This window comes from Apis laboriosa, unplaced genomic scaffold (assembly GCF_014066325.1).
Source record: "Apis laboriosa isolate Shangri-la unplaced genomic scaffold, ASM1406632v1 scaffold11_cov152, whole genome shotgun sequence".
Taxonomy (NCBI): domain Eukaryota; kingdom Metazoa; phylum Arthropoda; class Insecta; order Hymenoptera; family Apidae; genus Apis; species Apis laboriosa.
The window spans coordinates 2700508-2841831 of NW_025221020.1; the positions used below are offsets into that span (position 1 = coordinate 2700508).

Genomic DNA, 141324 nt, shown 5'->3' on the forward strand with positions numbered 1-141324 from the left:
TCACCTCGTCTCGAGACATATTCGGCGGATTGATCTAATTAGACAATCCTCTCCAGTCGGTGAGAAGGGTGGAGGAAATTGATTGAATCACCCTAACCCATCGAGAATCGACGATGCCGCACAATATTCGATCGAGACGGGATCACGTTCTCGAGAACCGAGACGTGTTCTAATCAACCAAAGCGGTTTACGTCGATCGGTTTTCATAGGTCGGTTTCTTCGGCGTGTTCGGCGCGAGAATTGATTGGAACACGTGTATTCCATGGATCATCGGTTGATACAACGCATCCTCTATACGGGTTCTTCTATAGCGTCGACGTGTCTGCCTCGTTATTTTCCCGTTCGCGTTCCTTCCGTCAAGCCAAGGACGGAACAGTTATAAAACGCTTTGCTCGTTGATAAGATATAGAATATATCACTCGCGAAATAATCCGATCGTGTCGTTTAAATATTCTGAAAATATTTTCCCCGCGTCGAAAGGCCATCCGTTTCCATCGAAAGATCTCGGATTCCTCAAGGATCCAGTATTCGAGGAATACGTTCGAACGGTTCACAGCTCCCCTCCTTCCCCTCGTATAGGTATATATTCGCAGTCTGGTTCGACGAATTTCGCTCAAACTCTCCCTCCCCAAATTTTCCGTACGATGAAGCTCTCGAATCCACGTGGATAATATTTTCGTTGCAGCAAGGCGACGATCGAGAAGTTAAACGAGAATCTACGAGAGAGGAAAGGCGCGGGGGTGGCCGAATAAATTCGACCCGTTTCAATTTCCGATAGCAATGGCGGCGTCGTTCCTCACCTTTCCTCCACCCTCCTATACCTTTCGCCTATACCTTTCCCATACCCCATACCCCATAACGCGTCAGAGGCCACGTTTACTCTCGTTTCGCCCTCTATGAATTATTCGTACGGAACAACGGTTTTGCCGTCATAATTTTCCTTCCAACGTTGCAGCTTGATCGTTAACTCTTCCCGTCCCGTATCTGAAAAACGATTTTCGAGACTGAATTCGAAATAAAGTTACCGTTAATTTGCGATAATTAGCTCCTTAGTTTGACGATTCGATTAAAAACTGCTTTCAAAAATTATCGATCTGTAACGCACGTATAATAGTTCGATATAATAATTTAATAGAGACAAAAGAAAATTATAGAGCGTAACAAATAATAATGTAACGAGATGGAGCGATGGAAATAAATTACGTAGTTTCTATCTCGGCAAAAATCGATGTTGATTTTATCAAAACTGTCCGTACATTTTTTTTCAACCCGATATTTTTAATGCTAATCAAAGAAGAGGAAAGGAAAGGAAAAAAAAAAAAAATAATAATAATAATATTCGAGTCGAGAAAGGAACGTAACTTGGCATAATTGAACGGGAAAACATGTTGATTTAATCAGAGTAAATAAAAAACTTGTGGCCACGCCGAAGCAATTTATAATCGATGCGTCAGAGAAGCACCGCACGTTGGAAGTGTCGCGCGAGATAAATCAGTCCCCAGCTCCATCGAGTCTGCCGAATTATCTGATAACAATGAGTAACAGGGATGCGCGAGAGCGTGTCTTTTAAATTCTCTTCTACCCGATAACACGCGCGCGTCACGCCAATTGATCGCGATCGCGATATTTTCGCCTGATAACGGAATTTCGATCTTGTGCCGCGAAAGAGAGAGAGAGAGAGAAAGAGAGAGAGGAAAAGGATGGCAGGCTCGTAACTAAGTCGCAACGAAGGTAAATAACATGGGAAATTAAATCGTTTTCGACTGATTTTCGAGGTGTTAAACGGCGGTTAACCGTTCGAGCGCGTGTTACAGAAAGATCGATAAACCAGACTCGATCCTTGGACCGAGCAATTTTTCCACGAAAATTATTCGAATCGATTTCCTCGCGTGGACAAATGGCTGGTTTTTGCATGGATTACGACCGTGTTTCGCGCGGTTTCCATTTAAAAGCTATTACACAGCGCCAGGCCAGGTTTATACACGGTCGACGACATCTGTCTCTTTTGAGAAAACACAGTTTTCAGCCATCTGGATTTCGGATTTCGGTTAATTTCACAGTAGCCGACCCTCCGTCCGCTCAGGTTTAAGGTTACAAATCATTTTCGAAAGGCGAAGATCACGTAAATCTTGAGTTTGACGAAACCTTTTTGTCGATAATTCATTCGGGCTCGCTTCATAGAAATGTCACAAAAGTATACCAAGTATACCTGTGTCCTCCTCCTTCCTTGGATCCTTACACGGATGCAAGGATAATGCGGACAAAAGGTATTGAAGATGTTAAGATTTTCTTTTTCCAGGAATTTTTTTTCGATGACGATTGCAAACAAGTTAGCATAACCTGTCAAATGAATTTTTTTAAGATAATGAAATAAATAATCACCAAAAAAACATAAATTTTATATCACACAACGATTATAACGATTCGAAAAACGAGATCATTATTCTGCTTTATCCATGATAAATAAAAAAAAAAAAAAAAAAAAAAAGAAAAGAACAACGCTTCGAACGTTTCACGACACTGGAAACGAGATCCACGATATCCCACGATGTGGCAAAGTTGGAGAGTCGAGACGACCCCTTTCGAGATTAACCCTCTCTCGACTTAAATCTTGTAACTTATCGTCACCGGATGAAGATGCTCGAAGAACGTTGATAACGGAATGGTCTCTCGTGTCACCAAGTCTCCCCTGTAATCCCTCTCTATAAATGCATCCGATGCATTGTGTGTGCACTGCTTGCTGGATACCTGGAACACCAAGATATTTCCTGCAGGCATTCGCATTCTGTCACGTTTTGCTATTTCTCGATTGTTCAAAAATTTGAACAGAATATTATTATCCGCGCTATTTTCAAGCATTCAAGAATCACATAGTATATATAATTTACATATCGAGTAGAAAAAGCTTTAATTAGCTTTAATTTGCCATTGACTTGTACACATTGCGCGGGATATTTTTCTTAATGTTTACAAAGTGAATGCATTCATTCCACGCATACTTCGCGCATAATTCGTCTAACATAAATACGTCTATTCCTCACCGATAAATGATTTAACCAAATCGAATCCAATATATAAGAGATTCCTCGAGAAAAAGATACGAAACGCATAACGGAAATAAATGGGGAAGAGACGCGTAAAAGAGACGAACGAGTCATTTGTTACACGTACGATGCAAAGAAAAAAAGAAACGATCGAATTTTCGACTCATCTTCGCTTCGAAAAACTTCTCCGCGATTTCTTTGAACCACCCTGTATAGCGTTGATCGTTCAATTGGACCAAGTATGTCGTAACCGACGACGTTTATTCACGTATCGAATAACGTTAATACCGTGAAAGATTTTTATTGATCGATCGAGCGCGTCAAACGGTCGAGCCAAGCTCGAGGAAGGAATGAATTCTTCCTCAAGGTAGGTTGGTGGAAGAAAACGGCGGATTTAATTGTTTGGAATCGGGTCGAAAACGTCCCCTCCGAGAAATTTGAGCGGGGGCCCGGTTTGCACTCGGTGCACGCACGCCCACGTTTTCTTGCGTCGTTGCGAGGTAAGGACGGCGCGGTATATTCCGCGAACGTAGCCCGAGCGCATCTGCGAATGACAGCACTTGTTTCCAAGTTTAACCGAAACGCTGTTGTACGTAGCCGGTTTTCCGATTCGCTCGCTCGCGTGTATATTCGCGCCAATTTCCCACGGTAAAACGGTCGGAATAATTTCGCGCCCATTACTTCTGCCAGTCTCCGGGAGGATTCCCAAATCCGGCACCAATTTCGGCCGAGACCGATCGAGAAATTCCACTTCTTTCTCTCCCTCTTAGAGAAGAAAATTTCCATTCCATCTCGAGAGAGAGAGAGAGAGAGAGAGAAACGGAATATCGTTACTTTTAAATAGCATAAATAGGAAGTGGAAATTGCGATAAAGAATAATCGTGGCCTCGAGTTTTCCAGCATCGTTCTTCCAACCAGAGAATCCAAAGAGTCTCGAAATCGATGCGTTTAAACGGCATCCTTTCGCATCGATTACACGCAAATTGATGGCAAATTGACATCGTTACGATACGGGGAGTTCAAACAACATCGATCATCGATCCATCATTCTGTCGGCCGTTGTTAAGAACGCGGATAATTTGTCTATTTCGCGGATCAGTTTCTAGAAACTAAAGACCCATTACGGGGCTCGACGAGGTTGAGAGATTAAGGGATCCAATTTAATCGAGTCGATCGTTTCCTTTATTAGCGAGGATTATGTAGGAAGTTGATGCGGTCGCAAAATATCGCGATATAGGTGATTCCTTCTCCCTCTTATATTCTTGCGTACGAGAGATCGTACGAAACGTAACGTAAATGGGATTATTCCTGGAAATTTAATGACGCATAGAACGATAATTGCAACGATCGATTAACGAACGAAAGTAACTCGCGTCCGTAAAAGCAATTCGATTAGAGAGCAGTCTTTCGCTGCTGGAACAATTAAATAATCCAATAATTTCACCAGCGATCAATTTATGAAATTATTAATAAGCCCTCGTATTGCGTGATTAATTTCCCTTCTTCCAACGTTTAATCATTATTCCGGTATTTATACCACTCGATTATCGCTCGTTCCGAACCAATTGTTTAAAACAATTACTTCATCCTCGCTCGTTTCGTTCAATCACCACCGTACGGATACGGAGGAGGATTAAAGATTCGAGAGGATTTGAGATTTGAGACGCGAACGGAACGAAAAATTGGACGAGAGACGCGAGCGGAGAGCGCAAACCGGTTTCGTACCGAGGACGAAAATTTCTGGCGCGCATGCTCGATCGAGAACTATATAAATCGTTCGACGCGCGCCATCTCCGATTATTCGATTATTCGATCGTGTACGCTCTTTCGATCCCAATTTCTCCCGTTATAAAGCACAACCTTATGGCCTCGTCCCCGGCTCTGGAGATGAAAACTCGTTGCCGTGCAAATGGAATCGATAAATCGTCTCGTTCGTATTTAAATCCCGGCCGCGCCATTCGTGAAATTCCTCTCGTTCCTTCCTCCCGAAAGATTAATTCAAGATCAACTGCCTCTAATTCCCCATTCTTCTTGCAAAGTAGAGAATCAGGCCGAGCTAATAACGTGTCCTCCTGTATCGAGCGAAATCGATGAGACTTAATCCCTGTCCTCGCTTCTTTTTTTTCCCTTCCCCCCTCCTCTCTTCTTCAAACTCCCTTCGCCCGGTATGCCGAGTCCCGTCACGTAACCAATTCGATCCGAGTGCCCCTTAATATTCGCGTTAATTCGAGCCGGATCCTCGATCAATCCTGTCGATAACGTCGATACGAATTTAACGTTTGCTTGAATCGTGCGTATATCTTCCCCTTGGTTCGTAATCAGAGGACGACGAAAATAGAAGAAGAAGCAAGCGAGGGAGCAAGTTTCGAGAAAAGAATCGATTTTAAGAACGAGCGGAATATTGTTGTCGCGCAATTACGTGGAGAGTATGTATTGGAATTAGTGAGAATGGAGGATAAGATTCTTCGTGAATAAATAAATAAATATAGGATATTTTTTTAACCTTTTTTTTTACCTTTTGATCGACTTTTTCTCGATCAGATAGACGGTTATTATTATATGCAGAATAGGAAAAATGTACATATCGTAGAGAAAAAGTAATTTTCAAATTCGATTTTCTCGAAAACTAATTTTCAAGTGAAAAAAAATTATTCTATTATACGTTAGATTGCTGCCATTACTTTTTCTCATCATTTCGATCAGAGAGAAGGTTATTCTTATATGTGGAACGCACACGATAAGCAAAAATATACATATCGTGGAGAAAAAGCGTAATTGGCGAATTTTCAAATTCAATTTTCTCGAAAACTAATTTTCAAGTGAAAAAAGATCACTCTGTACATTATTATACATTTGTTATTGTCATTTACTTACCGATAATTCATTCGTATTTAATCTGAAAATAGAACAATTTCAGTTGCACTTAAAATTCGGGAACGAAGTAAAACGAAAAAATTTTATTCAAATTCTTATTTTATTTTTTTTTTNTTTTTTTTTTTACACGAAATTTCCCGACGATGAACTTGGCTCTATTACAGGATATCCTGTAATACACAATCTCTCGCGAAAAATTGGCTCTAGTTTTATCAATCGCGATACGCGCGTATAACATCAACGTGTAATAACATCACGTGCTCGTACGTGTGACAAATGCCCGGATACCGGTATCATTACGAATAAATAAAAGATTATATACTTTCCATACGAGCGTATGGGAAGAGTAACGAGAGCAAACGAGAGAACGTGGAAACTCGTTCGATAAAATTATTGTTCCCTGCACTTACTCGGGAACGAAGGAACGATACTATTCCCTGCTAACAGATGCTTCCTTCTGCGATACAGACATAATTTCCGTTCTCGTTTCTCTGTCTGAGCGTGACAACTCTGTCTCGTCCCTCTTTAAAAAGAGTTAACTACGTTTACACCACTATCGCGGGACGTTTATTTAATCGAGGAAATTGCACGAGGAGAGTTTTAATTCGGGGAGGGGACACTTAAGCTAGGTAAGAAAAAGATATTTTTTGAGGTTAAGATTAAAATTATTCTAAAAAAAGAAAAAAAAAGAAGAAAAATTAAAGAAAAAAAGAAATGAACGAAACAAAAAGCTGATCGCCATCGTTCGTATTAAGTTTCGTTCACGATTGTCCAGGTGAAACGAGACCTCGAGTTGAAACAACGTTCTAAAAACAAAGGCACGGTCGACGAAATGGAACAATTTAACGATTGTTCCCTCGCCTATGTTCGAGAAACAATTTCTGATCGAATTATTATTATTATCATCATCATCATCATCATCATCATCATCATCATCATCATCATCATCGTCATCATCATCAATAAACATTCCACCCGATACGATATACAAAGAGGAAAATCAAAGCAAAATCTGGAACAATTAACTCCTCCTCGATTATTAATTAGTCGGAGATATCTCTCGCGTAACGATTCGAATGCGAATGAGCAAGAGCGAGCATCTCTCCTCTATTTCCAAGCGGTGAAAAAAAGATGAGAAGTCGGAAACACGGAGAATCGAAACAGACGCTCCCGCGTGGTTGGATCCACGGCCGGATACAGCCAAATATTTCCTCCATTGCCCGGGGATCATTTCCACGGTTTCGCTGACGCCGGGGAAAATTTGGTCGACGCGAGGGGAACGTTGGAGCGCGAATCGAATCGTCGAGGACACGCGGGTCGGGAAGAAAATTCTGGTGACGGGCGATGTGTTTCGTGCGTTTCGCATCGCGCGCTCCATCTCTCGACAACGTCAACGTTTCATCCAGAGAGATGTATGGACGGACAGCGTTGTCCATCAACGAGCGTGTAATTCGAAAGGGATGAAAGGGATTTAGGATTTCTCGTCAATGAAACGCGTCGTTTGCGATTGTCAAAGATTCTTTCTTTTTTTTTTATATATATATGTATATATATACATATATATATATATATATATGTACAAAGCTTCTCTCTCTCTCTCGCTCGCTCGTTCGTTCTCGCTCTCGCTCGCTCGCTCTCGTTACGTTGCACGCGTTTCGACGATTTGACATGCTCGAATTTCACGGCGATTCTACGGTTACGAGCCCGCGATAAAAGGATATCTGCGGCTCGATCAATTACGGGGCAGATATGACCGCGATAAGGATGCGTAATCGCCGCGTATCTCGAACGGAGAATTTTGTTTCGCGCGATATAAAACGCGAATCATACCTGCGCGTACCAGTTTTCACCGGCGTAATCGATAATGGAGCTAACGTAATCGTTACGACATTGTTTCGTTTCTAGAGTTATCGATTTTTACTTTTTTTTTCTTTTCCTTTTTTTATTTATTTTTTTTTCTTTTTTCTTTTTATTTTTTATTATGTTATATTCCCAGCCGCGTTTATTGAGAGCGACTGTACGTACACTTGTTTTTACTCGAGAGTAAAACGCGTATCAATTACACTCGACGCGATATCGTTTTGTTATTTAATGTTTTAATCTCTTTTTTTCTTTCTTTCTTTCTTTCTAGATTAGATATCGAGAAGATTTTTATAAAGATTTGAATAATGAAAAAGTTTGTTTCGAAATTCGTTTAATAAGGAACTCTATACTCGTACATGTTGAATGACGTGTAAAATGGTAAAATCTTATAATATAAACATTGTGTGTGCGTGCGTGCGTGCGCGTGTGCGTGTAATATTTATCTATATTTATAATTAATCGACGCATTCACGTGTCACGAGAAATCGAATATTCTCTCTACTTATCATCCGGTGGTTATTGTGGAAAATTTTAGGTATAGTTGACCTAATTTCTCCACTTTATGCAACACGATCCAACATTATCTGGATGGAATAAGCAGTTATCTATGTCGCATGCCCGTTGTTTTCGATCAAAAAGACAATGTACACAATTACGTACGTAAAATTAACGCCAACTATTATCGCGCACGCGGCGATCAATTAACGCGGCCTGCAAAATAATATTATTACGCGTGCAATATCGATTGATCGTAACACGTAACACGGGAGTAATAAAATTTCACGCGTCAAACGAATATCGAGGGAAATATCATTGTAAAAATCGTTCAAAATTACATCATATGCGGTATAAAAATTCGGATTTATCGATCGCCATTTATACATAGATCAATAACTAAATTATAATCGTGAGCACTCCTGTCGTTGACGCGACACCTTGTGTTGAAAGCTCTTATCGCGCGTACAACAACGAAAAATTAAAGCTATCACAGAAATCTCTATGATCCGTGCGTCGATAAGAGCGATCCGTGGTATTAAATAAATGTAAAGATTTAAAATCGTGTGTAAACAGGTGTTATAAACATCGAATCAATAAAATCGAAGATCAGAACGTCTCCATATGTATGGTGTCCATGCTCGAATAAACGTTCGAGACGTTGTTGCTACTACCGCTTTGCGCGCACATCTGTCCATCGGTTTCGTTTTCCGTCTCCTCTGAAAAATTCACTAGTACCTGTAAAATTAGAAAAAAAAAAAAAAAAAGAAAATTAAATTAATTTGATCGCGTAAAATTCCTCGAGAAAAAATCAAAATCGACGAATCGACGAAATACTAGGTAAAATATCACGAGGTATAGAGGTATAGAGGGAGCGCAATTCGTGGCGTTCATTTTTGAGAGAGCCGATTCCAAAGGCCGAGACAAACGGAAAAGTTTATGGATATACGAAAATATCGATCGAGGCTTATTCATCAAGTTTCATAAGCAATTTAAATTCGCTATATACGAAGCGATTATTTCATGGCCCCGTTTAATTTCAACCAATCGTCAATATTAATTTTTCCGTTCGTTCCAGAGAGAAAAGAAAATTAATAAAATCGATACCACGCCGCAAAAGTTATTCCACGAATACGGTACGCAACAATTCTATTTTTCCACCTCGTTGTCATCGCGGCCGCGCACGATATTTATCGGAATAGAATTTTTACCGAAAATTGGATCCATCCGTCGACGCAAATACGAATCCGCGCATCCATCCAATGCTCTCAAACTTTCGTCGCATCGACGATCTTCGATCCAATGCGCGGAAAACGAGCGAGGGGGGATAAAAGCGAGGAGGAGGAGGAAGAAGGACGGCTCGCTTTTCCCTTCGTGACGTGGAACCATCGTAAAAATCATCGAAACTCTCACGGAACGAGGCGAGTTTCGCGGTTTGCATACAAGCTCACCCTGGACGAGCAAAAAACCACGTCTCGAGTTCAACTCGTTTGCGGCCGGGTTATATCGCGTTACAGGTTGCGCTTGGCCGGAAAAATTCCATCGGAGGGGGAGACACCCGACACCATCGATTCCTCGTTTCTCGCACCATCTTTATCGCGCCAATCGCAACCCGTCCTCCGCCCTCCCGCGTTCATTAAAAATTAATTGTGCCAATTAATTATCCCATAGCAGCAAATTGTTTCCAACGATCGAAGCTGTTCGCCGTTATGCGCATATGGAATGCATAATACTTAATTAACGCACGAATTCGAAATCGGTTAACGAGCTTAATTTAACTCTCGAAGACGATGCGTTAAAGGGCGCACGCGAAAATCTCGCATACGCAACTTCGACAAGGTACAATTTCGAATAAAATTATGCTGGATGCTGTTTCCCCTTTTTACGCTCATTTTCCGCGTCATCGACGATTTTAAATTGCCGATCGTTCGATCACGATACCTACGAGTACGCGATTCTTCCTCGCCAGGCTACACCGGAATGAATGAATTTACCTTACCTCCGCTCCATTCCAAGGAAAAGGGATTCCCGCGAAAGAGATTCCTTTTCAATTTCGTCCCTCCCTTCAACAGGGAGAGAAATTCGTTCGGAATCTCTCTCGAGGAACGAACGTCACCCCCCCCGAACGTTGAAAAATGGGTGAAAGAGGAAGCCCGGGTGCACTTTTAGGGAGCATAAAAATCTACGTATCTATCTCGACCGTCATGGAAATCGGCCTCCGTGATTCAGGAGATCCCGTTGCTCTCCCGCTGTTACAAAGCGTCGCGTTGCAATTATTTCACGCGACAAAGAAAAAAAAAAAGAAGAAGAAGAGGAGGAGAAGATGGAGGAGAGAACGAAGTGGATTCTCTCGAAATTTTGCACCCTTCCAATCGCATCGATCGGATTTCGTTTTTTCGTTTCAACCTTTGTCTCCCTCAATTTTGCGGGAGACAAAGAGAGGGGGGCGCGGGTAATAACCGGTGGGTAAACGGTTGATCCGAGCGAGATCAGAGACGAACCAATAACAAGCAAGAATAAATAACGAAGCAGCCGGGCGCAACGGTATAGGAATAATACACGATCCCACCCCGATTATTCACCTATTTTCATAATTTCTCAACTGTCCGCTATCGTTGCAAGCTTAATTAATATTCCCGCGTTATCATAGGATAAATCGTATTTAGCTTTTATCCGCACTCTTTGATCGCGAAATCACGCTTTATTTTAATCACGCCCCTCCTCACCTCGCCTCTACTCGAAACTACTCTGTCAAAGTAAATGTTTAATTCGATTCGAGATACGAGAATTTCACTCGCGTTTCCTCTCTTCTTCTTTCTTTCTTTCTTTTTCCCATGAAACGCGATGATTAATCGAAAAAAAAAAATACCGGTTCGAGCGATTAATCGAGGATTAATCCAAAGGACAAAAGAAAGAAGAGAATCCCCTAAAATTAAACGAAACACGTAAAAATATGCAATGCAACACGAATTTCATAAATTTCATAATTTCTTAAAAAAGAAACAATTATTCTTCAGATAATATATAAATTCGTTCATAAATCCATATATACATTTTTCTCACGCATCACGCGTGCATGATTGCGATATTAACAAAGACCGAGGGTGCTCGAAATTAAAGTTATCAAGGGGAAGCGCGTCTTAGAGCTCCGGCTCCGGAGTTAATCTCCAGGGACGAGCTTTGTGTACGGGTAAACGTAACCGGATCAACAAATCCTGTCACAGCCCAGACGATCCCCGGAATCTTATCTCCGTTAAGAGAGACGGGACGCGGACAAACGATGCGAACGTGATTCCATTGAACGGTTTCTCGGCAATCTCGCGCTTGTTCCATCACCAGCCTCGCGATCGCTATGAATTATTTAGGCGTCGCCATTCTCTCACGAAAAATAACTCTCTCTCTCTTTCTCTTTCTCTCTTTCGCTTCGCGGTGAAATTAAAAAACTAGAAATCAAGACGAGCACGCGGCTAGTTGCGACCTCGAGGCGATCGAAAATTTCAGAGAGAATATATGCGACGAAACGGATCTAACGGAGTTCGATGGAACTCGAGGTGAGTGAAACAAAGAACTCGGTGTTCCTCCGACGGGGAAGGACATAAATTTGTAAACGTGTTTAATCACGGTCAAACTTTCCCCGTGTAACTTTTTTAATTAGCGTTCAAATTGCGCGCCTCCTTTATTAACGAGCTCGCGCAAATTCGCGCCGCCTTGCACGAATCCGCGAAAATTCCGCTCTTCCCCTCTTCTTCTATGCCTGAATCCTCTTCCCATCGTTCCCTTCCAATTTCTAATTGCGTTTCACACGGTACACTAACCGCGGTGTTTTTAGGTTAATCTCTCGGAAAATGAAGGAGGGAGTCGAAGGTGAGAAGCGAGGATTATTTAATCCGCGTCGAAGGACGAAACGCGCTGATTCGTTCGAGCGCGAAAGGAGGATCGATCGATTATATCGATCGAGAGGATTATCGATTATATTGCGCTTAAATGAAAAATTCCTGCGTGGTCGTAGGAGGAAAAAGGAAAAGAAAAAGAAAAAAGAAACGACAAAGGAGAAGGACGATAGATAGAATAGACTAGGTGAAATAGAAAGGCATATTCGCGCCATTAAAATTCTTGGGGGGGGGGGGGTCACGATATTTAAACTGGGTCGAAAGTTATCTTGGATGGAATCGAATCGATCCGTTCCATCCTCGGACGTAATTAATTACGAAGAGTTTTGAAACGCGCAGCGTGCGATGTTCGATAGGGCGAATCGGAAAGCATTTAGTCGAGCTTACGTAAGGACTGAGGCTGAGACGGTGGAAGATTGGAAACCACGGAGGTAGAGAGATTGTACGCAAATGCGAGCGTAAGGCAAATCCATTAATATTCCTCGAGGTAGGTGAGACGTAAACGAGGATCGTCCTTGATCGAACGGCCTGGCAGCAACGTGCATCGACTGTGCATCATCCGCTCGGGACAAGACTGTTGTACATCGAGAGACAGTCACCCGGAACTTTATCGATTCGCGTTCGATTCGATACAAATGTGTTCGTAAACCTCGATAATTCTATTCCATCGTACGGGATAATAAACGTTCAGAGAAGTCACTTGCTCGTTTAAATTTAAAGTTCGAAATTTGGTCTTCGTCTAACTCGAATTTAAATCTATGGATATTTGTTAAAATTTTTACGAACGAAATTTTTCTACGATCGAAGAAACGGAGGTTAAATCGGAGATATGTTTTCCTTAATGTTGGATAACTTTTGTCTCCTCGAGAATCAATCCTCCCAAGGATACCGAAGGATATTGATAACATATTGAAAATCCTGTACGAATCGAGCTACATTTCGACATCTACGTATCCCCTTTCATACTTGATTTCAAGTTTAAGGAAGGAGCGAAGCGTAATTTCTCGAAGAGTAAAACTATGTTCCCCGATAGAGATGCGGTTGCAACTTTTACGATACGTGCCTGATCCAGTGAACTTTGAGTGAGCGTGTAGTCCGTGGCTTTCAGCTCCTCGGCCAACAGCTTCAGCTTATTAAAGCTGGCGCTCACAGGCATGTCCTGGCTTCGCGGTATGAGGAGACGAGCAGCGCTGCCCTGCCTCGAGGAGACCACAGCCTGTGGCAAGTAGTTTCGTACGGCTTTCCTCAGATCCGTGGCAGGGATTGGCTGGCCGAATCGTAGGAACGCCACGTAACCTTCGCCGAATCTATCAACAAAATTGCATAATAAAATCAGCCAACAAGATCGTCGTAAAAGTGTCCTTCGACTAAAATAGAATTCCGCAGAAACGGAAGCCGATGGAGGCGATGGTTGATCGCGCGCGAATAAAACGAAAATAAACCCGGAAACGAAAGCAACGAACGTTTATTCCGTCTCGAAACTCGGAAAAACCGTTCCGTTTATTCACTTTCCCGTCCATTTATTACGCGTCGAATCGATGAATTATACCGTGGGAAACGGCGGATTAATTATTATTCCGCGGCAAGTGGCCCCTATTTCTCCGTAAATTTACACACGACCGTATCACGGAGAAAGAGAGAATCGATCAAAGGATTTGACGAAAATGACAAACCGATCCGATATTATGCTTCGTATGATACGCTCTCTCTCTCTCTCTCTCTCTCTCTCTCGACGTTCGTAATCGCGTTAATTAAACGTACGCGTTGAATTTTCCCCGGAGATGAGGGCGAGGGTGGAAAAATATTCGCGAAACGAAACGTCGTAAAAAACTGCGAAACGAACGAGTAACGATTGATAAATCTGAATGAGATTTCATACAATGGGAAACGTCTCGTTGTTTATTTGGCGAAAAAAAGAAAAAAGAAAAAATTGAAACGAGAGGTTCGATCGTTCTTCTTGGAAACGTCGCAGAAACGTTCGATCGAGATGGTTTTAGCATCCGCTAGGGAATAGGTTGTGCGTAGAATCGTGATGCGCGCGATGGTAAATTCCATAGTTCGATGCTGCGAACGAGTTGGAGACTTGGCAACTTGACCGAGTCCAAATAGTTGCGGCGATTTAAGTTACATTTCCCGAAAAGGAGGTTATGGGAAGGAAGGGAAGGGAGAGGCGCCTCGATCGCGCAAGTTTGGCAATATGGCGGAATATCTCCTCCCTCTCGTTCGAATTGGAGATGAAATTTAATGAAATTCCCCGCGATGGGAATTGGATCGTTTCGCGGAAAACGATGAAATTAAAAATCAATCGACACGAAGGGGACGGCAAATAAATTGTCGAATTTTGTCGGGAAGCTGTTCGCGGGGGATGAAATCAACACGAACGATCCATTAGTTGAAACAACATCGTTAAAATGCGCTGTTCGAAATTAATCCTGTATAAAGGAGGGAGGCCCGCATATTCGCCCGGAATAATCGAACGTTTCGTTCGACGTTTTGTTAATAGGGTGTTAAATATCGCGTCGAATTTTTAAATCCGACTCGTTCGTTCGTTCGTTCGTTCGTTCGTAGACGAGACAGCTCGTACGTGAAAAACGATTGGATGGAAGGACACTCACTTGTGCTTCAAGTGTTGGGGCGTACCGATGCATCGGAGGCCAGCCTTGGCAAGAATACCGACTCTGTTGCACACGTTCTCGCAATCCGCCACGCTGTGCGACGTTAGAATCACGCAACTCTGACTCCTCGTCAGATGCTTGATCGTTTTGGTGACGAGATCTTTCGTGGCGGGATCCATACCGCTATTCGTATACGAACAAGTATAAGAGGAAAATGGTATTTCTTGTTTATTTAAAAAAAAAAAAAAAAAAAAAAGAAAGAAAGAAAGAAAGAAAGAAAGGTTGTTCCTTAATAGACCGTTTTACGAAATACCTCGTTGGCTCGTCCATAAGAACCACGGGTACCGGCGCCATTACGCTCAAGGCGGTACATAGCTTCCTTTTATTACCTCCGCTGAGACTGCTCACTCTCTTGTGCGCGTATTTCAGAAGATCGAGTCTCTTCAGCGCCGACTCGACCGCCTGAAACAAACAATTTTTCACCGGGTAATATTAAATTCTTGTAAAAGGGTACGCGTGACGAAGGAACGAGAAGCCGTTGGAACAGGAAGTTGCTCGTCTCGTGCAAAATATTTGCGTATACAAAAAATAAGAAGAGAAAATAATAAATAAGCAAAGAGGGGAAAAAAGAAAGAACGGGATAAATTTGCCTCCGCTTTCGAAAGAAAAGTTGGCACGAGAAATAATTAAAAAGACAATCCGCACGGGAGCGAAGAAGCGCGTGGGATAGAGAGGCAGTAGCGTTTCTGTAAAGGTCTCCGTGAGAGGGAGCGGGAGCGAAAGTTGGAACGTAAATCAAGTGTCACCTTGGGGACGTTGCTCAACCCGCAAACTTCTCCGTGAATCGTTAGACACTGATGCGGACTGAGGAAAGCGTCGATGCCGTCGCTCTGAGGGCAATAACCGATCTCGCCGTTGCACAGAGGTCCAGAGCCGACCTCGTTGCCCCTAACAATTATTCTGCCCGCCGTAGGTATGATCTCGGTGGTCAACATCCGGAACGTGGTGCTCTTCCCGGCACCGTTCGTTCCCAACAGGCCGAAGCATTTGCCCGCCTCCACACCTATGCTCAAATTTTGAACAGCCACGTTCGTCCCGTAAACGCTCCTGTACTCCTTGCGCAGTTTCACCGTCTGCAACGCGTCGTCCGACATCCCGCCCTCCACCCTCATCCTCTCCTTGGACACGTCGTCGTCCTCCTCGTACGCTTCGTACGGGCACCTCTGCCTCCTCGAGCTCGGAACGAGACGGCACTCGATCGTCAGGTTGAGGGCGAATAGGACGGCCCCGATTATCGCGAGGAAGACGTAGTGGAGGCCCAACAGTTGCCAGCCGAGGGGCGATTGGTAAGTGTCCATGTGAAATTTCTCCAGCAGTTGGGCCGTGATGTCGTTGCGAGATATTTGGACCAGGGCGTCGCCCAACGCGTATTGGGGGAACACGAGTAGCAGGTAGTGCAATATTTGTCGCGCGTCCTCCGCTGTTTTCGTTCTCCCTAGAATATCGAGCACCAGGATAGTGGCGAGGGATGCCACGCCTATGAACGTATTAACGCAGAACAGGACCATGTTCGACATGCTCGAGTCGTCGAACATCTTCTCGGCTAAATGCGAGAACGGTATCGCCGCCCACCTTTAAAATTTTGTTTAATCGATCAAAATGAAAGGAAGGGAAACAAAATTTCGTTTCGTCGATCGTGAGAAACTTACGCGAACAGGAGCAGCAATAAACAAATGCCCGGCAAATTGTCCCTGGCGACGTAAGCGGACAGGCCAAAGATCTCGAAGACGAACGCGGCCAAACCGATGGAGCATCCGAACACCTGGAAGAACGGCGGAAAGAAGAAACTTTCCAACTCGATTCTCTTCTCGTTCTGTCTCGTGGTAGTAGTTGTTTCGCTTACGAGAAAGTCCCAAATTAAGGCGGTGATCCAATAGGTGACGGGATGAACGCCGGCCAGGAAAAGAATTCTCTTCTCCTCGGACAATCTTTCTCTCACCAATTCTTTCGAGCCTTGGGCGGCCACCAGGTTGAAAGCGATCAAAAGTACGAGGGCCACTCCGACGTCGGCCACGTGCTGCAATCTGAATCGGAATGGAAATATCGTTAACATCGAATTCGTGACGCGTCGAGATCGTTAAAGAGGATTAACGGAGAGAGAGAGAGAGGCGAGAAATGGGGTCGAAATAATGAACGGTGAAACCTGGTTGAAAACGTTGGAGAGATATGGCCGTGTATAGGCGTCGAGAGCGTTAATTAAAAGTAAACGGAACACGCGCCGTTTTATTATTCGCGTTTTCCGCTTCATTTTGTCGACACGGTAAGATCAACCTTGTATGCTAATCCTTGACCTTAATTGAATTCGGTTAATCAAAATATAACGGTAGGCGTTTTTGAATATTCATGCGTTATTTTTTTCTCTCTCTCTCTCTCTCTTTCTTTAATGTAACGAATTAATGGAAATCGCAGCTTACAGAGTCGTTCGATTTAGTTGATCGCTGGAGAGCTTCAAGGGGTGATTCAAGGTCGTTAGATGACCGTGGACACCTGACGCCCTTAAGATTGCCTCGTTCAACGCGCTTAAGTAAGATGGAAGCGCGTGATGACCTTTGTTATTGTACCAGACCACGAAAAGTGGCTCGTCGTTGGCGTGAAACAGAGACCATCCCCCGTATCTGTCGATCGGTATCACGATTTAATAAATTTGAAATTCAAATAAAGTAAATTCTAATTTTTCTTTTTCTTTGCCACCTTTTCTCTATGTATTCTTGGTGAGTCGATACTATCCAATCCAGGGTAGGCCTGCCAGGTAATACTTGGAGAAGACCTTCAACGGCTTTGGACAAACCGTGGCAAACCTGTTGGCCGTCCTCGCATTCGCAGATACCCGTGTCCTGAACGAAACATTCGAGATATATTCGATTTACTTCTACGCGTTTTCTTCGCCGAATTTTTTAATAAAAAAAATCATACATTGGGCAATGTTTGCCACGCGCCGGCATAATCGTCCCCGAATCGATTGTGCAGTTGAAGCGACACGCGTTGCAAAAACGAGTCGGCGCCATCATCGATGCTATAAAATATAAATCGATTTACGATATTAACATTACGAATTAATTGTATCGATCGATCGTTCAACAACTTGGTTTATTTTACCTATAGAAATATGTGGAATGAGTGTCGTATAACTTTGGAGTGAGAACCAGTGGTGGTTCATCCTCGGAGGGAGGCCTGATCAAAGAGAATCCCATAGCAACCGCAACGAACATGGTCGGCAAGAGAAGACCGGCCAAGAATGTCAACCAATCCTTTTTGAAGTGCCATATTCGTTTCTTCAACAAAGCTTTCATCTGCCTAATTGGGGTGGGGTTCGTGGTGGATTCGTTATGAATTAAATCAACGTCGTCCTTCGCCACCGTTGAACCTATCGAATATTAAACCCCACCCATAATAATTAAATTAACCCAACATTAAAACGTACCATACCATACATATTTATGTTTCCTACACACCGCTATTATTATCTATACTGATAACGCTATCCTGGCTAGCTCTTACGATAGACGAGCCGCTCTCCGCTCTGGAGCAAAGATCGAGAAACACCCTTTCCAACGTGTCGCATTCCAACGAGAAGTGAGAATATCCCAAGATCTTTCGACTATCCTCCAACACCTTGGCGGCTTGCGCGATACTGAAACGCATAAATATAACACAATTGGCGCGAAAGACGGGAAAATAAACGATTTCACGAAGGACGACCCACTTGTTATTTACACCGTTCTTCCCTTGGAAGGGGAGAGTGACCACCATCTCCGTAGCTGAGACCTCGTTGGTGACCGCGTTGGGCACCACCTCCTCGACCACGCTTCTCAGCGTCTCGGCTTTCTTCCTCCCGACCGAATCCGCGTTCTCGTCACGGTCGGGGGGGAACGAGACGAGGAGTCTGTATCCACGGCCGTGCATCATCTTCAAAGACAAGGGCGATCCCGTGCAGAGTATCTTTCCTTTGTGCATCACTACCACGGTGTCGCTGAGTATGTCGGCCTCGTCGAGGTGATGGGTAGACAGGATGACGGTCCTCCCTATCCTGTGTTGATCGATTAGGCGCCAAATTCTACGCCTCGCGGCTGGATCCACTCCGGCGCCCGGCTCGTCCAAGATCACCAGCTTTGGCGAGCCTAGGAACGCCAAAGCCACGCAAAGCCGTCTCTTTGTGCCGCCAGAGAGTCTATAAACCGGCTCGTGTTCCTGGCTGCCAAGCTCCAGAGACGTCAACATCCTGCGGAACGGAGGAAAGCGCGTCCTGTCTAATTATCGATCGATCGAGATCGAAATTCGCCATTCGAAGATGATTTATTCGTTCATTCATTTATTTAGTCTACTCACTCGTCCACGTTTCGTTGCATGTTCGCGTATTCTTCCTTGGACCGTTTCAGCTTCGCGTAGAAGATGAGATGTTCCCTGGGTGTCAGGGTACCTATCAGCACGTTGTCCTGAGGGCACACCCCTATGTCGGGTTTGCAACCCTCCTCGCCGTTCAAACATATCTCGCCGGTGGTCGGAGCCAGCATCCCCGTCAGCATCTTGCTGAAACGAGAGCTCGAAACAGTGGATCTCAATCGTTTACGAATCGAATCTAAAGAATCGATCAAAGTTGGAGGGAGAAAAATTTGTTAAATAGTAATCGAGTAGCCTCGAAAATCTCTCTTGTAACGATTTAAATAGTTCGAGCTCGAAACAGTGGATCCCAATCGTTTACTAATCTAAAGAATCTATCGAAATTAGAGGGAGAAAAATTTATCAAATATTAATCGAGTAGCTTCGAAAATTTCTCTACTTTTGTCGTAATAATTTAAATAATTCGAAACAGTGGATCTGAATCGTTTACGAATCGAAAGAATCGATCGAAATTAGAGAAAGAAAACTTGTCAAATAATAATCGAGTAGCCTCGAAAATCTCTCTATTCTTGTAACGATTTAAATAGTTTAAACTCGAAACAGTGGATCCCAATCGTTTACTAATCTAAAGAATCGATCGAAATTAGAGGGAGAAAAATTTATCAAATATTAATGGAGTAGCTTCGAAAATTTCTCTTGTCGTAATAATTTAAATAGTTCGAGCTCGAAACAGTGGATCCCAATCGTTTACTAATCTAAAGAATCGATCGAAGTTAGAGGGAGAAAAATTTATCAAATATTAATGGAGTAGCTTCGAAAATTTCTCTACTCTTGTCGTAACGATTTAAATAATTCATATTTATATATATATATATATTCGAACAAACGTACATGATGGTAGTTTTCCCAGCACCGTTTCTCCCAAGGAGGCTGGTTACTTCCCCCTCGCTGAGTTTCAGAGTAAAGTCATCCACCGCCACGACCTCGCCCTGATCGGTGTTGTATACCTTTCTCACGCCGTCGAATCTCACTCCCGTCTGTTTCTCGTTTACCGTCAAACTGGTGGCGTTGCTCTCCTCGTCTGTATTCCATTAAAACCGTGCAAAAAGTCCACGTGTTTTTAATAGGTAATCGGATAGTTTCGTCAAGCAAGCTCTTACCATTTTTACAGCTTTTTTTTCTAATTCTCGAGAAAGCGGGATTGAGATATTGATATTGAAAAATAAGCAGGTGTACTTGGACGATAATTTTTCCTTTTTTCTTTCTTTCTTTTTTTTTTTTTTTTTTACATTCTTTCTCTCGAGAGAACAAGATCAATCAGAAGAGAAAAAAGCAAATTTCATATAATTCACATGCATCACATGCAGCATAGGTAGTGCAGTGTAACCATCTGTCTGGAGATATATATAAAGGAGGGAGATATCGTGCGCAAAACGTAAAAATGTTCGATATCTGGTGCATCCGATCTGACGTCGGCTCGCGTCGTGAAACTGAAGCAAAACACGTGCACGGGCAAACTATCGAGAAGAATCACAGCCGTGCCCATGGATCCGTCCACGACTGCAACATCGAATAAATTAAGCATTCGCAAATTTCCATTCTCGTGGAAGTAGCAACAACCAACCATTTGCATATTTGCCGCAATCCAAATATTCGGATATTCTCTTTCCCCCCTCCCCGTCCCCAAAAATGCAAATTTTACGAAACAGAATTCTCTCGACACTTGGTGCGGAGTATTGTATTACGTCTTTGCAGTTTCGAGCGATTTTGAACGGAAGAGAGCTAGCTAGATTGAAATATTCACAATTGTATCCGAACATTTGGGGGGCGCATTTGTGGAAAAGCGGAGATAAAAAAAGAGGAGAAGAGAGAGAAAGAGAGAGAGAGCGCGCGCGCGCGTTAGAAATGGCGGAAGCTAGAGAAGGGAGAGAAGAAGCGGAAATATCGTGCAAAGAGCGGAAGAGCGAGCTAGTGCGATACCTTGGTAAGTGGCTGAAGGGTGGAGAACGTCGTTAGTGAAATAGAGGTTGTTGACGAAGGCGAGGTAGCCAGGCCTGCCATAGAGAGAACGTGTGTTGGCCCACCATAAGCTACGGGACCTCAAATCGTGAAGTCCCCTGCCTGGAAAATTTTTTTTCCGCCAATGCTCGTCCGTTCTTTTTTTTCCAGAAAACACATCGACTTTTGGGTCACGTCGACTTGTTTCATTCACACGCGGGGGGACAATCTTCCTCTCTCTCTCTTTCATCCCAGTTTTCTTTTCATCATCGCCCTATTGGCGTTTCTTTTTCATCATCGATCGTGGTGATTAAAGAGGAAAGAGAAAGATTTTTCCGTGACAGTGAGAAGACGTGTGCGCGAAAATTTGCGAGAAGATGCGAACGAGAGGTGTGTGTGTGTTTGTGTGTGTGTGTTTGTACTTATATGTTTATACATGTGCGCGGGTGAACGAACGCGTATTCTTTCCTTCGTCTCGTGTTTGAACGCAGATGCATGATGCCAAGATGATTCGAATTTTTACCGTATCTTTTTTTCCTTTGACATCATCCATGCGTTCCTCTTTCAGTTATTGACAACAAAGTGACGATAAAAAGTGTGACACAAATAGCATAAAGGAGACACTCGAGATAAATCCGTGACATCACCTGCACCACAGATCCCCAGTATTCCGTTGAGATCTTCGTTGAAATAAAACAGTTGAATAAAATTAATGACAATCATCGCACGAAGCGGATCGAGCGAATTTTTTGAATGCGACAAGAAGAAGAGAAAAAAAAAGACAAAAAAAAAAAATAGAAAAAATAAAACATCAGAGAACAGAGTAAAAAAAATCGTAAAAGATTCTTTAAGCTCTCGATACCTCCACCAAACGGAATCGAAAAATCAATTCTACAGAGAGTTCGTTTTTAAAAAGTTGACGACGCCTCGTGACGAGAGGGTAAGCGAGGGTTCGAGTTTTTTTCAAGTTTTTCTACCTGAATTCGTGTATCTTGCGATGAGATAACCGACAACGGCGTAAAGGAAACCGTCGAAGGCTATCGTCAACAGGATCAAACCCAAAGACATGGAATCGCCCGGGCTGGATTCCTCCCACATCGCGGACCAAGTTAGCCCGACGCCTTGAACCTCCTTCCTGGCCGCGTACAAGCAACCGTAACAAAAGCTGGTCGACATGCTGAGACACTGAGAAGGGGAGAAAAGAGAGTTTGATAAATCGTTCGGTTTGCTTGTGTAGGGGGAGGGGAGGAGCGTGGAAGGCATTAACATAACATTATAGAAAATGGCGGTTTTATGGGGGGGGGAGAGGGGAGGGGGGAAGCGCGCCTAACGCGGTGGTGGCGCATACCGCGCGAACCGTGTTATTTGTCACGAAAATGCTGTTGCAACGCTAGGTGATGATAACTTACGATGAGAAGCTTATAACCGAGACCAATAACGGCCTCCATAGCGATGACAATGACGTATGGCATGAACGTCAGCAAGAACATAACCACGGTGGTGATCGCAGCCAGGCTTGCCGAGCTGCACATCGTCGAGATCATGTAGCTGAAAATTTGTTCGAGATATAACGATAGAGGAGAGGAGAAACGAATTGATATAATTAAACGGAATTGTTATAAAGGCTTACCAAAAAGTCACGATGGAGAACGCGTAATCGATTGTCATGATCAGGAATAAAGAGGGATCGGATTTCGGTAAGATTTTTCCGGCGAGTAGGATCGTGGCTATGGAGAACATGACGATCAACAGTTCTATAAACGTGGTGATGGACCAGGCCACGGTGTTCCTCCAAGGTTTCAATCCCATCACGCTCATCACCATCGAGTTCTGAGATTCCTTTTCCCAAACTATGTGCCTCACAGCTGCTCCGACGCACATCATCAGCGCGAAGAAAAAACCCACCTGAATACCCTGAGACTCGTACAGGGTTGTTTGAAAACTGGATCGAAATATCCGGTCAAAATTATTCGATCGATAAAAGAGAAGAAAAGGAGAAGAAAAGGGGGGGGGGATCGTCACTCACGGCACGTCTTTCCAGCAGGGATACGGCATCTGTTGCGTCACAGTCCTCCAATTCTGATCCTTTCGAGTTTTCGTTCTCACGATTGCTCGATCGATAGAATCCTGAAGCTGCACGAATCCTCGCAAATATCTCAAATTCTCTATGAAACTGCTCTCAGGACCGGGTGTCCAAAATTGATTTTTTAACCTTTTGGTAGACTGCACGTAATCCACGTCCATTCGAATTTTGTACACCACGTTTTCGGGCAGTTCACGGTCCAAAGATCTCTTCGATGGTTTATGATCCAAAAAGACAACACCTGCTAAAAATTCCCGTGTCTCCATCAGGATCCGTGCTTCCGCTTCCATCTCCTCCTCCGACCGAAATCCTCTTATTCGATCCACGAGCACGCACTCCAATAAATCATTCAACATGCCGACCATAGTTATCAAACGCTTCGACCTTTTGAGTCGCCACGAAATCTCGCTCAGATTCATGTCGGTAAAATCTCCTAGAAAATAGGGATATTTTATAGAAAAAAGAGCATCGTTTTCGAAGGAAAAAAATAACAAAAATATGAGAACGAATGTATTACGTACCTTCGAAATTACCCCCACCATAAGACTTGATCGCGATCTTTATAATATCCGAGGACATTATGTCTTGAAGCTCCCTCAGATTGTCGCTCATGTCGGAAAGATTGGCCAACGAGGTCAATGTTTTCTCGAAATTACCCATCAACGTGCCGAATTGTTCCATCTCCACGAACGTTTTATTCGCTAATTTCATCACACCGTTGATCACCGTGGTATTGGGAGCGTAAAGGATTCGACCGCGCAGCAAAGGTTTCACGTAAGACCATATGATCTTTCCACCTCCCATGGCTACCATACCCTTGTAAGCGTTTCTGCAAAAATCGGCTGAGGAACAAAATTTGAAATTTGAACGAGAAGTTTCGCCAGGGTTTAAAAGATTTAAAAAAATTAACCACGTTGTTTTTTTTCTTTTTTCTTTTTTTTTTTTTTTTTCCGTTAGATCACCACGTACTGGGCAAAGAATCGAGTTCAGCTTTATCGAACTCCTTGCTGTTGTCCTCGATCCTTGAAATAATCTTGTACAAATCGCCGTTATCGGAGACCATCGGTTGTCCGCACAGCATCTTACTCGAATCTTGAAGGAACTTGGAGGCTGGGGGAACGAAGTTTGAATATTATTCGTTAAAGCTACGCTAATTTGATCCTTGAATTTTGCATAACTCACTGGAGACCGTTTGATCCGCCTCCTGCGCATCTGTTTCCAAAGCTTCCGCCGTAGGTATTTGGGAGGAAAGTTTGTCCTTGAAGAACGGCAGCAACTCAGCCGCTACACCGAGATTATCCAACACCATTTTCCCCTCCGCTTCCGTCAAATTTGCGTTGGCCAATATACTTTTCACGTTGGCGCTCATCAGCTGGAAAGGTGGGGGAAGAAAGGAATTGGATCGGAAGATATTTCGACGCGGTCGACGCTGATTACTCACAGTTTTGAACACGTCTTGAAAATTTAAATTCTTGATCAACGTCGTGGTCACGTTCTTCGTTTGCGAATCCTCGAGCTGGCACAGCGCGGCGCTCACCTCCTCGGCGGTGATTCGATCATCGATGAAATTTAATATATCGTCGAGTTTTTTCGGCGAGCAAATGATCTCCTTGAAACTGAGAACTCCTCTTTCTTTCATGAAAACGGAAATCATGTCTATCTTGGCTTGGCTCAGCATCACCGCGACGTCGTTGGAAATTCCAATCTTATCCACCAAATACGATTTCACCACGTCCCAGTTGTCGAACATGTCTCTGATAACGTCTGAAAATAAAAATATCGAATGAAACGTCGCGAGAAGTTTCGTTTCGAAGGAAACACGGCGTGAAATCATACATTTCATCTCGAGTAATCCCAAATTCTTGAAGATGTCCATCGACTCTAGAGCGACAATTATCCGATAAATATCCTCCAACGCGTTTCGATCTTCGACGAACGGTTTAACATCTTCCGCTATTTCCTTCATTCTAAAGGAAAAAGAAAAGAAAAAAGCAGAAGAGAATTATATATATATATATAAAGAGAGAGAGAGAGAGAGAGAGAGAGAGAGAGAGAGAGAGAGAAAGAGAGAGAGCAGCAGTCCAGTTTCCAGCATGCACGAAAACGAAGAACGATGTCTCGCCTCTAATCTCGTTCGTCCGATCGAGATCCATTCTTACCCATCGAAAAGCTTGTCCACCGTCTTATCCTTGAGGATATTAACCACACCGTCGACGATATCGGGAACTCCTAGGACGTCCGAGACGTCTTGGAAGTCTATTTTACTGGCGACGTCGAGAAGATTGCCGCTCTCCCCGATAACGATCGACAAGTGTGCCAGGATCTCCCTCAGCCAAGTTAAATTCCACGAGGCGTCCATCCTCCATTGCCTCGACTCCCTATCGATCCGATCCAGATCCAGACTCTTGGACAATCGATCGGCGATCTCCATCAGGGAACGGTTACTCGACGCTCTCGCGTCGTACTTGAACACTTTCCCCGCTTTCCTCGAGCTCAGATAGTTGTACAAAATAGTCCCGTTCCGACACTCGGCCTTCGTACGGCACAGAGAATCGTTCCTGTCGTTCAGCACCGAGTTCGCGTTGATCATCGCGCCCGGTAAAAACGCCTCGACGCCATCCGCCTCCGACGCCTTCACCACCTCGCGTACCGGCTTCCAGATCGGGACGTACCTCTCCGCCGCCCTCGACAACGCGTCCATGTTCTTGTGATTCCGCCCCGTGTCCAGGATGAACGGATTCTTCCGCAGAGAGTCCAACACGCCGAGAATCACGGTCACGTACCTTGAATATCAAAATATCGTTCGTTTGTATCGATCGTATTTCTTTCGGGATGGGTTCCGTTTAGATTCGATCACGCTTACAGGCCGGGTCTGGAATAGGCAGGTTTCCCCACGAATTTCTCAAAGCATTCCCTCATCTTCCCTCTGTAGGTCTCGTTCTCGAAATTCACCATTATGTCGGCTACGTAATGAAACGTGGCCTCCAACGTTGTCACGAACTCGTCTCTCGTTCGTTCCACGCTCAAGTATTTGTAATTCTTTACCTGGATTCAAAGATCGGCTCGAGATTACGCGTTTTCGGGATCGCGCGATTATTATGATGCCCGGTTTTTATTTGATCACGTTACCATGCTCGAGGTTTTATTCCAATAAAAGTCGCGCATCAAAATGTCGTGAATCTCCGAAACGTTGAGTCGAGTCAATTGGCAGAGTAGCTTGGCGTAGAGTTGATGGTTGACCAGTTGGGAATTTAAAATTTCCAGGGGGAAGGTGACGCACCAAGAACAGTTTCTGAAAGAAACTTTTCTAATAAACGGGAGGCAAAGTTGATAAACAAATTCCTGGAATGCTAACGTGAGGGTGAGGAAGGTGGTGCACTTGAGCTTACCCGGTATTCCCGCTGGAATTCAGAACGTTTCTGGCGATAGCGGAGACTTTTTTCACCACCAAGTGAGCGAGCGCCCTCGGATCCTGGAGAACAATTTTCTTTTTTCGTGAATCGTCGCTGAATCGACGACGAATTTCAAATTTCAAAAATTCACCTCCTTCTTATACTGCGACAAAAAGTCCTTGAACGTCCCCTCCTTGAACGAGGTCCACCACGTTGGTATCTTCGGATCCTTGAAACCTTCCGAGACGACTCGAATTATCGTCGAGCGGACGTGCTCCAATTTCTCGATCAGGTACGTCTCGTTGTGAGACGCCGGCCTGCTTTTTCTCCCCGTTAAACTTTCCTGCGAAAAGTTACGTACGAACGACGCCCGTTTATTACGTCTCCTCCCTCCTCCCCTCCCCCCCTTTTAAAATCAAAAGCGTACAAGTTGTTGGAACTCGTCGCGTACCTCGTACTTCGCGTCGAGAGGCAATATATCGATCAAAGTCAGCCGCCCCTCGGTGAGAACGATCTTTTGGCAGAAGTTGGTGACGCTCGACAAGAGGACCTTCTTCCTCACGAAACTGGGCACGATCAAATATTTGTCGATGTCGCACGGATGCAGCTTGCCAACCGACAATTTCTCCACGAAATCGTTCAATCTCTCCGACTTGACGAAAGTGTCAACACCGCTCACCACCAGATTCGGCAGGTCTTCCATCAGGGTGAGGACAGGCTTCACCTTCGAATTCTCGTACGCGACCCGAAGCTTTTGCCAAACGTCACCCCCTCCCACCAACTCGATCGTCACGTCCACCAGTTGATACGCCCTCATCAGTTTGGTGATCGGATCCGCAGCCTCCATCGACGCGTGATCCCCGGCTTTTATCGCGTACTTGTGTATCCAGCTCTGCCCGGCCTTGCTTATGGCCGACCAAGTCTCGTTCGACAGATTCCTCCACGTCGTCGAGTTGAAAATTTTCGATCTTACCGACAAACTCGGCCCCTCCCTAGCCTCCAGATTCAACGCCGCGTCCAACAATTTCGCGACCGAGGAACACAACCTCGTTACTTTTAACATTGTGGTTACTTCGCTGGTCACGAGAGACTGTTGAAAGTTTCCCCCATGTTTGAATAGATAATAAAGAGATGTACAAATACATATATATTTATATCGAATTTCTACGATTTGCCAGCTCTACTCACGTAATATTCCGCGCTGGTGGTGCTCCTCAACAATTGATAAGGGTCGAACGAGCATACCTCTTTTATGAATCGGGTCCTGTTAGGAGTGGACCAGTAGCTCGAGTTAAATCGAAAATTGCACATGGCTCTCCTCACATCCTCGTAACCCATTAAACCACCTGTAGTCGCGTTCAGGGTGCTAAGGGTAGCCACCAAAGTGATCGTTTCCTCGGGGTGATTGTCGAGGATTCTCAACAATTGGCGCGCGTCACCGCTTTCCACGAAATCCCATATGTCGACGTGACCGTCCCTCGAGTTAATATTTTTTATAGCATTCGTCACGTGCTCCAAAGCCTCGGCTATACCTTCCACGAGCAGTCTGTAATTGCTCTTTTTTACATCCTGAGGAAAATCGGTTCCGTGAATCGGTGAATAAAGATATATATATATAATTAAAGAAACGATCGATTCACCACCTTGTGAACGTTATCGTCGATATATTCCAGAATCTCCTTCAATTTCTGAAGCGTATTCCTTAGATATTGCATGGAAAACGGCGCCTCGAATACCAACTCCCTCTTATCTTGGATCATCTTCCAAACCTCGGACGCGAAATCGTACGCATCGCCGATCACAGTGGTCACGTAAGAATTATATCTGTTGACGGGCTTCTTCCACGCGAGCGCCTCGTTCATGTACAAGTCGGTGTAAACGTTGAAGTTATCCGGATTGAGATCGCAGGTGAATTTCTCCAAGATTTTGTACTCCACGGGGGTGAGGCCGACCATCGAATCCGACCACCACTCGAACAATTTGGAACAAGTGACGACGGTGTCGTCCATCTCTGACTTCGTTATACGATTGTACACTTGTGGATCCGTCAATCCGTAGATGATCGAGGCCAAAATGTAGGGAAGCTTGTTGTAATAAATCGAAATGGCTGTACCACTGTCGAATCCCATCAAGGGGAGCAAGCTTACGGTTGGAGATCGCGAAACTGGAAAAATAAACGAGACTTCGTAAAAATACGTTTTAGAAATTTTCAAAGATCTTTCAAAGTCTCGACATTTACCGTCGTGCAAAATTCCTGTCGCAACCTTTAGTGTATTGTGAACAACATGCGCGGTAAATTTTGCTAAAATGAGAATACGATTTTCGACGGAGATGTTCGAATTCCAAACCTCGCTGGCGGAGAGAGAGCTTTGAAACGCAGCCACCGTCTTGTCTAATTCCAAATCAACGTAGTCCAGGATCCCTCTAAGTCGCGAGAATGAATCGAAAAGAAATAATTAATTTCAAACTTTTCTATTCCCAACGATATCGATCATCGATCATTCGTCCAACCTGGAATCGTTTTTCATGTCTGGCCACCTCTTGTCGAATATACTCTTGACTCCTGGCACGAGAAACTCCAAATCGTCCCAGAAAGTCGGCTGCTCCACGAGAACAACCTTTTTCACGTCGTTGACCAGGTCGTCGAGCTTCTTGGCCAATTGACGAAATTTGATGTAACCCGAGGTCCAATTGAAAGGCGGGGAATGTATCATGTTGTCGTTCTGAAACTGAGAACGGAGATTGTCCGTCGAAATGCCTTGCGAAAATGTCGCAACAATAAAGATTCGTTCAAACAAAGATACTCGCTATTTTCTTTGCCCTCGTCAACACCGGTTGTTCCCTCCATTCTTGAATAAACAAAGTTGGATTACACGATATCCTCTCGATCTCTCTTATTATCTCACGAGTACCGGATCGCAGCTCCATCGCGGCGCCGACGCTTTCCCTTTGTATGCAAGGCCATTGTTCTTCCCGCGATTTGTAATCGTCCAGGATCGATATCTGGGAAACAAAGGATTCGAAAGGAGAGACGAATTCGGTAAGAATTTGGGTTAATAAACGAAGAGAGCGAAAAAGCTTACGAGATGGATGGGTTTCATGGTTATGATGTCGACCACGTCGAGAACCAGAGGGGACAAATTTTGCAGGATGGCCGTTAAAAGAATCTCCGTTTGGGGCATGTCCTCCAGCACTTGGGAGAGCTTCACCAGATGCCCGTTCCTCTGAATTTGATCGACGATCTTCTCCACGTTGTCGAAGATGACCGTGGACGCCCACGCGATCGCGTGCATCTCCTTCCATCCGCCTTTGGCGCGGAAAAGAGGGCTCTCCATCAGGTTGAAGAATTTGCAGATCAAACCTACGCTGCAGAGAGATATAACGCGTGTCACCAAAGTAAATATCTGCAATTTTAGAACGATGGGATGGGAGTAGGAGGGAGGAGGTTATTTCCATTGCTCCCGTACCTCATCTCGAAAACGTCTTTGACCCCGATATCAATGGTCCAGGATGTTTGAAAATCTTCTTTCAACTTTTCCAATCGAGCCAAATCGTAGCCCGCGTCCTCTTGGTGGACCAAGGTGTCGATGTAACGATAAATCTCGATTATTTTCACGTTGAAATCGGTCCAATTGAACGAATCCCTGTTCCTGTAATGAATCTCCTCCCTATTCTTAATCTTCGTCATGTTTAATTCCAAGTCGGTTTGCACGGATTCCGAGATACGACAGACGAGCGCCTTCAACACCGTCCGATTCGACTCCTTTGGAAAATTCAATAAATTCGGTGGGTGTGAATCGGTGCAGTAACTCCTCGTGAAATTGTCGTATTCCAAAATTTTCAAGGCCTGGAAAAAGAGGAAGAGGAAAATTCGAAACGCGAGAAAAGATACCAAAAGGATTAGAATATCATCGTTCCATATACATATATACCTTATCTTTGTCCGTTACGGTTAAGTAGAACGACTCGATCAATTGCATCTTCCGCCGTCTGACTTGCTCGATCCAGCTCGTAGGATTTTCCTTTAAATCTTGAAGAATTATCTCGGCGAGTATGTCCATCTTCTCAAGATCGGATTCAATGGTCACGTAAGACAGACTGCGCGATCCAATCATTTTTGCTATGCTCAAGTGGATCCCTAGGCTGAAGAGAAGAAGAGATGAGTGGGCTATCTAGAACCGTTTCCCTCGCGAGAACTAGATGGAAGCTCAATATCTAATATCGCTCACATGTTCAATCTCGCTTGAGGCAGAGTTTCCTCGAAAGTTTCCCGCCACCTTTGGCCAAATTTAAAAACGGTCCAGTCAGGATTCGATCTTTTCGGCGATTTCAGATACGAGACCAGTTTTTTCGTGTTGGCCACGAGGGAAGTCAAGTTTGATCTCTCGACCGCGACCACTTTGTGGAACGCCATATTGACGACCGTGTACAAAGTATCGTCCACCTGACAACGTTCGATCGTCGAGTTACGTTTCTCAAAAATTATTTCTATCGAATGAAATGACATGTATATATATATATATATATATGTACGATGCTTACTATGCTTTCAAAGTTTCTCAACTCCAAACTTCCATACACGTCCGAGATAAACTTCTTCCCTGTATCGCTGCACAGTAGTTCCTCGATGTATCCAGATTCGTTTTTACCGTCTTTGAAGAGGTCGAAAATTTCGTTCAGCGTCTCCTCCTGACAAAAGAACTCCTCGGGACTCGTGCGCTTAACTTCGTTCACGAATTTCTGGAAAATGGACGCAACAGGCTTTGATCTTACGCGATCTATATATATATATATAAGCGAAATTAGATTCCAAAGATCGAAAGGAAAGGTTAACCTCTAAGAAATTTAATCTGGAGAACGACTTGACGAACGTTCGATAAAAATTTGGATCGACGTTCGTTAACAATTTCTGCACCGTGTCCTTGTGATGTTTCGTGGAGATATCGTAAATTCTGTGCTGAACGTCCTCGTGAACGATGGCAGCTTGGTACAACATTCTGACGATCGAGTTCATAGAGGACAATATGTAGCTCAACGTGGCTAAGACGTTGTCCGATAAAAAATCCCTGAGCCCGTCCAATATCTCGGCCGGACTGCAAAGAAAAATCGTTCGATATTTTTCCAAGGGAAAAAAGTATCGTTTTCGAGGAAGGGAAAAATCTCACAGTTCGATGTCGTCGATGTGACGATCCAAAATCTTTTGCGTCAGTCTGGCGCCATCGTGCAAAATGGCTACGCTCAAATCCAAAATTTGAGTGAGATTCTCGGTGTTGGCCACGTCCAACGCGGATCGAACCGTGTCGGACAAACGTTTCGCTATCGTGAAAAAAGTCTCGGTAGACTCGATGGTTCGATCCTCTGCCATGCCCTTCGCCAGCTCCAATAACTTTTCCAATCTCAAGAACATCGGGCGCACGGTGGACCAATCGCGTTCCTTCGAGAATAACGGATCCAAAACTTGAAGCGATTTATTCACGCTAGAGAATTAGAGATTCGAAAATCGTGTTATCGTTTATCGTTTCCCCTTTGCTCGAGTAAAAAAAAAAAAAAAGAAATTTCGTCGACCTCGAAAAGTTACTCACAAACTCAGATCGATCTCTTTGAACGTGACGTTCTTAAACACCATTATCATCTTCGGCATCCATTGGCGTATCTTCAAGTACGATGGGATATACTTGTTCACGGTGCGAAGATCGAGGATCGTTTCGACCGCTCTCTTCAAATCCTCGAAAAAATCGTAATCCCGAAATTTGGCCATCACTCGGTCAACCATCTCCAACAAGCCGAAGAAATCGAGGTGCTTGGCCAAATTCTCCAGCATATTCGGTATCATGCTCGAGTCGATCTTGCAAAGTATCTTGGAGATCTCCCCGTAGTCCTCGTTGTTCGGCAAAATGAGATACTTCTTTAAACTTTCCGAGGAGCAAATAACCCCGTCGATATTGGACGAACCGAACGCCTCGATCAGCTGAAAATCGTCCCGGCAAACGATCAGTCAACGCTTCGAATCGATCGAATTCTTATAATTCGAGAGACATATTATACTGACGTATATCAATTTTATGGACGAGTCGAACAGTTGGTCGATCAATCCCTCCCGCGCGTACGGCATCTGAAGCCTGAGGAGATCCTTGATTTCCCGTTGGTTGTGGAACAGATCGCCCAATCGAACGCCTCGATCTAGTTTCACACAAATTCGACACAAATTCGATGTAAATTTGGAGAAAATTCGAACGAAAGGTGTTACTCGTGCGTGCGTACCGAACAACGCTTTGATTTCCGGCCTGGTGAGTATCTGCGCCATCGACTTGAGCAGTTGGATGCTGTTCGGCAACGTATCGATCGCGGAAAGAATCGTTTTGTTACCTAGCATGGGCTGCAACTCGACCACCAGTGGGCCTAGACTGATCGTCGAAAATAAATTTTCCAAAGCGTGACAATTTTTTCAGATTGCATCGGGGGAAAGAGAAAAAAATTATTCCTAAGGACTAACGTGGCGTTTTCGTAAGAAGGAACTTCTTCGTATTCCGACAAGGGATCGCACGGGTTTCCAATGCTGCAAACGAAGCTCTGAACGAACGGGAGCAGCCCGTTCTGCGGCATCGACCTAGCAGGAAATTGGCAAGTTGGATAGTATTTCGGATCCACATTGTCGCGAATCGTGTACAGGATCATGAACACTGCCACCGGCCATACGAATACCAGAGCCAGTATGCCCTAAACATCCAAGTTTGCGTTCATGCGTTTTTTAGCCAACGTTTCGTTACTCTGATAATTTCGAACGAGTCTGATTCGCAAGAATACGTAATTACCGGTTGACGTTTTCGGACGATGTAATTCTTCCATAAGAGAAGCCCGATCTGGTCGACCCTCATTTTCGACGCGTGTAGATCTGCAAAAAAAGTAATCACAAGACTACAATTATATTTCGCTTTTTGAAAAGAAGAAAAAAAAAGTCATTGATTAAATAGCTACGATATTCCAATATATATATATTTATTAATCGAAAGTTTCTTTAAATATTTTCGAAGCAAGGAAATTTTCCATTTTATAAATTGTTCTCAAAAAGTTGACGACAACTTTTCAAAACGTAACTTTTCAAACGTCGCTTTTTGAAAAGAAGAAAAAAAAAGTCATTGATTAGGTAAATAGCTACGATATTCCAATAAATATATATTTTTATTAATCGAAAGTTTCTTTGAAGATATTTTCGAAGCAAGGAAATTTTCCATTTTATAAATTGTTCTCAAAAATTATGACAACTTTTTAAAACGTAACGAAGATGGCCACGCATCGACGTTCGACGCGCGATAGAAATTTTATTTCGCGAATCCGATCGTCGTAGGCCGCAATATCCGAAAATATCGCGGTTTTGTCGTCTCTCGCCGCTCTTTCAAAGCGGCAGTACGCGCTTTGTTCGCCGAATAAGAAAAGCGAAATTCGTTGGAACAGCTTTTTCCGGCCGACTTTCGAGGGGGGGGGGAGAAATTTCGAAAACGTCAGGTGGAGAAAGATGGATGACGAGAAGCACTCGTGGAAAAGCGAAGGCTCGATCCATAAATCAAGATTGAAACGAGGGAAACCGATCGTTGATATATAGTCGGAGGGCAGAACAAATATTTGAAGAGCGTAACAAGAGCGTGTGCGCCGATACACCGACAACCGGAAATGCGCTTCACTCTGTCGCGTGCTGCTCCGGGATCCATTGCGGGGAAACGGAACAATGAACCGCGCGGATTGCTTTTCTCCTACCAAGAACCGAGACTCGATCATTCGTACGTGTCCTATCGATAACGATATCGATACACGGACCAAACCTTTATTTCCGCCCCGAGAATAAACGAGTTTTTGTATATGGTCAACTTGAAAAAAAAAAAAAAGGAAAAAAAAACATTTTGACATTTGTGTATTTCTAATTTTTATAATTTACGTTTGTACGTACAAATGGGCGGGATTTAATTTTAAATTCTTTGAAAATTGAAACGAAATAAGTCTTTTTTCCCTTTGATATGACTCAATGATTCTTGAAATCGATCGAATTGCGTTTATTTGACGCAACGATTTTTATACGGTTTGCGTACGGTTCATTGTGCATCATACAGTTTTACAGATACTAGCAGCGCGGAATCGAGATAAAAATGGCTGATTTATTTGTCAATTTTCCTCGAAATTAAGGAGGGGAGAGAAAGAGAGAGAGATAAATAAATCGGCCTATTCCATCGATTTCTCTTCCGTTCGAACGCTCGATTATTCGAGGGCGAATCTCGAGATTAAAGTACGAAAAAGTCGACGACAATCGATTACAAATTTGCGCGAGGATGCTTCTCGATTGTCGACCTCCGAATCAAGTAGCGTACCTTGGACAGGAGGCTCTTCCACTCGTTCCCATACCCATTATTATTCCAATTCGAGATTACGAAGATGCAAAGTAATTATTGATTCGAAAATCAAACGTTTCCGCTCTGTGATTCCGCGTAATCACAGCGCGGATGAATGAATGTTTGCGTAAAGTCTTGGAACCTTCTCGAACGAAGCAGCGGGTGGAAGGAGAGGAAAATTTGAAGAGAAAAGAAAAAAAGAAGAAGGAGAAGGAGAAGAAAAAGAAAAAAAAAAAGGAAAAAACGAGAAAAAAAAAGAAAGAAATCGTCGAGCGACTGAAATAAACGTTTCCGTCGTTGATTTCTCGTGACGTAGAATCGTGCACAAGTTTGAAGCGAAACCAAAGTTCTCCGCATTTCGTGATAGCGCAATAAAAAATATGAATATACATAACGCAGTCGTTAGATAAATTGAATAAAAATTTTCATGACGCTATCTGGCACACTCATGGCCGTGAATTAAATTTTTTACTGTTTCCGTTTGTGCTCCGTTGTTGTGAGTTATAAGTCGTAATCTATTACATACATTCATGATTTATTTCGAGGTTTTTCTCTATTTTCTATTTATTATTTTCTGATTGAAAATAAATCCTTTCCTCCTATTAATAATCCTCCTCGTAACTCTATTGGGGGATCTCTACTGTATCACCTCGTCGCGGCAACGAGCAGATTTTTAACTACCGTTGGAAAATAGGAAGATAAGATTTATCATTCATTCGAAAAGTTATTCAATGGCCTAATTATCCGATCCGCGAAAGATCGAAAGATTAAATGTATCCGATAAAATTCCTCGAGAGAGAAACTACGAGAGAACATCGGTTGGTTTCAATTTCAATTGTGCCAATAAGATGATAATATATGCCAATGGAATACACGAGTCTATTGATCTTTTTTAATAAGTCATTTAATCGAATTAAGCATTCGTCGCATTATATATCAATCTTTGCTTTCATATATTTATACGAGTCTCTCGTCTATCCTAATATTTTTGTTCCTTTTTATCCCGCTAATAAAATAATAATAATAATAATAACAATAATAATAACAATAGTAATAATAATAATAATAATAATAATAATAATAATAATAATAAAGAAACTCGTTCGAAGGAAGCATTCCAGTGGAGAAGGATGGTTTCATTCATTAACGCGTCACAGATTGTGTGCACTTTCACTGCGTTTGTAAATTATGCCAACCAGCTACGCTGCATGAGCGAAACACGCGAGAGAGATCATTTAGAGAGTATTTTTTGCAACGATGATGAAAATGTCTACTGGTATAATAAGAATCTCCGAGAGAGGTTTTCCTTCCCTCAAAGAGTAACGAGAAGAGAAGGAAATCTCATTTCCAAGAGACATTCTTCTGTATATAAAGTTATTATCCTTGTATCCTTGGTAATTATAAAAATCAAAGTTGGTGAAATGGAAAAAACGTACCGTTTCTATCCTCTTTCGTATTATTATCTATAAAGCCAGTAACGTTCTTTTATGCGAACCGCTGCTCCCTCGAGTGACGTTAACCGAAATAAGAAAAGATTTAAAAGTATGAATTACGTGCATGTGTATCTTCTTTTAAACGAGGAAAATCTACAGGCACGCGATTATTATTAATAAACGTTATTCTCTTCCGATTCTCTCCCCTTCCCTCTTCCTTCTCGAACACCAACTTGACAACCCGACATTTGCCTCGTGTGACGTAATTTCAATTTGAAAATCATTGCTGGCAACTTCATCGATACTTTGTTATCAACATCTTCTCATCATCATTAACAATTACGTACGGAATGGAACGAGAAAACAGTGATTATTTTTTGCGATACCTCGAAATTAGCGCAAAATTAAAATTAAATTCTCCGTACGTAATAATAATTATAAATGTATCGTACGCAATTTGCGAGAAGAAGAGGAAAATCTTCGATTAATGAATTCGAATCGCTATTGATCGTTTTGATCATCGTTTAGTCATCGATCGCGATAACGAATTGACGCGAATTCACACAAGAACGACACTCCTGTTGGAAAATGTGAACAGATTAGAGGCAGAGTGTAGCCGGTCGAACAAGTTTCCCGATTCCCATTACCATGCGTAGACCAATGCGAAGATGGGCAGAGGAGGAAGGGAAAAAAATCTCAAAAAGATCGTTTATATTTCTTTCCACGTTCAGTCGTAACGAGGATGAGCGGATTTTTTGAAAATTTTGTATCCGGTCGAAAGAAGGAAAGAGGCAAAGATCGGATCGAAAGATAATGGTGGAATAATTTGTCGATTTCTCTCTTTCCTCGGAATAAATAAAATTCTGATCGCGTGTGAACGCGTGTGAAATACCAACAAGGTTAGTTGCGTTAGTTAACGCGGACAAGGATCGAATCGGAAGCGAGAAATATCGAAGATACGATAAATACTCGCGAAATGTTCGAAAGATAGGGAGGGGGAAGAAAATAGGAGGGGGGATTTTTGCGAAGAGAGAGAACACGTTTCGTGGACGCGGCATGAAAACAAACCGTTCAGCCAGACCTCGTCCGACCGTTTTGAATTTCAATCCGATGTTTTGCATTTCACGTTATGGCGCGTAATTCATGAACGAAGGCGAATCAGGGTCCCGAGGTTCGGGACGTATAAACAATACGGACACCTAGCGCAACAATACGAATCGCGGTTTTCCTACTTACGTTTTCCCACTCGATAAATCGTCCCCCCTCCCGAATCGATGGATCGACGGTTGCCTCGTGGAACAAAGGCGGACGCTACACGGTTGTAATAATATCACTCGAGCTTCATCGATCTGACGGAATCGCGAACACGTGAAACCGCAGTCACCAACACCGCGCGTCGCGACCGTAAGCGAGTACGTCGAGCAATCGTCGTCGAACGCGGGAAAAAGAAAAGGAGGAGGAGGAAGAAGAAAAAGAAAAGAAAATAAGGCGAGAGAACGTCGTTTGACCGATCACGATCGCTTCTCGCTCGATCGAGACGAGCAACTTGGCGAAATGTTGCGTCAAGGACGGACGGTGGTCGTCAGTCACGTCGAGAGGAGACGAGTCTCGACACCCCGAAGGTGTCTCATTACGATTCGTGCGACTTATGCGGAGGAAAGGGAGAAAGGAAGGAGATGTTGTGCACCAGTTTCGGCTGAATTTCGTCCCGTCTCGAGCTCGAGGCTTGCCTCGAATGAAAACGCGCACCAGACGAAAGGGAACTCGTCCCGACCTGTTCTCTCCCGATCCACCGATCTTTCTCGCTCTCGCTATCGCTCGCCTCGCGAAAGAGAAACACACCGGCTCGCGTTTATGCACACTTGTACGACGGTCGGAGGCCGACTGTTGCCACCACCGTGATCCACGACCACGTGGACCTCACCAATGCCTCAACATCCGCTCGTGAATATGTATTTATAGGCTTGTACACAGCGACGCGATTGTACGCGTGTGTTTCTCACCCGGGAATGGTCCCCCCTTCGACTTTGTCCGTTCTTCCTCTTCCTTTTCTCTTCCTTCCCTCTTCCTTTTCCAATTTCGGACCCGACCTTTCGCTCGAATAAAACCGATCGGCCGCGTTCGAGCGCGCCGGATAATTCCTTTCTGAATTCCCTCTATTATTTTTCCCACCCAACTTTTCCGCTCCTCCTCCTCCTCCTCTTTCTTTTAATTTCGCGCGTCCACCCTTGGACGAGAGATATAATCTGATCGAGATCTTTACGGACGAACACGGTCCATCGATATCGTGATCGATCCGATCCTTTTGAAGGAGCGAAGGAAAAGAGGGGATGGAAGTAGCCACGATGGAAATTTTGAAAGATACGATCGATGATTTGATTGATATATTCTCGAAACACTGTGCGGGATCCACGCTGTGGGAGTTGCGTACGAGGCAACTCGAAGTTGAGGAAATTCTTCGAATGATAGAAATTGAAATTGAAATTCTTCGACACTTACCTTGACACGATGCGTAAAGGTTCGATTATTCCGAAATTCTCACATTTGAAATTAACGTAATGTCACGATACCCATAATAATTCCATTTAAAATTCAAACGAATAACTTTTATTTTTCGGCGCAATTATCGAGAAACTATTATTCGAATTCGCGACGATGAATTCGTATTCAAACCGTATCGCGATTGAATAAGTATCGCGTAAATATTTTAATACGCAATTTAAATTAAGATTTCCTCGTGTATTTCTACGAATAGCGTTGTAAATTCTTATAAATCGATGATATTTATATAATTAGACGATAGTTGGTGATATTTAACCGTCGAATTTGTATATAGGAAATAAATATATATTGATCGAGGCTTGAGACAAACAGGTCGATCGGTTGATCCCGTTGTATTGAAATATTCGAGCGAAGCCAATCGCGCGCGACGAGTTATCATTGTCATTATCGAAACTCATCCTCTCGTCGATCGTGCGATTGTTTCAATTATTAATTAGTATCAATTAACGTTATTCGAGAATATTATTAAAATAAACGAATGCGAAATGGCGAAATTATCGAGCTATTTGTTATTCGAGAGGATGAAAAACACGCGAATTGAAATTTATGCATTATCATGAAAATAAATATTTTGTGCGATACAGGAAACAGTTTTTTTTTTTCTTCTTCTTCTTCTTCTTCTTCTACCTTGACAAATAATGTATTGTATCCTGAGAGATGCGTATTTAGAATTAGAGAGGATGCTATGACGAGATATGCAATTATCATCGTACAACTTAGGAACGCGATAAAAACGATTCCAAGTATTGAAATCAAATCCCTTGTACACTCTGCAAAACTTTATGAATACATATTCGATTACCTGTATAATAAACAGTTCTATTTTAATTATCGATAAAATAATTATAGATAATGAAAATCTATCCAAAATATATCCAAAAGATTGAAAATTTTTACGAAACGAAGAAAACAATTTAACGAAACGTATAATATGAAAAACGAGGATAAATTATTCTTGAAACTCGATCAATTGAAATTCCTTAAAATTCGAATTTCATCTAATTCTAATCTGCAATTCTAACTATTATATCCACGCTCGAGGTTGTTATATGTAAATTTCACGATTGAAGTTAATTATTTCCTCCTCGATGAAAAAGCACAAATAAATTATTGTTAAAGATAAATCGCAAGAATCGAAAACTTTTAATAAAATGATAAACGAGTCGTTCGAGATGATGATGCTAAGTACTTAGCATCCGAGTCTTTTTTGTCCTTGAAAGAATCTCTCCTCTTTCCTTTCATATTTATCACGATATTTTCCAGTTACCAATTATATCTCAGAATATTGCAATGGACGTTGTACAATCGCGTACGTACGAAAAGCCGACTTCTTTTCATTAAAGGCGAACAACTGTGGACGAAAAACTCTGTAAACCAGTTCTAGAAAATGATTCAAGAGAATCTTTTCTTTCCTCGAGAGCAATTGGTGAAAAGGGAAAAGCATCGATCGATGGAAAAATATATAAAGAGAAAACGAATTAAAAACGTTATTCGGGCAAAGATTTAAAAGCGTTCCGAGTAATCGAAAGTGTTTTTGCCTTCAGATCGGTTCAGGTAGGCAAAGATAATTTTAAGGAGAATAGAAAAAGAGAGAGAGAGAGAAATAAGCAAACGTATTTCGATGTTCTCGCAGCTTGAAGAGAAATAAACGGCTCAAAGACGAGTCTTTCGGTTCGTAAATAAATCTGCCTTTCGATGGAACAGTTTAACAGTACCTGGAAGAGAAACCGAACACGCTAGATGCATCTCTTTTCTTTTTTTTTTTTAAATTCTAAAGAACTAAGAGCATCCTGGCCGAGGGGGGAAGAAATACTTTTTCTTCTTCTCTCCTATCCTTTATCAACCACCAGGTGGTAATCCTATTAAAGGACACGGGGGGGGAGAATAGCGAATAGCCAACGTAACCAACGAGTCGAAAATCCCATCTGCCTGTATTTTTTTTTAAGCCTAGACCGAATCTAAATATATGAAACGTTTGGTATTTAAAAAACGAGCCAAAAAGCGCGAACCTGTCCGACCAGGGCTCGGTCTCCGCGTCTTATTTCGTGGAAATCGAGAATGCCGGGCTGCGTATGCGTTGCGTATTATATCGACCTGGTATCGGATGATGCGGCTACGTCAGAAAATAAAGAAGTGATTACGTGAATACACGTGGGAGAGAATCCAATAGGAAAAAGAGAGGAGCGAACGATCTGTTTTTATCACTTATAATGTAATCGAGGGTTATCTTAAATAAGTGGATATATAATAAGAATATCGATTATGATAAATACACGAAATGCAGAGATAAAGAAATTAGAAAAACCTTGGTACATTTGCGGAGGACGGAAAATGCGATGAAGAAGGAAGCGATTATTTACATTAATTAATTTACATTTCGCGCAATCATGTTGTTTTTCCATACAATTTCTAATAATATGAGAAGAAAATACAGAATATATTGATTATACGAGGCTATTAAGCGTATTGCGTCGTTGAAATTTAGATGGAAACGATACGATCTCTGTCGATGGCTCTTTCAAATGAAATTGATGCGTTCGCAGGAAATCTCGAGCTCGTTTCTATCGCTTTCTTCAAAAGTAGCAATCGAATACAAGAAATTTTTGACGAAACGCGAGAGTCTCGATTTACGGTATTGTGGAATCAGACGTAGACATTGCTGGAGAATCAGCAAGAACGTTGATTCGCGCCTATTTTTGGAGAAAGAAACGAAAAAAAAAAAAAATATGAAAAATATTCCATTGTCATCCGTTATATCATGCGTGAAGTTAGTTTTCAAATATGTTAGAAGGCGAATATGTTAGAAAAGCGTTAACTAGGAAAGCTATCGACACGTAAGAAGCATTAATTCGTGCAAATTGCTATTTATAAATAATGTATGCCGTATCGAGATCGGTATAAGGAGAAAAAAGAAGGCACGATTGAATAAGAAATGAAAAAAGAAAATAAGAAAAGTATTCGTTTCACGATTAAATTCAATGTCAACCATTACGCGCCAAGATTACGTGAATTAATTCAAATTTGACATCTTCGTGTAAATATTTCTTTTTTTTTTTTTTTTTGATGATTCAACGGATTTTCCTTATTTCTTCCTTCCCTTCTCGTAATATCGGATAATAATTTCGCGGAACTTAAAACTTCAAAACCGATCTTTTTTCTACTTAGATTAACTATTAAGTGGGATGAAAATGAAACGTTTGGAATAATAATCGAGTGGATGGATACCATTCTCACTGATTACGAAATTATATAGAAGATTCTGATTAAACGTTTACAATTTGTAAATTCGTTGTGTAAATATGTCCAGAGCAAACAGGACATCTCGTTTCATAATGAACACGTGTGTGTGTGAACGGGCAAAGGATACAACGTCCTTGATGATGTTGCCTCGACGACAACGATGAAGAACAGAAACTTCTTTATCGATCATTGCTCCTTGGATATCTACGTATCGCTCGCGGGAATGAATGTCTAATCCGTATCGCTACGAATCACGAGCCGAAAAAAAAATAACAATGCAAAAAAATGATACAAAAGAGGGCATATTAATCAGTGTGCAAGTTATCTACCCTTCCGGGAAGCATCTATCTGAGTGATATGCACTATATACTGACAACAGTGAAACGAAAAATTCGCTCGAGCGTTACTGCACGTTAATTACGAATAATGCACTGTTATTCGAAGGATTAGGTATTTTTTTCTTTCTTCTCCGTTTCGTCAAAGGAAGATGCGAGAGAAAATCTTTAATGACATTGGTAAATATAAATATTATAGATTTTTCCCTATAATTTCAGAGTTATAATATAAAATAAAAATTTAGCGATAGAAACCAATACGATATATTCGATATAAGGATATATATATATATTTTTTTTTTTGAAAGAAATAACTTGTTGAAATAAATAAATTATTGAAATATCTAAAGCATTAAGATCTTTTACATTGTATCCTCTTGTAAAATTTCGTATCGTTTCTTTCCAAACTTCACTATTTGAATATGGATATGGATTCACATTCGCGACTTTCTAGAAAGAGAATATTCATAAAATTGTTCGTAACTCCTAAACTTATTGCGACATTTATTTTAGTAGGAATGGAATAAATTCATGGTAGCAGTCGTACAACGAATATTCGCAACAGTATAGGGATCACATTTTTGTCTTCTAAGAATATATTGAGAGAGTGAATTTGATTGTCTTTTGATCCTTATCTTTTCGTCGGAAGTTTGAAATTCTCCAAGTATATCGCTTTGTGACACGATAAAAGCAAGGGAAATAAAGAAAGAAAGAAAAATGAATAAAGGTTAATAGATTTTTTTATCTTCTTAGATTTTTGTCGGTGCGATAGATTTTCAGCACAAACACCTCGAGCTTTCAAACTTGTGGAATCATATTTAAATGTAGCGACTTCTTGCCTTTATTAGGTGTCGTAAAAAGTACATTGAATGCTTAAGAAACTTCGTCTCGATATCACATAATGCTTTATCCGTATGTATCCGTAGGAAAGACGAATCGCATCAACCTCTTTTCGCATTTAATCGATCGTTTGATCAAACGCGTTCGTCCATAGTAATACCATCGATAAGAATACGTGAATCATGTAAATGTAAAATACGTATATTTCCTTTCCTTGTTTAAACATTTAAAGGATCAAATTTGCACCGATGAAATTCTTTTGTCCAATTATGCGTTATGATAATAATAAATTTAAGAAATTTACAGATATTATCAACTCTCTGTTGTCTTATTTTTTGTGCATTTTCCAAATAATGGTGAAAACATTTTTGGATAACATTATTGGATAAAATAACGTAAGATGAGGAAAATTTTATATGTATATGCATGAAGTTTCTTTTTCTCTTTAAACGCTTATATAGAACAGAAATAAATCACTTACACAATTTTCTTCATTCACTTGATTTCACGAAGTTGGAAAAATTTCGCATCGATGCTTGAGAAAAAGAGAAATCAATTGAATAGTGTTTCTGTAGATCTTTCGGATATCATCTGTCGGAATCATCTGTCGCGTATTTCCTCGTAACAAGAGATAGTATGCCTAAACAAAAATTAATATTAATTATTGCGCAAAGAAATAAGATTGATTTTAGAAAATTTTTTTAAATATTAATTAATTGATTATCTGTCCAAAACGATAAAATTGTTATCCTCATTCATACGACACATTGGAATGTTAATCAAAGAAATTAAAAATAATTAGAAATTTGAATTTAAAATAATTCGATCGAATGGAAATATCGAATATCTTAATCACTTTTAAATATCTCTTCGATAAGTGCTTTTAATTTTAATGTATCAATTTCGGGATATCAAACCCAACATTAAATCCAATCACATGTGCAATTATAAGAGTATCATGACTTGGTGAACTGATATTTCGAAAGAAAGTATAGAATGGTTTTCAACATATTTTACTTTCTGCAAGAGTAAATAAATCTTAGATGTTTTATTTTCTTAAATACTAGTTGTTTTATATTTTCGTATAAAGTAAATTTAATATATCATAATATGCAAAGTTCAGAATCTCTCTATATAATGAGTAAAAAAAACTTACGATACGATATCTATTTTTCCATTCCTATTGTACACTTCTTTCCATATAATATTATATGTGTAAAATAACAATAAATTTCAATAATAATTTCAAACTCATTAAAATCAGTGAATTGGCATAAAACAATAAATTCGAAAAGTATCTTTTTTTTTGTACGAAAGATGTATAATTCTATTTTTACTTCTAAGTACTTATTACGAAATGCTAGTTCTTGCTGAAACGGAATTTAAAGTGTTGCATCATATGATTCAAGCTAACTAGATAAACAAATCTGTTATGTATTTTTCTTTTTCTGTTTATTCCTTGTTGTGTATTTTTCTTTTTCTGTTTATTCTGTTGATGATAGTTTTTATTTTATTCGGAAAATTACAAAAAATGTATCGTAAAATTATGACAATTATGTTTAAATAAACAAATAAATTAATGAAATTAAAAACATGAAATTAAACATTTGATTATTGTTACAATAATGTAGAATTTAAAAGAGAACTTTTTTCATAAAAAAGAAATTATATTTGTATATATTTATTATATAACGACTTGATAATTATCTTATATATCATAAATGCATTATAAATTTTCGATATTCGATCGTAGCTTATTTTAATGTATCGATAAAGTTAATTTAATTTCTTGGATATAGATTATCGCATACTTAAAAATATTTAATGTTATCACAAAACACCAAAAATCATTAAACTGAATTTATTTTAACAAAATGATTGATTCACAATTTTTAATTGTGTCCTAGTTTTCGTTTTAAAATATAAATATGAAATTTTATGCATGTTTATTTATTTTAGTAAAATAAAATAAAAAATTATATATTATAAATATCAAAGTAATTATTTTTATATATTAAAAAAATATATTAAAAATGTTACACCTATTGCATTATTTTTACTATGTCAATGAATTTTATATCAATAATAGATATAATCGTGCATAATTTCGAGAGCATTTCTGACATAAAATAATTGTGTAAATGATCACAAGGGTCAGCATTACGCAATGCATTTGCGAACATGAAAACGGTCGATATTATGATCATGATTGTATACATTAATGAGATAACAAATGAAAAAATAAAATATTTAAAAAAATTAAACATCACATAACAATATTTTAATAATCTTCAGAATTATTATTTCAGGAAAATATTTAATCATTTTTATTAATTTTATTAAACATATAAATAATACGAATATAATAATTTATTTTTAATTCAAAATTTGACGATCAATTGTACTACTTGCGACATCTTTCATCTTCATTACGCATCTATGATCTATGACTAAAAGATATAACGATTTTATCACTATCTATTTTATCGACAGATAAAAAATGATGCAAGGAAAAAGAAAATGGAAGAAATAAATAGAAGATTGATCAAGTATATATACTTGTTACAACTGATATTATTATTTATATCTATCTTTCTTATATAATATCGTATAAATAAATATTGTAATGTTAAAAATATTATTATGCTCGGATTTTAAACTTTGTCCTAATACATTGATTAAAAAATATCATTTCCACGACATCTATTAATTTCGCATTAGATTAATAATTTAAAAAAAATTAAATAGCATTTATAATTTTTGTTTCAAATAATGATATAACAATGAAAATTTAATCTTTCAAAAGATCTTATCTTGAGATAAATTTCATTCAATTCATTTACAAAATCACTAAAATCAATTTAATTATCATTCGTGATAATTAAATAAAAAAAAACATACTTATCAAGATAAAACCTTATATATCATTCAACAATCATTCGAAAATTGATATTCTGTAATTAGAAAAATAAAAGTACATATAATATTGAATCGAATTATCGACTGAAAAATTTTATAACTTCAATTTCTAGGCGATTAAATTATATAAAATCCAAGTAAAATTATGTAATAAAAATCATCAGATTCTTTTTAATTGCTCTGTTAAAAAACCATATAAAGAAAACATAATCATCAATCGTTCATTCATATGTCTCTCAGTCTTAGAAATATAAGAGGGATAGTTTCGCAAGTCGCGCCGATCATTCTGTTTTCAGTAGTGTCTCAACCACCTCGCTAACAACATGTATCTCTTTTTGTTATTCGTTTAAATAAATGACATTTATTGAAATGCAGAAAATGTTATCTTGAAAAAGAGTTTATCTATTGTGAACAATTAGTGCTATAATTCACTGCAATATTTATTTATTGTTCTGTGTAATAATTTTAATTAAAAAATAATATACTAATTTAATTTAAATTGGAAATACGTTTTATTTTCAAAAAAGTACAAAAATTGGAAAAATATGGCTTGTCCCTTATCGGATGGTATTGCGTAAGTAATCATTTAAAAATATTTTCTTGTTTATCAAAATCTATATAATTCTTGATAACAGTATATTCAAATGATAAAATTTTTTATTTGTTTTAAAATTATTTTTTTTTATTTGAAAATAGATAAAATTAATCGTTATATATATTTATTTTATATATATTTTAAATTATATAATTTTTATTGATAATGATTTAAATGAATTGTAATGATTTATTCTTAGGGAAGATCATGATCAAGAGAACGATCAATTGGCTGAAGGTATGCTATATGGTGAATACCTTCGGTTGGATAAAATTTTAACCGCACAAAGGTTACTGAGCGCTGAATATAACAAAGAAGTGCATGATGAACATCTTTTTATCGTCACTCATCAGGGTAAAAATTTTTATCATTAAAAATTTATAACAGACAATAAACATAAATCATATTATGTAATAGAGATTGAATCATCTTTTTCAATTTATTTCTATTACTAATGTAGTTTTAATATATTATTCATTTATTGTTTGAAATAAAAAAATATAATTTGATAAAATTATTGGTTGATCAATTATGTTTTCTCCTATTTTCATAGCATACGAACTTTGGTTCAAACAAATTATCTACGAATTAGATTCAGTCAGAGCACTCTTTAACTCCGAACCAAGCAACCGTGGCATTTTGAATGGTACTTCTAACTGTCATACTTCCATTCAGAAAAACAGAATCTCCGAAGTTCTAGACGAATCAAGAACTCTAGAAATTTTAAAAAGGTTGAATCGCATCGTTCTCATTTTAAAAGTAAGCAAAATTAAAATTTCGTTCTTAAAATAACTATATTACGTAAATTTTATAATAAAAAAAAAAAAATGAGTAAAGAATGTACGATAAACGAAAAAAATAATGGTAAGTAATTTTCCCGCGTAAAGAGAACGCAGTAATCACTCAGTAATCCTATGCTCTAGAAAAAAAGGCCGCTGACCAGTGATCATATGTTGACAATGACAGTGATAGAAAAAAATGTGAACGACCTTTAATCTCAAGCCAATTAGAATATTGAAATTTATGACAAGCGTACTTCATCCGCTTTAATCAAATTTCGAATATCACTGAAATCTTACGTTACATTTTTTCTATAACAAATAAAATATAATTAAATAAAATCTATTATTAAAAAAAAATTCAATATTTTTAAAATATCATAATGTACAATTCACCATATTTAAAGAAACATTATTTGCATTGGACTTTTAATTTTTAATCTATTAATAAATTTTTAATCTATCAAATAATCTTTATTTACTAAAAAACAGAATGATGAAAAAAAATATTAAAAATTAATTTGTTAATCTTTTATTTTTTGTAAAAGATTTATTTATTTTAAAAAACTTCTTTAAAACTTTTTATTGTTTATTTTTCATAATTTATAATAAAAAATATTTTTACATACATTGTCAAATAGGTCAAGGCATTATTTAGCAATGCGACACTTATTCATTATTATTATTTTTCTTTTTCTTATCGAAATAAGAAAAATTGTGAGAACTACAAAAATAATAGTGAGATCTAAGTAATTTAATATTGCTGGATGATATGTGACACCTTGTACCAACATATGTAGATGAGTTAGGTAACAAGCTCAATGGCACTCTTTCCATGCCACAGAATCCAGGTGTGGTCGTCATGTTCTCTTCTCTTGTTCTATTAAAAAAATCCTGTAGCAGGATTTAATAAATCTTAAATAAGTAGAATTTAATGCAACAATTTTATTTTTTTATTTTTTTATGTCAATCGTATAAAAATTATATTTTTTATTAAAAATTAAAACAAAATATTTAACTTACCAAAATAAAAATTTAAACTTACAATTATGATAAAATTTTTATTCACTTTTGATCTCTTTTTTTTTTAAATCACATTAATATTTAAAGAATTAGAAAAAAATGATTAATTCTACATTACGCGTTAGCGATTATTTCTTCCCTATGTTGTAAAGCATGAGTGTGGCAACCATATAAATGCAAATGCGGTTCTCCTTAGACTTCGTAAAATCGATTTACTGTCTATATATAAAGACAATAATAAAACTTAAAGGATATAATTTAATGAAAAATGATGATGAAGATACGAATATTAACATTTCTTTATTGAAAAGTTAAATAATTTAAATTAATACATTTACTTATATTTTTCAGTTATTAGTGGACCAAGTGACAATTTTGGAAACTATGACACCGTTGGATTTTATGGCATTCAGAGATTATCTATGTCCAGCCTCAGGTTTTCAGTCGCTACAATTTCGTTTATTAGAGAATAAATTAGGTGTAAAACAAGAGCATAGAGTTAAGTATAATCAAAATTATACCAAAGTGTTCGGAAGAGACCCAAAAGCTATTGAGGCGATTAAACGTTCAGAAGAAGAACCTAGTCTCAGTTGTCTTGTTCAAAAATGGTTAGCAAGAACACCAGGTCTTGAAACTCACAATTTCGATTTTTGGGAAAAATATAAAAGATCTGTAGAAAATCTGCTCGACGAACAAGAACAACTTGCTCGAGTAATTGTGTTTTTCAAAAATTTTGAATATACGAATAATTTTATTAAAAAATTGTTAATGTTTCTTATTATTTTCACAGAAATATACAAAGGAGCAACTCAGAAATTATCATTTAGCAAATGTACATTCTCGAAAAGCAGTATTCGAAACGATCTTCAATGAATCTCTTCATAATGCACTTGTATCTCGAGGAGAAAGAAGATTCGCGTATGCTGCTCTTCAAGGAGCAGTATTAATCACATTATACCGAGATGAACCAAGATTTAGTCAACCTCATCAAATTTTGAACGCATTAATGGACATTGATTCTTTAATTACTAAATGGAGATGTAAAAAAAGAAAAATTTATTTAATCGATTTAAAAAATTTTCAAATGTATTATTATATGAATAATTTGTTTCTTTATTCATTAGATAATCATGTTTTAATGGTTCAAAGAATGATTGGATCTCAACAACTCGGAACCGGAGGATCTTCAGGATATCAATATTTAAAATCAACTTTAAGGTTAAAGAAATATATCATATATTTATAAAAAATGTTATAACATTATTATAATAGACATATTTCATCAATAATTTCGATTTTTCATCAATAGTGACAGGTACAAAGTATTTTTGGATTTATTCAATCTATCCACATTTTTAATACCTCGTCATATGATTCCACCATTAACGAAAGAAATGAAATCAATGTTGTCTGTTTCCTGCAATGGTTGGAATTCAGATGATAGTTAAAACAATTTTAAATGTAAAATGGATATAAAAAGAAATGATGATTATAATTTGATAATACCTTAAATATCAGAATACGTAAGTATTAAGATAATAATAGAAATATCGAAGGCATAAGAATAGTGTCGACAATAAATCTTTATTTTATTTTATTATAGTATATTATTAAAATATTTATAAAAAAAATATGTAAATGACTGTATAGAGATAAATATACAGTACAATATTAAAGTAAATATTCTCAATTGTATAACAAATATTGGAATTATAATTTAATATATATATTATTATTATTATTAATATTATTGTCATTTCTTATCTCGATTAAAGAACACATTTATAAATTTATATACATTTTAAAATTGATATAAATATTTCTTCAAGTATTTTCATTTATATTAATGAATTATAAAAATATCTTAAAAAGTATCCAATGATGAAACTTGATTTGCTATGCCTATTAACAAAAAAAATATTTGATATAAAAAAAGATAAACTTCTAAAATATATAAGTACAAATTAAAAAATCTATACCGCATAAATTATTGCCTATTCCTATGTACATATAGCCTTTATCTCCGAAATTTGATCCCCATGAATTTTTTATAATATAATGTGGTACGGCAACTGATTTATCATATCCTATTATTTGTACAGCATGATTCAGATTATCAAAAGAACCATCACAATGATATTGTATTACTCCACCTAAATAGTTTTGCCAGGATAAAGCATTTACTGCTGCCGCTACTGGTCCATGAGTGGCCAGTGCTATCAATAACTCATCCTCTGCATCTACGAAACTAAAATCCGTTAAACCTTTAATCTTCTTAACGGCAAATATAGCAGACAATAGATAGACCATTTTCAATATTGATGAATAAATAAGTTAAAAATTTGTAGAAATTTTAATTTAATTTAAATTTTTAATATAATTTAATTTCAAACAATTAGATTAATGAAAAAAAGTTTAAGATTTTTATTTTTCGTATAAATTCAATAATATTAATGCATATGATGATATAAGAATATTAATAATTAACTTATATAAAAAAATCTTTAAATAATTACATTAGATATCATTCTTTTATTAATTGAATATTTAATACTTAAAAATAATCCATCATTTAAAACTATCAATATCATATAATTATAAGTAACATAATTTTTTTACCTGTCACACGTAAAATCTTGTATTTTTATACCAAATGTTTTATCTGTCATTCTATAAAAACAATATATATTACTTAATCATGATCTTACACATATTATTATTCGAATATAATTGTTGCGATATATTTACTTTTCAAGTTTACATGTACTCGTCATTCCTACAAGCGGATAAATAGATTCTTGAAGTATCTGAACTTTTGATACTAATAACCACGAGAGCAAACTGCATATATCTCCGCCTTCACATCCAAAATTACTATTTTTCGCACAATCAATCATCTAATCAATCAAAGAAATTAAAAAACGAATAAATATTATCTATTATAATATATATATATATATTATCTAACGAATAAATATTTTCTATTTTTTATTAAATTTTAAAATATATGTGAAATACTTCCTACTTCTTGTATGCTCAAAGAATGTAGAGTGCCATTTTTTATTGCAAACATTGATTCAATAACTTCAATAGTACTAAAAGCCCAACAAGCACCACAAGATCCTTGACTACGTACTGGAGTTATTACTCCTTTATCTCTCCAATCGAATCTTGAAGGTATACTAATTGATCTTTTCATTCGATCGGTAGATACCTGATGCTTGCGATGATACGATGCATTCATGTGTTTTTCTCCTAACAAATTATTTATTTATTTCTAATAAATATTTATGTTGTTTTATTTATTCATGTAAATATAATGAAATTAATTACAATCTTTTTAAAATAATAAAATACATAAAAACATTTTAATTTATAAAAATTTAAAAAAGTCAAATAGCCATCTTTTTTCAGAAGATTCTATTTCTTACCTCTTATTGGTAAGTCAGGTAAGAGAGTATGTAGCAAAAATTCGTCTTCCGACATATCAGAAAATTCAGTGAGTCCATAATAAGCACTTTCTTGTGACGATCGGAGACTATTCATTCTTTCTATATGTTGTAACGATCTCTGCAAAAATAAAAATAATATTTGTAAATATATTAGAATTATATAAAAGAAATTAATTATTTTTTTATGTAATTTCACAAAAAATAATTCATAATATTTTATATTGTATATTTAATATTGTATATATGTTTTATTATGAGTATTATAGAAATTTCAATTTCTTGATAATTATCTTTAAATTTCATAATCAATTATCAATTGTGTAAATATATCGAATTATATCATTGAAATATATATTATATTATCAAAACAAGCTATATATTATATCTTAACTAATATCATATGATTTCGAAATATATTTTGGAAAATAGAATAAATAAAAATAAAAACGAAGAATATATATAAGAACGCGGGAAATTTTTAAAACTATTATCTGTCAACAAGAATGAAATTTTTAAAAATAAAAATATATAGTGTGAAATTGAATTGTTTATGTAATATTTTTATGAATAGAGATTTTCCATGGCTTACCTGAAAGTGTTTAAATCTTTCTTCATATTCTGATGGATTATTTCTGTAAGATTTATTATAACGAATAACATAATTTTGAAAAAGTTTAATATCTTCATTATTATCTGGATCCACCTTAATTGGTATTGCCAAAAAACACAAACTTACAACCAATATTGTAAATGCTATTGTTTTCCACTCCATATCAAGAATAAGACATAATTCCGAAGCACAGTAAAGCAACAAATGCATACACAAGTGTATCTTCATTTCATGACTCAATAAAATATACATATATAATAATCATATAAAGATGTATTACGATATGCATGTGTGTTTTGATAGCACCAGGGACGTAAGAAGTAAATCTAATTAGTCTTGTAATAACGATCAATATTTTTCATATTTTTCAAATAAAAAAAGTTATATTATAATAAATATAATACATAGATTTTCATAATATTTATTTATTATCTTATAACATTTTTAAATCGATTTTTATTAAATTTAAATTATTATTTTATTTTTTTTTTTATATATATACATTAAAATTAAACAAATATATCTGTTTTCTTATGTATAAAATAGATACACATCAGGTGTATATATCGGTATAAAGGTTATCTAATAATAAATTTATCATTTAATGATTTGCATATTTATTTAAAAATAATTACATATTCTAAAGAATACACTTCAATATTTCATTGTATTATGAATGTGTGTATGTGTATGTGTAATACATATTTCAAATATCTAGTGCTTTTTCTAACTTTTAGACTTACGAATCTAGTAACATATTAATTTTAAGATTAATTTTCATATTTTTTCATTTAAAAAATATTAACTATTTTTATAAAAAAGTAGTGTAAATAATCAATATTTTTAAGTAATATCTTTTTATCATAAATATTTATTTAACACTAATATGATGCTACATACAAACATCATTTCCGCTTCCAGTTGAGTCTTTTGGATTTTCGATGCCTTTTGTATCGTTAGCATAAAACATGGATAACCGTTCTATTTCAAAGAAGAGAAAGGTTTGTGAATTTCTATAATTTATAATTAATATTTTATAAAAATATGATATCGATTATAATAATTGAAGATATATAAGAAGTATTTTATTATAAAATAGGCATGAATGACATGTGAAAGTTATAGATGACATGGATACTTTCAGCTGTTTTTCTTTGATTTGATATAATCATAATCTTTATATTATAAATATATTTTAAATATCTTATTTTTATAAGTATTGAAATATATTATACTTATTATTAGATTAGATTAAACAAGTTAGATTAATAAAGTTATGTTTTACGTTATATAAATTTGTTTATATCAACAAATTTTAAGGTTAGTTTGCAATCTTTTAAAACTGTACAGTGAATAATAATTAATGAATAATTTTATTTTTTAGTTTGTTGGAGATGGAGTTTTTAAAGCTGAATTAAATGAGTTTTTAACTCGTGAATTGTCAGAAGATGGATATTCGGGAGTAGAAGTACGTGTCACTCCCCATCGTACAGAAATTATCTTGCTGGCAACTCATACGCAAAGTGTTCTTGGAGAAAAAGGTCGTAGGATTCGAGAATTAACTTCTGTCGTACAAAAACGATTTAATTTCAAAGAAACACAAAATATTGAATTATATGCCGAAAAAGTAGCAACACGTGGTCTTTGTGCGATTGCTCAAGCAGAATCTCTACGTTTTAAATTAATTGGAGGTCTTGCTGTACGAAGGTATAAATCATATTATTATCTGGTAAATTTTGTATATTATTTTTGTACAATTGCAGAGCTTGTTATGGAGTACTTCGTTTTATTATGGAATCAGGAGCAAAAGGTTGTGAAGTAGTTGTTAGTGGTAAATTACGTGGACAAAGAGCAAAATCAATGAAATTTGTTGATGGATTGATGATTCATTCTGGAGAACCAACTAATGAGTATGTTAATACTGCAACTCGTCATGTACTTCTTCGACAAGGTATGTTCAATAAATCAATGAAAAATAATCAAAAATAAAAATAATTTTTAATTTAAATTAATGTTTTGTATTAGGTGTACTTGGTATCAAAGTAAAAATCATGCTCCCATATGATCCTCATGGCAAGACAGGTCCTAAAAAACCTCTTCCAGATTCTGTTTCAATTGTTGAGCCAAAAGATGAAGTTTTTCCTTCGCAACCAACATCTGAAGTAAAAGCATCAAAGGATTTACCACAACCAATACCACTTGCAGTGTAATTTATATAAAAGTGAAAATAAACTTTTAAAAGAAATATTTTATTTTTTTTTATATTTATTTGATTTATTTTGATGAAAATATTTTATTTTCTTTTTAATATAATAACAACGTAAAGAAAGAAATACAGTAAGAACATTCTCTTTTATAAATGCAACATAACAAAAAGAAATTAATTTTTATATATGTTTATGAAAATTTTACAATTGAATTTAAATTTAATTTAGTATTTAGCACGATTTGTAAATGACATTCATTACTGATAGAATTATCTTAAAATGTTTTTCAAGACTAGCTAGGACTAAGGTAATACTTAACTAAATACTATTTTACTAAAAGCTTTATGGAATAATCCATATTTATATTATATAATAGAAAATTTGTATTGTTTATATAATATTAATCTGCATTAAATTTTTCCCGAAAAAAATAAGATCGATATAAACGATAATTAAATATTTTAAAACATATCTTAATAAGTAAAATACAATATATATTGATCAATATTTTCATATTTCTTGTACATAATGTAGAGTTAATTTATGATATTGAATAATAAGAAAATAGAAATATTGAAATTCAAAAAATTAAGAAATATGAATATGGAATCTATAAAATCTATATAGAATAAATTTTAAAGAAATTCATTATAACAAACACATTTTACTATATATTTACTGAAATTCTATATGAAATTCTTTAGAATCATATAATTAAAATCTTATTGTAAATATTATGTACGATAAAATATTAAAATTTTAGTTATATATTATATTTATATGCATTTTAATGTTTAGTAAATAAATTCTAAATCTAATTTATTAATAAATTGTATGAAACAATTTCAAAAATGTTATTATTTACTGCATTCAAAAATGAGTACAAATATTAATGAAAATTTCAGAAAATTATGTTTGTCATTTGTGTTCATTTTGAGATAACAGATCATAAGTTTGTAGTTTACATTTGCACTCATTTTGTCATTTTATTATATGAAATTATTATTATATGGACCCTAAACCCTAGAAAATTTGTTTTGATAATTTAATACATCTTTTTAAAATGAAAAGTTACTGACGAAGAGGAGCCATTTGTTGTGTAAGTGACAGTAAACCTTCAATTATTTGTCGTATTATAATTGGCACTGTTGGTTTTCTTGAGACAGAACTTAAACCATTTCTAATTTCATAAAAAACATTGCGAGTGAATGGATTTCTTTGTGATGCAAGACGGAATTTTAAAAATTGGAAGTAAATAAATGGTGTTAATAAACTAGCACGGCCCCTGTAAAATATTATTTTTGCAAATTAATTTAAAAAAATTTAAATTTAAAAAACTAATATATATATATGTGATACATACGTAAATACAAGAAGAACTGTGAATGGCAAAATAATTATTTCAAATAATCCACACAATCGTAAAATATTTCGTGATTGAAATTCTATTAATGATATTAAAAGACGTGCTCCCCACCAACTATTTTGTCCTAAACACTGATGTAAAAAATATAATAAGTATAATAAGTATAATAAGTATAATAAATATAATTATTATAATTGCCACACATCATACTATATATATAATTAAATATAATTAAATAAGATATAATTAAATAAGATGACACAGCATTACAAAACAAAATTTTTTTACTTACATCAAGCAATGTGAGAGAATCACTAGCAAAATGCATTAATGCAAATAAAAATATAGGAGTTAACACCACTAATTAATAATATTTAAGAAAAATAATCTTAAGTTATTATAAATGTAAAAAAATTTTCCTGTATCAAAAATTATTTTATTTTTCTATTTATTATATTAAAAAGGATACATGTAACAGGAGCTGTATAAAGAAATATTAAAGAATATAATAAATAATGACAAGAATCTTCAACAAATAAACGTTCTAAAAATTGCCTATTAAGTTGAACATGTGGTACTCTTTGATGAAGACGTAATGCACTAGTAGCTGCATTATTCATTAATATTTTATAATAAATATTATAAGGATTGCTGAAATATAAAATATGAAGTTTAATTTTTCAATTTATAAAACAAAAATTTAAAATAACATACCCAAATATTTGAATAATATAACCAATAGTAAATATAATAGTGAAAAGTCTTGTAACCCATAATGCGGCTTTAATCTTATTGTCAATGATATGTTGCCTCAAAGCACCCCAACCTTTTTCCATGTGCATTGAATTACTTGATGCTGTATCTGCCATTCTATATATTAAAAATAAATTTATATTTTCAATTTGAAAATATTTGCGCAAAATTTTTTTAAAATATCTTTTTTCCATTTTTTTCACATTTAAAATATTCATATATATTACAAAAATATTTAAATATATTGCTATTTCAAAAAAAATTTTTCAGAAATATATGATAAATGTAAATCATGTCCTATTTTCTAAAGCGAAAGCAGTTAATACAAGCAATAAATGAGAAATTATACTAATAAAATATTTTAAACATAATTAAACTCTCATTATTTTTAAAAAACTCTCATTATTTTCAATACTATGAAAAAAATTTATACAAATTTATATTATTGAAACTTATACTTAAAAAATATAAATAAAAGTTTATGTTTTTAAAAAATATTTAACATAATTTTTTATTATACATAAAAATTCTATTTGCATTGAATCAATGAATAATTTCAAGATTTAAACGAACTTACTTTATATGATGTTAAACAGTTGTTTATTTAATAAAAATCTCAATTCTTACAAACACTCACACGAATTTATATTATAAATTATAACAAATATAACGTAAAGTATTTTATAAGTAAATTCACTACCTACAGATCTATAATTTTCACAGGTATCTTAATAAATATTCTGAGTTTCGACTTTAAGATTTTTAATTTCTCTACTAGATGGTGTACATGATTCGTTGCCTGACGTACTCTATTGGCATTTCATTGAATTATAAAACTGTTTTAATAAAAACTAATACGTCATTTACATAAATGATTTTAATTTTAATTATAATAATTTTTCATTGATGCAATCATTATATATATGACATTCAGATATTTATTTTATATATTATAAATATCTATTATATATATTTTTATTAAATATTTATTATATCTTTTAAATATATTTTTTTATTTGAAAAATGATGTTATAAATTTAAAAATATTTATAAAATAAAATTAAATAAAATTATATATTAAGAAACATTTAAAAATTTATTAAGAAACAATTAAAAATGAATTTTTTGATGCATTTATAATATATTTATCATATTGCTAAATTAATATATATTGCTAATGTAAAAAGTTAAAGATAATATGTGAAACAAATTTTTGTACGTACTATAATAGTTATTATACAACCATGTTATATAAAACATTTAAAATCATTTAAGCAAAATTAATATGAATAACGATACTTAAATTAATTTTTATTTCTCTTATAAATATAAAATTAAAAATAATAATTTAAAATATCTTAAAAAATATTTTTAATAAATAAATAAAATGTGTATATTATAATTTAGCACATTTTAAACATTATAAAATAACGGTATTAAAATTTGCAGTATATAAAAGTAGATAGAAAAGTATACATAAAAGGTGTAAAGTATTATTATATTATATTATAAAGTATTATATATAAATTTAAGCCAATTCTTTAATTACATTCATTAGTTTAGAATAATAGTTTATTTTGAGAAAAAAAATTAAAATTTTTAAAATTAAAAGAGATAAATTTAACAAAATGCTATTCACTAGTTCAATCTGTATGATAATTTTAAGTTTGATTTACTACAATCTACGACAAAAGCCTCTTCTAATCGAAAGTTTTGTTTGCGAGATAAAATATTTATTATTAGTTACTAAAGAATTTATAAATAATTGGATAAATATAAAAAATAATAAGAATGGTAAGTGTTGAAGATAATGAATATATATGATACATCTATTATACTATATCTATAAAATATTTTATATTTTTTATATTTTGAAAATAATATATGTAACTAAAATCGATTCTTTTTTATATAAATAAAAATATTTGAGTTAATAAATTAAATCAATTATATTGATAAATTAAATTTAACTAAATTTAATAAATTTAATTAAAAATTGATAAGTGATAATTTTTTTGATAAATATTTTTAACAAATAAAAATTATATTTTTTTACATATATGTATATTCATTATAAAAATGTTTTATATATCTTTTAAATATTTTTTTAAGATTATTTACCTCAGACAGGAAGGATTGCAATCGTAACAGGAGGATCCAGAGGAATTGGATTTGAAGTAGTAAAAGCATTTTTAGAACTTGATATGGAAGTAATAATTGGTAAATTTAAAATTTTAATTATATTTCATTTATTTATTAAAATTTTTTTTTAATATTTTATATACAATTTTTTTTTTTAGCTTGTAGAACACCTTTTGCAGGTGAGAAAGCTATTCTCCAAATTAGAGAATCTGGTATTAATACTGGCAAAGCAAAAATATATAAACTTGATAATTCGTCTTTACAATCTGTAAAACAATTTGCTATAGAAATAAAAAAAGATTACAAACAGATTCATGTTTTAATTAATAATGGTAAAGAAAGTAAATAATATAAAAAATTATATAAAAATTTATATAAAATTGAAATAAAATCAATTTTATTTATTGTTTTTAGCTGGTGTCATGTTTTGTCCTTATCAAGAAACAGTAGATAGTTTTGAACAACAATGGGCTGTAAATTATTTGTCACATTTTTTATTAACAGCTGAACTTTTACCATTATTAAAGGCTGGTGGACTTCCTGAACAGTGTAGTAGAATTGTTAATATTACTTCTTGTGCTCATCTTATAGGTAAAATTAATTTTAATGACATTAATAGTAAGTATTATATTATCATATTTTTACATTCTTATTTTTCATTTGCAATTTATATTCTCATTCATGAAAATTTCATGCTTCAGATAGAAACAAATTCCTCACTAAATATGCATATGCACAAAGTAAATTAGCACAAGAAATATTCACAAAAGGCCTACAAAATCTTTTAAAAGAAAAACAATATTATATACAAGTTTATTCTGTACATCCTGGATTAGTATTTACAGAACTTTTTATACATTCTTATATTTGGAAATATAGATCATTTTATCAATATATTTTTAAGGTAAATATGTTAATATTTATTTTATAATTAAAAGATTAGAGTAATAAAATATTTTTTTCAGACTCCCAAACAAGGAGCTATATCTATTATATATGCAGCAGTAAATAAAACAATTGAAAATTGTGGTGGTATATATATTAATAATTGTCGTTCCAGTCGGGCTCATTCAGATGCGTCGAATTTATCTATTCAAAAAAAATTATTTGATTTATCCCTTCGACAAGTACAGCTAAATGATTTTTTTCATTATGTACAATGAAAATATAAATGATTATATTCAAACAAATTATGATGATAAATTATGATATAATCATATAGTATTTTTTATATATATAAATATATATAAATATATATAAATATATATATATATAGTAATATATATATTTTTTTTGAAAGGAATAATTTTTTAAATAAATATATGTATTTTCAATTTATATTTATTTATATAAATATTATTAAATGGATGTCTTAAAATTTTACAACAAACTTACATGGCAGAAGTGTATTAAAGATTTTATCAATTGAAAAAAGTTAGATATATTTTTAATAAAAATATTCTGATTATTTTTAATAATTCATAATATATATTAATATAAAATGAACACATAAAACACAACTAAATAAAGTGAACTGTTTAAAAATGTTTCATAAGTAAAATATTTTGAAATAAAACAAAATTATTTGTCATTTATTGTAACAATTTTTAAATTCAAAACTGATCATTTCTAAATAATATAATATTTTTATGTATTAGATTATATTTTAAATAATACATAAATTTAACATCTTTTATGAAATATTTTTAAGTTTTAGATAAATTAAAAAAATCCAGGACTTTATAGTTGTCTTTTATCTGTACTTAAAGTGATATGTTTTTATCAATAAAATTTTATTATAAATTTTGCATATTCTGTATTATTTAAAAATTATGTTATTAATAAAATATTATTGCACAAGAAGTGTAATCAGAATTTAAAACTACAATCATTAGAACAGCATAATTATATAAGAATCGCAACAATTATTATATATTATAACATACGATATTCTTAACAAAAAATTACATAAAATGTTTTAGTATATCTTTACAGATAATTATTATAATTTAATATTAATATAGATTATCTAAATATCAATAGAAACACAAATAATAAATAATTTTAAATATATTTGAAAAGAATATATGTGATTCTATTTTATAATTGTTTAATTTTTAAATTATGTAAAATAAAAAAGATAAATACTTAACTTTTTTTTTTATAAAAACATGTAAAAAATAGTGGTGATCTATCACATAATATAATTATACAAAATTCTATAATATAATTGTATAAAATATGAGATAATTTGTGAATTTTATTAAAATATAAAAAGATATAAAGACTAGAACAATGTGCTAAAAAAATTATATTATTGATTGTATGAATAAGAAATATCTTATTCATAAATAATAATAAAAATTTATAAATTATAAATTTTAAATAATATAAAGATGGAACAAGCATTAATTATCTATTATTTAAAAATTGCACATAAATATAAAATCTTAGAAAATACAACAAAACTTTGGCTGTGCAAATGCTAATAATATATTGGGAAAGTCTTGCGCACCCATTATAATAAGCAATGATAAAGTAAAAAATTATTTATAATAATTTACATTAACTATGATAACGTAAATAAATATGTTTGCATTTTAATATCAAATTTCAGTTTACTTCAGTTGACTTAAAGCAGTATTATAAACATTTATACTGCAAATCTGGGAAAATTTTTGACAATATTAGGCTTATAATTTTTAGTAAAAATCTTATATTCATAATGACTTCTTATTCAGTCACCAAATATGAAATACTTATTTGTACTTTCTGACATAACAAAAAATACTATAAAATATACAGTAAACTTCCATTTATGGATACAACATCAAACAATATGTTTTTAACTTATCATTTAAATGCAAAATATTTTAATATAAAAACTTCAGTCAGTATTTATAAAAACAAATTCAGAGACAAGTATATATCAACATACTTAAAATTAATTTTAATTTCAGATATTAAATATTTTTTGCAACAAAATTATCAATATAATTTGCTTGTTAACACTAGATGCTAACATATAATATCAAAGATTTTAATATTAAAATTCTTTTCATTTAGTTATAGAAGATTGACTAATATTGCAATTCAATCTTTATATTCTATAAAAACTGTATGATAATATTCTACATACATATTTAGCAACTGAAATTATGCATTTGTTGAATGACTTAATCATAGATATAAAAGCTACTTAAGAAAGTCTACTACAACCACAGTTACTTGTATCACCAATTGATGTTGTTTTTCCATTTATTGAAGTTGTATTTGTTTCATATCTAGGTAGCTCTTTACTGCGTGCTTGCTAAAATAATATATTAATTTGATTCTAATTAATTCTTCAAACAAAAGTTATTTAAATAAAGAATTTATTCCATTTTACCTCCATGAGTTCAGCAGCTATTTCCATAAATAATCTCTCTACATTTTCTGCTTCTTTAGCTGAAGTTTCTAAAAAGTACATTCCATGTCTTTGTGCAAAATCTTCTCCTACATGTGTTGGTATTTCTCTGTCTTCTCGATCAATTTTATTACCTAAAATAATTATTTATGTTTAATAATATATCAATAATAATATATCATTATAATAATATAGATGTTATTTACCTACTAATATCCTAAGAACTTTATTACTTGCATATTCTTCAATTTCTCTTAACCAATCTGGTAAACAATCAAATGTAGGTTGACAAGAAATATCATATACTAAAATCAAAGCATGAGCTGATCTATAATAACTTTGTGTTATTGATCGAAATCTTTCTTGACCAGCAGTATCCCAGATTTGAAGCTAAAAGAAAAACAACATTAATTATAATAAGATAAAATTACTTTAAAAATATATATTATATTATTTAAACATTGAGTGAATCATAATATATTATGTCATATGCATACCTTAACTTTCTCATTTTCTACTTCTACAGTTTTAATCATAAAATCAACACCTATTGTTGCACCTTGACCTGGAGGAAATAATCCCTACAAGATAAATATATATAATTAAAAACGCATATATAAAAATATTATATTTTAAATATACAAACCATATATGTACAATTATATAAAAACAGATGGAGTAATATACATAAAAAGTATATAAAACATATAGAGAAATATGTTTTTATTAAAAAATAATGTGATTTAATTAATAATACACGTGTATATGCATACCTGGGTAAATCTGCGCACGAGGCAAGTCTTGCCGACACCCGCATTTCCTACGAGTACAACTTTAAAGAGAAATTTGTAATCCTCCATCACATCCGTACCGTATTACGGTCAGGAACTCTGTGTAAAACTAACGATGCATTTGCAAACACGACACGTACAATTTTTGCAACCGTTCACTTTGACGACGCAATAAAATTTTATAATATACTTCGTTTAATGAAATTCACTTTTTTTAGTTATTTTAAAGGAAATTATTTATGACATTATTTTCTGTTTCTTATTTTTACGATTTAATGAATAGACAATTTTACATTTTTATAAGATAAATAAAAACATGTACTTAATATAAATTGTAATTGACTTTCTAGACTTTCTGCCATTCTGTCAAAATGACGTTTTCTCTCGACCCCGCCATTGAATTATGACGTTATCATGATTTAGAAATAATGAAATTTTTAGTTTTGTGTATATATATATATATGTATATATGTATATAAGTTTTAACACTATATTTATAATATTATTTTTAAATTTGATTTTATAAATTAAAATTATACAAATATTTATTAAAATTCTAAAGTTAAAAATATTATTATATATTAATTGTAATAATATAAATTATAATTTTATAGACAATATTTATGAATATAATAAAAATTTTATACATTTAAAACAATTATATAATTAACAATCAAAGTATAAATATTTATCATATTTGCAATAATTCAATAAATTTGAATATTTTTTAATTTCATATTATTTTATCGTTTAATATAAATTTCTCTTATATAAATATCGTAACAATGAAAATGCACCTATATACTTCCATTTCGCTACTAGCGACACGCGCGGATAATTGTAAAATTCTGGTATACTAAGCAAACTAGTTGTATTCTATAAGGGAATATATGATTGGTCATTTACTAAAATTCAACCGACAGAGTAAGAAATTTGTCCAATCACAATGAGTGTTACATATCTGTAATCCCGTTAGAAGGTACAAAGGAATGGTAGCCATTTTACGTGGATATCCCGTTTGGCGTAGCAGTAGTGTCCGCGTGATTATCGCGAAAAGTCAAAATAATCGTGTTTCGGGATATTTCTATTTTTTCGAAATGCGTTAAAAAGGTAAATGTAAACTAGTGTCACTTATAGTGTTCTTGATAAAGCTCACTATAGAACGTGAAGTTATAATACTGAATGTCGTTCAAGTTTGCTCGTCAAGCGTTAAGGAAATCCAGATGCGTGTTAGTTATTCGTATACACTTAGGTATTTGTGCTAAATTTCTAGAACGTGCATGGACATTGCAATAATAGTGTAATAAAAGCTTTTGGAAAGTGTATAATTGTTAAATGAAAGAAAAAATCGATATGTATATGACGTCTCTCAATCTTTTGTAAAAAGATTTCAAGTAATATTATATAAATAGAATATAGTAATGTACTATTTCTGTTCAAGATGATGTTTTAAGTTAATTAATTGTGATTAATTTGTTTAGGACAACAAAATTTTGAATAATTGTATATGTATTCAATATTTTTAGTCTATATATTTATTCATTGAAACTAAACTAGCCTAACCAGAAAATCAAAAAATAATGCACAAAGATTTTGTATTAATTTCTTATTTATACAATAAATAATTTTATTTAAAATTTTTTATTTATTTTTTATGTATATTAGAATTTTCTAATTTTATTATAACATCACAATATAAACAAAATAAACAATAATTATTCATTTATTTATTCAATTAATATTTTATTTCTTTTCAGTTATAAAAATGTATATGTAAATTTTTAAACAATCAATATATAGATAATTTTATATTTTTTAATATTCTTATGTTTAAAAATAAAATCTTTACTTTTAAAGAAGTTTTATATAAAATATTTTTTTATATTAAGAATGCTTTACGATAATTATTGAAGTTGCATCATAAAATATTGATAAATTCTTGTCATTCAATATGTTACTTCAATAAAAAGTCAATAAGAGATTGTGTTTATTTTATTGCCTTCCTATATTAAAAAGCATATTAGTATTTTTAATGCCTATTTCTTTGTGTGTCACAGTTTGATTACCACTGTCAATTTGATGAAGATTTGTTGCATTTATCAACTGGCAACACAACATCATGACATCAACAAAATCTAAGGAAATAGCAGATGAGTACATCTCATCATTGTCTGATTTGACGATCAACAGTAAACCATTGATTAATATGCTTACTATGCTGGCTGAAGATAATATAGAACATGCACCAGCTATTGTTCAAGCTGTTGAAAATCATTTGCAAAAGGTTATTTATCTATTGTAATTTAAAATTAATTTATATTGTTATGTACTTTAATATTAATTTTGTATTATATATAAGAGAATAGGAAATCTTGGAAATTTATATGTTGCATTTTATTTCAAATATTTATAAATTATACATTGCTAAAAATAGTAAAGCTGTATTTCATACCTTTCCTTATTTAAGATAAAACAAAAATAAATATGATAAATAAAGTTACATAGATTATAATAAATTGCACAATACACTGTAATTATTTATACAATCACCTCTTCTTTTTTGTTCTTTAATTGTATTTGTTATCTTTATTATGGTATGAAGTAATGGCTAAAATTTATTAATATAAATTATAATATATATTTTAATAGGTGAGAAGCGAGATCAAATTACCTGTTCTTTATTTGATTGATTCAATTGTGAAGAATGTTAATGGAGCATATTTGAATCTCTTCACTCAAAATATTGTAAACACTTTTTGTGGAGTATTTGAAAAGGTATGTTTTGTAATTAATATGTATAAAATGTTTTTAGAGATATGTCTTATTATATTACAAAGTTTAATGTGTTGATATTATATTTGTATTTTAATAGAATACAATTGCAAATACAAAACTGCTTTATATTCCATAGCTCTATAAGATAATTATTTAGTCAATATCAGGTTATTGTACTTTTATTTTTATACTGTCTTTAGTATAAAGCTAACTTCTTATAAAAAGAAAAAAAAAGAAATATGAATATAAAAATCAAAATAATATGAATACATGAATGTACAGGTGGATGAGAATACACGAGCTAGCATGTGGAAATTAAGACAAACCTGGAATGATGTATTTCCAGCAAAGAAATTATTTTCTTTAGATGTACGAGTGCAAAGTATTGATCCTGCCTGGCCAATCACTGCCTCTCCCACTAGTGTTTCTTCGGGATCTATTCATGTTAATCCTCGTTTTTTTTCAATGGTTAGTTTAATAACTTCATGATAAATATAATTATATAATTATATAATTCTAAACATAAAAAAATATGTACATATAAAACAAAAGATATATATATATATATTTATTATTTCTAGCCTCAACAATCAGCAACATCTATTGTTTCACAACCAATTGTAGCACCTGTTAAGCTTCCACCAGGTGATCCAGTAACACCTACAGAAGCAGCAATGCGAGAACAATTATTAAAAAAACAACGAGAATTGATAGAATTGCAAAAGAAAAAAATTGAATTAGAATTACTTCAAGCTAAAGCTAATTTAGAACAACAACAACGGCAACTTGATAAACAAGCTGGGAATTTAAAAGCTGAACTGGTAAGTCACAGAATGTTTTTTTTAATTATATATTTGAATTATAGTTAAATTTTGTTTATTTTTTATTTATAGGTGACAGTTACAACGCATATTACATCAAGCACAGAAACTATCACACAAGGGAAACTTGTTGCAACTACTGTGCCAAGCCAAGCACCTAAACAAGTAGCTAAACAGGTAATTATTCAGTAATTATTTAAATAATAAAACTAAATTATTTTATAATATATTATTTATAATATTTTTTTTTAATTTTTAGTTTCCAGCAGCAACAGCTTCGCTTCTAAAAAATGCAGGAATAAATAATGGTCCACGAATTGCACCAGCTAGTAGTATAGCAGTGGCATCAGCTAAACCTGTATCTCGTGATCCAAGATTAAAGACTACTTCGGTTCAAGATATATCAGTTTCAAGTGTGGATCCTCGTCAGCGAATAAGTACACCAACTCAAAAGGATTCGCGGGGTGAAGCCCAAGCGCAGTTAGCAGCAAATACAAACACTGTACTTTCAGATCAATTAAAACAGCAGATACTTTCGAAACAGGCTGTGACTAGCACTATCAACAAGTCTCCGACAAATCTTGCCGGCTCCGATACTGCGACATTAAACGCTAGTAATAACAATAATGCTAATACGAACCTCAACAATAATAATAATAATAAAAATTTCAGTGGTAACGCAAATAAAGATGCTGTGTCGCATCGAACAAGTCAAAAGAAAGACCCTCGATTGTCTAGTAATAGTAGTGGTAACCTAAACAGTAATAGTTCCAAAGGTTCTCAAAATCTATCTGTGGGTAGTAATAGTTCTTTATCCGTGAGTAATAGAGGAGGTGGGAGTAACGATTCTAAGTCGAAAGATTCAAAGATTTCGAATTCTCGAAGTTCTTCGTCGTCGACGATCGATAAATCTTCCGCTTCCTCGAAATCCTCGCATAGAAAAGTAGGTAATAAATCGCGATCTAAACAACCTCAAACATCTCCGAGTAAAATACCAAAAGTCGACAGAGATGCCAGTCCTGTTAGATCCAAGTCTCGTGAAAAAGACAGTGGAGACAGTTCACCATCTTCGCGTACCTCTCCTCAATCCTTTCAAACCTGTAAAAATCGAAAAAAGAATACAAAATCGAGAAAGCGCAGTCCAAGCCCTCCATATAGAATTCCCAGGCGTAATGATGCAAAATCCAATTCAGTTCTAAATAATTCTGGTGGTGTTACTGAGGAGGAGCAATCTGGTTCATTGATAGTCTCTCCTCCTCATCCACCTACATTTAAAGAAATCAGACCAAATGCTAGACAAAGAAATTACGTAAGGCGTAATAAGGATGGCAGTCTTAGTCCCGAACGCTCTCCAGCAAATGCTGGAAACGTTCAAACTACTGTGGAACCAACTGTGGAATCATCCAGCAAGGATGAAGATTTGAGAGCAACTCTACCTCTTCCAGGTGCAGCCACTTCGGTATTAGAAAAGAGTGAGTTAATATCTTACGTTCAGTACAAATACAAACTATTTATAAACACATATCAAGTACTTTTCATTGTTTAATGGTGAGTTACTTTATATGATGTATGATTCCTATAATATCCTTAATCCTAAATATTGAGTGTCAAAAGAATTTCAGCTGCAATATTACTCTAAATTTTAAGGGTGAAGCATTAAAATATTTTATTTATAAATAATATATTCTTTATTTCTGTTTCGAACAAATATTTTTCGTTTTTCAAGATATAAAACTAGCATGCAAAAGAGGATGCAATGATCCTATATATTGGTAAAATTAAATATACATATAATACTTGTATAATATTTGAGTTATTTCACTTTATTTCAAAATTTTTTTCAGAAGAGGACTTAGATTTACGTGTATTGCCACCACCAGTTAATACCAATAAAAGACAAACTTCAGAACATATGGAATCTGCTTTAGCAAAGAAAACAAAAGCTGAAAAATTTGATGCGTGTGTATTTTTATTCTATTTTTTCTTTTCAATTGTATGAAGTGTTATTCTTAATTAATATAAATTTTTTTATTTTATAGATTATTTGGAAATGAAGATGTTGATTTACGAACATTGACTCATCCTAAAGCTGGACGGCCACCTACACCACCTCCACCTGTAATATCTGGTGAAGATGGTAAAGATAGTTGGGCAAAATTAAAAACACCGTCAAAGAATGATAGAGAAAAACAAGCTAATAATAATGATGATAAGCGGGATAACAGAGATCGTAACAGAGATAGGTTGGGTAGACTCAGGCTTTATAACAAACTTCCAGATGATCCTAAAGAAAGAAGGAGAACATTATCGAATGAAGATCAAGATAATAGATCAGGTCGACGGGGTCGAGAAAATGATAAACCCGAAAAAAATGAGGATAGAAATATTGAAATAATAATGAAACAAGCTGCTGAACAATTGAATCAAGGTACTATTACTAAAACTCAATATAATACACTTATTCAAGAAGTTTTACATATGAGTGAAGATCGAAAATTAAGAGCTGCACAACGAAAAGAAAAGGAAGTTGGTTCTATTGTATGGGAAAAAGGTGTAAATTTAGATATAACAGGTTCATCAGATCGTACATCTACATTCAGTCCTTCTGCTGATAAAGAAATGATTAGAAATAAAGATCATCCTATTGCAAGAAATCCAAATGGTCCTAGATGGCAAACTCAGCCTTGGCAACAACCAGGACCATGGGCTCATCCACCTGGACCTCCATATGGTGGTCCTCAAGGACATTTTAATTCAGATTTTAGACCAGTTGGTCCATGGCAGAATCCAAGACATTTCGGTCCAATGCGACCAGATTATCAATATCATGGTGGCTTTAATCATACTATGGGTCCAAATCCTCGTTTAGGACCTGGAATGATGGGACCTATAGGACCGAATGGGCCGCTTATGTCAAATTTATTACCTAATGGCCCGATCGGACCTATGGGTAATCCACCTATGTCATTATCTGGAATGAATGGACCTGGAATGATAATGAACAATGGACCAATGACGAATCTTATATCAAATCCAAATATGTCTTTGAATGCTTCAAGAAATGTATCACCAAGTTCATCCTCAAAATATGATCTTGAAGATAGTGATCAAAATTATACCACGACAATGATAAAAAATCCAAATCCTCATAGTCGTGAATTACCACCACCAGATCCAAAATTATTGGATGAAATTGCAAGAGATACTATGAAATCTATAGATATAGATATACAACATATACCACGTGAAATTAGATATTATGGTCAAACTGGAGTTGTTTTTATGAATTGGGACGATCCAAGAGAAATCGGATTTCAAGACGGTATACGACGAGTTTTAATCGACGATAAAATCACTATAACTTGCGCATTTAATGATCAATACAAAGAATTTATTTATGAAGGTGAAGTTCATCGGTATGTATTTATGCAAAATAATGTTTCTTTGATTTATTTGTTTTTTGATTTAATTAAAAATATTATTAATATTTATTTAAACTTTATTTATTATTATTATTTTCAGAATTAAATTGGGTGCGCCGACGAGAGAATTATATATTGATGATAAATGGTATGAATGTTATTTCGGTGGTATGCCTGTAACAGTAGATCTTGGTGGTAAAAAGGTTAGTGTCAAATTAGAAGGACCTCCACCCCTTGTTAAGATTGGTACTGTAAAGAGAACAGACTTAGTAGTTGCCAAAATTAATCTTATTATTAATGCTCGTAATATGGTTCCTGTATTTTTAGATGCAAAACCTCAAATGTAAGTTATATTCATATTTTTATAAGCAATAATTTAAAAATATATAAAATAACGTTTCAATATATATCATTTACAGATTTGAAATTGAAGGAAAACCTCATACGCTTGAATTTATAGATTCATTACAAACAGTTCTTTTAAATGGACGACCATTTAAAGTAGAATTTGGAGGATTGCCTAAGCCTATTATAGTCAGAGATAAAAAACATTTTATAAGATTTTCGGTATTACCTAGAGGTGTCCGACCAGGATATGTTAAGATTGCAGGTATGAAAGGTGAAGAACCTATTGAAGCACCACCTACCCCACCTTTATTGACACAAAAACCGAAAGTGGATACAGCTTCTACACCAACGCAATTTTCTGCCGTTGAACATGAATCAACATCGCAAGATGGTTCAGATCTTAGATCTACTCCTAAACCGGGTAAATATTATATTTATAAAATGGTATATATCTTGTGTATGTAATATTAATGTACTAATATTTGAAGAAAAATATAATATATTTTTTTGCGTAATATTGCATTAGACTTGTAGCGAAAATTTGTTTTGTTCCAGATTTGCAATTAGATATGTTATCTTCCGCTTTGCCTTCTGCAATGGCACCATCATCTGGATTATCATATCAAGCTGAACCAGCAGAAAATCCACCTGCAGCTGCTCCACCATTATCATTGCCATTGAATATGAATGAATTGTTCCAGAGATTAGTTGAAACTGGTATTGTATCAAATCTCTCTGAACAAAAAAAACAAGAAGAGGAAGAAAAGAAAGAACCAGAAATTATTCCAGTTTCATTTGATAAACCAGAAACACTTAAAGTGTAAGTATTTTAATAAAATAATTATTAAGTCAATTTTTTTTTTAATTGAAAATATTCTTTATTTTAGTAAACAACCAGCTATTGCAGCAGCATTGTACAGTGGTATGCAATGTAGTTCTTGTGGCGCTAGATTTGCACCAGAATTGGCAACTCGATATAGTCATCATTTAGATTGGCATTTTAGACAAAATAGACGAGAAAGAGATTCTGCAAGGAAAGCTCATTCACGACCTTGGTATTATGATGTAAGCGATTGGATACAATTTGAAGAAATTGAAGATTTAGAAGATAGAGGTAAAAAATGATTAATTAATGATTATTTTCTTTTTTATAATATATATTGTGTAACGAGATATCTAATTATCTACTTACATTATTACAATAGTACAAAGTTGGTTTGAAACTGAAAAACAGACAGCTGATACAGAAGGTATTACTGCAGAAGATTCTCCTCAAGAAGCTGCACAACCTAGTGTTCCTACTGGAACTGATGAAGATTCTAGATGTCAAGTGTGTCATGATGCATTTGAACAATTTTATAATGAAGAAAAGGAAGAATGGCATTTAAGACCAGCAATTAATTTTGAAGGAAAGAATTATCATCCATTGTGTCTCGATGATTACAAGGTTGGTTTTGTTTTTTTGTACATATATAATTCAATATTATATTAATATTTTTTCATATTTTCAATCAATTAAATATCGATATAAATTTATTAACAAATTTTCCATTTGTTGCATTCTTACAAAAAAATAGGAAAAGAGTCTCGTGGTATGTGCTTTTTAATAATTCATATTTATATATTGCACTTCCAGACAGTTTCCGCACTTATAGATATAGTGGAATTAGGCAGTGAAAGATGTAATGTAAATTCTGCAATATATATTTTATTTAATTTAGTTTTTCAATCTTTTAAATTATTTTTATAGAAATTATACCATATTTTTTTTTATTATGAATTGATTTTTAACATTTTATAGATAAGTAGGAATAAAAGTCATACATGTTACATCACTGGTTATATGTATTCGGTAAGATTTGAGTTTTATTGAATACATACATTATTTTATGATAAAAATTAAATTATTAATTCAAATTTTTTTAATATTTCATGCAAATTAAAAGATGATAAAAAATATTATTTACATTAAATTTTGTTGCACGTTTATTGCATTATATATTTTTATTATTATATCATATATATTGTATGTAGGTATTGTATTGTATGTATATATCATAATACTATATATTAGTTTATCAAAATTAATATATTAATACTCTGCTCTTTTTACATCATTAGAGAGCTTTGGAAAAATCTGCATTAGCGCTTGAAGAAACAATTGAAGAAATGGAAGATGAAAAAAAGGAGAGCTCTGATGAAACATTTATAGAGGATAATAAGACTGATGAATTAAGTGTGGAAGCATTAAATACTGAATTTGAAATAATAGAACCGTCGAATGACGTAATAGAAGATAATGTATCAGAAGAACCTGCTGAAAGAGATAATAAAGAGGAAGAAACTATAATTGAAGATAATATAGATTGTATTGAACAAAATGAAAAAATAGAAGAACAAGAATTAGAATACAATAATAAAGAAGACCTTGATATAGAAAGTATAGAAAAAGAAAATATTGAAACAGAAATACCTGAAACGGAAAACGTGGATAAATCTTTTAAAAATATTAAAATTAAAGAAGAACCAATTGATGAACCTGAAGAACAATTAGAAGAAGAACATTTTGATTTTACTAATATAGAAATTAAAGAAGAACCTATTGAACCAGAACCAGGTATATATCGTATAATATTATAATTTTTAATTTAAATTTAAAAAAATTAATATATATATATATATATATCTCAATTATCTAAAAATTTTCAAAATAATTTTTGTAAATAGATCCCGAAGAAAGTATAATAACCGAACCTGCAACAGTTGACACAACATATGCTGCTGTAAAGAGTTCTATAGACGGAAATGTAGAATTAGATTCTACACCTGCAGCAATTCCGACAGCGCCATCTCGAATTAAAATTAATATTACGAAACCATTATGTATTAATAAAGAACCTGAAGAATCAAAGGAAAAAGAAAAATCTATAATTGAAACATCTACTGAAGAAATAATAGAACCTTTGGTGCCTGCTTCTATTAAACCTGCTTTACAAGGTAGAAAACTTTCAAATTTACCTCCTGTGGAAAGAGGGCAAGAGTTATCAGGACTCTGCTCAATTATGTAAATAGTGTATGTAATGTATTTGAAATATGTATGTGCGGGAGTGTGATTTGAATGAATTTGTTTAGTGCTACTTAAAATTAAGTATTGATGCATTGTACATCATATTTGTGCAGCTTATATCACGTGATGTATAATATTATAATTTGATTTTTTTTTAAATTATCATTATACCATTCATTTTTCTGTATTTTACTTTTCTATTTTTTTCAATGCATATGCACAATTTTTATCTAAATATTTCTTTGATCTACTAATGTGGTATAAAAAATTAATCACATTCATTTACTTTCAAACATCACGTCGTATAAGTTAAAGGATATGTGTTATAATGTGTGACTGTATAAGTGTATGCGTGTATTTAGTTTTTAAATTTTAATTAAGGCGAAAAGAGAACAAGAACTGTACATATTTAATATAATCAGTTTAGTTAGAGGCGAGATATGATATAGTAGCATTCCTAATAATATTGAGTGCAATCGTGTTTCATGACAGAGAAATGTCAGAAATGTAATACTGATATGCACAAGACTAACTGAAAATTTCATACCGTTTGTACTTTGTAAAAACATTTAAAAGGTATTCGATACATTGTTTTCTAGAAGCATCATCTCCTATTTGATTTTACAAAGCACGAAAACGAGGTCTCATAAAAATAATGAATGATTAATCAATTTAGTTAGGTGTACAAATTGTGTGATATAAAATTGTTGATTATAATGTACATAATACCAACACAAAAATAATCCCGATGATATTGGGTAAAAAAGAAAAACAGTTACTACTAGAAAAGGATTATTTTGTTGTATAAAAAAAAATCTTGTTAATTATTCGGGGTCTGACTTCCTTTGGTTGCTTATTTATGATCCTACTAAATTTACCTCTCTAAAATATCCTTTATGATAATCGCTATTGCTGAATAACTTTAGAAGTTTAAATTTTTAACTATAAAAATATTTGAACAAATAAACAGATAATAATAAGAAGTTACACTTTAGTTGAGATTTGTCTCGGTATTTAATAAATCTTATTTTTAGAAAAAATTGATTTAAAGTTCGTGTTGTTTTCTTATCCTTAATATAATGACTTTGTAATACTAGAACATAATAAAGACTAAAGTGAATAAAGTTATATTTTAGAACACAATATTCGATTATAAATATTTATTTATTTAAATATTCATAAGTAAAAAACAAAAATTTTCTATTTCCATACATTGCTGGTTTTATATAAATATTTTTTTATTTTCTTCTTAGAAGAAATTTTATTTTATAATATCTTATAATATTTATTTTTTTGTAGAGTATAATATGTAATAATAATGATAAATAAATGATAAATAAAATAGTTTTAAAATTCTATTTATAAATTGCAATTATGAGGCCACCTTGGAAAAGGGAGAGTATCCTTAATATTTGGTATATTAAAGATATGTTGTAAAAATCTTTCAAATCCCATTCCAAATCCTCCAGTTGGAACATTGCCATATTTTCTCAGTTCTAAATACCAAGAAAGATCTGATGTTGGAGGTAACTTTAATTTCAATTTTTCATAATTATCTTCACGTAAACTGCCTCCTACTAATTCCCCTACAGTAGGTACTAAAAGATCTATTGCAGCAACCTTTAAAAAAAATATCATATGTATCTTCATAATGATAATTTATATTTAACATATTCAGTATTACTATACTCACTTTTGAAGCATCATCTTTACATTCTTTCATATAAAAAGGTTTGCTTTCTTTTGGCCAATTTATAATAAATACTGGAATATTATCATTATATTTCACTAAAAATAATTCATGTTCTTTAGATAAATTTGTTCCAAATTTAATAGGAGTTGATAAGGAATTTGCATTATTTTTTAGAATATTAATTGCTTCATCATATGTTATACATATAAATTTTTTATTTAACCAAGCCACTTCACAACCACCTATTATATGTATATCTGCAGCACCTTTTTCAAATACATCTTTAATAACATATTTTATCAATGATTCAATTTCAATCATTATATCATCAATATTATTAATAAATGCTAATTCAACTTCTAACATATAAAATTCAGTTAAATGTAATCTTGATTTAGAATTTTCAGCTCTGAATGATGGTCCAAAAGTATATACTTTTGTCAATGATCTAAAATATATAATATGTAATTTCTCATTATTTAATTATTTATAAAACTCTATAATTTATTCACCTTGCTATTGTTTCTAAATGTAATTGACCAGAAACTGTTAAAAATGCCTTAGTATTAAAATATGATTCTTCTTCTGACATATTTTCTCTTTTCATTGATTTTAATACATTTTCACAATATGGTTTTACTAAAAATAATTCACCAGCACCTTCACAGTCATTTGAAGTTAAAATTGGTGTATGTACATTAATAAAATTTTTGCTTCTTAAATAATTTTCAATACTTGTAGTTGTCATATCACGTAATCTTAATAAAGATGAAAATCTTCTAGTTCTTGGTCTTAAATGCAAAAATTGTCTAACATAATCCATATCATAATGCTTTCTTGGAGCAAAAGGATACCCATCCATAACATCACATGTACCAATTATAGTAACATTATTTGTATGCAATTCAATTCTACCATTTGGACTTAAAACTAATTTTCCTTCTGCTATAATACTACTTCCAAAACTTAAATTATCTGGTTTATTGGATTTTGGTATAACAATTTGTAACATTTTAGGAGTTGATCCATCCGTAATATCAATAAAAATATTATTTTTCATCTTTCTGACTGCATGAATCCAACCCTATCTTTAATAGATTGTGAAAATTTAATATATAATAAAATTCAATAATAAACTGTTTTAATATAAAAAAAATGTTAAATGAATGATTTTGAATATTAAAAAATTATAAAATACAGCTAACCTGTACTTTTATATTTCTTCCTATATTAGTTTCAGAATTATCTTTATATATTTGCAACATACTGTGAACATTACATTTTGAGAATTTAAGATTAACAAATAAATTTCTGTTAAACTTAAATAACGTTACAAGTGACATTTTTTGTATTTAAAACACACTTATAATAAAATAGTAAAGCTATTTTCACAAATGAAATATAAACAGATGAAGTAAGTATTGAATACTATTAAATAATTAAAGTTTTGAAATACCAATCGTATAAATTTACATTATAAAATGTCGAAAATTTTGTTCTGTCATTTATATTTTAACGCAGCGAATTTAAAAATTATATTTAAATATAAAGATTAAAACAAATAGGATAAAAATATTGAAATTAGCGCCATTTTCATTAACGCTAATAATAGGAGAAAGATCGAAGTAGGATAAGAATTGACTGGCAACATCATCTTTCGACTGCTAAATATCTTTTCAAAGACAGAATAAAGAATTAATAATTAATTTCATTTTTTAAGTACTTCTAGAAAGATTTTTTGGAGAGATATTTTTGACAAAAGATAGCGCTAACAGTTAATTCTTATTCAATTTCTATTCTTTTCGTTTTATTTTCTATCTTTGTCTATTTAGTTTACAGTACTTTAAAGATGGCGCTCATTCGCATATTTTTATTCTTTTCTACCTTTTTCTCATTATTTATTTTCTTTGTCTATATTTGTTCTGCAAAATTTATGTGTTCAAAATTTCAATATTTCATTAACGTTATTTTTTTTTTTTTTGTATAATCTATTATACAAAATATATATCTATAGAAGATCTTAACTAAGATCTAATCTGTATCATTTCATATAACAAAATAATTGAAAAAATAGTAATTAAAAAAAATCTGAAAAAAAAAAATACTAGTAATTCTTATATGATTTTATTAAATTTATTCTTTACTTTTTACTAAATTTTCATATAATTAGCAATATATATGCAATTATCTATATTGCATAAATACGAATATTTATAATTAAATTATATATATATATATATATTTATACGAGTAATATATAATATGTAAATAAATTTTGCTTTAATAGCATTATATTTAAGTCCATTTTCATAAAAAAATTTCACAAATTAATATTATTTTCATTACGTTTTAAGTAAAAAGCAATTCAGTACATATGTTATATGAAAATATTTATGAAAGAATGCATTGAAGAAATTATTTTTAAAATCTATTGATTATTTTTAGAAACAAAAAAAAATTTTTGTGATTGAATTAAATATAATTTCTATATTTATTTTAACTCATACATTATTAGAACATACATTTTCTAAATATATTATTTTATAAATATTCACATTTCAAAAATATATACAATATTAAAACAATTTTATAATAATTTATTTATATTTAATGGAATTAATTGATACTAAATATTGTTAAAATAACTGGGTTATCATTTTATATATAAAATACGATAATATAATTAATAATTAATAATTATAATTATTAACAATTGAAAGATTGATTATTATTAATAAATGAAATTAAACATCATAAAATATATTTAAATGATTAGGAGTATGGGCATGAAAAGAGAAATATCTAATAAAAATATTATCAGAGTTTAATAATTCAGAATATGACTTACTCATTCAAAATGCAAGTTAAAATTTATTTACAATCTTAAAATTGAAATACCTTAACATTATGAAAATTTATCCTAATATAGGATACAAATTAATTTTTCTCCAACATTCTTTTCTTTTTTTCTTTTTTTTTTACGAAAGATAAAAAGATAAAGATAATTAACTCATAAAATATATTATAATAAAATTAACTTATAAAACCTAATTTAATTAACAAATATTTTATACTTTACAAAAATTTATATTAAAAGTATATAATATGAATATCATTGTCATTATTGTCATGATTTTTGCTTGGATAAAAGAAGATTTACTTCTGTCAGTATCTAAAGGAGAATGTTGCGATATCGATGCAAGTTGCACAGCTGCGATAAAAAATTTCACATTTCGTTATAATGTACATTATAATGTATTATAATTATTAATTATGTATTACAATTAAATAACTTAACAAAGATTTTAAATTACCTGGTATTATTGTATCCTCTTGTATTGCGTTTGTTATATAATTATCCTTATCTGCTAAAAAAATTATATAAGTCATGAAAACGTAAATGAAATGAAACTATTTATAAATCAAAGAAAAGTTCACTTATTTTTATTACTTACAAGCACCTTCTGTAGCGAATCTTATTATTTCCGATGGTTTACTCCAACCATAACGATTTTTTGATAAAACGAGTGCTTCATAATGTGTTGCTTCTTCTAATCCTGTCAATTTGAAGGAATATGTGTGAATATAACTATTTCCATCGCTACCGCTGGGTATATATAATTTACGCCATTGTCCAGGAACGCCATTCTAAAAATTGAAAAATTGAAAACGGTTCAAATACAATGGTAAAATACACATTTATTCTATTACAATCATTAAATTCTATTAAAATCTTACCACATATTTACGAAATTTAAATTCGTATTGTACGATACGATTGTAACTGTGAACCTCCCAGACGAAATTGTACGAAGTCTTAGACAAACTATGCGAAGTGTTTTTAAAAACGGCCGGATTTGCAATACCCGATAATTCGACCGCCGCTTCCGTAATTCCTAAGGAATTCGAAGCTCTGCATAGATAGAAACCATAATCTGTCGTCCTGACGTTCCTTATTACCAAACTATGATCGCTGCCCGCATTATGTTTCACTATCCTCGATGAATATTTCACGCTTTTATTGTTGAAATACCACTCCACCTGAAGATCAAATTTTAGAATGATATAAAAGTGAAAAAAAAATCATATTATATCATTCTTGTTATTATATTTATCCATTAGTTAAAAATCATCGATGAGAAAACTATTCGGCAGAATATACTACGATACATTCTGAGAGAAGTCTAAGAGAAATGCTGCGTCAGCAATGAATTTAACCTTAGTAGCCATTTTTTTGTAAGAAGTATCGCGAGTCACGTTTCCCGCCAATCGATTTGTCACACGTTACCACTTCCAAGGGATAGATTCACAGAAATTGCTTCACAGATAATACCATTATGCCGAACGAATAACTCGTTAAGAAACGATGCCGAAATAAAAATCAAGAAATTCCTTTTTTGATGATGATGTCTAATGAAAACGAATTCAAAAGTGAAGCCAGGAAGTAATTAAACGATAACGAAGGTATTCCTAGTTACGTTAGGCTTGACTCCAAACCCATTATTGTTCGAACTGTTAATTACTAGCGTCGTAATTACATCGTTCGTAGTCTTGCAAAACTGCTCACCGTTGCCTCTGGCCAAGCAGTAACCCCACAATGCAGCTGCACTCGTATCCCAGCGGGTGCATGCATCCAAGTTTTCGTCATCTCGATTCTAGGTTTGTCTGTCGATCAATTGAAACGAATATTGATCCGATAAAAGAAAAGGAACATTGATTATTTGATAATGTTAAAGAAACGATATCGATCGAAGGAAGAAAAATTAAGGATCTCGTATAAATTTAATTTCATTTCACTTTCTATTACGCGTGAATTTCTATTACGAATGAATTCTTTCTTGGAATATAAAACAATTTTTGATCCTTTTTCCAAAATATTTGATGTTTAATCATTTTTTCAATCATTCAAATTATTTAATGATGAATCATTTAAATTATATTCAAATTATGTTCACTAAAAAAATTCGCATGTTTTGTGGACTAACTCTATTACGTATGTAAAATATTTATCGAACAAACGATTCGTGATTTTTAATTGATATGAGAATTGTAAATTATGCATTGTCTTGTAAATTATGTATCAACAATTTAACACATTTGAGAATAGCGATGTTACAATTAGATCATGCGGACATTTGATTGGAATACAAAGGAGAAGAATGTAATTTCCTAATTTAATTACAATCGTTTAACAACGTATGCAGGATGGTACATGCTGCTATTTCCGTGCATACATATAGGCGTATATAAAGTCGATTAAGTCGTACGTAGGTGGATCACAAATTTGCGTTACAACCGTGCAATCATAATAAAATATAATTTATCGTGATGCAATCATGAGAGATTATAAGAAATTTGATTATAAGAATAAAAAAATGATACTTACATCTAACGTGCAAATCTATGGTGGCCATGGCAGGTTCGCCAACATCATTGTTTGCAACGCAAGTGTATCGACCAGCATTGCTCGGGCTTTCAGCATGGAATCGTAGACGTGATCTATCATATAAAAGTGGTATTTCTCCGTCCTATTAAACAGATAAATATTTTTAAGAACCGATTTTTGATCGATGTTTTATTTTTCATTTTCCTAACCTAAACATACCACTTACCTTATTCCTCCAAGTAATGATCGGAACTGGAACACCTTTTGCGACACATGCCATATCTACTTCTTCATCTAAATTCACTTCCAGTTTACCAGATTCTGGTATTGGATGAACGCTAGGTGGATCTGCGGTATATTCAAAAATATATAACATTTTTTTTCTCATTCTTTACATTCTCACACTTAATACAAATTCTTTTCCTCTTTGAAAATATTTTTCGTATTAAACAACATTTATAACAATAATAAAATTAACTACTAAAAATTTTTTAATCGAAATATTTAAGAAAACTGTTTTATAAAAGCGTGCAAATAGTATTTGGAATTGAATTCTATAGCTTTTGTTTTGCAACAGACAAAACGACAGATAATATTAATTGAATCCGAATGACATGTATATAATGATATGTATATATATAGATATGTATCGTTGGGCAAATACGAATGGGCGTTTTTAATTTCGTAAGATCTGAAAAAGTTACAAAATTCAATTCCATCGACAAATAGTCGAGCTAGTTAGAATTCTTCTTTCTTTTAGAAGAAAAAGAAATCTGCGCTTAGTTTCACGAAATGGAATCGAAATCCTTACGACTGGAAAAACTCCACGGAGAATTTCAAAATTCTGGGGAAACTTTTTTGAATTTGTTTGAGAAACGATGTAGAGCTCGAATAGCAATTTCGGGTCATCCATAATTTCAACGACGATAGGATCGATATCTGTGTTTAACTTTCCTACAAAACACACATCATATTCTTCAATCTTCTTCAACTATCTCTTCTAAATTTTCGATTTCGATTAATTTGTTACTCTTGATTCTGTTCTTTCAATCAATTAACGATATATAAAAAATGTTATTAAGCAATTTAAACATCAGGAATCGAATTATCAAATTTCAAATAATAGAACAAGAAAATGTAAACGATAGGATTGAAATATCTAGCGAATGAATGTACATTCATAAAGTGAAAAATCTCTGTCGGATAAAATTTGATCTCAATACCGATCTACTTACACATTACTTCAATCTCGTGTACTTGTGTGGCATGTCCCCAGGGAGCTGGTCGAGACGCTTGGCATACATATTCCCCGGTATCGTTCCGTTTCACGTGGGAGACCTCCAAGCTTCTGTTTGAGTACATTTTAACTCTTTCAGGTGGTTCGTGTCGTGGTTCGCCGCTGTCAGCTAAAAGGATACCATCTCTCCACCACCTCACCCTTGTCTGCACGTTATCTAGCCGTATAGAGAATAATATATACACGTATATATGGAAATTTTTCATCCATTCGAAATTCGATACGAAAAATTTAACGTCCAACTTTATGAATAAATGTATTATTTCCCCTAATAAATTCGATCTATCGCAATAACATTCAATCGCGTATCCGGTATGCGCGCATGATTCCAAACCGATAAGCGATCGAATGCCTTTTCTCTGACCCAATTTACCCAATTAATCCTAACTCAATGGAATATTAAAAGCGATCGATGGTTACGTTCCAGAATGCCAAGGATCCGTATAATCCGAAACAAATCTTTAATTCGTACCGATCTTAATTCGTTCGATCTTACGATCCTCGATCCGTCTTAACTTATGCCCTTCTTATCGAAGTTGCGACAAGGTAAAGCAAATGGCTGACAGACAATCCAGTTAGGCGAAATCACCGATGACAGCTCGATCGATTGTACAGTAAATTGTTTGCGTTCTATACCTGTACACGAGTCTCGCGAATGGACTGTGTTATTGCTTAAGGAAATTAACATCGATCGTTGTCCGAAATTGCGACGTCGTTCTCTTTTTACCCTCGAGTTAGAATATCATATTAATTTCAAAATGATTTTATTTTTTTTCGAAATAGCACGATCCGTTGTTATACCTGGGATTGTTTTCAATATGTAAATGTTTTGTTTTTGGATTGAAAACGATGAATGAAAAAAAAAAAATATTTAAGAATGAGCAAGAAGCTACTTACCAAGATCCTCCACGTAACACGGAAGCAAAACTGTATCGTTTTCGAAGGTCTTTACTGTTGTAGGATAACTTTTAAATCCATTGTTCGCTGTCGCTCGACTACCTGTAACGATAAATAATTTAAATGAAGATAAATTCGTACTCAAAAATTTGTCTTGGATTACACATTACGATAAGAAATCTTTTTTTTTTTTAATTTTTGTTTTCGTTTAATTTTTCATTTTGCAAAAATATAAAATCTGAATTTTAGAATTATATTGCAAATTTTGCTTTTTAGCTTTCGCGAAAGCAGTAGTATAGCCGCGTTTTCTCGCGGTGAATTCGTGAAAAGTTAAATGCAGATTTTCCATGCATTATGTATAAGCAATTTTCGTGGTGTATGTGACAGCACTCAAGTAATGGAACACGACTACTTTCTTGTTCAAACGGATTGAATTTCCGGAAACATAGCGAATCATTTATTTTTCTTATTAAAACGAAAAAAAGTGAGAAAAAAAAAGTGAAAGAAAGAAGAAAGAGAAAAGAAAAAGGAAAGAAGAAAAGAGCGCGGGAATAGTTTTGCGAAGTGTTTATGATTATAGAAACGAAATAAACAGAGCGGAAACAATCTAGCGAAATTTTCAGCGAAACTCATGTAAAACTCATTTCCGCGTCCGTTGCACGATTATTTTTTCTTTAAATAATTCTTTTGTCTCGATGCGAGCGGGACAAGCGAGAAAATATTGGTGGGAGAATTAATTTGAATGAATTTAATCGAAGATAAAGAAGATAAGTAAGAGAGTTGAGAAAATTCGATGAAAATCGAAATCTTTGTATCGTTTTCTATACCTATATCCTATGTGTATAATTGTATATGAGATACAATTATAGAAAAAAAAATGTATGTGTGCTTGGTAAATTGTGTAATTTTTTCGCTCACCTATGATAAAAATGCAAAGCATCCAGCCGAAAACCATCATGTTATAAAAACATGTATATACGTTTTACCACCCTCGTGCTACAAAATAAACGAAGAATAGAAAACGATGGAGAATGATGACCGTGGTACATACGCGTGTACTCTTCAACTTTTCAGGAGACACTGATCTTTGGTTAAGGTGGTGATCGTATTCCATGCGATCTTAACTCATACACACACACACACACACGTACGCTCACGCACACTTGTCGTCCAACGTAATTATGACCAGTTGGCCATTGTGTGATCCAGGGATGCTCATATTGTCACCTATAAAAACATTTATCATTTTCGAGAGGAGATGAAAAGCAATAAGATCTTCGAAAAAAATCTTAAAAAGAAATTATGAAATTATAGAATTGACGTACTTTTCTCTCTCAAATATCTGAATGTTCGATGTATATTTGAAGTATTCTTTGAAGATTGGAATTTTGGTAAAAAGAACGAATTTAATCGATATTTACATGTAAGAGTACATGTGCATTGTATGACATTTATATAAGAAGATTCAAACGAAAGGTTTCCATTCTGATTGAGAACCTTTGCACCCTATTGCAATGCTGTCACTACGTATTACACGCATAGGGTGTCCATCTACCAACACCAAAGGCATTCTTCTATAATTTGTTCAATTTACGCACCGACACGTACCATACATAGAGTCATTCATCGAGTTATCCATTAAATCGTTAATCTAATATATGAATCGACGGTCCCTTTTTAAAAGGAGGCGACAAATCGTGTATTATCCATTACAATTGTAAACAAATGAAAATTTCATTGTCACTGCTACGCTATCATTCGAGAGACAATGAAATGTTCATGATAGGAATGAAAATAATTATTCAATCGACAAAATGAAAGGAAGATGATTTTTTTTCATTGGCCACGAGTAGATAGAATTCGTAAAACGAATTCTTTTTTTTCATTGTGATAACATCTTTCTTTTTCTGAATTGAATATCTTGGAAACGTGATCGAAATAATCCAACAAATTAAGGATATTGATTTTAATTTCCCTTGATGATAGAAATGACAAAAAGAATAAAGTTGACGAATAAGGAGAATAAAAACGAACTACTTCAAGATATTTTGAAGCAGAGATCATGAGAAATTAATGATGCAACTTCTGTATAGATTATGTGTGATATATTATGTGTAATTTTAATCGTCCTCAACAGAATGTGGTTAAAATATCCTTAATTATTAAACGTGGTAAAAACATGAAAATTATTTTCACTCAAAAATGAATAGTTTTAATCTTACTATAAAACTTCAATTCATTATTTGAAATGAGATCCTTCGCAATTCGCAATAATTGGTTACGAGTGGCGCTTGACTTTTATCAGATGGTAATTCCGTGGATCTTATTTAGATAATAGGTCGGCGCACAATTTTCACAATTGTATTAATCGCTTGGAAATTCGTCTTTAATCCTTTGCATTCTTTACTTATCATTCATTCATTGATTAATTCTACTAATTTGTAATTTTGTTCTTGCCCTTGAATGCCAATGATAAACGCAATAACGAGGTATGCATACGCAGAAGATTGTATGCGCGTATCGAAGATATAAAAGTGGTCTGTTTAATAATGGGCATCATCGACGCAAATAATGCCACTGAATCGCATTGTTCATGCATTGTGGTCCACAGTCAACAGTCTAACCAACATTCAGCTCGATGCGTTGATAATATTAACCAATGAATGAATTTCATTCAGATATCGACGTCACCGGTAAACGGGGCAATTCATTCACGATGGCTAGACCTCTATAAATAACCGAAAATTAACGCGAGGTTTTGCTAAACGCCGCGCCGCGCGGCTCGATGTAACAGTTGAAACGTTTCGAATAGATCGGTGCGAACACGTTGTGCTTCAGTGGTAGATTTAAATTGGCCGTATGTTTTAACTGTGCAACGGGAGATTAATCCAGAATAAAGAAACAATAGTATAGAGTTTGTTATTCGTGAACGCTGATGAAAATTTTTTTTTCGCGTTCTGGTGGAAAATGTATCAGTCCATGAGAGATATGCATTATACGAAAAAAAAAAAAAAAAAAAACAATGAACAATAGCCTGGTGAAATATATAGAAGCGATAAAAGATTTTTAACACTGACCTACATTTTGTTAAAATATCGTTACACATTAATTTATAATTCAAAACTCGCACGCGACATAAAAATTCTGTAGCTGAGTTTTTACGCTCATGTTTTTCGATATCGTGTGCGTTCTAATCTCTTTTTTATCATGTGATCAAACTTAATGCGCTCCTTTTTTCTTCTTCGATTCGTATCGTTAATCTTAAATATTACGATATATATGTGGGATCGCTTAGGATATTTCGAGCTATATCTTCTTCTACACCGGAATTTTTATTAGGAACTCGAAGAATTTGTATAAATTTTTTCTCGAAGGTTACGATATAAATTGCATTCTTAAGAAGAGCGATCGATTTTTCGAAGATATTATTTTCTAATCGTCTCGAGATATTTCATCTTAAATATGCATAACCGGAATGAAGTTGGTTCTTACAAAATGTGAACGGACAATAACGATGTCTACGCTTTTTCTTTTCTTTCGCGTATCATCCAGCTGCTACTGACAAATTGTGCAAACTGCCTACGGCGACACGCGTTCCCGCTTTTTTCTTACACCGAAAATGAATGCGTTTGTCACACGATTCGCTGACACGCTGTTGATCATTCTTTCGATTTCGAGGGTCCACGATGCGGATCGCATTTCTACGCCTTTTTCCATGACACCGACAAATCTATTATCTTATACGCAAACTGATAAACGAGGATATTAAGAATTTTTTTTTTACCTATCGCGCTTTCGAGTTAATTCATATTTGAATAAATACTTTCGAGCGTTTTAATTATGCTTTCTTAAAGAAGACTTGCGTGCATCGTGTATTTCAATCGCTCTATTACGTTGCGTTTATCGTCGTAGCAATCGAAATAAATCGAAGCTGTTTTCCACGTATCTCGTCTAACTAAGCATTAAAAGCACGGAAAGCTGATTGAAGAATTTTCGTGTAATAAGGCTGATGCAATCTGTGCTCATGAATAATGCGCATGGAGTACACGAAAATCGGTCTGTAATTCGCTCGATAATTCGCCGTTTCATGACTTTTTAAATTCAATCTCGTTTCTTCACTTCCGTTTCTTTCTTTCCAAGTCTTCGAAATGTTTATCCTTGAACTTCGTTTATTAAACCAAAATTTGATGAGCGAAATTATTCATGGTTGGATTGATTATTTATGCATTACTTATACATATTCGAATAATCCTACGATTCGCACCCGATATTTCCGGCGGAAAGGTAAGAAGATATCTTGGCTTCGGTAGTTATTTTCGACTAGGCTTTTCGTTGGCCTCTCGTCGATGAAAAAGAAGAAACGAGAAAGTGAAACGTAGAGCGGCAATAATCCTCCCCTCTTACTTCGAAACGATTGCACGCGTAGTCGTGCGAATCCATGTGAATATGCTTAATCCAATGTGAAGAAGAAGAAGAAGAAGAAGAAGAAGAAGACACTTTAGTGCGGTTCTCAATTATTTGATACGTTGAATAAAGTGACATAGAAGGATTGTTAAGTTGATTGTAAAATTTGTTTATGAGGGGGAAGAGGTCGATGAATCGTAAATGTTTGAGTATTTTCAACGAGCAACATTTTCAAAAATATTTAAATTTGCCGTTGACATACAATTTAATGCGAAAGATAAATATTCTTCCTCATCTTTGAACTAATCTCCTGGATTATTTTATTCGTGAATCGTTCTCGATCAATATCGATTTTGTCTCGCGGTTGACATTCGCACAGAAAGTTCTTCTTGTCAACCGCGACAACGGACAAGGCAGTAGCTAAAAACTCATGGTTTAATTAAGCTAATTTACCGAAGCACCAACCCCAAGCGAGCCATTGTCGGTTGAAGCGTGTTTACGGAGGGCTCAAAGGAATATCTGCTAGTTAAAGACGGAAATGGGATTAATTGCGTAGGTCATGTTGGTATACCGGAAATTTTTTACACACCGATTTCTAAACGAACGTTTAATCGCTGCAAATGTGAAGAAAAAGCGATGCTCGTTTGATAACATCGATGTTCCATAATTAGATTTTCAATTAATCCTCGATGATTCGGTATACGCGAAATAAATGATATTACAATCGTAATTATTCTACTTCTTCCAAGTTTTTCAATTTCTATTATCAAAAAACACATATATCCATTACGTTACGTATTCGATGTAACGATATATCGATAAATGATATTTGTTGATTTAAATTGCGATTAAAAAATACTTAGACGATACGCGATCTCATTGAAGAGGGCTGAAAAGATTTGAAAAAAGCAAACCAATTAATTTTCTACCGTGAATTAACGCAATTTTATGTGGTTAGATTTTATCGATGTTCCGCGTTAAACAGTCGTCTTAATACAACACGAACAATATTTCGAGTCACTCCCTTCGTATATGTGCGAAACGTCGTTTGTTTCCTCGACGACAATTCCGAAAGCGCACGCAAACGCGTAAATAAAACTGCGTATCAAATGAACAACCTCGACATATTTCGAGAAATATACAAACACGACCATGAATAATTCGGTCATTGTAATTGACGATGATTTATGTAGAATAAACCTCACCTAACTCTTAACGTAGTTTCGAGTAGATCAATTAATTTGAAAGGGAAGGACATATTCGCCAGAGGGCACGTTACACGGGCTCGATTCAAGACTATCAAATAGAAACAAGGCACAAGATGCGACGTGAGTGCATCAAAGCTTGCATATATCGCAATGCATCAATACGAAGTGCATAATTCTCTATGAAAAGCGACTGCCGCGAGAATGTTCGATGGACGTTAATGAATCGTCGATAGAATCGTGATATTGTTCTCGAGATTCGATTAGTATCGGCTATAATATAATACTTCGAAATGGTCATTAGAATGTTCTCAATTACCTGTTTAATAGTTGTCTCGGTCAATTTATGTTTGTAACGAACTGTACGTTTTCCTTCATTATTTTATTTAGTTTATTTTATTTTATTTTTTTTTTTTTTTGAGGGAAAGGAGGAGGAAAGATTGGTGATGATTTGAAGGTTATAAAATTTGCATAATAGAAATGATCGTATTCATGAGTTTAATGAGTTTCACTATTTATCCGATGAATTCAATTAATTTACGGTTCTAAAATTTTCGATATTCATAAAAATTGCACGCACGAGAGACACGCGATCCAGCGTGCCTTTATTGAATTCCTATTAATTCGTCGATCATGTCTCGATACAGATATATTAATCAATAATAACATCGCTCGAGAGAAGATTCATATAATATTGAAATTCCGTGCGTATTTGTTAATATTATTTATATCGAGACGCATTGCATCATTATTGTACAATAGAGGTAATCGATGAAATTTCGATAATTTCATTAATGAAAACTTAATTCCTGTATTAATATCGTGACAAAAATATCAATCGCTCTACTTATTCATTAATGTATTCATTTAAATACTAAAATGTTAAATTAAGAAACGATAAGAAAAACAGTTCGTGATATTTATTTGAATTTATATCGCTCTTTTAATTATTAATCGCTATAATATTAATTGGCTCGCTTTATAGTTGCGAGTTTACGATAAAAGCCATTAACCCGATCATGTAAATTCAACTTACAAGTCAGTCGACTAACGAGATTTGAAATGAAATCCGATTAGAATACAAAGCGTATGAGGAAAGTTTCGTTTCACAGAGTATAATGCAAATTTTCGTGCTTAATTGTATCTGTTTCAGGAAGTTTCACGGTTTTCACGAATGAAATGTAAATTATCTAATAGTCGTATTTAGGAGATATAATAAATATCCATTTGAACGACAATTTCAATGAACGTATTTTTTAAGAATGGAATTGAGAGGAGAACTGTTCTGAATCCTCTTGAAACTACTTTCGTTCTTGAATAACTCAACGACCCAGTCGAGTTATGGTGGCTGGATGATTAGTCCGACGCTTTGCAGTGGGTAAATTTGCCAGACCAAGAGGCTTAGGTACGACTTAATAAAGACAAGATTATCATGGTAAATACAGACCAGAGAACAGTGTAAACGTGGTGATTCTCTTCCATAACATTCAATTACGTCGAAAGGAACATTAATCTTGTAATATAACAATATTATATCAAAAGTCATCGTATTTATTGCCTCATTTTTGTAAAAAACGACGAAGAACGTAAAATCGACAAGCTTTTATTTTCACCGTTAAATCATCGTTATGCCATTTTAAACGCTACTTCTGTTCGATGATTCTTTAAGGGACATCACGATAAATAGAATCTTCGATGATCGTTGGAAGTTAAGTGGCAGCGTCAGAAAGTAACTTGAAAACCCGCTATTGATCGCGCTTCTGAGGACAAGATTGTCGAAGAAATCCTCCAGAGAGATCTGTTCCTTTGTCAAACGAACTTTCTTTCCAATTCCATAGATTTCCAAAGTTTTCCTTAAATTAATCAAAAAAATTTAACATCTTTCCGGAATTCTTATACACTCGTGAAAAATTCCGAAGAAATATACGAAAATATTCAATACGAACGAACGCGTAAAATGGATAAGAATATGGAATCACATTGAAGCGTGACATTAGGCTAAAAAAATGATAATATATTCGAGATGGAAATCTACGGGTTAATGAAACGATAAAAATCCAATTAACGCGTCGTTACCGTTTATCTGGGGCGAAAGAAACTCCGGTAATCCGGAGCGAAATGATGGCAGAAATAACGAAGCAGCTTATTTCCGGTGCCGCGTCCCGTAAATCGGTAATTTCAGCGGGAGAACGAATCGGTAAACGAAGTTTACGCGTAGTTAAGGGCCAACAGCCTTCAATTCTCTTTGTGCCAGCTAATCCGTTATCCGGAGAGATCTTTCTAACGAATTTGTCTCAGCTCGTTTAAAGATCCTGCTAGAAGTTCTTGCCACACTGTCATGCCGCAAACGTTAACTACGTAACCTTTCGTCCGTGCCTCGAACCGGAAACACCAATCTCCTACGGTTACGAATATATTCTCGCTCCAATTATCTCGTGCGTACAGTTCCTAGATTGCTAATTCATTTTTGCCACATAGCTCATATTTGCAGTATCGATTTAATTACAATTACAGAGAGAGATAATATTATAGTGATAATATTTTGCTATGAAAATTGCTACGATGGAAATGGAAATGATTGGTGAAAATAAAGATTTAAATGGATTTAAAATGGAATTAAAATAGAAATAATTTAATATCATTTTTAAACGATTCCGCTTATGATCGTGAAAAACTTATTTCTCGTCAGGATCGTCGTTCATTTTACAAAATCAAAAGTCAGAAATAGGAGATTTAAAAATATTTGAATATTTTTTTCCTATGTTTTCGTTTTAAGTAATTTTTATCGTACCTTTATTCTCATATTTTTGCAAATGATACGATTATATTTTTCAATTATTGTTAGTCGCTTTTGAGAATTTTCGTCACATCGCTCACGTTATCCATTCTCCATCCATTTTATCTATATCTTCCTTTATTACCTTCGCCTTTCTGTTATTTCTACCAAGTCAACCGCTTTGTCTCGCATGCCTCCATCCACTTCCTTTCATTTCGAGAAGTAAAACGGTCCGCAACGATGATCGTCTCCTCTTACCTTTGATTGACCCACTGACACACAAATTTAAGCTTCCTCCCTTTCTTTTAAAACGTTCTATTCGTTTTCAACTGCTCGTTTCGCCAAGACTGAATTTTCTAACTATAATCCATTTTTTTCACGATTCTTTCTATATAAAATATTTGACCATTTTTTTTTTTTTATGTAAATCTATGAGTTAAATATGAGTTAAATCTATGAGTTAACAGTTCTGACTTTACGCGTCATACCCCTGATTTCATAGCCCACTTTCTTTCAGTTTATTTCCCTTTGTTTTATTTTTTCACGACCTATACATGAAACTTAACCGTTAACCTCCTCACGCTATCGTTTTAGGCACGAACCTCATTCTCTATTCTTTATAGTTTATCTATATTCCTGATTTAACATTTTCCTTAATTTTCTTTTTTTTTTATTTATTTAAATATGAGCAAAGTATTATTTTTATTTTCTATCGTACAATTTCATGCACGTTTTAACTTATTTATTCTGTGCAGATTCGTTCGCGAATGCATACATAGAATTGATGGTAAAATATGCAAGTAGAACGTGGATATCGGTAGAAAAATTTTGAAAAGGAAAAAGAAATATCTTGGCAATGTAAAAATTTGAAAATCTTCAATATTTCTCAATGAGATTCGCTATAAAATATTAATTTATTGCTACAATTCTACGTGCAAATATACTTTTTCTATGACTCGTAAAGATTATAAGTTCAGAATGATAAAAATAAACGGGTGTCTCACGCATTGTTAGTATTCAGAAATTAATGAATCTTTTGTATCTTTTGTATATATATATATATCCTTGAGTACACGTTACATTTCTATTTCTATTTCTAAATTTAAATGTTAATTAACCAATTAATCATTATTTAAATATGAGCTGGTGCTATTTTCAAAAGTCACGAATAAAATTAACTCAGACTATATTAAACGAGATCGTGTATTCGAAACAGTCATCCGTGACTGTTTCTAGATTTACATTTTCATCGTCACAATCCTATGATTCTCCATTATCGTTGACCACCGTTCTGATTTTTAATGGATGCAAAACGAATGCATACATGCAAAGCGGCATGCAAATCGAGGAATACAACTCGTTGCTGTCGCATCTCGCTCAACGTGTGCGAGCGGAACGATTGAACGCATTGATCGAGAAAGAATCTGGATATTCCAATGAAAAGTTCGCGTGAAAATCAGAAAATCTGATTTCGTGTTTTGTTAAGCGAAATTTTTTTTGTCGTTGAGACGATTGTTAATTTCGTTTTTCTTTCTTTTTTTTTTTTTTTAGATTTTTTAGATAATCGATGTATCTACGATATAAATCGATATAAATTGCCCCCTTTTATCGATTTATGTTTGTCAAACGCCGTGAATGCTTGGCAACCCCAAGACGCATGGGGTCGATGTAAATGTAAATTGACATCTGGCGTCGATATATCGTGCGTCAACGAAACACCAACACCGAAAATTAGGGCTGATATTAATAGATTTCAAGCGAGATATATTACAGTCTCGTTTACGTGTATTATACAAGATCGCTCATTCAATTCGACATCAAAGCCTGAAATTTGGCCTAATAAATTTTATGTCAAAAATCCTCCATTAATGAATTTTATTCGATTGAATCGTTTTACTTTATATTGTTTTCAACTATTTTAAAAAATTTTGCATATGTATTAAGAAAGGCTTGAATATTCATTCCGTTTCCATATTAAAAAATTGTTATGCCTCGTAATATTATTATTCAAGAATTTATTTATCTTCGAGTCCTTAATAAGTAACCTCGACTTTATCCAATAAATGACAAACTCCATTTTCGTTCTTTTCTTTAATTTTAATCTTTCGTTCGATTCTACGATACACGTTCAAGGTTCATGATTTAATCTTGATCCAATATATTCCCGTTATTGAGAGATAAGAAAGAAAGAAAGAATGTGCTGCCATATCGTGATACTACCTGGCCAGATTAATATTTGAAAGAGTCATATTAGAGCACCTCAACCAGTATTCTAAAGGTTGAGAGTCACTATTCTGCGCTCGACATTTATGACACGAAATTTGCTGAAGATATCCGTTTTCCTGAGGGTCGTAGAACGACGATGCTTGTCTCTAAACCTTCATCTCATACCATGACCACGAAATGGAAAGCCGTCTCATATTGATGAAACAATAAAACTTGGCCACATTTACAGAACGTGAAAAGGATTATATTCAAATTGCAATTACACGTCGTTAATTTCAAATATATATAAGTGATATTCGAAGAAGAATAAGATATTTTCATTCTTTTATTTTTTTTACTGTTTCCCTTTAGTAAATTAAATTACTTCTAAGATTCCAGTAGCATGATCGGTAAAACGCGAAACTGGCGAGTTTTTCGATCAATCCCATTTCAGAAATTGATTTCACTGGCAGCCTTGGGGAATTTATGTCTTTATACTTTCGAAGATTAAAAAAACCACTGGCGTAAAGTAGGTAAACGGAAACATTTTAATATGCGAAATAATGGAACGAGCATTTCGCTTTTATAAAGAACACGAACATGAAATTTACAAAGAAGTCGGTTTATTCCGATTTCATGTGTAAATGTAATTATAAATCGAGATACGTAAAGTATAATTTTTATTTTATTAAAAAATGACCAATCTTATATACTTATCACGGATGATAGGAAAATCTCAATATTTTGGACGAAGAAAAAAACTTTTTTAACTCGTTGGAAGAGATTTTTTTTTTTTTTTTTTTTGAAACCAAGGTAAGAAGAAAGTCCCGCATTTGATGACGACGGAGCAAAGCGGTGGAAAGGAAGGAAGAAAATTCTTGCTGTGCGGATTTTTGCCCGCTAAACTTGGCGATGATTGATGTCAAGGGCTCTCGTAAATTCTAGAACCACGTTACAAATTTCGCTCGTTATCGGGCCGTTCTCTAACAGCCGTGGAAAGCGACGTGGTTTACCATCACGTGAACAAACAGGAAGGAAAATGGCACGGATATCGTTTTGAGAGAGAAAGAGAGGGAAAAAAGATGGATAAAAAGATATATAATAGATCTGGGCAAAGGGAGAGGGTTGAAAAAAAAAATATGAATTATCATACCAATTAAAACATGGATAGATTTCCTTCCCATTTTCACAAGTTAATTGTTCCACTTTGATAAATTAATTAAACATTTTCGGAATAATCTGCGTTAAAAGGATATTCCATTCATTCGCGTAATAGTTTCATCAACAAACGCGATCGATACACTTCTATCGCTTGATATCATGAAAATTTCTGCTACTGTATAACGAAAATATATTTACTTAATCGATTAGGAGACATTAAATTTACTCGTTAATTAGGAATATCGCGGTGAAACCAATATCCATATTGTAGCAGCATATCTAAATCCTTCGTGCAATTCGTTAAAAGTTAATATTTATGCAACATCCTATATATAATATATGCACATTATCTAATTAAATATTTAATAAATGTCAATTATCACGTGTTAATAAACACGATTTAATAAGAAGTAATTAAACAACAATATATAAATTAAACAAAATTTACAAATTTAAAATTGGAAATTATATAAAAAGTATCTTTCTAAAGATTTTTTTCTTCTAAGAATTTAAAATGTTTCAGTAATCATTGAAACGATTCAGTCATGATATTAAATCAAACATCTGCCACGAGTGTTTATTAATGCAAATTGAATTTTATATTTATGATACAAAGCTTTCAACGATTTCTTGTCGATGATTATTCGATAGTCGTTCGATGATTGATCGATAAGAGAATCTTTCATTTTATCAGAACATTGCAAAGTGTTGACGTTGTGATTTTAAGATCGCATCCAATGATATTGTTTTAACGTGAAATTAGTCTGTCAGTTCCTCGCGCCTGTTGCTACGACATAGTTTCAGTTTGTGCACGGATGATATACCTGTTACTTCGAAGAGCAATCATTTAGTTGCTTTCGCCCACCATTTTGGATCAAAAAAGCAAAGATTGTTTTTTGAAGAATACGATTGAATATCGTCATACACTCTATCTCTTAATATTACATCTGATCCATATTATCTATATTTCAATTTGTTATTTTACAAATATTTTGCAAAACATATAAATAGCGTTGACATTACGGAAATCACGTGTCATTAAAATTTTATTTCATCGTTGTTCATCTCTTTACGTTTAATTTTTCTTTCTCTCTCTCTTTCGACTTTCTTTTATTTCTTTATTCTATTCGCTTAAAATTTCGACAAAAGAAAAATGGAATTCATAGACCTAAATAGAAATGAATCGATTTATACGATTCTACGTTCGAAACTTGATAATGACGTATATTTTGTCCGCGATATTTGTATCGTATCGTATCTTCTTTTTCTGTGTATCTTTAACGAATGTAAAGACCGCAGTAGTATAGTATCGAATAAGTCAGCCGTGAAGAAACGATCCTCGAGAAACAGTTCAAAGCTCTCTTCTGCTATTCTACCTTCCATATAACAATTCTGTTGAAAATTCTGTTGTGAATCTACCCATAGGTTTATCTCGCTATTATATTCCGTAAAAATGTATATCGAATGAAATGAATAATACAATGTGAAATATACAATTTATATATTGATTTTTACAAATTTATGAACTTTTGGAAAATCTAGATGATTTTTGATATTTGAATAACTTATAAATACATATACTGATTAAGAGATTTTTAAAAGCATAATAGAATAATGCGAAAAAGGTCGGGCAAATAATCTGTGACGAAGAATTTGTTTACGTTAGACTTTAATTACTTTAACGGTGCATTTTATCGATTGAGAACAAATAAAAAAGTAGACAATAATTGAATATATAGTTTTAAAAAAATTGAAAAATTTAATTTTAATATTAATATAAATATGTTGAACAACAATGTAATGTATTTTTTAACACGTAAACATCTGTATTTATTTCAATGCTTCTACATCTACCGTGGCATGCAAAACTCCTTTTGCTAATGATTTGCGAATTCCCTCGGTAATTACTTCCTACATAGAATAGAATCTTGAGAATACAATTCACAACTCCTTTTAATTAAACATTTGTCCAGAATGTTGAAAATCCGTTTGCCAGATATTACGATATTAATAGAGAGAAAATAAGATATTTTTGAAATTGTAAATTCGTACGAATTTTCATAGCTTTCTAAAGAATACACGTCCGCACAAAGAGATATCGAAAGGACAGAAGCATTAATACTGTCTTTCAGTTATATTTTACGACCTTGTTCGGATACTATATTAGCCTCTTCTTTCGGCCAAAGATTTCGCTTTTCTCCATAAAAGTCGGCTTTCTTCTCGTTTCGTATCGTACAAGAAGATACAATGTAATCTTTCACGTTATCATTTCCTATTGCACCGCATTTAGTTTTCTCCGCATTGTGAATGTAAAAGAAAAAGAAAATAAAAGACATTCAAAAGAGAAGAACAAAAAAAGTAGTTTCATAAAAACTGAATAGGAAAGATTGATGATTATTAAATTATCGAGGATGAATAGGAGAGTATTTAATCGTGTAAAATTTTACATAAATGACATTAAGAACTTTTACATACGTTGTAAATATTTTACTTATTTTATTTTAATTATAAAACCCGAATAGAGAAGATCGATGATTATTAAACTATATTAAATATTATTTAATATTAAAAACTTACGTACGTACATACGTTGTAAATATTTTATTTGTTTTTATCTATTAAATGTTCCGAAATTCCGTATAACACACGTTCAACACATAGCTACATATATACACACGCGTGTATAAATGCAACAAGAGAGAGAAAGAGAGAGAGAGGAATAAATACACGCGAGTAGTAGAATGACAGACCGAGTCAGACATGCGCCCTCAAAGTGGGAATCGCGGCAGTGAAAGAGCTCGAGAGCAAAACCCACGTTTCAGTTTGTCGCGTGTGCTGGCACGGCGCGCATATCGTTCGACCAAACTCGATAAACAATGTCACGGAGAACGTCGAACGTTTTTTCGACAAGAAGAAACGCATGCGACTCGGTCGTTTCCTCTCACGAGAACGCGTCGTCCGATGCGCCCCGTTTCACGTGAATCTCCATAAAGAGAAAAAGATGAATCCGTCGTCGAGGGGAACAGAAGGGTCAGATCGAACGACACACGAATCCCAATACCGGCAGCACCACCTTCACTTTTACCAGATTTATATCGAGAACGCTTCGGTCAATTCATTGGCGCGAAATGCCTCATCGCGAACAATAATTCATCGTCTCTGGAATTCCAACTTTGTAATTCAATCATCGTTGGAGTTGGACTTCTTCGATTAAATCGTTTGATCTACTGCCACCGGTTTCCTTATATCCGTGTTATGGTGGAGTGTGCCTGAAGTAATATCTTTTCGATCATTTACGTGGGAACAAGACAAAAGCGAATCGTAGTCGGGCCCGATACACGGAGAAGCATTGTGTTCGCGGCTCTCAATCAGCTGTTCGTGCGGTTGCATCTCAACTAGATGGATCACGTGAATGCTGTTCACTCCATGTTCTCAGACTAACAAGATCTCTCTCTCTTTCTCTATCGTTATCTCTCTCTTTCTCTCTCTCTTTCTCTCTCCATGGAAGATCTAATTTATCATGGCATTTAATATTGTTTAGTGTAAAATATTCATATATCTGATCGTTTTCGAATCGTTGTTTGCTCAAAATCGACGTTGAATGAAAAAAAAAAACAATAAAGGGGAAACTTGATGAAATTACATATCGATATAAAACTAATTTTCCTTGCTCAGAGGAATATCGTTATCTCAAAATATTGATAAATGTTAATAATATTCGCGACTGATAATTCCTTGTAACTGATAACACATTGAATCGTATCCATGAATTAACAATGAACAAACAAAACGCATGTGTTAATTATCGATGGTTGGAAGTGTAAATTAAACTGGTATTTTCGGTGTCCCTTTAATGGTCACGTATAGCATAAAGCATTGCAGCATTTGCAAACTATCGTTTAACTATATTGTTAATTGCCTCGTGGCTATTGGCAATCAAACGGTGCTCCTTAAAGCGCAATAATGACGGAATCGCCAATACCGTCGGTCAGCAACATTCAGACCTATACTCATAGCCGAAGCCAATCTCAAATGCAAACTCAAGATGACAAGAGCGAGAAAACGGAGAAGGCTGTTCTTTCGGTAATTTAACGTTATATCTTCATTATTACATTTACGGCGTACAGTTAACCGGATTAGATTCGATGATAAGTGTATTATTCCAATAATATATATTTTCCTTTTACCACGATAAATTGCAGTAATTGTATTACTGGTTTCGTATAAAACAGTTCGAACAGTAAATCGTTTTATTACGTTTATCGTGTAATAATCGTGAGTCGCGTAACAAATTGCTCGGTTTATGATCCTGGAAAGCTTAATTTCCGCTTTGCGACTAAATCGAAGCACGTTCTATGCATTGTGATCGGTGCGCTTACTTTAACGTTAAACATCGGGGAAACGGGGTTAATAGCGCGTTTTATTTCGCAGCAAATTCAAGAGATCAACAGCCAAGTGGCGCAATACCGCGATTTGCTGATAAACATCGGTCAACCACGAGACTGTCCGGAACTTCGAGAAAAAATTCGAAGATTGAGACGAAATTGCGTAGAAACGTGTAGACACACGTCCCAGCTTATACTGCCACAAGTACGAAGGTATGGCACAAACTTTTGCTAGTAGATTTTCCCTTTCTTCTTTATCTCTTTCCCGCTCTTTTTTCCAAAATATAAAAGAAAAGCAAAGAAAAACAATTTTTTCACCGTCCTTGACACGGTATCTCAAATCGTATAAAATTTTCATGGAGCAACTGCCGTATCGACAAGCCATTAAACTTGCTAATTAGGGAGCAGAGAGGAGAGGTCAGAAATTGAAGGATAAGTCAAAAGAAAATAAAAAAAAGGGAAAGGGGAAACCGAACGATTGATTAACCAGTTTATGTCAATTATTCGGAATCAACCATTAAACGAAGACATCGCGCAGAGCGAACTCGAATTGCTTCCGGTTAATGGGATTCCAATTAACACGATAAATAGATTGCTATGATAGAAGCCAGCCACCCAGCCAACGATCGTGAACATATATGTTGTTAGTTTCCTGATGCGAGATAATCAAAGATTTTCTACGACGATACTTGGAAATGCATCGTTTCCAAGAAAATCTTTAAATAAAAGTTATTGGTATCCCTACGTATCCCTGGCGTACAATTTATCGGACTTATCGTCGTCAACTTTGTTCGTCAAAATTATCAATCTTTTAACAAACGATTTTGATTGAACGATTTTTTCGAAATCGAGCCGTTCGCATTTGCACAATTACAATTATGTAATCTTATCACGTTTTGAATCGTCTTTAATTTCGTAACGATAAGGATATAAGGAGAATTATTAGTTAATTATTGTTACACCTAGTCGTTATCAAACAGAGCATCATAGAAAAATATCACCAGGATCAGATAAAGGAAAGAGTGAAATAATAGCATCACGAGAGTTTCTATTACTTTGAAGTGTGCTGCAAAGAATGTTATCGATTCTACGGAATTGGTTTTTCTAAGAAAAAAAGGTAAAGGGAAAAACGAACGATGACCGTCGACCATCGACCACTCTTTAAAGATTCTTAGACGTCACTTTTGAATTTCTTTCCATGAGTTTGTCTGTTTTAATGAAAAGTTAAATGTTTCATGAATTTCTTCCTCTTCTACTTTCTCATTAATTAATAATTAATTATATCATAATCAGATAGATAAATCATAATTGAAATTTTCTAATTATTTTTTTTTTTCACAAAATTTCCAGTGTCTGAAAAAGATCTATCCCGATCTATTTTTTTAATAAATAAAAACTCGATTGTTGACGAATTGTTAATTAAACGAAAATCGTTTTTCTCGTATTTGTAATGAGTTATTTTTATTTAGTTCAATTCTTATCTTCAAATTATCGGATATTACATATTCATTTATTTTTACATGTTATTCATTATATAATTGTTTAATTACGGTGCAGTCCTGCGTGTAAGTATACAAGACTTGCTTCTCTATTTCTCTCTCTCTCTCTCTCTCTCTCTCTCTCTCTCTCTCTCTCTCTCTCTCTTCGCTTCCAACACATCGTTGCATAATTTCTGTTACGTTTTAAACGTCAAACACACTCTAATTGTGATTTAAACGTTGCTTAAACAATCATTTCATGAAAATTAAACGCATATAATTATCGAAATATTGAATAAATTTATGTATAGATTTGAAAAAAAGAAAAGAGAAGAAATATGTACAATAATGATTAAATAAAAATCCTATTCGATATCTTTATTACAAAAACATTAATACGTACGACGAAACGCTTAAGAATATCCTGAATGTTTGATCATGCAAACAACTTTTCCAATACGTGCGTCGTAATAGAGGATCTCGTGCAACATATCTTGCAAAATCACGCGACTTCTGTATCGATTACACGAAACGCGACAGCACAGAAACATTTGTCTTTCTTTATTTTTTTTTCTTTTATAAAAATTATTATGAATCGTGAATACTATTCTTTTCCCGATTTCATTCACCTCTTTGATGAACAATTTTCCATTCAAATGCTTATATAAAAATCTATTTTAATACCAACAATCAAAACGGGTCACAAACTCTGCATAAATTATTCAATTTTAAATAATTTAATATCCTGTATAATAAATATATTCTAATTTAAATTATCATTTGTATCCATTCCTTGTTCCTTTTTGAAAATTCTGACGAATTGAAGATTATTTTTGCCAATTTTTGACGGAACACCGACAAAGAAATATAGCAAATATCAAGTTCATTCTGATAATCGTTCATTCATATTCGCTATAATTCTTGAATATGAGAAAGTTTCCGTAAGACCGCGAGGCTGGAATTGAGATAAGTAGTATAAACCGCGTGCAAGACAACTCTAACGCGAAATAATACGTATAAATGATCAACCATTGGAGAGAAAGAAATTATTTCCCTCCTTCGCCTGATTTATTAGATTTTTGCGATACTTAAAATTATGGGTCTCGAGTAGAAGTTAGCCAAGAAACACGAGGAAACCATTTGCAAAGCTGAAAAAAAGAGCTTCATAAAAGGCTATTACTATTTCTATGAAACTTCATAAATATCGTAATAAAAAAATATTTTATCCGTGTGCGTAATTACTTTTTATTTAATTTTAATTACTTTTGAAATGTGCGTGTGTATGCATTATTTATAAAAATAGTATAGACGAAAGTGTCACGCAAGAAGCTTTTCACGAAGCCAAAGTATTGTCGTTCGAGCTCTCTGGCCTCCAACGTGACGATTACAAAATTAAAAAAAGCCAAAGGAAACTTTTCCTCTCCGCCGACTTGGTTAAACCTTCGTGGTTTGTTTTACGTGTGACGCCGACGCACTTCATTATGATTCTACGATCTCGCGCTTCGTCTTTCCTTTTCACGATGAAAAAAAAGGGGGGAGAGGGGGGAAATTCCTCATTTGGCCGCAAATCGACACAAAACAGCCTCGTTACAAAATGAATTACTCGGTTTCACGACGCATTTACGAGAACGATATAAACGTTTTATATTCGAGGTAATAAAAAGGGGTCTTAAGGTAAGTCTTTAATATAACAAATTTAACTTGAATCGTGATAAAATAATTCGAAATAAATCAAAATCCTTGGATCTTATTCGAAATTTTACGTTTTATTGAATTTTATCGTGTTTCAAATTCTTATAAATGTCGATAATCACGATTTAAGATAAGAAGAGTAATTAGTTCGACATAAAACGTAGAATGAATGCGAAATTATTGGCAGGAAAGGTGGAGAGATGAAGGAATAAAAGGAAAAAGAAAGTGTAATAATTAAAGAAGGAAAAAAGTAGACGACGAAATGCCTAACGAGAAAACTTCGATGATAAAAAAGTAATAGGTCTGGGAATGGGTTTTGCTTTCAGAACTACGGATATCGGAATCCCTGTAGACAGTCCAAATTTGATGCTTCTCTTTTATGTCGCGCAATTGTTTCTGCGCGAGCTTTGCAAAAGTAAGAACCTCATCCGCATCGTGCCGATGGACATGACGGAGTATTACGGTAATTTTGACTCCTATAAATATTTTATCTTAGGAATCAAACATTTTAATTAACGAAAAATTTTGCCGCCTTATAAATTCATTTACAATAATTCTGCTACGTTAAACAACATCCGTATTTTAAATTAAAAATATCATCGAAAGAATATACGTTAAAGTATATATGTCAATTTTCTGAAGAAATCAATAGTATTCATAGTAACGATCAGCATAAATCTTTCTCTCTCTGGTTTCAGAAACTCGATCCGGCCCGTCCAACATCGGCAATGTGATCTCACAAATAGTTCTCTGTAAGCAAATCACACCAGATTTCTACGAGGAAGAATTGTGCAGTATCCAGAAAGATTCGGAAGAAATTCGTGGTTTGATCAACGAACTGCAAGAGTTTATGCCTCAATCAAGTGGCGATATAGGTACTGTCATTTTTTTCTCTTCTATCCCTTCCACCATATCTTTCCATTTCCTATCGTCTACCTCTTACAATTTTATTTCTCAACGAATCACAACTCGATGTCCTCTATATTTTGACCCGATTTTCACAAAATGATCGAATTTACATCGTTAGTGTAAAAGTTCTTGCCTCGAGTAGGATTTCTCAATTGGAGAAATTAAATTTTCGTATAAACGGTAGAAAATTAAGCCACTTTCGAATCGTACTCGATTTTCCTCGAAACATAAATTTTCCACGACGGTTAATCCGATTCGGTTTCTACTTGAACTCTTGATTATTCTATTTGCCACTCCGATATACATATATCTCCCCTTGCTTCGTTGACCTTTCTTTCTCTGGCCATCTTTCTTCCTATTCTACTACTCTCTCCCGACCTATCTATTCAACCGTCTCTAATCGGGTTACTCCAGAGGCCAAGGTCTGGATTTCAAAGGAGAACAATTCTCCCTTTCTCTCTATTCGTCTCTTTCATCGCGTCTTACCTCGTCGCGCTCGCCAGCTTCCATTGATTCTATATAAGGAACAAACGTATTACCTTCCTCCAGGATAGAGCTCGCTACTAGAGTTATCAGGCGATGGTTCACTTCTCAGCTCAGTTAGTACACGGCGACCTTAATTATCTATCGATATAATAAGCGAATTCAGATGCCATGTCCCCGTAGTCCATCGAGGAAGAGGAGGAGGGAGGAAGATAGCACGAAAATCACCACATGTACCACGATCCTCGATCCCCTAAACGTCAATTCGAAACTTCGCTTGCTTATCAGGGGAATAACGATATAGTTAGAGAGAGACAAGAGGAAGAGAGAGAGAGAGAGAGAGAGAGAGAGAGAGAGAGAGAGAGAGAGAGAGAGAGAGAGAGATGGGATATTTGACATTGAACGAGAAAGAGGTCAAGGTCGATTCGAAACACGGATTTCCTTCGCCGTGTGTTACGAACGGGAAATTCACGCTCGAGAAAGATCGCACCACTGTCTCCAAGGGAAAGTAAGAGAAATGAGTGGAATTGTTGTATTCGTAGGTAGAATTTCGAGAAAGGACAGGTCGAGTAGCGGTGTGCACATGGCGTGTCGAGAGAATTCGTCGGGGAAACGATGCAAAACGACGAGAGAGGACCGAGCTGGAAGGAAGCGAAGCGCGAATAAAAAGAGACGCACGGTTTATTCCGAAAGTAAATATATTTACTTATTTGTAGTATTTATACAAGATATTGTCGAAATAAAAACGTCGAATAATATTTTTAATAATCCTCGAAAGACGTTCGATCATTTTGGGAATTTGATCAATATGATATATGGAAACATATAAACAAGTGCATTAACGCGAAAATATATGAAAGATATGCGAGTATTTAACATTAAACAGAGCTCGGGTCAAGGATAGATGGAAACTGTTCCTGCGTTCTTCACGAGAGGAAACGAGAATCCGCTGGGCGCGGAAAAAGGGTGGGAAAATCAAAGATAAAGAGGGAAATATGTCGAATCACGAGCCGATAAAGCAATTCGAACCACGAAAGAATCTTGTGCAAACCTTGCCATGAACTAATCGTTCTTTATTCAATTTTTCTTCCCAAATCTTCTGTTTGTCGCGATAAAATTAATATGTACACGTAACGTCAACTGTGAAATGCAATTCTTGAGGTCAAGGACGAGTGGAATTCATTTTCATATTCATATTACGACTATAGATATTTGGAAAAAATATGATGTATAGTATAGTCAAAATAAAATAAAAAATATTGGTGTGGTAATATAAAATATTTCATTACAAAATTATGTAATGAAAAATTATGACGATAATTCGTTGATAAATTAATTTAAGTTACAACTGGAAAAAACCAAACTAAACTTTTTTAAATTCACGGAATATTCTTTGTTGCCAATAATCGATGATATCATTCGTGATTTTATCGTAATGATGCAAAGGATCAAACGTGATCTCAAATCTCAATGAGCATTTAGATATCGCAATTTATTGCGATCATAGCAACCATAGAGGAATTAAATCGCTTTTTCATTGAAACATCATGTGAACTTGTGCAATTTTCCGTATTATTTTATACTATGTAAAGTAAAATTATTAGATTAATAATAATATATGTTTTATGTAAGAAGCTCACATTACAATTCGTTTGACAAATCTTTTTTTTATATTTTTATTTCATATAATTATGAAATAAATTTTTAGGATATAAAAGTATAACATTTCTTATATATTTTTCCCATTAAAAATAATATATTTTGAAATAAGATAGTGAAAAAAAATTCTTTTGAAAATTACGAATAGAAAAACATTTCAATATCGATTCGTGCTATTCATTGAAAATCATATATTAAAAAAATCGATATATGACGATCAAATAAGTAATGAAAAGTTTTAGTAGAGTCGTAAAAAAAAGATTTTGTTAGATTATGTAAAGAAATTATCCATTATTACTATTTAGTACTATTTGTTTTAATTTGTTAGAAAAAGTTTATGGAGAATTTCTTAAATTAGAAGAGTATATTGACTCGAGCTTCCACTGAATAATATCACTCTTTTTACTTCTTCTTTCATTAAATAATTCCTTGGTTGAAATGCCATTGACTTGGCTGTATATTTGGTTTATAAAGCTTACCTAACTAAGAACATTTTTTTTGAATTTCATTTGCAGAAAAGTACACGGCTTTACAAAATGCGGCAAGTTGGAGTAATCGTACCAACGGTAGACGGATACACCGATGGAACCAAACTCATAATAGACCTACTAGAACTACCAGACAATCGTCCTACTTTTGCGGAGCTTTGAATCTTTTTTGTTGCGCAGCAAGAACAAATTACGTTTAATTACTAAACATATTTGCCCGCCAAATTTCTTTACAAAAAATTTTGTTGCAAAAGATTTTTATTAATTTCCTCCTGTGTTAAATTTTCTGTTTTAAATTTTAAGAATAAGTCATAAATAAAGAGAAATTCTCGCTATGTTTTGCAATCATGAAACGAAACATTCTTATAATTAGTCGATTAGATGATAAGAAACCTAATACTGAGATTTTATTTAGTTAATAATACAAACCATTTAATAATAAGTACAAACTTCTTAATATAGAAAAATATTCAAACATATTTTTATAAAGGAATTTCATTTATTGCGGAATTGTTTATAGTATAATAATAGTAAGAAATCTAACTTAAACTTACGATGCAATTTGTCTCATATCGGTAATCGATGATCGTAAAACGACTAAGATCGATTTCTTGATGAATTTTATTACATTCTCTCTTGTTCTTCGATCAGCACCATTACCATGAAATGATATTTAATATCTAAAAAAAGGAAAAGTCAATGTAAAAACAATCATTATAGATATGGTGTTATCATTTGTATTCGTATGATTATTATTTAAAATCCGAACTGTGATGAACAAGCTCAAATTTATTGCTGATCGATATAAAAATCGGAATAAAAATCGATATAAAAATCACATCGGATAATAGGGAAATAAATGCCAATTGAATTGGATGTTGATTATTTCAATAGTGGACCAACGTATCAATTGTATGCAATGAAAGTGATTTAATTAAAATCATTTCTACTATTTTAAAATTTTAATCATATTAAACTTTTAAAAAATATTCTATTGTCAAAAATCTTATATTTTTCATTATCATTATAAGATTCTTATTTATAAATTAATATGACAAAATATTTCATTTATTTATCATCTTTTATTAGCAAATTGGCGATGCGATTCTATATGCAATTTATTTTAATGTTAAATATATTATTATATGTATTATTATATGTATAAATATTAAAAACACACACATATATATATAAATTTTTATGTATATGGTTTATATATTGTTAATGAAATATTTTATTATTTGTATAAATATTGTGCAAAAAAAAAATATTTATAAAAAATACTATAATCGCTCTATTGAAAATAATTAAATATTTAAATATATGAATAGAATATTGAATTAGAACATACATATGTAAAAAAAAAAACTAAAATTCATGATGCTATAAAAAATTATATGCAAAATTGAATATTAATATTATTATTATTAATGTAATTATTCATAAGAACATTATCTATTTAATGAATCTTTGAATTTTTATTTGGCGGTGCAAAGAAAAAAAAAAAATTTTTCGTCTAATTTCTTTACCGATAAATAGTTTCATTGTACATTATATCATATGTGGAAAATAAATAAGTAAATCATTAGAAATTAAAGATTGTTTAATCTTGACAGAAAGAAAAATCTTCCAATTAATATTTATAGATACATATATATATATATATATATATATATATATGTGAAAAATAAAACAAATATTTAATATAACTTATTACTTACTTATTTAAGATATAAGATAAAAATATTGAGATCAATAAATTTTAATTATGTAAGCACTTTTCATATATATATATATATATATATATATATATATATATATTTATCGAATTTTCATTTAAATTAGTTTATATTTATTTCTCAAAGTATAATAATATACTATTGCCCTCTTGCAAAAAAATATATGGCGCGCATTTATAAAATGGTGATCAAAACTTGTAGCATGCATAAAAATAAATCTGAAATTATAATTGAAGTTAGGATTAATAATTCATTTGTTAATAATTTGTAAATATAATAATAAATTGTAAGTACAATTTCACATTAATTATTATAAATAAAATCTTAAAACTTATAAATTGCTCCCTCTAGAGATGTCGCTATTAAAATGAGAAATATATATACTTACACATCTGTGAAATAGTCATGTTATATAATGGTGGACTTGTAGTATTTCATTTCGGATTTTAATACGTGCTGTTGGAAATATATGACAATGTCTTTTAGTAAAATAATTGTAAGTAATATAATTTAATTATGAATCTTAAAATTTAAAAAAAATATAAATGAATTGAATTATCGATAATAAAATAAACTGTATAATTCAATTATTGAATGAAAACATTGAGTTTAAAAAATATTATACATATCAAATTAATAAAAAAAAACTTATATTATATTATTATTTATTAGGTGCGATCACTTTCCAGTAGTATTGCTGCTCAACAATTGGTTAAGGTATTTTTTTAAAAAATTATAAAATTATGTAACTACAAAAGAAATATATGTATGTAAATATGTATGTAAAAAATAGATATTTAATAAATTATAATTATTTTTAGAGATTTTTTAAAATATTATCTGCTAATTTCGTTTTCAATAATGAAAAATGTTATTTTATTGGTTTTTTTTTAGCCTCCGATTCAAGTATTTGGAGTAGGAGGACGATATGCTACAGCACTTTATTCAGCAGGTTCAAAACAAAAAACATTAAATAATATTGAAAAAGATCTTCTTAAATTTCAAGTATGTATAATAAATAATGTAATAAATGCTATATTTAATTTTAATTAAAATTATTAATAAAAATTTTTATTTGTTAGGATCTTATGAAGCAAGATAAAAAATTAAATGAATTTGTAAAAAATCCAGCAATAAAAAGAAAAGAAAAAGTAGAAGGACTTAAATCAATTGGAGGAAAAATTAGTCTGAAAAGTGAAACAATAAATTTATTAGCTTTATTAGCAGAAAATGGTCGACTTTCACAAATTAATAATGTAATTAATACATTTAAATTATTAATGGCTGCTACTAGAGGTGAAGTTCCTTGTGAAGTAATAACTGCAAAACCTCTTGATGCTGAAATGACATCTAAGCTTCAAACAGCTTTGAAAGGATTTTTAAGTAAAGGTCAATCTATTATGCTTAGTGCAAAAGTTGATCCTTCCATTATGGGAGGTATGATTATATCAATAGGTGATAAATATATAGATATGAGTGTTGCTAGTAAAATAAAAAAATATTCTGATATTATTGCTGAAACATTGTGATTACTTTTTATAACATTCAGTAAAATGAGCAAAGTTAAAGTATTCATATAGAGTAATTTATGAATAATGTGTATCATTAAACAATAAATTATTCCATATCTTTATTCCTATTAGAAAAGTTTGTTTTTTCTTATATTAAACCATAAATAAAAGCAATTTTTATATTTTTTTATATAATAATAATAAATAAAAATGAAATTTTTTTAATAAAATTACATAATAATAAAATAAAACTTTGAATATCATTTGGAAAATATTTTTATTTTAAATGTTAAGTACTTACAATGTTCATATATGCATTTGCAAATGAATTTAAAAGATAACTCTTAAATATTGTTACATTTTATAAAATAATATATAACATATCTGCAACAATTTCTATTAGCATTATGTTTGAATATAATCAATACATATATTGTCAAATAACAGAACTGATGACTTTATTGCCTTTCATAAAAATTTTAAATGGAATGTTGTAAATGATATTAATTATTGCACATAAAGATATATTCACATATTATTTTTCAATGTGTAATAATATATGTAAACGCGTACATACACAAAACAATAATAATAAATTATTTAAAAAATTGATTTTATAATTTTTTTGTTACAAATTTTTTTATATTTTTAAAAAATTTTCATAAAATAAATAACAATACCCAATAAAATATGCATATATCACCCAAATTACTATTTAATATTCATTGAACATTTTCTAATTTTTTGCTTAAAATTAAAACAAAATAAATTGCTCTAAAATAAGACTAGAAAATATATTATCTATTTAAAGTTTTAATTTTGTATATAAAAATGCATATATATGATTATTTTTATTCTAATTATAAAACAATTCAGTTAGATGTGCAAAAGTAAATCGAAAATACATCTGCATAAAACATAAAAAATTATGCATAAAAATTGAAGTAATATCTATAATAAATTAGTTTCTTTTCAATTGAATTCTACATTGCAACTGGAGGTACATCACTTTTAACTAAAACCCAATCTTCTTCCTCAAGTGTAGTTGATATTATAAACTCATTTGGTACAACTAAAAATAAATGTTTTTCAAGAATAATTTTATTATTCTTGCTATAGACTTAAATTTCTAATTCATATTTATTCATACCTGTTGAATGTAACATTTTCCTTCCATCAACATAATTATTTTGTTGTAAGGGTTCATTTAATTTATCTTGTAGAAGCTTTTTTCTACATTCACCTAAATCTTCTAACTTTTTTAATTCAGTACGATAACTGACATCTTCATCTCCAGATTCAGTTTCTGTATGATCACTATGTTCATTATATTCATTTTGCACATTTTTTTCTTCTGTGAAGGAATTGGAATGTATTTTACAATCTATATATGTAATTGTATCAATTGATTGAGATATATTAGAATTAGTAGTAGTAATTTGACTGCTGCTCATATACTTTGATAAATCAAAATCCAAAACATCAGCTAAAAGTTTTTCTTTATTTTCTACATCACGTTGAATTGATTCCAGATTTCTTTCAGTTTTTAATATGAATTCGTCATCAACATTAAGTGTTAATAAAGAAGAATGTGTTGTCTTTGCATCATTAGCATTTATTTTGTCTTTGAAAGCAGACAAATCACAATCAATATCAGATAAAGATGAACAATTTCCATTTCCATTTATTAATCTATTACGTGATTTTTTAATTTTTCTTTCTGGAGTAAATACAACATCTTCAAATTCTTGTTGACTAATTTTTTGGAATATTTGTCTTCTATCATTATGTTTTTCATTTTGATCGCTTTTTCTTTTAGAAACATCGTTATATTCTGTTATTCTATTACTATCTGTTATTAATGAAGAATTTAAATTAATCGATATTGCTGGTACTTCAACAGCTTCTTCTGCATTTGTAACTGAAGTTATATCAGTACCAACAGTAACCATTGGTACAATTCTAAAAAGTAATAATTTTAGATATATAATTTAAATGTTATTTATTAATACAAAATAAATTCATTTTTATTTTCTATTTAAATACTTTACCCCACAGATTGAATGATATTAGTTGGATTAATTTTGTGAAAAGGAATTGCAGGCACTATTGTGCTTTCCATTAATTTTGAAGTCAATTCTAATATACCATTTGTAACTGGTTTACTAATTTCAGCAAATGATGATAATGAATCTAATGTATCTTTTACTTCTAAAAATAATAATTAATAAAAATTAATTTTTAAAATTTTAATAACACATTAAAGAAATATTTAATCAAAATCTACCTGATGAAAACATATTAGTTTCAGGATAATATGCAATACGTATTATGTTCCTTTCTCCTTCCAATATAAATATTTCATCTTTAGTACAAGCAACGTCAGTAACACGACGTAAATCTGTGACAATGGATGTTATAGCAATAGTTTGTGGATTTACTACATATATAATATCATCACTATATGTAACTAATAAATCATCACAAAAAGGTAAAATAACACCAAATGTAGGTTCACCACGATTTTTTTTACAACTTTCTGGTGCTGGATTTAAAAGTTCTACTTCTGTATGTCCAGATCGAACAGCATCCTTAAAAATAAGTGTTTTTAGGACAGTCCCAGTTTTATCAGCTTGCCATAGACGTAATCCAGGCCTACTTGCATATATTATTAAATCTTGTACATAATTTTGTTTACAACCAAATACAGCACCTAATTTACCCAATCTAAAATATATATATATATATTATTTATTTTTTTTCATTTATAATAATAATAATAATAATAATTCATTAAATATTTTATATTAATTCAATCTTTTTTTACTAACGTTTTACGTTCTTTCTGACCAACTTGTGTTACTTTTCCATTCTCATTTCTATTTACCAATATTGTACGTAATGTTGTAGAAACTAGTAATAAACCTTGTTGATAACTTAACTGTACTACTGTATATTTTTCATTTAACAATTCTGATGATTTTGATAAATGCTACAAAATATTTATAAGAGAAAGATATAAAAAATAATAAACAAAATTATATTATTTCATGTATTACATACCATATAAAAATAACATTAATATTAATTACATACCATATAAAAATCAATTTCAGTAAGTACAACTAAACCATCTTGATCTCCACTAAATAATTTCATACCATTCTTAGACCATTCAACTGTTGTTACAGCACTATTATGTAAACCACTTATGCTATATCTTTCTACCTGTTTCTTCTGTTTTGGTTTCAAACTATCTGGTAATGAATCTGGAGGATTTTTAGGTATTTGAAATACAGTTACCACTCCATGTTCATTACCAGCAGCAACCATATAGTCCACAGTTGATATTACTTGGATACATGTAATTTTTGAATTAACATTCTATAAAAACAAAAATGTCTTAAATATAAAATCATTAATTAATTAAGAATAGGTATATTATGTATGTTACCTCACATCGAAGTCTTTGTAAATCTTGCTTTTCTCTATCAAACCAATATACTAATCCATAATTAGTTCCAATAGCTATAAATTCAGGCACTGCATCAATACAAGTAAAGTTAATATTATGTGTAAAAAGTCCAGTTTGAATTTTAGCAGGTATTTGTTGAAGAAGCAGAGCAAGAGGTGCCCATTCTCGTAAAGTTCCACCATCTTCACACATAGGTGTTGTCATTGTAAATATATGCTATATTTATATAAAATTATATTTAATTTATATTATTAAACAAGTATTTATATAATTTTATAAATTAAATTATAAGTAATATAGATAATTTTTTTATTAATTTTTTATTAATTAATAATATAAAAATTAATAATAATCACATAAATAACTATACATAATCTATAATCTTTCATATAAAATTATATTATATGCATAATTATTATTAATGATAAACTACATATATTATTTTATTAATATTGTGAAAGTGAACATATATAAAATTAATATTATGTTATCATAATAAATATGTTATATGACATATCAATTTACCTTCTTACAAAATTAATATAATTACAGAAAATATTACAGTAATTAAATCATATTTTTTTTATCGTATTATATATAAGAATAATATTTTATCAAACATTTTAACATTCCAATTACTATTTCATATTTCGGCAATTTATGTCAAAATTACAGTGCACGCCTTTAGATACCATAAACCACGTCACGTCTATAGAACAGACACGACGATAACAAAATTTGTATTTTCTAGATTTATTTTAATGATTAATATTAGTTAAATATGAAATTAATTGATTTAATAAATTTTTAATTATATTATGTTTATACACTATTATAATTAATAATATTAGTATTTAAATATTTATTTTAAATATTATCAAATATTAAATTAATATCTTAGAAATAAAAATTTAATAATATATATTTAATATATAATCTATCTAATATATAATCTATAGCATATATATATATATATATATCAGAACTTTTTGATAATTATCTTTTTCTATGCATATGAATTAAATTTCAATTTTATATATACCTATATAAACAAAAATTTACATTTGTGAAAAACTATAATATAATTATAAATGTAATATTGTTTTTTTATCAAAAACATACTACCAATGTACTTGCATTCAGGATGTAAATAAAAATATTATAAAATGTACTATATCTAGTATATATATATATATATATATATATAATATAACAAAAATAAAATGAGGAAAAATATAAAATATAATTTTTTATTAAATTACAATAGAATAAAAACAAAGTTTTTAAAAATAATATTTCAAAATTCAATTTGAATAACTATTATATATATAATATTATTGTTGTAATAATTCAAAACTGAAAAATAAATTTCTATATAGAAAAATTATAAAACAATAGTATTTATATTTTAATTAAGACTATTAGGAACTAACATATTTTATAAAATTGTTATGCATATTTATTTACTATATTAATATACAAAAAAGATATATTTCATGATTCCATATTCCGACATCGAATTTCAAAGCTGGTAGATTAAAGAAATCGATAATATTCAAATTTATTTCTATACGATCAATAAATGTCAAAATTAGAAATATATAATGTTTTTATATTGTTTTTTTTTATAAATAATATACATATAGAAAAAAAAATATATCAACCAAGATTTATTAATACCATTAAATCATATAATATAAAGATTAAAAATCTCAATAATTTAACAAAAAAAATAATGAATTTAATTATATAAATTCAAAAATTCTAATAATTGTAATAATGTAATTTGTATATTAAATAATCCGAAAAATATAAAAATATTAATAATGATAATTATAAAAATGATTTGAGAAGTTTTTTGTATTTAAATTCAATATAAAGAATTATAGAAAATAATAGAAAAGCAAATTTTATTTCATATATAAAACGATTAATTCACTTATCATACAAACGATATTACTAATTACCTTTTCTTTTACAACAAACCAAACAATTGAATTTCACACAACATCAGGAAAATATGGGACTTACTAACGGGATTTCACGAGAAGTCATTATGAAATGAATTTAATTTAAACATTATACAGCCGATGACAAAAATGTAATGCTTTCATTCTTACTGCCTGACTGGTTGTAAATTGTTATTCTTTTACAAGTATCTTATAATTATAATAATAGTATAATATTAATATTATATCAGACAGATTCACACAACGTTCGCAGTATGAAAAGTGTTTTTTTCTTTATATATTTTTTGTTCCTTTTATGTTCTTTTCTGCTAATGTTTACGCTCCCCAATGACTAATACATGTAGCACAAATACTTAATAATCGTTTTCGTTTAAACGTGAAAAATGTGTAAAAACGTGAACGTTCGATGCAACGACGGTACAGAGCATTATTTTGGGGAAGGGAATTTGCGTACTGTTTTTCACTTGATTTCTCTCAATAATATTAATAATTTTGGATTTGCTTAAATACTCCTAATTCCTGTCAGTGGCTCGGAGCTTTTCTTCAACAGCTTCTTCAGAAGCCTCTGATAGATCTGTTGCCTGTATATATTTTTGCACACCAACTAAGGACTTTTTCAAAGCATCAAAAGAACTAGAGTACAACATCTTCTTCTTAACTTTGGCCGTGTCAGGACACCACGACATCAAGAACAATTTTTGTTTCTTGGAAGCCTAGAAAAATAATAAGTCTAAATAAATAACCTGTATTTTAACATCTATTAATAATTTTTAATATTTCCAGTAATATTAAAAAATACTACCTCAGAAGTTCCCTGACATTGATGAGTGTATTCAAAATCGAAGAGGCCATAGCGACATTCTCCGCTACCACCTTTTTGCAAATCTTCAAGGAAGGCATCATATGCTGCATCACGAGGTCCAATGACTTCAACATCAATTTGTTTCTCATCTTTAATATAAAAGATTACATATCGATGCTTTTTGTCTTTTTTAATCTCTTCGTACGTTGTCTTACAAACGTCAGCCACTGTTACTCCAGATGCCTAAACAAACAAACAGGCATCTATTAATATTTATTAAACATTTAATTATTATTTCTTCATTAATAAATTATTTTTTTTTTAAATTACAACAAATAATTTTCAATAAATGAAAATTTATCGAAATAACAATCGCAATCGTTGATATCATAAAGACGAATCAAATGTAATAATGAGTCACAAGATTGCATAAGAGTCTGATAAAAAAATTGTTTATAAAACTCAATCGTACTCGTTGAAATTGATAGCGGTGACAAGAAACTTGTAACTCTTTATGTAGTTTATGATACGTATCCTTATTACATGTATAACTAATATGAAATGTTATTAGAATTTTAAATTTTGTTAGATTATTTTATTTAAAATTAAAAAATCCAATAATAATTTGAATACCATATAATTGAAAATTAATTATAAGCGTTCGATTGAAATTGCATTCGCTGTTCGTTTCGTTGATTGTATATTATCAGTAATTTACTTTTCAACAACTTCCCTACCTATCTCTACAATACCATTCTTTTAGATAAGTAATTTTTTCTTTTAGCATCGTGTGAACACAGATTACGAGCGTCGGACATCTTTCTGCATTGCCATATATGACTAAGTGTTTGACTAATGATGAGATCGTGCCAGTATCGGTACTATCAGTACTATGCGCGTCATGTTAGTCTGGCCGTTTAAGCTTATTTCGCGGGCAAACGTAGGGGACGTACCGAAATAAAGTCTTCCCACGCACGAATTCGATGCTAAAAGAGATCCGACGTCCATTTCTAAAGTTATCCCTTGCTCTCGGCACGTGCCACACGATACGGAGGTCTGCCCGACTGCCTGTTTCTTCCACTCTGTGGAAATTTGTGAAATACGACCATGACATGACACCCGGATAGATTCTGGTGAAGGCAGTAGAATAGGTGAAGGCAGTAAAATAGAAAAAGGCAAAAGAATGAAAAAAGGAAAAAAGAAGGAAGGGAAAGAGAAAAGAGGGAGGGAGAGAAAGAAAGGAAAAGAGATAACGATACAGATGGGCGGCATGCACAGACTAAAAGTTCGAAGTAAAATAGTTATTTCTGAAAGAGTTTTTGGATAAACGTTTTTAATTCGAAAATCTATTCAAATTGTGAAAAATTTTAGGTTATCTTGCGACGAATGCAAGGAATCGTGACAAAACAAACAGGTTCACGACTATAAACAAGAAATTGCAAGATCGCTAAAATTAGTCGAGTAAAACGTAATTCGATATTTGAAGATAAAACAGATACTTTGCCAGACCACGTATACAATTCCTATGTATTTGCTTAAACTTAGTTATTTACTAAAATAAATAATCTTAATTATTTATGATAACGATTTAACTTAAAATTATTCAACTAAATTTATTTTATATTTACAATATCACAATATATTTTAACTAAATTTATTTCATATTATTACTTATAACATATGAATTTTATATATGAAATCGATACGATTTTTACATATGAAAATGACCGTATTATTAAAATATAAACAAAAAATATTGTTTAAAGATAATGTTTGTAAAATTAAATCGTTTTTCTTAATTGATGATCATTTGAATTTTTAAATAAATAATTAAAGCTTTTATTTATTTGGTATAATGAACGTAAGGATCTATTGGGGTGTAGAAAGGTCTAACGAAAAGTGTAACATGGTTGGAGGATAGCCAGTGGATGGAGGATGCAATTCCTCGGTCGATATTCTGGCACGACAGGGGATGCCGGTTAGGGCCAGACTTGGCTCCCTCTAGGGCGTTGTTGTAAACGTCTCTTGTGTGTGGCACAAGGTCAAACGGAAGATGATTCACCGATGAGGAGCGACATAGTCGGTTGTTTAACTGTCGATTATTCGTTACAGTTCGTTTACATATGCGATATTTATATCATTTTATATTATATTATTGTAGTACGAAAATATTAGAAGTCAGTAAATATTCAACTTTTATTAAAGAAAAATGAAATACCATTTGAAAATATATAAAATTTCGATAAGAATTATATAGCTGTTTTCAATTTTTTATTGTACTATCTTCAATAATATATTCAATAATTTTAATTTCTAATTATAATTTCTTTCATTTTTAATGATAAATATTTTTCTCACAAAGATTTTATATAGAAAAAAATAAAATGAAAAATTAAAATTTTTAATCAATATCAATGTTTTAATTGTTGATAAGAAAGAGAAAATGTTAGATTATTATGAATTAAAATAATAAAGAAAATTAATTCTCGCATTGCTGAAGATAATCAGCGTATTCATCACGTTTAACGAAGGCGTCAGTGAACTGAGAGTCACTGGCCTGCAAGAACCGACCTCCTTACAGGCTCATTGAATTTTTCCCTCTCTACCATACTCTTGTAGTTCACTGTCATCCTCAAAGCAAAAGAGAGGGGGAGGGTTAGTTTCGCAAGGAAACTCAACTCTTCATTACCAAGGATACAGCGTCTATTGGTAGCTAGCATAAATATTTAAAATGTATTCAGAGAACGGTAGTTACTACTACTTGTGCCAGTTTCACATGGTTAATTCTCTGTCGCCAATTTGCCGGAAACGAAACACGACTACTTAATGAATTCTTCCGGAACTTCGATAAATACATCGTTCACAAAACAAATCATTCTACAAACATGAATTCTTAATTAATAAAAAAAAAAAAGCTTATGAAAATTATGATTTATTAATTATGTCTTTTAACAATTAAACAATTAAATAATTTCTAGTAATAGAATATAATCACAATTAATAAATAGCACTTTAGATAATACAAAAATGAAATTTGATAATATAAGTAATTCATTTTTAAATTGCATACACATTGTATTTTTCATTTATATGTTTTCATTTTCTATAAATGTAAAATTTTTATTACATATAAATTTAAAAAATTTTTTTTTGTAAATTTATAGTAATTATCAAAAAAATAAAATGTAATAATATAGGAATTTAAAAAGTTAAATGCAAATTAAAACTGTTGCTGATCGATAATAGAGTTCAATATTTCAACATCATATATGAAGATTGGTATGAAATTTAAATCTGGCATAACCTATATTCGTTATATAAATTTTTGGCAATTATAATGAAAATTTGAGAAATGTTTGAACTCAGAATAAAATTATACCATAATAACAATATTTAAATGAATTTCATAGCATTCAATGAAATCAATGTCAAATAGTAAATCAATATAGCATAGGAAACAAAGAGAAGATTCTTATTTGCACAACATTATTAAAATTTATATATGAAATTTTATTTTCAAATGATTATTTTAATATTGTGAAGAAATTAAAATAATATAATTTTAACAATTTATTAAATTAAAACATGTATATAGAAAAAAATAAGAAGACTAACCGTCAAAAATGTTAGATTAGCGGGAAAACATCTTTCTACTGGAGAAACAAGTTTCTTCTTTCCTTCTAATTAAATACAACTGAAAAAGAATTCACCGAAACCATTACTATGCGACGATGTATTACAATATAATTGCAACTTTTTACTTATCAACGATATATAATTTTTTCTCGATATCGATCACAGTTGCTCTTTGAGTCTGACTGTTGTATCACGAAACTGGAAATGAATCATCCGTTTCCTGGAAACAAGGAATCGCGAATGGCACGTAAAAATGCACCTACATCAGAAGTTTTAATTTTGTTTGTTCATTATTAAAACTATGAAAATTAATAACACAGATGATTTCAAACAACTACAGTATAAATGATATCAGTTGATTGGTGTAGCCAAAAGAAGAAAGTCGTTCTCGCGGCGTATTGCCGGGACAGAAATGGCGACCGGCGCGTCTGCTTCGGCCATAACCACAAAGTAAGCTTTGTATCAGTTTCCAAAGGATCATTGACATTTTTTGAGATATAAATACATGCACAGTATAATATTTACCATTTCGTGATGTAGTAGCCGGTGAGAAGAATCACGTAAACAAGCACTTTAACCTACACTTTCACGAGAGCCTTGGTCTGGTGGAACTGGATAGGCGCAGTGTCCAGTCGCGGGGGTCGCGGCTCACGAACGAACGGGAAGGGAGTCTCCTCTCTTAGCTAGCTTTCTGCGAATCCTGTATCCCTACGCCTGCGCGCGCGCACTCTTATTAACTTTGTCTTGATTGGTTGATCATTGACTAACAAAAATTCATAATTGATTATACGAATACTTTCTTTAGAAAAATTCACTAATAAATTGTATATTTTGAATACTATCTTCTTTTTTACTGCAAATCAACGAATTAAATACATGCAAGCCTAAATTTTATTTTGTAACCGGTAGAATTATTTTAATGCGCAAGCGTTGTGTGATGCGGTCATGCCGGTATTTATACAATATTTAATCTCATTTAGAATACGATTTTTTCTTAAGTTATCTTAGAAATAAGATTAATCAATCAATTTCTTAATATCATAAAATACTTATACAAGTCATTGAAAGAGCAATGATATACAATTTGTAGAAATTAATCATCGATGTGATCTGCCGGTCATACCAACCAATCATAGTAAAGGACGTGGGGAAATTACCTTATATGGGCAGCGGCATGCAAGCGACCGCATACAGTCGTCGCGCGTCGTTCTGTGCGCATGCTGCATGCTTTGCGTGCGCACAACGCGCAATATAGTTGACATTTTCAAAAATATTCCGACCTTTACTAACACAATATTAAATTGAGAGTAATTTTCAGTAATTTTATCTTAAATACTAAATTATTGATATAATGAATTTTCATATTAAATGTTATTAAATTAAAAAAAATTATATTATTTCTTTTAAATTAAATAACTTTAATTTCATATGGATGCTTCAAGTAATATGTACGATAGATATACGTATATTAATGTGACATTGTATTTATATTTAAGAAATAACATTATGATTATTTGAAGCACAAAAACTCAATTTGTATTTTCATAAATATTTCATAAATATATTATTCTTAAATACTATATTTTAATATGCCAAATATAATTAAATATAATATTTTTATATGTTAAAATCTGTATAAAATATTTGGTTGAAGAAATATGAAATATAAGTATATATTTGTATGTTTATATATATATATTATTGTAATACTGTTGCCAATTATACAGCTTCAAAGCATATGCGATACATTTAAAGATTTATTTTTAATACAATTAGTCTTAGATTATTGCTCTAATTTATAATAATATATAAATAAAATAATGAATTATGCTACATAAACAGAAATTAAAAACTAAAAAATACTAAAGCAATTTATATCGAGTATTAAAACATAATTAATTCATAATACATGCTAAAAGTTATTAATCACATCAAAATTTAATTTATTATTAGTTTATTTTTTAATGTAATGATTTTTAGTATAAAAACTGAGTATTATAAATATTCATCTCATAGATTCTAGAATATTTTTTGCAAAGCAAATAAATTTAAATTTTTTTAAAGAATTTTTTCCATTTGATAGACAATTTAAGTAAATTCTTATTTCTTACAAATAAATATATGAATTTTTCTAAAATTTTTTAATAGTACTGTCTAGGTACATATATGTACAATTTTGGCGAATTTTGGCGAATTTGTGGATAGAAGCAAACATGTTTTGTTTTAACAACAGAGTAATGATTCTAATTAATATTTTATATATATGTTGTTTATCAGTTTACATAATTATTTGTGATTTTGATAAATTATATTAATAATTTTTTGACATCTTGGATAAATAAAATTATATATTAAAATTATAATATACTTTGAAACAAAAATATTTATTTATTCTATAAAGATAACTTTTTTTAATTAAGTTAATTAATTCTATTTTTTAAATTAATATTTTGTATTTATAAAAAAATGCATTTTTTAAAATAAAATATGAAGTTTTTATTTATTCAAGATATCTAATTTAAAATTATATATATTAAAGAATGATATTGTGGAAAATGCAAAAAAAAAAAAAAAAAAAAAAANAAAAAAAAAAAAAAAAAAAAAATATGTAATCATTTTTAGATATTAATAAAAATCATATTATCATATTATAGTTGTTAAATATCTATCAAACTTGACAGATCAAAGTTAACAATAATTGGATTAACTAGACATAAGAAAAGTATATATCTAAAAATATGTTTTTATCATTATTTAGTACAGAAATATATATATATGTATATATATATAAGAATTTTGTGTTTAAATTATTTGAACTGTTTGGAGAATATTTACAAATTTTTATAGTAAAACATATTATTCAAGCATCTGTAGCCAAATTATATTGGCAGTATTTTGCAGTTGTAATATTATAACACTGCAAGGAATAAAAAAATATTTATACGTATTCATGTTCTTATGTAAATCAATTAATTATAAACTTAATTATTAAAAGCATATTTTCATCCAGTTCAAATATATGTAATTTTTAATATTTTTTACTATAAGGTGGCCGCTTATTAGTATTTATTTTAATGTATAAAACACAGAAGAAATGTCACATTATAATATACACAAATCATGATTAATATATTTGTGATCCATGCTGATTTTTGTTATTAAAATTATCTATTAAAGATTTATATTAAGAAATTAATTATATATAATTCTAAATGTAGATTTTATTTTTTCTTTTAAATAAAAAAGTAGAACTTTTGTTAAAAGGTAGAAAAAATTGTACCATTGAATGAAAAAAACAAATGCAGTTATAAAATTCTTAAATAACTCAAATTGTAATACTTTTCTTTTAAGTACCCCTTAATAATGTTCTTTAAAAAACAAATATGTTCTAATGAACATTAAATTGTATTCTTTCGTAAAAAATACAATTTGTAAATAGAATTATATGGTAGGAACCACCTATCTATCCTTTCTAAAAGAAGGAGTCATTATTTATAACAAAAAATAATATTATATATGAGAACTATACATAAGCTTTTTCAGTCAACCGTTACAAGACTTCGTCTTCTTTTTTAGAATTAATCAGATCATCAAAGACTGATTTTTTTACTTTTAAAAGTAATAAAAAGTTAGATTAGTCCTCGTTTTTTCTTATAATCTTCTAAATTCAAAGATCGTCGAGGTCCAGTATCCTTGATATTACTAATAGGTTTCGGTAATACACTAACAGGATTATCTAAAAAAAGAGGAAAATAAATATTATGTATATATTTCATATTAAAAAAAAAAAACATTTATAGAATAAATGTAAATATATTTGTTACATGACTTACTTGGAATTGGTACTTCTAAATCTATTGTGATATCAAAGTCATGAGCATTAAATAAATCTTCAGTACTTTGTTTTTTCTTTGTTTCTTGACCATTTTCTTTTTCATTACATACTGTCACTGTCTCAGTTTGTTGAGGACTTACTTTATCATTTACTAGAGCAGTAGATGATATCTCTTCATCTTCTGGTTTAAAAACCATTCGTGGTTTTGTACTTCGTCTGGTAAATGGATCATCTACTTTTTTACCTTTATTAGCTTTAAACTCTTCCTGTTATATAAATAATGTACAATATATATAGATTAACATTTTAATAATTTTATATTTTAAGGTAAATATTTTATAGCTTACCATGATTGCTTTTTCTGCTTCTTCAACATTCTTTTTGCGGTTTCGATCATTAATATATGATATACTAGATATTGTTGCAGTACGCATTTTATCAAGTTCGGAAGCACGTTCTTCAAGTTCACTTAATTCTTGATTAAGTCGACTGGCAGTTTCATCATCTCCTCTACAATTAGCTGCATCTCTTTCACGCATAAGTTGTGCTTTTTTCATTGCATAATTATATGGTGTTTGTTTAAATCTTTCTTTTTCTCGTACTATTTTTTCTATATCTTCTTCCTTAAATTCGTATACTAAAGCTTCTTTAATATCTTTTAATTTTTGTTCAACTTCTTCAAAAGTAGGCATTGATATTCCTTGTAAAGCACAAGTTTCTTTCCATTTGAAAAATTCAGATTCGGTAAATTCTTGATTCGATACAAATTCTAATCTAAATACACGTTCTTGGGCGCCATGTCTTAGTTTTAATCCTTTATTCGTTCTTGTACCACCAAGTTGATATATTTTTCCTGTTTCACAAACACCACTAATTTCAGCTACTCTGTATACAGGTTTACCATTATTATTTCCAATGCCAATTCTAACAAAACAACCTTGCACCACTCTATCAAAGAAAGGTAAATGTACAAATCTTTCCATTTTATGACGAGATAATCTAATTTTATTAAGATCTTCCTTAGTACTGACATATATTGGCTTTTTTGGTTTGGCTTTATTACTGGTAATAGATCTACAAAATCATTTGATTATTAATTATTAACATTTAACTAATGTTTTTAATAAAAAAAAAGAAAAAGAAAAAAAGAAAAAACTGACTTTTTATCAGTGTCAGAATCAGTATCCCTACTATCACTTGAAGATGATCTACGTTGAGATGATGGTTTAGTAATGTCTTCTTCTTCACCACTATCTGATGAACCACTATCATCAGAATAAATATCAGATGCTTTAAGTTTTGTTTTATTTGCTCCTCCTTTATGATCATCTTCTAATTCTTCTTCTTCGATATCCTTTGATTGTTGTTGTTGTTGTTCTATCCTTTGTTTTTCTTTTTCCTCTAATTAAAGAAAAAAAAATAAAATATATTTAATCATAATAATTTCTAATTAATTTATTTTTTATATATTTATTCTTTAATTATTTGTTTAATATTTTACCTCTTTCCTTTTTTTCTTCTCGTCTTGCTTTTAAAAGAGACATTGCATGAAACTTTTTATCTTGTTTTTCCTCTATAGTTTTCTTACGATCTTTACTCCGTTCTTTAGGATCTGGTGCTCTATCAACTTTCTTTTCTTCTGTACCTTTTTCTTTCTTTCTTGATTCTTTTTGTTTTTTTAATTCTTGTTTTTTAGCCATTCTCAATTTTTTTTCAATCTCAAATCTTGTTTTCATAATTTCACGTTGTTCAATACGTTTAAAAATTTCTTGTTCACGTTCTTTTTCTGTCATTTGAGCAAGTCTTGCTTGATCCTCAGCATCTCCCATTAATTTATCATCATAGCCATCATTAAATTCTTCCTGGCTAGAATCAGAAACGCTAGCATCCGAGTCTGAAACTTCGCCTAAAAACAAAAAATTATTCTGTAATGTCATAGAATTATAAAATATATCTTAATTATTTTAACATATAAAAAATTTATCTTAATGTTTATTTTAAATAATTACCTTCTTCTGGTTCTGAGATCTTTTCAGGTTCTTTTTCACTAGCACTTTCTTCGCTACTAGACTTTGTCATCTTTCGTTTATTTCTTTTAGTTGGTACTTTCTTTTTCTTATTTTTACCAGCTTTTGTACCCCAATCATCATCTGAATCTGATGTATCTGAATCATGTTTATTATCTTTTTTTACATTACTGGTGTCTTCATTAGATTGAGAATCATCTTGAGCTTTTCCTTTTTTCTTTTTGGCAAGTGAGAGTAAGTCCTAAATCAAACATATATAAATTTAAAATTAAAATTCAATTGTTTTATAAAATGGATAAATTTATTAAATATATAAATGAAAAGTACATATAAACAGATATATACAAAAATATTCTTTTTCTTTTAATTATAAGTAATGAATTATTATAAATTAAAAGCTAAATATTTGAATGCCTAAATCTAAACATATATCAGTAGGTTATGTAAAATAAATTTTATATATTTTTTTATAACATATTTTAAAGATTCAAAAAATAATATGAAACAAGTAATATTATTACTAAAATTGGTTTGTTTAATTTTCATTGTATAAGAAGTGGAATAAAAGCATAAAATAAAAGATATGCAATATAAGATTTTTATGTAAGGTTATATCATTTACATTATCCAAATCCGAGCCACTTTCTGATGCACTGCCACTACTATCAGAATCTATAAGAGCGTGATTCTTTCTCTTTGGCATTATTACTAAAATAAGTAATAAACGGAGATCGTGAAAATTGCACGCCCTCCTAACAAGGGTAAATTTAACGTCATGCAAGATATAATAAACTAGGAAGACCGCGTAGAACCAAAAACGTTAAACATCAACGTCGATACAGTAGCGTATATCATGCCATTCGTTCCACAGCAATCTAGTTTTATAATCAAAACTATAATATTATATTATATATTATACAATTATTATTTATTCATATAAAAATCAAGTTGTTATTATTGTTATTATTTGTTTCGTATAATTAATAATTATTCGATTTCATAGGATGATTTTAATAATATAATACTTTTATTTTAGTAACATTTTCTTTTACGTATTGGTAATTACGAATGTTGACACTTTTTGCCGTCAATGGCGTTTGATAGACGCAACTGTGTCGATGTGTCAGAGAAATTTTATACTATATTGCATTTTATATGACGTTACGGTCAAATAGTGAGATGTAATTATAGAAGTGGCATTTACAAATTAATTGTAATAGATAGTAGTGTCATAGAGAACGTGAACATTCTAATTACGGATGTTTAAAATTGGAATGTTCAATGGCTGTGAATATGGAAGTAGAAAAGAATATATCCAAAGAGATTGACACTCAACTTTTGGCAAACAATTCGATGGAATTTAATAATGATATTCAGATAGACAACGAAAATATTAAAGATATCGAAAATTCATTGTCTTCTCTTAAAAATATAACGATTGATAGCGAGAAATGTGACGATACTCTTATATACGCACAAGTTGAAAATTCTCAAATTTATGCAAAAAATTTAGAAGATAATTTAGTGTCTACTAATGAAAAAGAGGAAAAAAGTGATGAAGATAAAGAATTATCACAAGATGAGAAAGTTTTAAAAAATGATTGTAAGACTGAAAAAATAGAAGTAACATCAGAAAATTCTACTGATGGTTATGTATCTCAAGCTCCATTAGCTTTCACAATTGACTTTGGTAATAAGGAAATTGATACAACAAAATATCAAAATTTATTTGAAAGATATAATGCTAGACATAAAAGAAATTTATCTACATCTAAGGTAGATGTATTGTAAAATATATTTTATAAAAATATATAACATTAAAATATATATTAAATAATTTTTTATATAAATAAAATATGATAAAAATATAATAAATGAAATATATAACTAAGATTAGAATTATATTTTTTTAGGTAGAAATAAATACAAAAAAACCTGCTACTTTAGTTTCTTCAAATTTAATGCAAAAACAAAAAGTTTCTAGTATACATTCTGAAGGTTATTTTAGTAGTGAAGATGATACAAGACGAAAAACAGATCAATTATCAGAAAAATTAAAACAATTAGGTAATATTTTTAATTTAAAATTATCTAGAAATATTGAAAATTTAATTTATATTTTTGAAATTTAATGAAATTATTTTTTTCTAACAATAACAATATAACAATATAACAATTATAAAAATTAATAATTAATTTTTTTATAAATTTTATGTATCTAAATTATAATCTAAACAGGGTTATTTATTAATTATTAATATAATTTAATAATTTACTATGATAAATATATAATTATTATATGTAATTATACAAATTTTCACATTTAAAATAATATTATAATTATTTTAACATTTAAAATTTTTATAATTATCAAAAACCAATTCCTTTTGAAAAGCATATATGAAAGATTATATCTGTATAATGTATGAGTCATGATGAAGTCATCTTTACTATGCTTTTTAATATTCTTCTCAAGTACTTTCAATATATTCACAGTATGTAGACTGCCAATATTAATGATTTTAATATCATATATGAACTCTTTTTTTAAAGCTTTATTAAAGCTTTATGTTGCATATATTGAATTAAAAAATTTTAACTGTTCATAGATTTTAGCATTAAAATTATTTTATACATCTCTTCTCTTATTTTATAAGTTTTTACAGTTAAAATTTTACAGTTTTTTTTATTTTACTTTGTATTTTATATTGTATTTTATTTTTAGGTTCAAAGTCACTTTTAAAACCATCACATATTTTTAAAAAATCTGAATCTAATGTGAGAATATCAAATTTTCAAAATAAACAAGATATAATGAGTAAATCTTTTGAACAGTCAAAACAACTTAAACTTCCTTATAAAAATCTATCTTTAGAACTTGGTTATACAGAGAAAACAAATGCAACATCATATTGGGTACCACAAAAATCTGCTACTATAAATGATTTAAGTAGAATTCAAGCAAACAATTATGATGACGATGAAAAGTTATATACAAAAAATATTGATCAAGAAGATGAATATGAACATTCATCTGATGTATCTGAAAAAGTATCTAATATCAATTATATTAAACATAAAAATATAAATGTTAAGGAATCTAATTTATCTAGCATCAGTTATACAATGGAAGTAAATCCTAATGATTTAGCTGAAACAGATATTGATGTTTTCAATGTTAGTAATATTGATGGAGGATCAGATGGTGCAGTTAGTGAAGCAGGAACATATACAATTCATAAAGATTATACAGATGAAGAAAAAGCTAGAATGGATATAGATAAAGTATTTAGTGTTGGTGTTTTAACTGAAGATGAAAGCAATGAAGCATGTATTCATAGTTTTAAGGTAAATATATTCTATGTATTTTATTATTATTATAATAATTGTTATTATTTAAAATATTTTTTTATTTTAAAGATGAGTGTTTCAAGGGATAATAATACATGGATATCAGAATGGGCTACTCAAGTAGCAGAACATAATTCTTTACCACCAGCAATTGGTGGATTAACTGGCCGTACACCTCCATTAAGTCCTTCTAAAATACCATCTCCTATTCATAATAGATCGCAACGATTGATTCGTGGTCGCAATGTATGAAATATTCATTGTTTATATATATATATATTTATAGAATATATATGTATTTATGATCAATATGTACTTACTAAGTGTTACAATAAGAGTGAATTTAACATTTTTTCAAATTGCACTTACTATCTATTATATCTTGTACAACAATATATATATATAAAATGAGTATAAATAAACATATATATGATAATTATAATAAATTTTTAGGAACAAAGCGATAGCAGTTTAGATGCAGAATCATATTTACGAATAAAAGAAAAAATTTCAAATCAATATATACTTATTGATTCTGGTGGAGAATCAGATGACGATACTAGTAATAGTTATAATACACCTCCACAAAGTTCACAAAGAACACCAGTACATGGAATTTTGGGTAGAAGAGGAAGTCTTTCTGAATCTCTTTTTAGAAGAATTAATACCAATGAAAATAGAAAAAGTATTCACAAATATATAAGTTCAAATAAATCAAAGACTGATGATATAAATAAAGAATTAAGTAGTCCGTCCAAAGATTTTACTTCTCTTCATTTAGGAAGACGAAGTAGTTCCTTGGACAGGTAAAAAATCAATATTTAAATCAATATTTAAAAAATATAATTTAAATTAATTTTATAATTTGATTTTTCATAATATAGGAAAGAGTATACATCTAATACAGCAGAATGTAATACGTCCAAAAATAATAGTATGAAGTATTATCAAGATGATGAAATTAAATATTCAAATAGTCCAGTTTTAAATCATTTAAGGCCATCTACACCAAAATTAACAAATAGTCCAATTATAACTCGTAAAACAGTCACCAAAATTGTTAATTCACCAGTATTGGAAAGAACTAAACATTTGGCAAAGTCTTCTCCACAAGCAAAAAATATTGGATATTTTACATGTGTTGAAAATAGGTATAAATAATAACTAAAATTTGAAAATACTTCATTTCTATTTCTAAAATCATTTTGTTCTTTTAGTCCATACATGTTAAGAAAATCTAATAGTACTGCAAATTATCACGAAGAAAATATCAGCTTTAATACAACAAATAATGTTCTTCAAAATAGTCCAAATGTTAAACGTAATTTAAATATCCAAAGATCATGTAGTAATGCAAATATTAGAAATATAAAATTACAAAGCCAGTCATCTCGTCGCAGTAGTTTTAATAGTAGTGATATTGATAGAACATCTTTAGGAGGAAGATATCTTCCTGCTTCGGACAGTAGTAGTGAAACTGGTGAACAGCAAGCAAAATCTTCATTAGGTTCAGTTTCTTCTGGAATTAAATTGAACCGAGCTTTTAGCATAAGAAGAGCTAGGTACTTTAAAATATATGTAATAAAAATAATAAATTTATCATTAATATAATATATTTGTAATTATTTCATAATATATAGATTAAATTGTGAATCTGATACAACTCCAAATACAACTCCTGAAGAAAGACGCAGAAGAGCACAAAGTGAAGCAAAATTAACATCTTCAAATAAACAGCAAAATCGAAATCGTGTAACTAATATGAATGTAAATAATAAAGAATCTTTAAAAAAATCAGAGCCTACAAAATCAAGAACTACATCTATATCAAGAAATGATAGTACCAGACTTAGTATGAGAACACCAAAATCATCTCATGTAAGTGTTTTATACTTTTATAAATATTTATTCTATATTTTATTTTTTTTGTATTTTGTATTTTATTAAATCTTTGTTCTATTGAGTTTGTAAAATTTTTTTTTAATGTAATTATATGTAGTATATTTATATGTAAATATATGTGTCTTATAATAATATTTTATAGTTAACTTCTACTATACAACGTCCTATTCAGAAAGTCATTAAAGATCAAAAGAAATCTGGTAGAAGTAATTCAACATTAACATCAAAAGAAGTAGAATTTCAAAATTGGAAAAGAAGAAAAAGTTATGATCCAATGAAAGCAGCTGCGGAAGGTAGAAAAAAATTGATAGATAATTCAAAAAAACATCACAGCACAGAAGATAGTTCAGGAAAGTATGTATATATTGAAATATAATATTGCAAATGTTTATAGAATATAATTTAAATTTCTGTTAATATATCTCTAGTCATGATAATTCTGTATTGCGATCAGCAAGTTTTCATGGAACTGGTGCTGCTCTTTCACTAGCTAATGAATGGTCTGACAACGAAATAAATATTGTTCAGAATGATAATCAAGTACCTCCACCATGTAGCCCACAATTGGTAAATGTATATAAATAAATTTTTGTAAAATTTATATTTATTGTTTAATTTTTTATATATAGGAAAGTGATAGTGATATAGAAACATCATATTATTTACAAACAACACAAAATGTAATGTCAGCTATGTCAGCTCGTATTACAGTTTGTCATTCACCTTTAGTAGACTCAGATAATGATAGTGATGAAGACACTAGTCATAGTTTACATAAAAATATGTCAAAAACATTACATCAACCTAGTGATACAGAGAGCAGCGATGATCGTCATCCTAATGCACAGAGTGCTCTTTCAAATACTAAATATAATCGAGCATTTAGGTAAAAATTTATGAATATAATTAATGAATAATATCATTATGTATATTTTAAGTATTTATTTGCAGTTTACGCAGAGCAAGATTAGACATACAATCAACAAAAGTACCAGGAAGTATAAATAAGAATAAATCAATTATACAAGATACTCGAAAATCTGATTCTGTTACAAGTATTAGTAGAACTGATTCTGGACGTTTTAGTATGAGATCAAGCAGAACTGCAAATACTGTATTTATTTTTTATATTATATTATATTTTATATTATATTTTATTATAAAAGATAATTTTTATATTTTTTATATTTTTAAAAATATTTTTTGCAGGGATCTAAAATAAAACCAAAAGAAACAAAAAAACCTGCAACACCAAATACAAGAGAGGTTGAAATGCAAAATTGGAAACGTCGTAAAAGTTATGATCCTATGAAAGCAGCAATGGAAGGAAGAAGAAAAGCAGGTTTGGCAAAGAAAAATACGAATGCCAATCTTTCTCCAAGGTAAATATTTATTTATATAGATTAAATTAAAAATCATCTAAAACATGTTATTATTTAGTTAATTTAAAAATAATTATTTCACTGTTGGTAGGACTGATAGCGATCGATAATCTAATGATAGAGACCATCGATACAAGCAAGTGGTACGAAAATGACTTGTTTGATTTTGCGATATAGATTTTTTTAAGAGGTATATCAAAAAATGTAATGTTTACTGTTTTTTTTCTTTTTTTTTTTTTACGGCCTCTTAAGAAAATTTTATCGCAGCAATGCTGCTTTTTGATATTATTTATTGTTTATATTAATCTATCGCCAATGCACTATTAATCAGTGAATACTATGGATATAATTGAATACAAGAATTACATAAAATATATCATTTTTATTATGTATAATGTTTTAAAATTATATAATAAATATAATATATATTAATATTTTAATGTTAGTAATGTTTCAATTATAAAATCCATATTATTTATTATATATAATATATAATATATATATATNTATAGGATAGTTAGAAAATAAGACAATATATACTTATTTTATAATAAGTGCAAATTATAAATTTCAGTCTAGTTTGTTGTGGCTTATTAATGCAATATACAGCTAGATTTATGTCTTATTTATTAATTTGTTTTATTTGCATGATCAAAGAAAGAACCAAGCATATTTTTGTCTTTGCACAATATATAAATTTACTTCAAAATGATTAAAATAGAAAAAAAAATAGAAAACTGAAAATTTTATTTAATGGAATAACTTTATTAGAAATTTTTATGAATACATAAATAAAATTAAGGTCTTTTTATATCAGAATCTTATTTTATATAGATTTAAAAGGCACTAGCATGTTAAAATATTGTTATATATTACATAATATACTTTACTGGTTCTTTCTTGATATATTATAATAGATAGAAATAATATTTGTTTTGTTTTTAGTAATGTTGCAAGATCACGCAGTTTCCATGGTTCATCAGGATTTGGAAATAGTGATTGGAGTGATGAAGAATTAGCTATATCTGCAGATGAAGTTACAATTTATTAAAGGTCAACTTATTAACAATATTATAAATGAACCTAATTATAAAAACTTTAATTATATTAATGTATATAAAGACTAAGAAAAGAGATTGATTCTCATACAAGATTGCTCCATGAATAGTTCTATATAAAATTAAAACTGAGGAAAATGTTAAAAAATCTTTTCTATATTAAAAGATTCTATTTTTTGCAACTTTTAACATTAAGAATCTATAGATCTATATGGCTGTCAGTACTGTTCTAAGTTAAAGTATTAATATTCAACAAAATTGATGCATATTTGCATAAAATTTATGTTTAAACATTTTCATATTTTATTTTATTATTTTTTTTTCTTTTGTCATGATATAAATTCTGATTATACATATTAAATATATAATACTTTCAAAAAATAAATACTATATGAATGAAAAATAAATGTGCTAAAATCTTTTGTGGTTGGAAAATATCATAATTCCAATGCTAGGCCTAAAAATAATAAATATATAATAGAAAAAAATAATATATGTAATTGGACCAATAATGATATAAAAATATTAATTTTCTCATATCTTAATAATTATTATGTTAACTATGTTTTATTGTATTATGTGTATTATTGATTTCTAAACTTAATTTTTAATGATAGTGTGTGCTCTCTAGTTTATTTTAATTAATTATTCTTTATATGTTATTGGAATCAGCATATATTATTACAGATATTACTTAAATTATTAATTTCTAATAAATAAAAAATTATATGTTCTGCTTGATATAAAATAGACAAAAACTTCCATATATTATAAAATAATATATATGGGCTCTTCATGTTTCTGCAAAAATATTGGTACATATAAGAAAAAAAATATTATTTGCTCTCAAAAGGTGCAATGAATCATTATTTGCAATTATTTTTTATATTAAGTAATTTAACACTTGATGTGATCATAATATGCTTTAAAGTAGTAATATATTAAAGTATTATGTTTTATTTTTTACTGACTAGTATAATGAAACATACTTATTAAATTATGTACATATTATGAAATTATTTGGATTATTAAAAAAAAACTTGCATTCTCGCTTAATAAAATTAATGCGATCAATGCATTGATATCGATCTGTATAATCTAGAAACGATCTTAAGCTCATTATATATATATATATGATATACATGAATATATATATATATTGATAATATCAATTAAAAAATTTGTAATATGTATTTATTCAAAGTTTATATTACTTATTTGTGCAGCTTGTTACTTTGTTATAAATTTATTAGCTATTTCAAATTTTGATGATATTCATATTTAAATTAGTTTATGTACTTTACTTAGTTATAATTAATTATATCATATTTTTTACTGTATAATTTTTTTAAATATATTATTTATTTCTAATCTAAAAATTTATAAATTATTAAAAAATATCAATATTTTGAAAAACTTAAAATTATTTTGATTTTTTAATAATTACAAATTGTTTTTATAAAAATTATGCAGTAAAATATAATAGGATAAATTTTATGTTATATTTAAAACAAAAAGATTATTGTTCAGTAGAATGTAATATTTATTTCTATTAAAAATTCATTTTCATAATTTCATGAATAATAATTATATATTTGCACATTATTACTATTGTTATTATTATTGTTATTATTATTATTATTATTATTACTATTAATATTATTATTATTATAAAATGCACTTTTTTTGTTATATAATCTTTGTTTTATTTTATTAATCTAATAATCTTTTAATAATCTAACAAGGTGCTAGTTAATATATTTGTCTCATTTAGTTTTCAATATCTCAGTTATTTATTCAATTACAAAATATTATATTATATTTCATAATGAAAACAAATATGAAATATGATGTATAATTTAATTGTATCAAAATCTTTCTCATATAAACCTACATATATATGATGATTAAGATCTTTAATATGATAAAATCTTTCGAGAATGATGCAAAATAATTTTTATGTTGTAAAATTATATGTTTGTATTATATAAATTTTTAAGATCATGTTACTATAAATATTTATAATGATGCATGTGCATAGTATCATTATCTTATTTTAAAAATATCTTCTTCCATGTTCTTTTAAATAAAAGTGGGCTTCCATAGTGAAGATCATTGTTATTTTAAAATTTCTTATCTATTATTCTTTATATAAAATTAATAATCTTTTTCCTATTATTTGTTTTATAATTTAATGATATAACTTGTAATTTAAAATATGGAATATTTTAACTTGATATAAATATATAAATAATAAATATTAGAAAAATAATATATTTATTAATTTATTTACAAAAAGTTTTTTAAATATTTTTTTTAAAGAGATTATCATTAATAATTGACATAATTAAAAATTTTTAAAGTGCAAAATAAAGACTTAAAAAAAAAAAAAGATTTTTAGAAATAATTTATTAAATTAATTTTGTGAAAACAAAATTATATATTTTTTTAAAAAATCTTTATTTCAAATTATTATTTAAAGTAATAAAAGTAATATTTTAATTTAGAAGACAAAAAATTTGTATTTTTTAATTTTGTTATTTAACAATTAATTTTATTCAGATAATGTCTTGTTTGAAGTATAATGAATTAATGCTAATATTACTAGTAATTATTACTAATATTGCTAATATTACTAGTAATTTACTAGTTACGAGTTCACGTGGTCAATTAAAGTTTAAAACTGTGTGTGAAATATTTTGTTTCGTATTTTAAATTAATTTTTATATGTGTCAATATATATATATTAAAAAATATAATTATATGAAAATAAAATTAATTAAAAAAAAATAAATATGAAAATATCTTATAAGGTAATTATTTATAAAGAAAAGTTTCATTACATTTACATAACCTTAAAAATCTATATATATAAACTTTTTAGGCAAATATAAATGATTTTTTGAATCATTCTAATAATTTTATGCTTGAAAATAATAATCATTCTGAAAATGAAAACAATGAAATTGATAGAAATAATTATAGGGATAAAGAAAATGAAGAAAAAGAAAAAATTAAAAAAAATGGTCACTTAATATCTAATAAAAAAAGAACGAAAATTATTGATGATTCTATTGATATTTCATTAAAAAAAAAAAGAAAATTAGATAAAAATTTATATAAACCACCAACAGTAGAAGAACTAAATCAACTTAGAGAAACAGAAAATTTATTTCATTCCAACTTATTTAGATTGCAGATAGAAGAAATGTTAAATGAAATTAAAGTTAAAGAAAAATATAAACGTTTATTTGATATTTGGTTTAAAAATTTTAAGAAAAATATTGAATCCATAAAAGAAACAAAAGAATATAAAGTAATTAAATTTATTTAATTAAAATATTAAAAATTATAATAAAAATTTTATATATTATTTTATGATTATATAGATTTCAGATCAAGAATTGAAAAACAAATTAAATATGCATATTCCAATGCCAAAGGTACCAGAGGAAACAAAAGGAATATTTAAATTTCTTAAGCCATCGGATATTGCTATTATAGGATCTTATATGTTTGATGCTGCAATTAGTCCAAATTTCACTGTAGATATAATGATTGAAATGCCAGCCAAAATGTTTCAAAAACAAGACTATCAAAATTATAGATATATGAAAAAAAAAGCAATATATTTGGCATTCATAGCATTTAATATTACTGATGATATTGCTGAAAGCAAAACATTTATGAATGATAGTTTAAGACCATTTTTAAAAATTGTACCAAATGGAAAATTAGGCACTAAAATGAATGTATTTATACATATATCAGCTCAAGAAGGAAGTTTTAAATTAAGTAGATTTTTACCAGAAAAAAATAATGTTAGATCTGAATGGTTTTTTAATGAGGAAAAAAGTAATATGTCTTTTTGTTTTTTTTTTTTATTTATATTATATATATTTTATATATATATTATTTTTGTAATGATAGTTACAGAAGATTTACTTCCAACACCATATTACAATTCTATTATTCTTCATGATTTAACTATGAAAATTCATGCAGAAAATATGAAAATAATAAAAGAATATCCAAATTTAAGAGATGGCATTATTTTATTGAAGATATGGTTGATTCAACGTGGATTATCAAAAGGTTGTACAGCTTTTAATGGATATGTAATAACAATGTTTATTCTGTATTTATTATCCATAAAAAAGTTAAACACATTTATGAGTAGTTATCAAATAATAAGGAATGCATGGAATTATTTAGGTATGATATTTTGTATACATACATACATACATATATATATATATATTAGAAGGAATAAAAAAGATTTAATATTTTCATTGTTATTATTAATTGATATTGCTTATTTTATTAGTACAAGTTGATTGGTGTGAATCTGGAGTAACTGTGAATCAAAATGAAGATAGTAAAAATAGAATTTTTAGCTATCATAAATATTATGACTGTGTATTTTTGGATAGCACTGGTTATTATAATATTACTACACATATATTTAAATCTACATATAAATGGATACAAAAAGAAGCACAACTTTCTTTAAATCATTTGGATAGTGCACATGCAAATAGTTTTCAATCACTTTTTATGAGAAAAGTACCATTTTATATGGCATTTGATCATTTTATATGGTAATTATTTTTATAAATTAAAAAATATTTTAATTAATTAAATGATAAACTTAACAAATGTATAGGTTTGAGGATCCACAAATATTAAAAAATATAGTAAGTGCTAATTCAAGTAATAAGGATAAATTAAATTATGGTCCAAATTATCGAATCCAAATAATAAAAATACTTTACAATATTTTTGAAAAAGGATTGGCAAATAGAATCCATCAAATTTGTATTTTACCAAAAGAAATTTCAGAATGGGAATTTACAGAGGATAATTGCGACAATATTGGGAAGATTTTTTTTGGATTGGAATTAAATCCAGAACACTGTTTTAATATTGTTACTAAAGGCCCTGAAGCAAATTTACCAGAAGTATGTAAACAATTTAAGTATGATTATAGATTGTTAATATTTTTTAATATTATATTTTATTATTATATTTATAGGCAATTGAATTTCGAAAATTTTGGAACAAAAAATCAGAATTACGACGATTTCAAGATGGAACTATTCGAGAAGCAGTAATTTGGTCAAAAGGCAAAACATTATCAGGAAAAAGAATAATATGTAAAAAAATTATAAGTTTTTTATTAACAAAAAAATTAGGTTTTCCTAAAAATAAATTTACATACATTGCTGATCAAATAGAGGAACTTATAAAATTGCAAAAGGTAAGAATTTATAGTAAATTTTAATCTTATAAATAAATTAAATATTTTACAATATTTAGGTCAAAATAACGCATTTTGTTTATGGAACGGGAGAAGAAGCAGCTCTAAAAGCAATAAATGTATTTAATCGTTTTGAAAAAGATTTGATGTCTCTTACAGACCTTCCCTTGTCAATACATGGGGTTCAAGGTTCTAGCGCGGTTTTTAGGTATACAGATGTTTTTCCACCACTTGCAACAGTTTATCGGCCTACTAAACAATTTAAAAAAATTAAAAATTGTTTAATATTGTCTAAAAATGTAACAATAGCACCTAGATATGTTAGTCCACTTGAAGTGAGTTTGCAATTATCAACTAGTGGAAAATGGCCAGATGAATTGGAAGCTTTTAGAAAAACAAAAGCTGCTTTTCACATACAAATAGCAGAATGTCTTAGAAAACAATTTATGTTAAAAACAAATGCAAATTTTTCGCATATCGATGTATATAAGGTTATTATTTTTAAATAAGAAAATATTTATTACATATCAGTAAAAAAAACAATATTAAAAAATAATGAAACTATAAAAAGAATTAATTTTTTTTCAGGACGGATTTGTATTTCGATTAAGAATATCGCATCAAAAAGAAATTAGTTGCTTGAAACAAGTAACTGAAAATGGAGTTATACAATATAAAGATAATGAAGAATCGATAGAATTAGAAAATAAATTATTTGAATTACCGAAGCTAACTAGTGCTCTGCATGGGTAAGAATGATTTATTTTAAAAAATTGATATATTTTTTATTTACATAGTAATGTCACATATTAGATTACATATTCAACAACCATCCTTTGGAGCTGCTTGTTGTTTAACGAAACGTTGGTTATCTGCTCAGCTATTGGATGATTCTCATATACCAGATATAGTAGTTGAACTACTTGTAGCTTCAATATATTTAATACCTACTCCATATAGATCTTCTCAAACACCTCAAGTAAGATTTTTAAGAGTCTTAGAAATGTTTGCTAGAGGTCATTGGAATACAGATCCTATTATTGTAAATTTCAATGATGAAATGTCTAGTAAGTAAGCGATTGATATTAAAAAAACTTTTATTCTATTATTGTATTACTATACTTATATTATTTTTATCTAATATATTTCATTTTAGAAGAAGATATAATAGCAGTGGAAACTCTTTTTGGATCATCTCGTAATTCTTTACCACCATTATTTATTTCTACTCCTTATGATCAACAAAGATCATTGTGGACTAAAAAAGCACCATCTACTTTAGTCTTAAATCGTATTACAATGCTAGCTAAACAATCTATAAAGTTATATGAAATTCAATTTTTTACAAAAGTTCTTTTAGATTTTAAACCATTATTTAGACCACCACTTACAGAATATGATTGTTTGATATATTTAAAACCACATATGATTCCTAGAAGACTACAAGCAGTTGATATCAATGATGCACATCCTATTATTGAATGGCATCCATATAAACGACATTCAGCTCAAAAGATTCCAGTTGTAGGATTTGATCCTGTGCAGTATTTTTTAAAAGATCTTAGAGTAAGTTTAAACGAAATTTCATATATAATATTAATACTTATTTACATAATATATAATATTTTTTATAATATTTTCATTTTTTAATATATTAAATGTTTTTCTTTTCCCTCCCTTTTTTTTTTAGAATGGTTATGATGAATTTGCCTTATTTTTTCATGATACTTATGGTGGTAATGTAATTGGAGTTTTATTAAAACCTTCTGCATTAGAAATTAAGGATTTTAAGATATCAAATATTAATGGCCGAAAATGTAATAATAATAATCAATTAGTTTTAAATATTTCGGCAATGATTCAAGACTTTTATGCTCTTGGAAAGGATCTCGTAGAAGCTATAGATATGCAATCAAAAAAATTTTCTTTAACTTAATATTTTTTGTTAAAAAATTAAAAAAAAAATATGTTTCATAGTATAAGCAAATTTATAATGTAAATTTTAAATCGTAACCTTTTTTATGTATATTGTTTTTAAAAATTAAAATTAATTAATTTGCTAACTAATTAATTAATTAAATTACATGAAAATAATTATTTTATATGTAATACAATAAGAATTAATAGAAAAAATCAAATAAAATATATTTATTTAAATAGATATATATATGTATATATATATATACGTATGTGTGTGTATGTGTCTGTATATATATATATATTCATGTAAAAAGGAATTGTAAATTGTATTTTATATTATATTTTATATCATATTGAGATATTTTATAGTATAATTTATATAAAAAATCATTTCATCATTAAAGATCTGATTTCATTATTTAATTTCGTAATAACCGTATCGTCAATTGTGTAACTCCCTGTTTTTAAAAGAGAATCACGTTCTTCAAGTAATGCTTGCAATCGTTCATTTTGTTCTTCTGATTTTTTTAATGTATTTTTGTTAACATTTTGTGAAATTTTGGAACTTATAGAATTTGGTGTAAATACTTGAGAATAAGCATCTTTTTCAATAAAATATGCTTTTGGCTTGATTACATCGATTTCTTTTTGAATCTCATTTAATAATATTTGATCATTTGTCAAAGCAGTAGTATCTGCACACAATATCTCTTCTAGGCTAAAAATAAAAAGAAAAAAAAATAATTAATACAAAATATTTTTTGAATGATTTCAATATTTTTGCTACATAATGCACATACTCTAAATTTTGTAATTCTTCTTTACTATTTTTAATTTGAATTTGAATAGCTTGTTGATGTTCCATTTTTATACGATGTATTTCACGAACTGCTTTTGCCCACTGTTCTTTAAAAAAAGATTTATTCTCTTGTGCATTTTGCAATTTTTCTTCAAGTGTTTTTAATTCTTGTAATAAATTTGCCGTTTGATCTTGGGTTAGAGAGCCTTTTTGATAATTTTCTAATTCTTCAGATTGTTTTGCTACAAGTGATTGTAATCTTTCATTTTCAATACTTAACTGCTCTTCTTGTACTTCTAAAGCTGTTTTTCTTTTTTCAAGAATATTTATCTATAAAGTATTAAAAATGTATAATTTAATATCGAGTAAATATTTATTTAATATAAATTTTTTTTATATTTTTTAAAAACCAACCTTTGCCATAAGTTCTTCTTGAACTATTTGAGATGATTCTTTAAGTTCTCGTAACTTCATTTCATATCTCCATTGTAAATCTTCATTTGCTTTAATTAGTCTACTTTCTTTCTCAAGACTTTTTAATCTTCGCGTTCTTAAATCTTCTGTAGCATTATTCAAACTATTTGCTAGCATTTTACATTGCTCAACACTACATGCGAGTTTTG

General features: G+C 31.4%; 18 protein-coding genes across 29 annotated transcripts in view; 8 read left to right on the forward strand and 10 right to left on the reverse strand.

Moving 5' to 3' along the window:
- Positions 1-8095: 8095 nt before the first annotated feature.
- Positions 8096-38367, reverse strand: LOC122719914 (glucosylceramide transporter ABCA12-like). Of its 4 annotated transcripts, none has more exons than XM_043946184.1 (49): positions 37700-38367; positions 33465-33544; positions 33146-33369; positions 32914-33056; positions 32702-32832; positions 32235-32620; positions 31818-32129; positions 31487-31745; positions 31195-31392; positions 30882-31096; positions 30585-30795; positions 30120-30499; positions 29736-30018; positions 29461-29655; positions 29164-29381; positions 28892-29076; positions 28296-28816; positions 27841-28221; positions 27104-27742; positions 26804-26995; positions 26650-26732; positions 26390-26552; positions 26124-26305; positions 25420-26043; positions 25097-25227; positions 24702-25024; positions 24443-24632; positions 24230-24370; positions 23782-24102; positions 23204-23693; positions 22808-23119; positions 22587-22725; positions 22155-22362; positions 21160-21300; positions 20071-20260; positions 19168-19368; positions 18545-19060; positions 18294-18472; positions 17938-18205; positions 17755-17854; positions 17533-17675; positions 17256-17456; positions 16685-16865; positions 16491-16603; positions 15588-16413; positions 15095-15243; positions 14782-14964; positions 13230-13473; positions 8096-9014 (listed from the first exon to the last, which is right to left on the reverse strand). In XM_043946184.1, the coding sequence occupies exons 2-49, from the start codon at positions 33525-33527 to the stop codon at positions 8886-8888; spliced, it is 12207 nt and encodes a 4068-aa protein (XP_043802119.1). In that variant the 5' UTR covers positions 33528-33544; positions 37700-38367; the 3' UTR covers positions 8096-8885. The 4 variants fall into 4 exon arrangements, with proteins under 4 accessions (XP_043802119.1, XP_043802110.1, XP_043802130.1 ...); XM_043946175.1 differs by having other exon boundaries at positions 26390-26567; XM_043946195.1 differs by lacking the exon at positions 21160-21300 and having other exon boundaries at positions 26390-26567.
- An 8237-nt stretch (positions 38368-46604) lies between these two features.
- On the forward strand, positions 46605-50342 carry LOC122720124 (tryptophan 2,3-dioxygenase). Its single transcript, XM_043946616.1, has 7 exons — positions 46605-46933; positions 47154-47308; positions 47508-47713; positions 49108-49467; positions 49547-49796; positions 49881-49974; positions 50066-50342. Exons 1-7 carry the CDS (start codon positions 46905-46907, stop codon positions 50202-50204), a joined length of 1233 nt encoding a protein of 410 aa, XP_043802551.1. The 5' UTR covers positions 46605-46904; the 3' UTR covers positions 50205-50342.
- Positions 50343-50517: 175 nt separating this feature from the next.
- LOC122720125 (cathepsin O-like) lies at positions 50518-53046 on the reverse strand. Its single transcript, XM_043946617.1, has 7 exons — positions 52798-53046; positions 52188-52326; positions 51782-52011; positions 51505-51653; positions 51376-51426; positions 50736-51004; positions 50518-50658 (listed from the first exon to the last, which is right to left on the reverse strand). Exons 1-7 carry the CDS (start codon positions 53044-53046, stop codon positions 50621-50623), a joined length of 1125 nt encoding a protein of 374 aa, XP_043802552.1. The 3' UTR covers positions 50518-50620.
- Positions 53047-53712: 666 nt separating this feature from the next.
- LOC122720048 (40S ribosomal protein S3) lies at positions 53713-55063 on the forward strand. Its single transcript, XM_043946475.1, has 4 exons — positions 53713-53819; positions 54203-54525; positions 54582-54769; positions 54844-55063. The coding sequence occupies exons 1-4, from the start codon at positions 53787-53789 to the stop codon at positions 55026-55028; spliced, it is 729 nt and encodes a 242-aa protein (XP_043802410.1). The 5' UTR covers positions 53713-53786; the 3' UTR covers positions 55029-55063.
- A 748-nt stretch (positions 55064-55811) lies between these two features.
- Positions 55812-57920, reverse strand: LOC122719025 (Krueppel homolog 2). Its single transcript, XM_043944529.1, has 6 exons — positions 57722-57920; positions 57106-57261; positions 56861-57042; positions 56684-56751; positions 56389-56522; positions 55812-56310 (listed from the first exon to the last, which is right to left on the reverse strand). The coding sequence occupies exons 2-6, from the start codon at positions 57258-57260 to the stop codon at positions 56097-56099; spliced, it is 753 nt and encodes a 250-aa protein (XP_043800464.1). The 5' UTR covers position 57261; positions 57722-57920; the 3' UTR covers positions 55812-56096.
- Positions 57921-58619: 699 nt separating this feature from the next.
- LOC122719111 (retinol dehydrogenase 12-like) lies at positions 58620-60485 on the forward strand. Its single transcript, XM_043944674.1, has 6 exons — positions 58620-58938; positions 59257-59364; positions 59445-59618; positions 59701-59904; positions 59988-60190; positions 60252-60485. The coding sequence occupies exons 1-6, from the start codon at positions 58773-58775 to the stop codon at positions 60447-60449; spliced, it is 1053 nt and encodes a 350-aa protein (XP_043800609.1). The 5' UTR covers positions 58620-58772; the 3' UTR covers positions 60450-60485.
- Positions 60486-61616: 1131 nt separating this feature from the next.
- LOC122718115 (ras-related protein Rab-30-like) lies at positions 61617-63860 on the reverse strand. Its single transcript, XM_043942828.1, has 5 exons — positions 63466-63860; positions 63190-63273; positions 62899-63082; positions 62675-62826; positions 61617-62596 (listed from the first exon to the last, which is right to left on the reverse strand). Exons 1-5 carry the CDS (start codon positions 63550-63552, stop codon positions 62486-62488), a joined length of 618 nt encoding a protein of 205 aa, XP_043798763.1. The 5' UTR covers positions 63553-63860; the 3' UTR covers positions 61617-62485.
- A 612-nt stretch (positions 63861-64472) lies between these two features.
- On the forward strand, positions 64473-75031 carry LOC122718331. 4 transcript variants are annotated; one of them, XM_043943281.1, is made up of 17 exons: positions 64473-64593; positions 65541-65767; positions 66133-66258; positions 66541-66726; positions 66840-67079; positions 67152-67256; positions 67339-68551; positions 68924-69038; positions 69119-70495; positions 70602-70844; positions 70921-71270; positions 71405-71669; positions 71737-71963; positions 72055-72296; positions 72427-72441; positions 72971-73466; positions 73577-75030. In XM_043943281.1, exons 2-17 carry the CDS (start codon positions 65603-65605, stop codon positions 73915-73917), a joined length of 5706 nt encoding a protein of 1901 aa, XP_043799216.1. In that variant the 5' UTR covers positions 64473-64593; positions 65541-65602; the 3' UTR covers positions 73918-75030. The 4 variants fall into 4 exon arrangements, with proteins under 4 accessions (XP_043799216.1, XP_043799229.1, XP_043799238.1 ...); XM_043943294.1 differs by having other exon boundaries at positions 68927-69038; XM_043943285.1 differs by lacking the exon at positions 64473-64593 and adding an exon at positions 64597-64735 and having other exon boundaries at positions 73577-75031.
- A 138-nt stretch (positions 75032-75169) lies between these two features.
- On the reverse strand, positions 75170-76971 carry LOC122718959 (probable asparagine--tRNA ligase, mitochondrial). 2 transcript variants are annotated; one of them, XM_043944414.1, is made up of 4 exons: positions 76815-76971; positions 76122-76693; positions 75610-76057; positions 75170-75536 (listed from the first exon to the last, which is right to left on the reverse strand). In XM_043944414.1, exons 1-4 carry the CDS (start codon positions 76950-76952, stop codon positions 75276-75278), a joined length of 1419 nt encoding a protein of 472 aa, XP_043800349.1. In that variant the 5' UTR covers positions 76953-76971; the 3' UTR covers positions 75170-75275. The 2 variants fall into 2 exon arrangements, with proteins under 2 accessions (XP_043800349.1, XP_043800357.1); XM_043944422.1 differs by having other exon boundaries at positions 76122-76697; positions 76815-76956.
- A 1633-nt stretch (positions 76972-78604) lies between these two features.
- On the reverse strand, positions 78605-84242 carry LOC122718590 (neurotrimin-like). Of its 2 annotated transcripts, none has more exons than XM_043943753.1 (10): positions 84108-84242; positions 83190-83291; positions 82231-82449; positions 81222-81343; positions 80996-81137; positions 80177-80274; positions 79348-79650; positions 79065-79257; positions 78924-78974; positions 78605-78820 (listed from the first exon to the last, which is right to left on the reverse strand). In XM_043943753.1, exons 1-10 carry the CDS (start codon positions 84145-84147, stop codon positions 78678-78680), a joined length of 1413 nt encoding a protein of 470 aa, XP_043799688.1. In that variant the 5' UTR covers positions 84148-84242; the 3' UTR covers positions 78605-78677. The 2 variants fall into 2 exon arrangements, with proteins under 2 accessions (XP_043799688.1, XP_043799677.1); XM_043943742.1 differs by having other exon boundaries at positions 78924-78977.
- Positions 84243-98903: 14661 nt separating this feature from the next.
- LOC122719049 (regulator of G-protein signaling 7-binding protein A-like) lies at positions 98904-106592 on the forward strand. The gene is made up of 5 exons (XM_043944577.1): positions 98904-99023; positions 99372-99538; positions 102822-102958; positions 103194-103370; positions 106062-106592. The coding sequence occupies exons 1-5, from the start codon at positions 98904-98906 to the stop codon at positions 106232-106234; spliced, it is 774 nt and encodes a 257-aa protein (XP_043800512.1). The 3' UTR covers positions 106235-106592.
- Positions 106593-108167: 1575 nt separating this feature from the next.
- LOC122718120 (ATP synthase subunit O, mitochondrial) lies at positions 108168-109415 on the forward strand. The gene is made up of 4 exons (XM_043942840.1): positions 108168-108269; positions 108446-108490; positions 108668-108778; positions 108856-109415. Exons 1-4 carry the CDS (start codon positions 108243-108245, stop codon positions 109300-109302), a joined length of 630 nt encoding a protein of 209 aa, XP_043798775.1. The 5' UTR covers positions 108168-108242; the 3' UTR covers positions 109303-109415.
- Positions 109416-110040: 625 nt separating this feature from the next.
- LOC122718208 (WD repeat-containing protein CG11141) lies at positions 110041-113455 on the reverse strand. Its single transcript, XM_043943057.1, has 8 exons — positions 113285-113455; positions 112739-112975; positions 112381-112668; positions 112116-112276; positions 111572-112011; positions 111336-111495; positions 110435-111246; positions 110041-110356 (listed from the first exon to the last, which is right to left on the reverse strand). Exons 2-8 carry the CDS (start codon positions 112961-112963, stop codon positions 110268-110270), a joined length of 2175 nt encoding a protein of 724 aa, XP_043798992.1. The 5' UTR covers positions 112964-112975; positions 113285-113455; the 3' UTR covers positions 110041-110267.
- Positions 113456-114652: 1197 nt separating this feature from the next.
- On the reverse strand, positions 114653-120076 carry LOC122720160 (cofilin/actin-depolymerizing factor homolog). Its single transcript, XM_043946685.1, has 3 exons — positions 119693-120076; positions 115532-115774; positions 114653-115442 (listed from the first exon to the last, which is right to left on the reverse strand). The coding sequence occupies exons 1-3, from the start codon at positions 119693-119695 to the stop codon at positions 115242-115244; spliced, it is 447 nt and encodes a 148-aa protein (XP_043802620.1). The 5' UTR covers positions 119696-120076; the 3' UTR covers positions 114653-115241.
- Positions 120077-122491: 2415 nt separating this feature from the next.
- On the reverse strand, positions 122492-125805 carry LOC122717965 (RNA polymerase-associated protein Rtf1). The gene is made up of 7 exons (XM_043942554.1): positions 125652-125805; positions 125012-125270; positions 124504-124908; positions 124163-124403; positions 123350-124076; positions 123001-123268; positions 122492-122903 (listed from the first exon to the last, which is right to left on the reverse strand). Exons 1-7 carry the CDS (start codon positions 125730-125732, stop codon positions 122797-122799), a joined length of 2088 nt encoding a protein of 695 aa, XP_043798489.1. The 5' UTR covers positions 125733-125805; the 3' UTR covers positions 122492-122796.
- Positions 125806-126142: 337 nt separating this feature from the next.
- Positions 126143-133033, forward strand: LOC122717448. Of its 2 annotated transcripts, XM_043941524.1 has the most exons (15): positions 126143-126805; positions 126943-127096; positions 127755-128377; positions 128450-128626; positions 128834-129186; positions 129265-129531; positions 129598-129942; positions 130021-130258; positions 130425-130636; positions 130711-130849; positions 130912-131168; positions 131234-131396; positions 131492-131664; positions 131756-131807; positions 132610-133033. In XM_043941524.1, the coding sequence occupies exons 1-14, from the start codon at positions 126311-126313 to the stop codon at positions 131772-131774; spliced, it is 3615 nt and encodes a 1204-aa protein (XP_043797459.1). In that variant the 5' UTR covers positions 126143-126310; the 3' UTR covers positions 131775-131807; positions 132610-133033. The 2 variants fall into 2 exon arrangements, with proteins under 2 accessions (XP_043797459.1, XP_043797448.1); XM_043941513.1 differs by lacking the exon at positions 131756-131807 and having other exon boundaries at positions 132610-133032.
- Positions 133034-135485: 2452 nt separating this feature from the next.
- LOC122717678 (nucleolar protein 6) lies at positions 135486-140011 on the forward strand. Of its 2 annotated transcripts, none has more exons than XM_043941964.1 (11): positions 135486-135535; positions 136112-136577; positions 136653-136937; positions 137050-137323; positions 137389-137683; positions 137758-137982; positions 138042-138473; positions 138571-138731; positions 138796-139049; positions 139139-139548; positions 139673-140011. In XM_043941964.1, exons 1-11 carry the CDS (start codon positions 135518-135520, stop codon positions 139916-139918), a joined length of 3066 nt encoding a protein of 1021 aa, XP_043797899.1. In that variant the 5' UTR covers positions 135486-135517; the 3' UTR covers positions 139919-140011. The 2 variants fall into 2 exon arrangements, with proteins under 2 accessions (XP_043797899.1, XP_043797907.1); XM_043941972.1 differs by lacking the exon at positions 135486-135535 and adding an exon at positions 135628-136038.
- Positions 140012-140237: 226 nt separating this feature from the next.
- The window catches only part of LOC122718617 (centrosomal protein of 120 kDa), a 3896-nt gene continuing 2809 nt past the window's right edge, over positions 140238-141324 (reverse strand). For both annotated transcript variants that reach the window (XM_043943824.1, XM_043943815.1), the window contains 3 exons: positions 141116-141324; positions 140703-141031; positions 140238-140620 (listed from right to left, as the gene is read on the reverse strand). The exon at positions 141116-141324 is cut by the window's right edge and continues 73 nt beyond it. In XM_043943824.1, the coding sequence (XP_043799759.1) occupies positions 140290-140620; positions 140703-141031; positions 141116-141324 (869 nt within the window). In that variant the 3' untranslated portion in view covers positions 140238-140289. The remainder of the gene's footprint in view (positions 140621-140702; positions 141032-141115) is intronic.

Bases quoted from the DNA above. Each gene is read 5' to 3' on its own strand.
- LOC122719914 (XM_043946175.1), bottom strand. From the start codon at position 33,527: ATGAGGGTCGACCAGATCGGGCTTCTCTTATGGAAGAATTACATCGTC. The intron at 22,726-22,807 runs GTAAGCCTTTAT...ACAAATTTTCAG, and splicing joins TTCTCCATCGTGACTTTTTG to CTACATGATCTCGACGATGT. The intron at 16,414-16,490 runs GTAAGTTTCTCA...AAAATTTTAAAG, and splicing joins TTATTGCTGCTCCTGTTCGC to GTGGGCGGCGATACCGTTCT.
- LOC122720124 (XM_043946616.1), top strand. From the start codon at position 46,905: ATGGCTTGTCCCTTATCGGATGGTATTGC. The intron at 46,934-47,153 runs GTAAGTAATCAT...ATTTATTCTTAG, and splicing joins CCCTTATCGGATGGTATTGC to GGAAGATCATGATCAAGAGA. The intron at 47,714-49,107 runs GTAAGCAAAATT...TATATTTTTCAG, and splicing joins GCATCGTTCTCATTTTAAAA to TTATTAGTGGACCAAGTGAC.
- LOC122720125 (XM_043946617.1), bottom strand. From the start codon at position 53,046: ATGAAGATACACTTGTGTATGCATTTGTTGCTTTACTGTGCTTCGGAA. The intron at 51,654-51,781 runs GTAGGAAGTATT...TTGATTGATTAG, and splicing joins ATTCTTTGAGCATACAAGAA to ATGATTGATTGTGCGAAAAA. The intron at 50,659-50,735 runs GTATAGATTTTT...TTTTGTTAATAG, and splicing joins AATAGGCAATAATTTATGCG to GCATAGCAAATCAAGTTTCA.
- LOC122720048 (XM_043946475.1), top strand. From the start codon at position 53,787: ATGGATAACCGTTCTATTTCAAAGAAGAGAAAG. The intron at 54,526-54,581 runs GTATAAATCATA...GTACAATTGCAG, and splicing joins GGAGGTCTTGCTGTACGAAG to AGCTTGTTATGGAGTACTTC. The intron at 54,770-54,843 runs GTATGTTCAATA...GTTTTGTATTAG, and splicing joins TCATGTACTTCTTCGACAAG to GTGTACTTGGTATCAAAGTA.
- LOC122719025 (XM_043944529.1), bottom strand. From the start codon at position 57,260: ATGGCAGATACAGCATCAAGTAATTCAATGCACATGGAAAAAGGTTGG. The intron at 56,752-56,860 runs GTATCCTTTTTA...ATTATTAATTAG, and splicing joins TTATACAGCTCCTGTTACAT to TGGTGTTAACTCCTATATTT. The intron at 56,523-56,683 runs GTAAGTAAAAAA...TTTTTACATCAG, and splicing joins ATTCTCTCACATTGCTTGAT to TGTTTAGGACAAAATAGTTG.
- LOC122719111 (XM_043944674.1), top strand. From the start codon at position 58,773: ATGCTATTCACTAGTTCAATCTGTATGATAATTTTAAGTTTGATTTAC. The intron at 59,365-59,444 runs GTAAATTTAAAA...TTTTTTTTTTAG, and splicing joins TGATATGGAAGTAATAATTG to CTTGTAGAACACCTTTTGCA. The intron at 59,619-59,700 runs GTAAAGAAAGTA...TATTGTTTTTAG, and splicing joins TCATGTTTTAATTAATAATG to CTGGTGTCATGTTTTGTCCT.
- LOC122718115 (XM_043942828.1), bottom strand. From the start codon at position 63,552: ATGGAGGATTACAAATTTCTCTTTAAAGTTGTACTCGTAGGAAATGCG. The intron at 63,274-63,465 runs GTATGCATATAC...TTTATCTTGTAG, and splicing joins TCGTGCGCAGATTTACCCAG to GGATTATTTCCTCCAGGTCA. The intron at 63,083-63,189 runs GTATGCATATGA...TTTTTCTTTTAG, and splicing joins TAGAAAATGAGAAAGTTAAG to CTTCAAATCTGGGATACTGC.
- LOC122718331 (XM_043943281.1), top strand. From the start codon at position 65,603: ATGACATCAACAAAATCTAAGGAAATAGCAGATGAGTACATCTCATCA. The intron at 71,964-72,054 runs GTAAAAAATGAT...TTATTACAATAG, and splicing joins TGAAGATTTAGAAGATAGAG to TACAAAGTTGGTTTGAAACT. The intron at 73,467-73,576 runs GTATATATCGTA...TTTTGTAAATAG, and splicing joins ACCTATTGAACCAGAACCAG to ATCCCGAAGAAAGTATAATA.
- LOC122718959 (XM_043944414.1), bottom strand. From the start codon at position 76,952: ATGTCACTTGTAACGTTATTTAAGTTTAACAGAAATTTATTTGTTAAT. The intron at 76,694-76,814 runs GTTAGCTGTATT...TATTAAAGATAG, and splicing joins GAAGAAATATAAAAGTACAG to GGTTGGATTCATGCAGTCAG. The intron at 75,537-75,609 runs GTGAGTATAGTA...TTTTTTTTAAAG, and splicing joins GTAAAGATGATGCTTCAAAA to GTTGCTGCAATAGATCTTTT.
- LOC122718590 (XM_043943742.1), bottom strand. From the start codon at position 84,147: ATGATGGTTTTCGGCTGGATGCTTTGCATTTTTATCATAG. The intron at 82,450-83,189 runs GTAAGTAGCTTC...CTATACGGCTAG, and splicing joins GTGTTACGTGGAGGATCTTG to ATAACGTGCAGACAAGGGTG. The intron at 80,275-80,995 runs GTAAGTATCATT...ATTGATCGACAG, and splicing joins CATAGATTTGCACGTTAGAT to ACAAACCTAGAATCGAGATG.
- LOC122719049 (XM_043944577.1), top strand. From the start codon at position 98,904: ATGACGGAATCGCCAATACCGTCGGTCAGCAACATTCAGACCTATACT. The intron at 99,024-99,371 runs GTAATTTAACGT...TTTATTTCGCAG, and splicing joins CGGAGAAGGCTGTTCTTTCG to CAAATTCAAGAGATCAACAG. The intron at 103,371-106,061 runs GTACTGTCATTT...TTTCATTTGCAG, and splicing joins TCAATCAAGTGGCGATATAG to AAAAGTACACGGCTTTACAA.
- LOC122718120 (XM_043942840.1), top strand. From the start codon at position 108,243: ATGACAATGTCTTTTAGTAAAATAATT. The intron at 108,270-108,445 runs GTAAGTAATATA...ATTATTTATTAG, and splicing joins TGTCTTTTAGTAAAATAATT to GTGCGATCACTTTCCAGTAG. The intron at 108,491-108,667 runs GTATTTTTTTAA...GTTTTTTTTTAG, and splicing joins CTGCTCAACAATTGGTTAAG to CCTCCGATTCAAGTATTTGG.
- LOC122718208 (XM_043943057.1), bottom strand. From the start codon at position 112,963: ATGACAACACCTATGTGTGAAGATGGTGGAACTTTACGAGAATGGGCA. The intron at 111,247-111,335 runs GTAAAGTATTTA...ATTACTTTTTAG, and splicing joins AATATCATTCAATCTGTGGG to AATTGTACCAATGGTTACTG. The intron at 110,357-110,434 runs GTATGAATAAAT...ATTTATTTTTAG, and splicing joins GAAAATGTTACATTCAACAG to TTGTACCAAATGAGTTTATA.
- LOC122720160 (XM_043946685.1), bottom strand. The intron at 115,443-115,531 runs GTAGTATTTTTT...TTATTTTTCTAG, and splicing joins AATGTCAGGGAACTTCTGAG to GCTTCCAAGAAACAAAAATT.
- LOC122717965 (XM_043942554.1), bottom strand. From the start codon at position 125,732: ATGCCAAAGAGAAAGAATCACGCTCTTATAGATTCTGATAGTAGTGGC. The intron at 124,077-124,162 runs GTCAGTTTTTTC...ATGATTTTGTAG, and splicing joins GATTCTGACACTGATAAAAA to ATCTATTACCAGTAATAAAG. The intron at 123,269-123,349 runs GTAAGCTATAAA...TTTATATAACAG, and splicing joins AAGCAGAAAAAGCAATCATG to GAAGAGTTTAAAGCTAATAA.
- LOC122717448 (XM_043941513.1), top strand. From the start codon at position 126,311: ATGGCTGTGAATATGGAAGTAGAAAAGAATATATCCAAAGAGATTGAC. The intron at 129,943-130,020 runs GTACTTTAAAAT...CATAATATATAG, and splicing joins TTTAGCATAAGAAGAGCTAG to ATTAAATTGTGAATCTGATA. The intron at 131,397-131,491 runs GTATTTATTTTT...TATTTTTTGCAG, and splicing joins CAAGCAGAACTGCAAATACT to GGATCTAAAATAAAACCAAA.
- LOC122717678 (XM_043941972.1), top strand. From the start codon at position 135,646: ATGCTTGAAAATAATAATCATTCTGAAAATGAAAACAATGAAATTGAT. The intron at 136,938-137,049 runs GTATGATATTTT...TTATTTTATTAG, and splicing joins GAATGCATGGAATTATTTAG to TACAAGTTGATTGGTGTGAA. The intron at 138,732-138,795 runs GTAAGAATGATT...GTCACATATTAG, and splicing joins CTAACTAGTGCTCTGCATGG to ATTACATATTCAACAACCAT.